General features: G+C 41.2%; 9 protein-coding genes across 12 annotated transcripts; 6 read left to right on the forward strand and 3 right to left on the reverse strand.

The window, feature by feature from the left end:
* Positions 1-3,926: 3,926 nt before the first annotated feature.
* Positions 3,927-11,989, reverse strand: LOC117384321 (calsequestrin-2-like). The gene is made up of 11 exons (XM_033981622.2): positions 11,738-11,989; positions 10,198-10,282; positions 8,993-9,093; positions 8,768-8,876; positions 6,251-6,324; positions 6,002-6,132; positions 5,486-5,531; positions 5,358-5,412; positions 4,513-4,613; positions 4,347-4,421; positions 3,927-4,151 (listed from the first exon to the last, which is right to left on the reverse strand). Exons 1-11 carry the CDS (start codon positions 11,987-11,989, stop codon positions 3,927-3,929), a joined length of 1,254 nt encoding a protein of 417 aa, XP_033837513.1.
* A 1,731-nt stretch (positions 11,990-13,720) lies between these two features.
* poglut1 (protein O-glucosyltransferase 1) lies at positions 13,721-17,779 on the forward strand. Its single transcript, XM_033981633.2, has 11 exons — positions 13,721-13,822; positions 14,209-14,299; positions 14,381-14,524; positions 14,603-14,738; positions 14,811-14,932; positions 15,887-15,946; positions 16,023-16,122; positions 16,207-16,265; positions 16,335-16,502; positions 16,578-16,634; positions 16,714-17,779. Exons 1-11 carry the CDS (start codon positions 13,750-13,752, stop codon positions 16,868-16,870), a joined length of 1,167 nt encoding a protein of 388 aa, XP_033837524.1. The 5' UTR covers positions 13,721-13,749; the 3' UTR covers positions 16,871-17,779.
* A 220-nt stretch (positions 17,780-17,999) lies between these two features.
* Positions 18,000-24,016, forward strand: timmdc1 (translocase of inner mitochondrial membrane domain containing 1). The gene is made up of 8 exons (XM_055227446.1): positions 18,000-18,162; positions 19,869-20,230; positions 21,220-21,385; positions 21,452-21,540; positions 21,621-21,688; positions 21,840-21,918; positions 23,403-23,513; positions 23,609-24,016. Exons 2-8 carry the CDS (start codon positions 19,890-19,892, stop codon positions 23,778-23,780), a joined length of 1,026 nt encoding a protein of 341 aa, XP_055083421.1. The 5' UTR covers positions 18,000-18,162; positions 19,869-19,889; the 3' UTR covers positions 23,781-24,016.
* Positions 24,017-25,907: 1,891 nt separating this feature from the next.
* Positions 25,908-54,007, forward strand: LOC117380303 (ATP-binding cassette sub-family C member 4-like). 2 transcript variants are annotated; one of them, XM_033977093.2, is made up of 32 exons: positions 25,908-26,086; positions 26,916-27,026; positions 27,095-27,215; positions 27,303-27,527; positions 29,536-29,625; positions 29,699-29,862; positions 30,919-31,044; positions 36,094-36,343; positions 38,866-38,970; positions 39,050-39,139; positions 39,572-39,763; positions 39,852-39,946; positions 41,126-41,212; positions 41,311-41,407; positions 41,787-41,981; positions 44,607-44,744; positions 44,813-44,850; positions 45,713-45,819; positions 45,907-46,053; positions 46,139-46,218; positions 47,211-47,361; positions 47,448-47,567; positions 48,071-48,181; positions 48,827-48,927; positions 49,012-49,203; positions 50,169-50,324; positions 50,404-50,493; positions 51,549-51,721; positions 52,078-52,183; positions 52,282-52,416; positions 52,486-52,539; positions 53,805-54,007. In XM_033977093.2, exons 1-31 carry the CDS (start codon positions 26,028-26,030, stop codon positions 52,519-52,521), a joined length of 3,888 nt encoding a protein of 1,295 aa, XP_033832984.1. In that variant the 5' UTR covers positions 25,908-26,027; the 3' UTR covers positions 52,522-52,539; positions 53,805-54,007. The 2 variants fall into 2 exon arrangements, with proteins under 2 accessions (XP_033832984.1, XP_055083281.1); XM_055227306.1 differs by lacking the exon at positions 53,805-54,007 and having other exon boundaries at positions 26,043-26,086; positions 26,953-27,026; positions 52,486-52,529.
* LOC117380292 (ATP-binding cassette sub-family C member 4-like) lies at positions 52,621-89,420 on the reverse strand. The gene is made up of 31 exons (XM_033977082.2): positions 89,128-89,420; positions 87,842-87,952; positions 82,329-82,449; positions 79,876-80,100; positions 79,704-79,793; positions 77,889-78,052; positions 77,687-77,812; positions 74,766-75,015; positions 73,518-73,628; positions 73,348-73,437; positions 72,695-72,886; positions 67,925-68,019; positions 67,181-67,267; positions 65,303-65,399; positions 62,981-63,181; positions 62,327-62,464; positions 61,590-61,627; positions 61,411-61,505; positions 61,072-61,218; positions 60,893-60,972; positions 60,349-60,499; positions 60,132-60,251; positions 59,950-60,060; positions 57,877-57,977; positions 56,818-57,009; positions 56,587-56,742; positions 55,856-55,945; positions 54,878-55,050; positions 54,218-54,323; positions 53,629-53,763; positions 52,621-52,868 (listed from the first exon to the last, which is right to left on the reverse strand). The coding sequence occupies exons 1-31, from the start codon at positions 89,199-89,201 to the stop codon at positions 52,779-52,781; spliced, it is 3,957 nt and encodes a 1,318-aa protein (XP_033832973.1). The 5' UTR covers positions 89,202-89,420; the 3' UTR covers positions 52,621-52,778.
* Positions 89,421-98,437: 9,017 nt separating this feature from the next.
* cldn10a (claudin 10a) lies at positions 98,438-100,993 on the forward strand. The gene is made up of 5 exons (XM_055228570.1): positions 98,438-98,657; positions 99,974-100,135; positions 100,213-100,294; positions 100,385-100,422; positions 100,815-100,993. The coding sequence occupies exons 1-5, from the start codon at positions 98,438-98,440 to the stop codon at positions 100,991-100,993; spliced, it is 681 nt and encodes a 226-aa protein (XP_055084545.1).
* A 3,025-nt stretch (positions 100,994-104,018) lies between these two features.
* cldn10e (claudin 10e) lies at positions 104,019-107,705 on the forward strand. Its single transcript, XM_055227443.1, has 5 exons — positions 104,019-104,392; positions 104,468-104,629; positions 105,495-105,576; positions 105,658-105,774; positions 107,158-107,705. Exons 1-5 carry the CDS (start codon positions 104,161-104,163, stop codon positions 107,609-107,611), a joined length of 1,047 nt encoding a protein of 348 aa, XP_055083418.1. The 5' UTR covers positions 104,019-104,160; the 3' UTR covers positions 107,612-107,705.
* A 1,317-nt stretch (positions 107,706-109,022) lies between these two features.
* Positions 109,023-111,175, forward strand: LOC117382855 (claudin-10). The gene is made up of 5 exons (XM_033980097.2): positions 109,023-109,261; positions 109,342-109,503; positions 110,463-110,544; positions 110,621-110,728; positions 110,798-111,175. Exons 1-5 carry the CDS (start codon positions 109,030-109,032, stop codon positions 110,982-110,984), a joined length of 771 nt encoding a protein of 256 aa, XP_033835988.1. The 5' UTR covers positions 109,023-109,029; the 3' UTR covers positions 110,985-111,175.
* dzip1 (DAZ interacting zinc finger protein 1) lies at positions 111,051-122,334 on the reverse strand. 3 transcript variants are annotated; one of them, XM_055227346.1, is made up of 19 exons: positions 122,241-122,328; positions 121,629-121,750; positions 120,890-121,483; positions 118,740-118,824; positions 118,551-118,654; positions 117,973-118,131; positions 117,763-117,897; positions 117,610-117,672; positions 117,397-117,525; positions 115,952-116,000; positions 115,809-115,859; positions 115,514-115,573; positions 115,039-115,214; positions 114,545-114,731; positions 114,303-114,474; positions 113,800-114,125; positions 113,605-113,726; positions 112,298-112,448; positions 111,052-111,527 (listed from the first exon to the last, which is right to left on the reverse strand). In XM_055227346.1, the coding sequence occupies exons 2-19, from the start codon at positions 121,629-121,631 to the stop codon at positions 111,439-111,441; spliced, it is 2,655 nt and encodes an 884-aa protein (XP_055083321.1). In that variant the 5' UTR covers positions 121,632-121,750; positions 122,241-122,328; the 3' UTR covers positions 111,052-111,438. The 3 variants fall into 3 exon arrangements, with proteins under 3 accessions (XP_055083328.1, XP_055083321.1, XP_055083325.1); XM_055227353.1 differs by lacking the exon at positions 115,514-115,573 and having other exon boundaries at positions 111,051-111,527; positions 113,800-114,110; positions 122,241-122,334; XM_055227350.1 differs by lacking the exon at positions 115,514-115,573 and having other exon boundaries at positions 111,293-111,527.
* Between the last annotated feature and the right edge of the window lie 18,866 nt (positions 122,335-141,200).

Here is a 141,200-nt window from a genome sequence, read left to right on the forward strand (position 1 = left end):
TTACATTTTATGTGTAAGTGCCTTTCAAAACACCCAAGAACACCATACAAAACAAGTAAAAAAATATACAAACATTAATGCCATACTGTGAAACTTTTTTTTTTCACGGCCTCCTGATTTACCATTATTTAGACGAACAGTTTGTGTTTTTATTTAGTTAATAGAATGTGAAAATATTTGGATATGTTTATTTTTTGTGTTAATTCTGTGTCTCTGCTTCCTCCTCATCTTCCCAGTCCTTTCACAGTCTATTCCCAGTTTCATCCCAGTCTCTTCCCAGTCCCATCCCAGTCACATCCCAGTCCCTTCCCAGTTCTTTCCCACTCTCTTTCCAGTTCTTTCCCAGTCTCATCCCAGTCCTTTCCCAGTCTCATGCCAGTCTCATGCCAGTCTCATGCCAGTCTTTTCCCAGTCTCTTCCCAGTCTCTTCCCAGTCTCATCCCAGTCTCATCCCAGTCTCATCCCAGTCTCATCCCAGTCCTTTCCCAGTCTCATGCCAGTCCTTTCCCAGTCTCATCCCAGTCCTTTCCCAGTCTCATGCCAGTCTTTTCCCAGTCTCTTCCCAGTCTCTTCCCAGTCTCTTCCCAGTCTCTTCCCAGTCTCATCCCAGTCTCATCCCAGTCTCATCCCAGTCTCATCCCAGTCCTTTCCCAGTCTCATGCCAGTCCTTTCCCAGTCTCATCCCAGTCCTTTCCCAGTCTCATGCCAGTCTTTTCCCAGTCTCTTCCCAGTCTCTTCTCAGTCTCTTCCCAGTCCTTTCCCAGTCTCTTCCCAGCCTCTTCCCAGTCTCATCCCAGCCTCTTCCCAGTCTCTGTCCATTACCTGCAGCATTCCATCCTCTCCTCTCCACATCCCTCTCTCCCGCACCAGACCAGACCTTATTCCGGGGTTTTTTGTTGTCACAGACGTGGGGTAATTGGCTTCACCGCCGGCTTCTGTCACCATCGCGCCGCCGGGGCTCGTGGGTAAATAAATGTCAATGTCCGGCGCTGGATACGAACAACCTCATCCCCTGTCGAGGTGCGGCCTGTCGGAACTCATCTGTCCCGGGCTTAATCCACGGAGCTCGGGCGGAGACGGGGGGCGAGGGGGGCGGGGGGGACTAGGGGGAAATGAACAGAATTTGCATCTAAATGGGAAGTTTTTCTTGCTGTCGCCGCGTCCGCTCTATTTGTGGGTAATGGCTTGGTTATGTGCGGACGTGGACATGAGGACACACTCTACCTGCAGCTGCCGTCTTCTGTCTGTGTCCTGTTCCTTTTGTTCTGAAGAAAAATCATTGTGCGATCCATAAATTTGATATGAGTTGTTCTCTTCAACGACAGAAGGAATAGGCCTTGTTATCTTTAAAACATTCCCTTATGAAAATGATCAAGTGCCGCACAAATCAGACACTTTATAAAATGGCCGATCCTGGATTTTAAAGCGTCCACATTACACTGTTCTCTGTGTTTTAATGTTGTTTCCTCGTTAGAAAACAGACCTGGAGTTGTTTCGTTTCATTCACACATGTTTAACACTCAAACCTGCAGATTTAGGCTGGAAAACACTCTGTTCCACCTTGTGATGTCATCATGTGGTGATACAGGAAGTGCTCCACTGTGTTTTTAAAGTCATCATTTCAATCCTGGAGCTGACAATCTCATTTCATTTTTCTTTCTTTATTTTTCTTTCTTTATTTATTTCTTATGTTATTTTGTTATTTCTTTCTTTATTTATTTCGTTATTTCTTTATATTCACTTATTTTTATTTATCTATTTATTTCAAGCACATGAAGTTCACTTAATGCACATTTCACTTTCTTTTTTTCTTTTTTTTTCTTATTTAAGCTCGATAAGGAGCGAGAAGAAGAAAACGTATTAAATCCCGTTATCTTCCATTTGAACATAAATTAAATGCTTTGTTTAAACTTCCTATTCTCTCAATCTCTACTGAACCAAAGGTAAAACGTCACTGTTCACTTGAAAACTACCACTTGATGACATCACAAGGTGCAACAGCTCAAACACGAGTCCAGGTCTGTTTTGACTCTGCCTTTTTGCTCCGTCTCATTTGTATATTTTATTTTTTTATGCTAAAGATGAGCTGAATGACTGTCGGAGAGTTCGCCACCTGCTCGTTTCCATGGAGATGTTATTGCTTTGCCATTAAACTTGTGTATCTCTGGGGAGGCAGGTTACAGGTCAGATCTGTGGAGAGGTGACACAGCTCCAAACACACAGTAAATACATACAATCTGAGAACTCACTGCTTCTTAAACGAATTGTCCATTTCCCACGTCACTTCATGAGCGTTTTTGAGTAATGGAACCCACAGTGAAGCAGAACACGGTCATGTTATCGTTTCCAGATGAACTCCGTACTTCCTGTAGGCCTCCGTTCTTCTTCCAGTCCGTTTAATCTCACCGTTTCCACGACTCCACTTCGTCGCCTCACACACTTCACGCCTGAACCTGTCTGTCGTTTGAATAATCGCTCTCTTTTGACCCTTGTTTATTTATTGATGCCCAGACTCTCTCCATTGTCGAGTTTTTGGTCGAGGCCCCAGTGGACTCCGCCCTCCGCCGCCCGTGACCTCCCCCCGCCCGAGCCCCTCAGACCAGGTCCTGGCTCCCATTAGCGACGAGACCCGCGCTCAATTATTCACCAGAGTCTGAATTATTCAAGGTAAATAGCTCATTGACTCGGGGAGAAAACGTAGCGACGTGTCTCCCCCCCGTCTCGGAGCGTCTGGGAGCCTCACGGCATCGACAAACTGCAGACGTGAGCTTCATTCTGTCACATTTTTATTTTAATACAACAAAAATATCTAAGGATGTTGCTTATCAAACGTGAACTTTATCCGTGAGTGTTTGTTCATTTGTAAATATAAAGGTGTGAAGTCTCTGCCATCTGCTTGTCTCCATCGACTTGTTATTTCTTTTGCCTGGAATGTTCCGCACTATAGCTTTAAACTTGCTTGACAACACAGAGACAAGCAGGTGACGCCACTAGGTCAAGACTCAAAGCGATTTTTTTCACCCCCTGGCAATAAAAACAACCGAAAATAAATAACGCAGGACAGATATGGTTAATTCTGTACGGTGGAACATTCCAGGTAAAGCTGTAGCATCTCCATGGAGACAAACAGGCAGCAGATACTACACTTAATGCACCTTTAAAACGTCGTTCATTAAAACCACAGATTGTGTAAAGACGTGGACTGAGTGAGTGACAGCGTTCAGCTCCAAATGAAGCTAATCGAGGCTAGCAGTTATTATAGCGGCTAATTTGGAGCTAATTAGCATATTTGGAATTCTGACCGTGAGTATCATAGCAACCAAAGAGCCAATCCAGAGCCAGATTGTTGAAGGAATGTGGTGGAAGCTAGCAGGTTAGCTATGTCCATTTCTATAAACGGTCTGTGGTTAATTCTGTATAACGCGCAAGTAGTTCCGGCAACAGTTAAATCACATTCTGTATCACTGCTCTGCTGACGTCACCATAGCAACGGGTAAACAAACACTCAACTGCTCTGAGTAGAATGTAGGGACTAGCTTCACGTAAAACACTGAAATAACTAAATATTTGCGACGTTTACAGACGGTGAACAGGTTTTTCACATTCACAGGTGACACGTTTCAGTTTGTAACCATGGTAACAGAGCAAAACAACAATGAGGAGCTGTGCATTATGTTTGATTTCCATATGACTGGTCCATAAACGCATGAATTACTCTTGTTATTCATATGAACTGTGGATCATCCTCTGTCACTTATGGCTTTTACACATATAAAAAATACCACTGTTGCATTTAAAGGTTTTATATGACACAAAACGTGACTCTTTTGTAGCTTTAATCCATTTTCTAACGTCGTTCCCGCCTCAAAAACAGACCCGGAGTTGTGTTTTGTTTCATTCACACACGTTTGAGTAACACTTTATCATTAATCTTCATCCTCATACTGATCCCGCCTCTCCCCGCTGTCTTCCTCTCTGTCGTAGCCCTGATGTTCCTCCTCCTCCTCCTCCTCTTCTTCATCATCTCCAAACCCGCCGTCATCATCCTCAGTGTTCACTCTCCCGCTCAGGACGTCCTCGATCCAGTCCTCCAGCTCCTCTGCCGTGGGGAGGTCTTCGTCGTTGGACATGTCCAGCCACACACTGTCGGCCTGAGGAAGAGGTGACGGTTTTAAAAGGAACGTTTAGAGACCGGAGCTCAAAAGGACGGGTTTAATGACATTTTGCTTACGTTTTGATCCTTTTCCAAACGTTTTTTGAGTTTTTATTTGGGTCAAAACTAATTAAATTACCTCAACATATTAAACTTAGCAATTTTAATTCACTTTATTTTGAATTTTACGAACATCTGTGACGTTGACGACTCCGATCTGAGGTCTGAAGAGGTCCAGGTTGAAGGTTTTCTCCCAGTACGTCGTCAGCTGCAAACAGAACAGACGCTATCGTTAGCACAGATTTACTTACTCACTTAAGATTCAATTCTTTTTAAAAACTTAAGTAATAAAATCTGACCAGTGGGAAGTCGTCTGGGTCGATCCAAACGATGCTCAGCTCGGGGTTGTTTGTGTTGTCTCTGGCCACGTCCTTCAAAATCTCCAAAAACTCATAACCGTCTACAGCATTAGAGCAAACACGATTTAAAACTGGAAATGCTTGATTTTACTATAAACAAAATCAGCCAAAACATTATAACCACCGTCTACAGGTTAAACACATCACTTTTTAAATAATAAGTTTGATTCACTCGTTTAAAACACATGAACTGGTCTCTTCGTGTTCACTTGAAGCCAAAAATGTAATTTGTTGGTTCCATTTTGAAGTCAGTTGTTATAATGTTTTGATTGTTGTCATTTTTAAATCGGCTTTGTGCTCAACAGCGCCCCCAACCTCACTGTTAGCGTCACTACTTCCTGTCCAGTTTTATCTCTATGAGGGTTTTTGCAAAGTCACGATAAAAGAAATAAATATTTAAAGATGAGGCAGTGGACAGGGAGCTGCAGGTGGATTAGGGGTCAGAGGTCAGAGGTCAGGGGTTAGGGTCAGACAGTGTACAGGGAGCTGTGGGTGGACGTCACTCTGACAACATGTTAAACACGACACAAATAAAATGAAAACACAAGAAACATGTTTGTCTCAATGCTAACGCTAATGTTAATTTTGAGGCATAATAAATATTAAAACAACACAGTCTAAAGTATTCTACATGTTAAAATAATTGTGCTGTCTTTATTTTAATTAATTTGAATTTCAATAGATAATTTTGCCTTTTCTGATTTTAATAAAAGTGACTGTTAGCTTTGAGACGCAGTGAGCTAGCTAACATGCTGCTGTGTACAGAGCCAATTTCAAAAACTAACCTGGATCTTCTTCCTCTGCAAAGGCGACGATGTGAATCCCGTCCATGTCGTCCTCCTGGTCGTACAAATAACTTAATATATCTGTGTAATAATACTGCAGTACACACAGCGGTTATGAAAGTACAAACCCAAGTCTCAAACATGTTCTCAGCCCGAAGTTTCCTTAAGGTGGCCCTAAAAAACACAAAGGTTTAGTTCAGTTTTAATATGATACAGGGTTTTCTGATGTGACGACATGTTCATGGACGCCATTTTGAGGACTTTGGACCATTCTGAAGATGTGTGTGTGATTATTTCTGTTAAGGATTGGGTTAACAGTTTGTAGATTATTGGTTTTGGGGAATTCTTCCAGTCCTCCATCTGAAATGATATAACCAAACCCCCTCCTCCTGACCCTCACTGACCTCCTGACCCCTACAGCCCTCCTGACCCCCCGCTGAGCTCCTGACCACCCTGCTGAGCTCCTGACCACCCTGCTGACCTCCTGACTCCTCCTGACTCCTGCTGACCTCCTGACTCCTCCTGACCCCCCGTTGACCTCCTGACCCTCTGCTGAGCTCCTGACCCCCCGCTGACCTCCTGACCCCTCCTGACCCCTACAGCCCTCCTGAACCCCCCCGCTGACCTCCTGACCCCCCACTGACCTCCTGTGTTGCGTGACAAAGTCCACGATGTCCAGTTCGGTGAGGGGTCGTCCGGGCAGAACCGCCGGCTCCTCCATGAACGGCTCATAGAAGTTCACCTGGTTCATCTTTAAGGACAGATGTTTGGCCACCTACAGGACAGGACGCGTCATTACATAAACAGACGAGACCAGAGGAACGAGGACGTTTTAACGAGGACATTTTAACGAGGCGCTTTAACGAGCTCCAGGTGATTAAAACTGGACTTACAGATTTGTCAAACGTGGCAAAGAACTTGATGTAGGGATGAAAATGCTCCGATGCTTCTCTGAAAGCCTTGAAATCTGGAAAAATGCACAGTGAAAATGTGATTCCAGTTTGATTATAATCTCAATCCTTCTGTTTGTGTCTGTGGTTTGCAGAGGAGTCCACTCTCTCTCCTCCCTCCTCTCATCCTCCTCTCTCCTCACCTCTCCTCACCTCTCTCTCTCTCCTTTTTCCTTTCTCCCCACTCCCCCTCTGCTCAGCTTCACTTTTTGCAGTGCACCTCTCTTCTGTCTCTCTCTTCCCTTCTCTCTCTCTTTCCCCCTCTCTCTTCCCTTCTCTCTCCCCTCCTCTCTCCTTCCTTCTCTCTCTCTCTTCCCTTCTCTCTCTCATCACCCTCTCTCTTTTCCTCCTCGCTCTTCTCTCTCTCTTCCCTTCTCCCTCTCTCTTCCCTTCTCCCTCTCTCTTCCCCCTCTCTCTTCCCTTCTCTCTCTTGCTCCCCTTCTCTCTCCTTCCTGCTCTCTCTCCCCTCTCTCTTCCCTTCTCTCTCTCTTTCCCCCTCTTTCCTTCCTGCTCTCTCTCCCCCTCTCTCTTCCCTTCTCTCTCTCTTCTCCCTCTCTCTTCCCTTCTCTCTCTCACTCCCCCTCTCTCTCCTTCCTGCTCTCTCCCCCTCTCTCTTCCCTTCTCTCTCTCTTCTCCCTCTCTCTCCTCACCCCCATCTTACCTCTTCCCTCTCTCTCTCCTCCATCCCTCCTGCCCCTCTCTTCTCTTCCCTCTCCCTCTCTCCTTCCCTCTCCTCTTTCTCTACACCCTCCTCTTCTTTTTCCCTTCTTTTCCTCACTCATATAAAAACAGTTAAACTCCAAACATCCTTAGTGTGATCAGACTCGCCTCTCCACAGATCTGATGTCTCTATTACAGTTGTGTATAAACTGCACCAAACTGACTCGTGTAGCTTTAAGTCGTGTTCTGCCGTTGCGAGGATCAAACCGGTAACCTTTCCACTCCCGGGCGACTGTTCACCGTCAGATTCTTATTTTTCTCGTTTTATTAAATTTCCGCCCTCGCCGCGTCACCGGGTCCGTCGTAAAACCATTTTACACGGCGGCTCTCATCTGTCCGGGGTCGGGGCCAAGGACCGGCCTGAGACGAGCTTCATAATGAAACTTTCCCATCATGCCCCTCTTCCCTCGCTCCTGCCTCACGTCTCTCTCGTCCTTTTTGTGTGAAGTGGAGCCATAATTGCAGTTTGACCTATTCCAAAAGTAGGAGCTATTTGAAGGCTCTCCGGAGACGCGCTGAGACGGCCATTTTGGGGACTCGGGTTTCCTTGAGCAGACTGTGATGTGGGACCATTAGCCACCAGATCCCATTAGCGTAGCGGGACTAGCAAAGGCGATAAGAGCCGGAGAGGGGCTGGAACGGGGCTTTTAAACTGCATTAGACACTGGCCCCCAAACACTTCTGTGCCATATGGATAAACCGGCTGTAATCCTGCTCCGGACGGACACGGAAAATCACCGTTAATACAACTGGAAATCAGAAACTATTATGATTATTGTTATTATTATTTAAAGGGACGGACGCTATTACGCTATTTACGTGTCAAAAACAGACCTGGAGTTGTGTTTTGTTTCATTCACACATGTTTAACACACAAACCTGCACATTTAGGCTGGAAAACAGTCTGTTCCACCTTGTGATGTCATCATGTGGCGATACAGGAAGTGCTCCACTGTGTTTTTAAACTCCACACACCTTCATTTATAGAATCATTTGGGTCATTTCAGTCCTGGAATTGGCCGTCTCGTTTCATTTTTATTTATTTCATATTTATTTCATTTAATTTCATATTTATTTCATTTCATTTTATTTAATTTCATATTTATTTCATTTAATTACATATGTATTTCTTATTTATTTCATTTCATTTTAGTTAATTTTATTTTATTTTATTTCATATTTATTTCATTTAATTACATATTTATTTCTTATTTATTTCATATTTTTTCATATTTATTTTTTATTTCATATTTATTTATTTTTTATTTCATTTTTATTTTTTTATTTTTTTATTTATTTTTATTTCATATTCATTTTTAATTTTATATTCTTTTTTTTATTATTTTATTTTTTTAATTCATGTATTTAAGCTTCTGGAGTTGCTAATCTCTACTGAACTAAAGGTAAGAGGAGGAGGAGTTAACTTGAAAATGACCACTTGATGACATCACAAGGTGGAACGGCGCGTTTTGAGGTTTGTAGATGTTACAGACTCATAATAAAGAGTTAGGCAAAAACAAAACACAAGTAGAACATGGATTAAAGCTACAAGAGTCAGTTTTGTGTCATGTCGCACCTTTAAAATCAAATGTATTATTAAAATTTAACTTATGGGAAGGAAGAAATTGATTTTTTTTGTGATTTTGCTGCAGGTGTTTGAGCGAAAAGTGTAAATAACCGGAACCATGTTTGAAATCAGGACTAAACTGTGACAAATATTAAAATCTTGTGTGAATCTACATGAATCTTCTCCTTTGAAATATCCGATCAGACGAATATCTTCCTCCATTCTCTCAAACGCTCGTATCTCCATGGCGTTTTTGATCATTTCTACAGGATCCTCCAGCACCTAAAGGACGACACCGCAGCGTTAAACCGTTGTACTTATGCCACAGACTGTTTATATAAATGGACGTGGCTAACGAGCTAGCTGCCGGAATAAACAGAGTAATAAATAAGACTCACATCCAACAAAAACTCCACGAGCGTGTCCGCGGAGAGCTCGCCGTCAAACTCTATTATACGATCGTCTTTGAAAACGTACAGACTGCCCACTTCCACCAGCCCTGCCCCGGAAAAACACAAAAATAATGTATTAGCTTCGTCATGATCGTCTACTGTTTAGATTTAAAATAATTCTTTGATGCGCACTTCCTGCTCCATCGACTCTGGCTCCAATTCATTTTCTATTGATAAACTGTCCTCTCTCTGTCTCTGCTGCTTCAGACTCATTTTGGTCTTAAATGTTCATATTAACCCTCTACATGATCCTGGGGTTTAATTTTTTTTTTTTTTTTTTTTGAGTTATTTGGAGTTTATTATTTGTTTACTTTTGTTATTTTGAGGTTTTTGGTTTTTTTCTTATTTTGAGTTTATTTATTTATTTATTTTTTTGTTATTTTGTTTTTTTTAAATTTGGAGTTTATTGTTATTTTTTTACTTTTTTATTTTGTGTTTTTTATTTATTTATATATATATTTGTTATTTTGAGGGTTTTTTGTTTTTTGTTTTTTTTCCCTTAGTTTGAGTTTATTTATTTATATATTTTTTGTTATTTTGAGGTTTAGGTGTTGTTGTTTTTTTGTCCTTATTTTGAGTTTATTTGTTATTTTGAGTTTTTTTTTGTTTGTTTTTTTGTTATTTTGAGTTGTTTTTTTTTTCCCTTATTTTGAGTTTATTTATTTATATATTTTTGTTATTTTGAGGTTTAGGTTTTTGTTTTTTCTTTTTTTCCTTATTTTGAGTTTATTTGTTATATTTAGTTTTTTTTATTATTATTTTGAGGGGGTTTTTTTTGTTCTTTTGAGGGGTTTTTTTTCTCCTTATTTTGAGTTTATTTATTTATATATTTTTTTATTATTTTGAGTATTTTTTTTTTTTTTTTTGTTATTTTGAAATTATTTTTGTTTTTTTCAAAAACTGTCCTCTCTCTGTCTCTGCTGCTTCAGACTCATTCTGGTCTTAAATGTTCGTATTAACCCTCTACATGATCCTGGGGTTTTTATTTCACTCTTGTGTCTGTAAATCAATATCTGAACATTAATAAGAGACAAATCAGGTCCTTCTTTCCCCGAGGTCGCTCCTGTTAGCGTTAGCAACAGGTTTGATTGACAGATGGCTCTTTGGTTGCTATGATACTCATCTGACTGGACCTGGACACCGTGTCGTACCGAGTTTTTGGGCCACTTTAAAATCCCTCTGCGCGTCCACCATCCCGAAGCCGATGTCCTTGTTCTCCAGGACCTGAGCCGTGAGCTGCAGACACAGTTTAAAGTCACGTTACACACACGGCGTCGTCTTTATATTTACTTTTTCAAGCATTTTCACCTTAAAAACACCTGACTCCGTTCACTGTAAAGCGTTTAGGGCGTGCGTTTTTATTTCAGCCTCGTCACCGTGTAATAAAACAGAAGAATGTGTGTAGTTTTTCTAGTTTTTCCAAAGCGCTTCTACAAAAACATACGAGGCTCTAAAGTAAAGCTCGTTCTAATCCTGGCGTACTTTTTTTTTTGGATCAACTAATTAACAGAACGACCTAGAAACAATCCCAGGACACTTGAAGCACAAAAGACGTGACGGGGGGAGACGGCGCCGCTCCGACCCTGTGCAGCACGACCGCCATAGAAACACAAACTCTTTACTTTATGTTTAAATCAAATATATTCACGAGGAGAAGTGTTTTCAGACGCCGCTGTGCAGTTCTGAGTACCACACGGGCTGGATCCAGTTGTACTTTATATATATATTTGGATTTGTTTTTAGATTTTCACAGTAGTGGAACATAACGAAGTAAAAGTGTTAAAGTACTGTACTGAAGAACAAGTTTTATGCATCTGTACTTTACTTAAGTACATTTCACTACATTTTTGAATTGGCCTAAAAAGTAAAAGTATTTTTTATTAACACTTTCATAAGTTTAGCAGAAAAAATATACAAATAAAAACACAAATCTGTATCAATCACCACATTTGAAGCTTTATAAGACTCAAAATCTGATTTAAATACTTTACTTTTTACTCTTTAAGCACATTTTCTTGAATACTTTTACTTGAGTAAAGTAAGTTAAGTTTCGTCTGATAACTTTACTTTTACTAGTATTTTTTAAAGTTATGGAATAAACTTTACAACATTAACTGTAACACTTCTAGATTTTCCATTTTGTTCTTACTTTAAAAGATTCAAAACGATGCAAACGTCTAAAACACATGTGTCAAACTCAAGGCCCGTGGGCAAAATTTGGCCCGTCGGGTCATGTTATGTGGCCGGCGACAAAGTAAATAAAAAGGTGTGACTGTCTTAAAATATCAGTTTAGAGATGCACAGTTACAGACTTTTTTTTTTTCATATCTGTGCAAATCCATATGCAACATTTGTAACTTGAATAAGTAATAAATATAGAAAAAGTAGTTGCATTTATTTTATTACATTTGATTACATTTATCTTACAGTTACATCTGGCCCTTTGAGAGCGACCATTTTGATGATGTGGCCCTCTGTGAAAATGAGTTTGACACAGCTGGTCTAAAAAGAAAAAAAAAAAGAAAAAAAATTCTAACAAATACAAAAAACAAAAGAAAAAAACAGAAAAAATAAAAAAAAATTAAAAAAAACCCTAAACAAATATACAACAAATACAAATAAATAACAAATAAAAATATCCACAGCTTTTTGGAATGATATTATTTTTAACAGACTCTGATGCCCCCTCACCTCCAGCACCAGCTCCGTCATCTGGAGCCTCTTCTGCAGACCCTTGTGGTTGGGGACGGGCTCGTGGTAGAAGAGACACAGCAGCTCGAACCTCCTCACCGCCTTCTTGTAGTTGCGTTCATTAATGTCCAGTACTCTGTCTTTACCATCAAAGTTTGGGAACTCCAGCCCCTCTTCTGCGCTGCCGAAGAAGAAGAAGACAACCTCAGCCAAGAAGAGCCCGGAGAGAATGGAAAACCGACACTGCAGCATGTTTTTTTTTTTAAGTGGAATGGAGAAGGAAAAATCAAACGGACTATTCAGGTATGAGACATCAAACAGAATACGTCCACTTTAAGAGTCAAGATATTACAAAAAACCAATATGTTTCTTTTGTTGTGCCTTTCACAGCTTCAGTCTGGGTCCTCTGCTGTGCCGCTCTCTTCTTCTTCTTCTTCTTCTTCTTCTATCTTTCTCTCTTCTCCTCAGGCAGCGGGTCTCTAGGGGTCCACTTCGCTCCTCCATTTCACTTCCTAGTTGTGAATATTTTTATTTATTTATTTGTATTTGTTTTATATTTGTTTTTTGGTTTTTTTTGTATTTGTTAGAATTTTTTTCTTTTTTTTCTTTTTTCTTTTTTTCTCTTTCTTTTTTCTTTTTTTTTTGTAATAATACTAAAGGTATTTAATATTTGTGGCATAACAGAACAGCTCCATGATTAAAAGTCAGACCGGACAGATTATTATGAAGTAAAAAAACAAACAAACAAAAAAAAACCCACAATACTCCGGGTTGTCCATAAGATTTAGATTGTCTATTATACATTTTTAAGTTTTTTAGCACCATAAAACTTACAGATGACAAAAAAAGACAAAGTTGTATGAAATGTGAGCAAGGATGGTTTGTTTTTTAGGAACCTGCTCGTGTGGATAAAGAATTTACCCGTAACAAAGATTAAATTTAAAATCATTTCACATTTTTGTCATGCAAAATAATGTCTTTGTCAGGTAATGTCTTTTAAATTTGGAATCCTGGGGAAAAAACAGTGGTGTATCGTCCCAAAAGGTTTTAGAAAACATACATTAAAAAAAAAGAAGTGTTGTGTCAATTCAGTATTTACATCATAGAAAGAAAAACAACTGTCATCCATCTCTAAACTCTGTCTGAGCAGTTTTTTAGACAGGTTTATGCCAGAAAGATTTTTAAAATGGACATCCTTAGCTTTAGAGGGAATGGGAAATGTATTTATTTATTATTTATTTATTTATTTTTTATTTATTTATTTATTTATTTATTTTTTATTTTTTATTTATTTATTATTATTTTATTTTTTGTATTTATTTTGTTTATTTTCGGTCATCAGCTTTAGAGGGAATGGAAATTATTTTTATTTTTTTTTATTTATTTATGTTTTTTAAGAAACACAGTTTTATTCAGTTTTTTTTTTTAAATAAAACTGTTTGTCTGAGATGATATTGACTTTCTCTCTGTTCAAATAACATCTGTAAACACGGGGGGAGTTTATGATTAAACACCTTGTAGATCTTTTTTTCAGATTTTCAAATAGATTGTACGGATTTTCTTCTTTTCCTGAGATGAAAACAGCTGTGAGATAGAACTTGGATTTGAAATATAAGAGAAAAGAGCATCATGAAAGAACAATTTGGAAGCTCTCTTTAATAGAATAATATAGGACACACTTCATGAGGTCGTTCAAGCTTGAAATTCATTCTGTAGTAAATGTAAAAACCTTCAGGGATTTCATTATGCATCTAATCAGGAGTGACATTAGCTGGATTAACATATCTTTATAGGACACTTTATTAAAATGCATGGAATTCAACAATACCACAAACTCCTAATAGAGCAATCTGGTTTGTTTAATTGGATTTTGCGCGTTTTTAATGAGATTTACGGTAAAATATTGTGTTTTTTAAGGGTTATTACGGTAAAGAGTCCAGACAGAAGCAGCAGATCACAGAGCGCTGCTTTGTCTCAGCTGCGTCAGACCAAACTAATCGATTTAGAGAAAAATGGAGCCGCTTTGGCTGTTTGCGGCTTTATTACAGCTACATGTTGCTTGTTTTGGATTTGTTAGCGCATCAGGTAAGTGTTACGACTCATAAATCCAACTTTTCCAACGCTGTGATGCTAAAATAAACTTAGGATGGCGCTGTAGCTTAGTCTGAACTTTAGTTTGGAGCCGTTCATTCATCACTTCACGTTGTTGGCTAACGTGTTTACAGGCTAATTTTACAACAATACGACGTGCAAGGTGCTTTTTGTGCGTTTAAATCTTAATTCCTAGTGTGGATTTTTGTTTTATAAGGTTTCAAAGTTGAGAAACAGTTGCAGGAGCGTGTGAGGTGTCATCAAACCGGTCTGATCAGTGTTTTTGTTGCAGCATGTTCACAGATTGTTCCTATTTGTGCTGTAATTGCATGAATCGCGCAAAAATGAATCTGTCAAACGCATTGCACCTTTTATTTCAGACAAAAACTGGAAGATATTTACGGATAACATCGCCAAAGCCATGAAATCCTACACACCCTGCAACCCTGACAACTGTGGCTGCCATTTAAGGTGAGACATCTCCAAATTCTACTGTTATTACACTGTTTTTGGATGATATTGTGATGTTTATTAACTTTATTTAAATTGCAGTGTCCTCCAGGATGACTTACGGTCGTTTGAAGCCGGTATTTCTGAAGATTTCATGGCTGCGACGGTGAAAAGAGGAGTGGGAACACATTACCAAATCATTAATCATAAGTTATACAGAGAACACAACTGTATGTTTCCAGCCCGGTAAGAAAAACTGTAATAATCTTGAGTAGTTTTGCACTGAGTTTGTCTTAATTGTGGAAAATGTGCTTGCGTTTTTAGATGCAGTGGGGTGGAGCATTTCATCTTGGAGGTGATTGACAAGCTGCCGGATTTGGAGATGGTCGTGAACGTGCGGGACTATCCTCAGGTGCCGGACTGGGTGCACCAGATCATGCCCGTCTTCTCTTTCAGTAAGGTTAGGTTTTTTACCAACAGGAGCAGATCTAAAATAAATAACTGTCATAAATGAGCGCTGTTTTGTGTGTAGACGAGCGACTACCACGACATCATGTATCCCGCGTGGACGTTTTGGGAAGGTGGACCGGCGGTGTGGCCTATATACCCCACCGGACTGGGACGATGGGATCTGATGAGAGATGACCTCAAAAAGTAAGACTAAAAAGCCCGTTTTACGCTACGATCTGATCTGTGTTATAATGTTTACTCATCATATAATACAGTTTCATTCACACATGTTTAACACGCAAACAAACCTGCAGATTTAGGCTGAGTTCTTCACTCTGTTCCACCTTGTGATGTCATCATGTGGCGATACAGGAAGTGCTCCGCTGTGTTTTTAAACTCCACACGCCTTCATTTCTAGAATAATTTGGATCATTTCAGTCCTGTAGTTGCCACTTATCTCGGCTGAACTAAAGGTAAAAGGAGCTGTTAACTTGAAAACTACCACTTCATGACATCACAAGGTGGAACAGAGCGTTTTGAGGTTGTGTGAATGAAACAAAACACAACTTCAGGTCTATTTTTGAGGAGGAAATGGCGTTAGAAAGTGACTAAAATCTCATAAGAGTCCATAAACGTGGAGAAAGACATTCAGCCATCTTGAATCTTGAAATTGGACAGAGAACGCAAATAATTGAATGAACTTATGTTGTTTTGTTACGTTCAGATTTACTGCTATACTCTGTTCCACCTTGTGATGTCATCATGTGGTGAGACAGGAAGTGCTCCGCTGTGTTTTTAAACTCCACACACCTTCATTTCTAGAGTCATATGGATTATTTCATCTGTGGAGTTGCCACTTATCTCGACTGAACTAAAGGTAAAAGGAGGAGGAGTTAACTGGAAAACTACCACTTGATGACATCACAAGGTGGAACAGAGCGTTTTGGGCTTTGGAGATGTTACAGACTAATAATAAAGTGTGACTCAAACATGTGTGAATGAAACAAAACACAACTCCAGGTCTGTTTTTGAGGAGGTGACATCATTAGAACATGGATTAAAACTACAAGAGTCAGTTTTTGTGTGTATAGGACCTTTTAAAAAATCATTTTGCGTTTGTTACACTGAATGATTTGCTAACTTCGAATAAACTTTTAGGTCGGCAGCGCAGTGGCCGTGGGAGAAGAAGGAGTCTAAAGGTTTCTTTAGAGGCTCTAGGTCAGTATTTGAACTGATTTGAATGAGATTTTATTAAAAGTATCTCAAAATGATGGTGTGTTCTCAATTTTCTCAGAACTAGCCCTGAGCGTGACCCTCTTATCCTGCTGTCAAGGGAATCCCCAGAGCTTGTGAATGCAGAGTACACCAAAAACCAGGCCTGGAAGTCAGAAAAGGTAAAAGAAATATACACAAACGCTCCTCCATACAGTATAGCTATTACTACTGTGCATTTTTTATATTTGTATATTTTATTTTAGGACACATTGGGTAAACCTCCCGCCAAAGAAATCCCACTCGTCGATCACTGCAAATACAAGTAAGTCTCACTAACTTCACCCATAACTCTGTATTTCACATTTATATTGTTTTATCGTATGTCTTTCAGGTATTTATTTAACTTCAGGGGAGTAGCGGCCAGTTTTCGGTTCAAACACCTGTTTCTCTGCGGCTCCCTCGTTTTCCACGTCGGCGATGAATGGCAAGAGTTTTTCTATCCGCAGCTCAAGCCGTGGGTCCACTACATACCCGTGAAACAAGATCTGTCAGACGTCAAGTAATAATCTTTCTCGTTTAACCGTTCAGTAATGAGTGGATTTGAACGTTGTTGGTAAGTTAATTCTGTTTCCAGGGAGCTTCTTCAGTTTGCCAAAGAGAACGACGACATAGCCCAAGATATCGCTTCAAGGTAAGAATCATTTCTACGCAGTTATAATTTGGATTTTGGGCGTTTTTTGTTGACTGAAGTTGTGTTTTTTTTGGCTCAGAGGGAAGCAGTTCATCCTCGACCACCTAAAAATGGAGGATATCTCGTGCTACTGGGAAAAACTTCTCACCGAGTACAGCAAACTTCTGACGTACAAGCCAAAGCTAAGAAACGGCTACAATCAGGTTATGAACAAATTTGGAAAGACGGAGTTGTGAGGACAGGACAACAGGGGGCAGTAGTGAGTAATGACAGCAGTGTTGAACGGGAACAACCTCAAACAAACGTGCTCAGTGTCAAATACGAGGTGCATTTGTTCTGTTTTGTGCCACTAAATAAAAACAACAGCTTTCTGCAGTAGTTTTAGTGCCTTTACAATGACGATTAATAGGAGTGGAATGAGATTTTGTCCACGAGAACGAGACAAGATGAGATTTTAACATAATTCATAATAAGAAATGACATGTTTCAGTTCAAGATTTTGTCCTGACCAAGTATGATTTATGTTATGTAATATTTTTGCTCTTATTGTAGCGCTGTTTTGTTTGTTTTTTAGAACTATGACTTGTAACTTGCCAGCATTTCATCATTTTTGTCCAATCCAAATGTTAAAATATGGGGGAAAAACTCACAAGATATTTTTTTTTTTATCTTGTCTCGCGAGATCTTGTGGTTTGAGATGATTAGACCGTTATTTTTTGCTTTTTGCGCATCTTTTGTTGCTTTAATAGATCATATTCTTTTGCTGCATCTGAAATCTCTTGACATCTTTAGAGCTACAGTGTCCTCTACTGACCAGAGTGGCAATAGTTTTGTTTTATACTGTTTTATATCAAATTTGTGGTCATTTACAAAGCAAACAAACTGTCACAACGATGCCAACTGTTAGACAATTTCTTCTTATCATGTTTATAAATGTATTTGTCTCAGAATAGCGACACACTGAATGCGTTGGCAGTGAATATGTTGTAATATTCACATTATTTCTGACATCATGTTTCTGTTAATGATTTAATAATGACAAACCGAGCTCTGATACGATGAACATGTGACCAAAATGCTGTGATTTTTGTATAACATGTACAAAAACAATATGAAGTTTGTGTTTTAAATAAATAAAATTGTTCAAAAATATTCATGGGGTTTTTTTTAGACGGCGTGGTTTTAAGAATAAGTCTTTTTCCTGTATAATTATTTATTTAATTAGGCCTAAAGTCACTTCTAATGTGCTCAGTGCTGTGGTCTTCCGGCCGCAGGGGGCGCTGTGCCGCTGTATTTGCTGCAGTACTGCTCTGGCCGCTATGGTCTTCCGGCCGCAGGGGGCGCTGTTCTGCTGTGTTTGTGCGGCGGGGTCAGAGGTCGAGAGACGCCGGTGTGTCAGTGGAGAGGACACCCGTGGAAAAATTTAACTTATTATTTAATTACATGCTATATTGATCATATTTCTCCATTCTGCGCATGCGTAAAGCCTCAGGTCACCTCACGTTCGGCGGGAAAACGTTTGTTCAAGGTGAGATTTGAATAAATCTGTGTTTAAACTGATAAAAACTGATAAATCCTCATGCTTTTAATGTTATCTTTTTTTTCTAAAACGACAGGCGCAGTGTCCATCACGTTTGTGTTTTAATTTACGTTTTATACTGAGATAATTGTGTTTTTCATTGTATATTTCCTACATTGTCTGACGCAGGTGAACAGGTGTGCTGCATCCAGTCATCAGCAGTCACGTGTGTCCCTGTGTGTGTCCCTGTGTGTGTCCCTGTGTGTGTCCCTGTGTGTGTCCCTGTGTGTGTCCCTGTGTGTGTCCCTGTGTGTGTCCCTGTGTGTGTCCCTGTGTGTGTCCCTGTGTGTGTCCCTGTGTGTGTCCCTGCGTGTGTCCCTGCGTGTGTCCCTGCGTGTGTCCCTGCGCGTGAGACAGACTAGGACAGCTCCAGAATAATAATAATACATAATAATAATACATTTTATTTTGAATGCACTCTTCATTCAACAGAATCCCAGAGTGTTACAACAAAAAAATAACTTTAAAATACTAATTGCTAAAAGCTAAAAACATCAACAATAAGCTTTTCTAAATAAAAAGGTCTTTAGATTAGTTTAAAAAAAAAAAAGAAGTCCAGGCTCTGTGTGGCCCTGCACGGGGAGGCAGGTCCAGACTCGTGGTGCAGTTGAACAGAAGCTCGTTCCTCCATCGTACGGAGCCTCGTGGACCTGAAGGAGCCGCCTCAAGATCTGAGCCTGTGCGTTTTAAGACAAAGTGCAAAGTGATCAGGTCTTGCAGAGACGGTGGGGCCTGAGCAGTGATGCAGGAGGATTTTGTTTTCAATCTAGGATGAAACCAGATGATGAGTCAGTGCAGTGATATGAATACTTGCACTTGTACTTTTTCTGCATAACATACTTTAAAAAGTGTTGTAATGTTTTCTTATAGAATATTTTTAAATGTTTTTCCTCCAGCTCATAACATTTACCTTTAGTTTAGTACAAATCTGAAATCTGTGTGTTGTTTATGCGGGTGATGAATGTTTTTAGCTGATAACACTTCTACAGAGACAGATTTGATTTAAAGGAGCCGTATGACACTGTTTTCTGATCTGTGCTGTTGTTTCCTCATCACAAACAGACCTGGAGTTGTTTTGTTTCATTCAAAATGTTTAACGCACAAACAAACCTGCAGATTTAGGCTGGGTTCTTCTCTCAAACTGAAAACACTCTGTTTTGTCATCATGTGGTGATACAGGAAGTGCTCCACTGTGTTTTCAAACTCCACACACCTTCATTTATAGAATCATTTAGATCATTTCAGCTCCTAGAATAGCCACTTACCTCTATTGAACTAAAGGTAAAAGGAACTGTTAACTTAAACTGTTTACCACTTCATGACATCACAAGGTGGAACAGAGCGTTTTGAGCTTTGGAAATGGACAGATTAATAATAAAATGTTACTCAAACATGTGTGAATGAAACAAAACACAAATCCAGGTCTGTTTTTGAGGACGTAGCCACATTAGAACATGGATTAAACCTCAGAAGAGTCAGTTTTGGTAAATATAGGACCTTTTAAACTTGGACGTTCCGTATGTTGTGCCAGACCATCCCAGTTTAACATCTGCTGTTCAGGAGGAGCACCACATTTTTCTTCATCTTCTGGCGATCTGTTTTAGGAGTAGAGTTTGTGCCAACCCACATCCATGTGTTCTGCCTCTGCACCACAGGCTGACGCCAGCTGAAGCCTGATGCGCCCAGAACAGCCCCTGACGTGCTGCGCCCCCTGGAGGCAGTGTCCAGACTCACGTCCCGGGGGTACAGTGCACACCTGTGGGCGGCGGGCAGACTCGCGCCTTGAGGGTCCGCCGCACACCCGTTTAATACAGAACATTATGAGGGGACTTTTCCACAGCGACAGGCCGGTTCCCTTCTGCCTCCCCCTCCCCAGGGTCCACGCAGCTGATGGAGAGTCTGCCCAGATGCCCTCCCCTAGCTCCGCCTCTGCACCCGGGACCCTGCCAGCTGTCATGGGGAGGCCAGAGTTCCCGGACTCTGGATGGGACCGCATCAAGGACCTTTTTGAAAGACAGTCAGTGTTTAATTGTTTTTATATTGTATTTAAAGGCCCATATCAGGCTGTTTTTATGTTATAATGTTTTTTCCTCATCACAAACAGACCTGAGTTCTTCTCTCAAACTGAAAACACTCTGTTCCACCTTGTGATGTCATGTGGTCATACAGGTCATTCATACTCCACTCTGTTTTTAAACTCCACACACTTTACACATTATGGTAGTTGCACTAGTAAGTACTGGTACTTTCTGTAGTACTTACTACTGTTTTTACTGGTAAGTATTGAAGTAGTTAACAGTGAGACCGGACTGTATTTTAAAGCGAGACATTATGGTACTTGGCTGGTAATTACTGGTACTTTCCGTACTTTTGTACTGGTAATTACTGTAGTAGTTACCAGTGAGACCAGACTGTATTTTAACGCGAGACATTATGGTAGTTGCACTAGTAAGTACTGGTACTTTCTGTAGTACTTTAATCATTTGGATGAGTTCAGCCCTGGAATTACCAATTTCTACTGAACTAAAGGTAAAAAGAGCTACCACTTCATGACATCACAAGGTGGAACAGAGCATTTTGAGCTTTGGAGATATAGACAGACTAATAATAAAGTGTTACTCAAACGTGTGTGAAACAAAACAGGTCTGTTTTTCAGGAGGTAACAACATTAGAACATAACTTAAAGCTCATAAGAGTCATAGGACTTTTAAAGCCATTTCTACCATAACTTACTTAGAAAACTCTTCTGAACTACAGAAATAATACACATTCAGTTACATTTTTAGTGAAGCTTTCAAAGAGGCTAGATGCATACGACAGTTTTGATAATTTCACAAAAAACATGACTGACAATTTTCCTTGAACTATACAAACTATGAAACAACAAATTATGTTAAAGACTTAATGAAAAATACAGAATCCCAGGCAGTGTCCCAGTCCATCTCACTGTTTAGTCTCTGTTATAATAGAGATAATAATCTTGTTTTCCATGTTTCTGTTCCACAGTCCCACACAGAAGTATCCAGAGGAGGTCACCAATGTGCTTAAGAGTGGTGCGGTCGCGGCAGTTGCTGGTCTGTTCTACGGCGGTCTGCCTGCAGCCCGAGAAGCCAGAGAGCGCTACATCCAAATGAGCCAAGCTGAGATGTACACGGGCCGAGTGGACGCTGTGGTGAGGAGCCGTCTATCACAGGATCTGTTTGTTTAGAGACAGTTCTGATGTGTTCTCTCTGTTCAGCGCTCGGCTCATAACGCCGCCATCCGAGGCTTTGTGAGGTACGGCTGGAGGTGGAGCTGGAGAGTCGCTGCTTTTGTGACTCTGTTTAAGTGAGTTTTTTAATGTGGTATTTTAACTTTTACTGTTCAAACGATGTACCAGTTCTGATTTGACGTGTTTTAACACTCAGCACTGTGAGCACGGGGCTGTCTGTGTACAGAAACAAGTCCACACTGAACCACTACACAGCAGGTGGAGGTGAGGATTAGGAGTGTTTGTATGAGTTTATAATTGACTTGTGTAGTGCTACAGTGCCCCCTTGTGGACACATGAAAAAACCAAAATGATTTTGTCAGTTTAAAGAGTCATTATTACAGATGTAGCTGAAGAGTTGTTCTGTCGCTCACAGCTGTGACTGGAGGCCTGTTCAGACTGAACCTGGGGCTGAGGGGGCTGGTGGCAGGATCCATCATTGGCGCTGTCCTGGGGTAAGGCTGGACTCTGTCACTGTCACACAAAACTACACAAAACACAATGAAACGACTGAATGGGTTTCACTTGAGTGCATATATGTGTAACCACATAATAAATGTGACACCCTTTTGTTTTTTTATTTTAAGCAGTCATCGGCGTGCACAGATATATTTGCTGCTTGTTTGCTCATGCTTGTGCGTTTTGTCTGTATGCCTCTGGTAGCCAGCTGCGGCCCTCCAGCGCCCCTGTGTGGGCCAGCTGAACCCCTCCCGCCCTCCACCTCCAGCGGAGCAGGGGGAGCCAGAGGGCTCATGTGCAGCACAGAAGGCTGCTGTGGATCTGAGGGAGAGCCAGAGCAGCAGCAGCTGTCCCCCTCTGTGGAGGGCCATGTCCCCCATTGTGGAGGGCCATGTCCACACTCGGATGTACTTTAATTTTGCCCCCCCCTCACTGTCCCCCCATGTCTCCTCTCTCTGTCCCCCCGTTCCCCTCTGTTGAGGGCCATGTCCACACTCAGACGTACTTTAATTTTCCCCCCTCACTGTCCCCCCTATGTCCTCTCTCTCTGTTCCCGCCCCCATTACCCTCTGTTCCCCTCTGTTCAGGGTTCTGTCCACACTCAGATGTACTTTAATTTTGTCCCCTCTGACCCCCACACAGACTTGCTCCCATAATGCATGTGGAGAGTCTAAGAGTTTCCAGTTTCCTGGTTTGGATCTGGTTCGGACCTGGTTTGGACCTGGACCTGATTGGTCCTGGACCTACTTTGAACCTGGTTCAGACCTGGTTTGGTCCTGGTTTGGACGTGGTTTGGACCTGGTCTGGACCTGGTCTGGACCTGGACCTGGACCTGGTTCAGACCTGGTTCAGACCTGGTTTGGTCCTGGTTTGGTCCTGGTTTGGACCTGGACCTGGTTCAGACCTGGTTCGGACCTAGTTTGGACCTGGCTTGGACCTGGACCTGATTGGTCCTGGACCTACTTTGAACCTGGTTCAGACCTGGTTTGGATGTGATTCGGACCTGGTTTGGACCTGGTCTGGACCTGGACCTGGTTCGGGCCTGGTTTTTGTGATCATCAGCTTGTTGTTGGCTTTGCCCGAGTCGTCTCCCTGTGTTGGCCTCATTCTCATATTCGGCTCCTCTTCCTCTCGTCTGCCTGACTGAGCAGCCACCTGGAGCGTTTGATGTGTGCAAACTGCCCCGCTCTGCCAGGTGCAGTCAGGGGCAGAAGGGAGGAGAATCAAAGTGGGCAGTTAATCGGAAAGCACATCACGCTCCAGATCTCAGCCCAGAATCGTCCCCTGGTCTGGGCACGAGTCCTTCCTCTCAGGGCTGGGGCTGTGGAGGAGACTGCGGGGGGTCATTTAAGCCAATAATCCAATCCAATCAACTTCCACTTTTTACACAGAAAAAGCCAGAGTGTTCCCAGTGTTCCCAGCATTCCCACATCTTCATTTCCCAACTTTAATTAGGCTAAAACTTTGCGATTGTTTTCAGGATGCCTGCTGGTTTGATGATCCTCAGTGTGCAGTCTCTGTCCGGGGAAACCGCTCGTGAACGACGACAAAGAGAACGCAGAGAACTGTACGAGCTCAAACTACAAGAATGGTAATGGTGGATTTTAAACATGTTTTTGTAGATGATTCACAAATGACACATGCAACTCGTGTGTTTGTGTGTGTGTTTGTGTTTGTGTGTGTTAGGGAGGCTCGGCTGCGGTTAACTGATGATCTGATTGGAGATCTTAATGTGAGCTCAAATGTGGATGAAAGCACCAAAGACCTGCAGAGGATCGAGGAGCTGCTGAATTCACCAAATCAAACCACATCCAAAGACTCAACCAGTTTATTAGAAACTCAGACTCCGCCCAGCTGAGAGGAACCACAGGGGTCAAACACTGGACAGTGGAACAAAGACCTTAAAGGTGTGAGTGCACACCCTGTGGACGCAACAGGAATGTCATCAGTGCAAAAGACTTTTACCTCCAAAAAAACGTGTTATTGTCACAAAGTACGTCTGTTTTGGACGATGAACTCTTGAAGTATCTCTGGATATTTTAAATTGTGAAATCCAACAGTTGCTTTAGTTGAATAAACTAAACTTTGACGTTGATGTTTGTATCTGACCAGTGCGTCTCATTTTGAACCATATGTTGCTAACGAGTAGTTTCATTTCAAAGCTGTGAACATGTTGCTTTTTCTGTTGTGACTTTGCCTCTTGGGCTTTTCAACAACTAGGTCAGACATAGCTGTGCCCCCGGTGTAAACAAGATGTGACACAGCAGCAGCTGTGGCCCGGGACGCAACCGAGGAGACGACGAGCTACCATGGAGACGCCATCATGGAGACGCAACCGTGGACACGACCATCACCAAGATAACTCAGCAGATCAGTAATCAGGTATCTGGAATCAGGTACTCTACCAAACAGTCACAAATACAACAAAATAAAAGCGTTTATTTAGTTGTTTTATTGCATTGAAAACAAACTGAAAAAACATGCAGAACTATTGCTTCTCCACAGATGTGACTTGTAACCTCGCACAGTTTGAACCACCAGGGGTAGGATTAGAAATAACATCTGTAATTAAATAAATCCAAGATGTATTTAATTTTAATTCTATAGACATACCAGGCAGAGCAGAAACCTCATCCACCAGAAAGTGACTTAGTGCACCTATTAAAAACAATGGATCTATGATAATAATGGGTCTAATAAAATAATATTAATAATTTAAATAAATAAAAATAAAATGAGTTGTGCCTGAATGAGAAGAGCGAGAGTGACCTCTAGTGGAGAGACTGTAAACGACCTTTTTATTCTTTAAAGCATTGACCTTTCATCACAGTGACATCCTTCTATCTGAAAATCTAGAATATTATTTAAACTAATCATGATGAGACCAGTGCTGCCACCTACAGGAAAATCAATCGAATTGTTTCAACAGCGTATTACACAACACAATGTAATATGTGAACTCAGTGACCTCAGTGTTTAATTTACTCATTTAAAAAGCACCTTCAGATGCTTTATAAACTGTTTATACTTATATTTACATGATAATATGTGTGTAAACATCTTTAGACTCACCTCTCCACATAAAGTGTTGAGGTTTTGCTGTTCTCTGGACTCTCTCTGCCTTTGTGTTTTCCTTATTAACTCATAATAATCGCCTCATAATCGAACTGAGGAGATTTGGATGAAACATGTGACTATGATCTGAAGTGTGCAAAATAATAATCCTCCTGCAGGTTCATAATAAACTCCAGACTCTTTATGCTTATGTGTGTCTTTAGTGTTTGAGGTGTATAAGAGTATAGTACAGTGGTAAAGTATTTGGTCTGAGTTGTATAAGTACAGTACAGTGGTAAAGTATTTGCTCTGAGTTGTATAAGTACAGTGGTAAAGTATTTGCTCTGAGTTGTATAAGTACAGTACAGTGTTAAAGTATTTGCTCTGAGTTGTATAAGTACAGTACAGTGGTAAAGTATTTGCTCTGAGTTGTATAAGTACAGTACAGTGGTAAAGTATTTGCTGTGAGTTGTATAAGTACAGTACAGTGGTAAAGTATTTGCTCTGAGTTGTATAAGTACAGTACAGTGGTAAAGTGTTTGGTCTGAGTTGTATAAGTACAGTACAGTGGTAAAGTGTTTGGTCTGAGTTGTATAAGTACAGTACAGTGTTAAAGTATTTGCTGTGAGTTGTATAAGTACAGTACAGTGTTATCTGTCCTCGTGCAGCACGTTGTTTTATGGACGACGTGCTGCATTCACGCGCGCCTTGTAAACCGCACTATTCTACAGTGACTTTAAGATGCGTGACCAGAGGACTGTGGGTTAAATGCATGTTCATTTTATTTAACACATTTTGACTCTTATCTGGTTTGTTTTAATGTTTTTGATTATATTTTCTCTCATTGTTTTATTGACGCGTGTTTGTGTCATATGTTTCGTCGTGTCTTGTTCGTGTTTCTGTTCTGTCCTTAAAGCTCTCACACCTCTGTCCCAGCTGCGCAGTGGGACACGGTGGAGTCTCGTGTTGTCACGATGCGGGCTAACTGTACTTTAATGAAGTGTCCAGTCAGTTGACCGCTGTGCAGCGGCTGGACAGAGCTCAGTGCGTCATGACCGGCCAAAGAAACCCTCTGGAGCGCGCGGGCTGCGCCTCCAGACTCTTCCTGTGGTGAGTCTTTCACTTTAGAGTCTTCAGGCGCGCGGCTCAATGAAACCAGGACACAGGGCTGCAGCTGAGGCATGTCCTGCAGCGTGTGTGTGTGTCCTGCCGGGTCCAGAGCCCGGTCCAGAGCCCGGTCCAGAGCCGGATCCTTGGGCTTTACGCGATGATGATTTTACTCTGAATCAAACAAGTGCCACAAAGAATCGAACCCCGTTTGTTCATGACAAATTGAAAAAGCCCGTGAGGCGATACTGGAGCTGTTTACGTGTGTTTTGTGTTATGGAGCTGTTTACTGTTTACTTGTGTGTGTGTTGTGTGTTGTGTGATGTGGAGCTGTTTTGTGTGTTGTTTCCTGTGTTTTGTGTGTTGTGGAGCTCTTTAGTGTTCTGTGTTTTATCTCTTAGACATGGATCACTCTGTCATTATGTTGTGTTCATTGTGCTGTGTGTTGTGGAGCTCTTTAGTGTCCTGTGTCTTGTGTCTTGTGTGCTGTGTCTTGTGTGCTGTGTCTTGTGTGCTGTGTCTTGTGTGCTGTGTCTTGTGTGCTGTGGCCTGTCTTGTGTGCTGTGTCCTGTGTCCTGTGTCTTGTGTGCTGTGTCTTGTCTTGTGTCTTGTGTGCTGTGTCCTGTGTCTTGTGTGCTGTGTCCTGTGTCTTGTGTCTTGTGTCTCGTGTCCTGTGTCTTGTGTGCTGTGCGTTGTGTGCTGTGCGTTGTGTTCAGTGTGCTGTGTTTTATCTCTCAGTCGTGTATCACTGTGTCCAGAGTCATAAACGGGTGTCGTCTCCTTCTTGTCCATAGTGCACCTAACCACAGTTTAATAAGTGTATGATTAACAGCTGGCTGTCTCCTTTACTCCACCTGGGCACAAAGCAGCGTCTGGAGGAGAGTGACATGTACAGTGTGGTTCAGGAGGATCAGTCTGACACTTTGGGCAAAGAGCTGCAAAGGTAAAAGACCAGACAACATGCAGTGTTTATGTGAAACATGCAGATCAATTATTCGTCGTTGTTTTTAGTTTTTGGGAGCGTGAAGTAAGAAAATCTAAAAAAGATCTTTGTGAGCCCAGTCTGACCCGGGTCCTGTTCCAGTGCTACGGGGCTGTGTATGCAAAGGCTGGGCTCTTTGCCTTTTCTTTGGTATGTTTCATCATAGTTCTACATCCTACTTGTTTGAACGAGCCCTTGTTTCTAGAACATTTACTCATATGTTTCTTTTACCTACAGGAAGCCATCAAAGTCCTCCAGCCTCTTTTATTGGGGAAAATCATTTTATTTTTTGAGAATTATGACCCGAGTGATGAGCGTAGTCTGTGGTTGGCCTACACTTATGCAGCCGCCATTTCTCTGTCCACGTTTGGCCTCACGTTTCTGCAGCATCTGTACTACTACAACTCCCAGAGGGTCGGGATGAGGATGAGGGTCGCCGTGTGTCACATGATCTTCAAGAAGGTACCACAGCCCGTTTCTTATCACACCTGTAGAACATAGACGGGTTACACTGCTGAGGGGCGTTTAAATGGAGCTGGCATTGGGTTTAATCATTCGCTGAAGATCTACGTCTAGTTTTGTCGTAGTTTGACACTTTTGAAGTTTATAGTTTTACTTCCTGGGTCAAAATGAGCAGCAGCTGTAACTGTTCCCTCGCAACCAGACTGTAACCAAGGTCAAATCTGGATTTAATTTGCATAAAAGTTATTATTGTCCTTGCATTTTAGAAGGAACTTTGTGTGGTGGAAAAGCGCTGTATAGAAATGTAACCATTTTCCAAACATATACGCCAGTGTACGCAGACACTGGGGCGAGGGGGGTTAAGTGTCGTGCCCCAGGACGCAACGAGCTTGAAACTGCACCGCCAACCTGTGATGTTTGCGTTCCAAGCGGGATTTGAACTGCCAACATTCAGATCAGTAAAACAGTTACTTTGTGTATTAATGTCAGACTGAGTGATTCCTGTGGCCTAGGGAGGCGTCCAGGAGGCATCCTGAGCAGATGCCCGAGCCACCTCAACTGGCTCCTCTCGACATGTAGGAGCAGTGGCTCTACTCTGAGCTCCTCCCGCGTGACTGAGCTCCTCACCCTATCCCTAAGGGTGCGCCCGGCCACTCTGCGGAGGAAACCCATTTCGGCCGCTTGTATCCGCGACCTTGTCCTTTTGGTCATTACTCAGAGCTCATGACCATAGGTGAGGGTAGGAACATAGATTGACCGGTAAATCAGTGTGTTTTGTGTTTTATGTTGCACTTTATCACCAAAATAAGTTCCTAGTTTGTGAACTGTGTTCACAAATGATGGCAATAAAAGGATTCTGATTCTGAAATCGAGAGCTTTGCCTTTGGGCTCAGCTCCTTCTTTACCACAACGGACCGATACAGCGACCGCATCACTGCAGACGCTGCACCGATCCGCCTGTCAATCTCACGCTCCATCCTTCCCTCACTCGTGAACAAGACCCCGAGATACTTGAAGGGTCAGGTCCTGGCTCGAAGAAGCATCAGGACAACATCATCTGCAAACAGCAGAGATGAGATCCTGTGGTTCCCAAACCACAGGCGGATTGCCGCCGCGACAAGCACCGCAGACCTTACGGCCACAACTACGAGCAGCCGCATCGACAATAGAGGTGGAGAACATGGCCCACTCGGAGTCCATGTCTCCAACCTCCCCCGGGATCAGGGAGAAGCTCTCCCGGAGGTGGGAGTTGAAGACCCCCCTGACAGAGGGCTCCGCCAGACGTTCCCAACAGACCCTCACGATGCGCTTGGGCCTGCCAGGTCTGTCCGGCTTCCTCTTCCGCCTGCGGATCCAACTCACCACCAGGTGGTGATCAGTTGACAGCTCAGCCCCTCTCTTCACCCGAGTGTCCAAGACACGCGGTCGGAGGTCAGATGACACGACAACAAAGTCGATCATCGACCTCCGACCTAGAGTGTCCTGGTGCCATGTGCACCGATGGACACCCTTGTGCTCGAACATGGTGTTTGTTATGGACAAACTGTGACTAGCACAGAAGTCCAATAACAAAACACCGCTCGGGTTCAGATCGGGGAGGCCGTTCCTCCCAATCACGCCCCTCCAAGTGTCACTGTCGTTACCCACATGGGCGTTGAAGTCTCCCAGGAGAACAACGGAGTCCCCGGTTGGTGCACTGTCTAGTACCCCTCCCAGGGACTCCAAGAAGGCCGGGTACTCTGCACTGCTGTTTGGCCCGTAGGCCGACACAACAGTGAGAGACCTGTCCCCGACCCGAAGGCGCAGGGACGCGACCCTCTCGTTCACCGGAGTGAACCCCAACATGTGGCGACTGAGCTGTGGGGCAATGAGCCCACACCAGCTCGCCGCCGCTCCCCGCGGGCAATGCCAGAGAAATGGAGAGTCCGGAGATCCGGTCGTTGAGGCCTTCTGCTTTGTAAACCGTTGTATATTTAATTCAGCTAAGCGTATTTCTTTTTCTGTTCAGGCTTTGCGACTCAGCACTGAATCTGTTGGACGAACCACGACCGGTCAAATCGTGAACCTCCTCTCCAATGATGTGAACCGGTTCGATGAGGTCCGCACTTGTTTTCACTCAGCTCTTTCGGTGTTTACATGTTGTACTCATGCTCTTCTTCTGCTCCTCATAGATCACTCTAAACCTGCACTACCTGTGGATAGGCCCCCTACAGGCCGCCGTGATCCTTGCGTTGTTGTGGTATGAGATCGGCTTGTCGTGTCTGGCTGGAGTGACCATCGTGGTGCTAATGCTGCCGCTACAGACCTGGTTTGGGAAGCTCTTTGGGCTTTTCAGGTAAATAAAACACCAAAATATCCTGTTCCACTAGTATTAAATGCCAGGGAGAAGAGGTGGGTTTTCAGTCGGGTCTAAAACTCACTTTTCGACTTAGTTTTGTATTAAAGTCCAGGTGAAAATGTCCAAATGTTGTGAAAGAAATGTGATATTCGCTAATCAACCAAAGAGAGAGATTTGATAACTTAAGGTTTTGAGTTCAGTCTGATTTTAGCGCAAACAAAAATATAAACATAAAAATGAACAGATAAATTTAAGGCAGGATGTCGCCATAAACGTAATAATAGTTGACGTTTTCAGACTCTAATGAAAAATACTTTAATGATGTGATATTTAGTGTTCAGAGTATACACTGTTTACATAAATGGATGTAGCTAACCTGCTAGCCGCCTTGATCCAAACAGGAAGTGATCATGGGCGCATTTTCGGGTCCAATTCACTTTCTACGGAAAAACTGTGTCCTCCGTCTTCATTTTTATTTAGTTATTTTGAGGGATTTTAATTTTTTTTAAATTATTTTTTTGAGTTTTTAAAATATTTTTTATTTTGACAGTGTTTATTTTTAGTTTTTTTTAAAAAAACTGTGTCCTCTCTCTGTCTCTGCTGCTTCAGACTCATCATTTTGGTCTTAAATGTTCGTATTAACCCTCTACATGATCCTGGGGTTTTTATTTCACTATTGTGTCTGTAAATCAAGATATGAACATTAATAACAGACAAATCAGGTCCTTCTTTCCTTTGCCGACGAGTTGAAAAGGTTGTGAAGGTTCTGTTGGTCAGTTACTGGTCTGTTTTTGGAGATTGTGAGTTGACACTGCTGTTGTTCTGCTCTTGTTTTGATGTTACGTCTGACAGTCGCCCTTGTGTTCAGAAAAAAAACCTACCTTTTATACTTTTCAGTCCAACTCAAAAATATAATCAAGAACCTGCTCTCAAAAGCATTCCAGTCTGAGTAATACGTTTCCTTGTGTTTCCGTTCACTTTTGTCATTTCCCAGCTGTGCCTCGGGGCTGCTGTTGTCCTCAAATGTAAATCATGTTTTCTTTGTCATTTCAGGAGTAAATCAGTGATCTTTACAGACAATAGGATCCGCATCATGAACGAGGTCGTGTCGGGCATCAGGATCATTAAGATGTACGCCTGGGAGAAGCCGTTCTCTGCTCTGCTCACTGACGTCAGAAAGTAAGTCCCTTGTAATAAGACTTTTGTTTTTTTTCCAGAATATAATTTGGCTTCCAGGGACAATCTATAAGTGAAACGAAGCCGGAAAGACCTCGCTTTGACCTTTTAACCCTTGACAATTTAACTTGAATTGGCCTGACTTGTTGCACGACTTTAACAAATACTAGAAATTTACAAGTCATGATTTTGGGAAAGGGTTAAGTTGGTAAATTACAGACTGTTCTTTATGTTTTTAGTTTATGTTTAACTGGACAGGTTGCAGCACACACACATTTCCTTAACACACACATTGTCAGGTTCATTTTGCCTGTTAAAAAGACGATTCCTTAAAAGACCTCACTTTGCATAATGTTTTAATGTTGGAATTGGTCACTTAAAAACTCTATAACATCTGTGCTGCAATGTGTTCAGGTTGACCATTGGCAAATCCTGTATAAAACCCGTGAGGACACTCGTACTCACTGACACGGGCAGATGAATGAATCAGATAAACCAAACAGAACTGGTCCAATCGAGGTCTAAACTTGGACTTAAATAGCCCTGAGAAGCACTGGTAAAATACTAGGGCTGCTACTAATGATTTTAATGTTATTTGATAAGCCAAACAGTTAAATTCATCTTTATTTCGGACTCCATTTTTAAAAACAGACAAGGACAGAGACGATACAAACAATAAACATCTACATTTTAAACAGAGTCACACCAGTGTCTCCGCATCCTGGACTGATAACGAACTGCACTGAATCTTATGCTTGTTAGAGACGTTATTATTTAATTTTCTGGCAAACAAATATCTCAGTCCCACTCGTAAAGCGTCGTTATAATCCACCTGCAGACTTTGGAGACGGGCTTTTTTTGTAATGAGTCCAGAGCAGTGTATAATGTGAACAATATGATTTAAATAACATCGACTTTACATCATCAGAACATGAACCAAACTTGAACAACAGAGGATTAGCTTGAGCAAGAACATCCTGCAGTGTCTAAATATCATCATCATCATCTGACATGTCCACAGTGATGATACGCCCAAGATATTTAGTTTTAGACGGGCAAAAATCAGTTCTGGTCAGATCGTTGCTGTTGTTTGTCTGAAGGAGGAGCTCAGCAAACAAACTAACACGTCTGTTTGTTTAGTTTGTTTGCCTTTTGTTTTCCTTGTTTTGCTTTAAGTCTGAAGATGGAGCTGTGAATAAATAGGACACAGATGATGTCTAAAGCCCCGATTCCTGTTCAAAATTGTTTGACCTCTTTAACTCCCCTCTCAAACCATTTTTTTTCTCTAAGTCTAAACACTCCTGAAGATGGTGAGGTGCAGATCTGAGGCATTTTACAAAACAAATTGGAGGCTTTTTTGTCTTTTGTTTTGAACATTTTGCTTTAATAATGCCCCTGTCTTATCAGAATCAGAATCAGAATCAGAATCAGAAGAATCAGAATCAGAAGACTTTTATTGCCATAGTCTGTGAACACAGTTCACAAACTAGGAACTTGATACGGTGAAAAAGTGCAACATAAACACACTGAATAAATACAAATACAAATAAGAGCATGCACAAAGTTAAAAAGATATGCTTAAAAAAAATCAAATGAAATACTTAAAGGGAAAAAATATGTACAATAGCAGCATCAGAACAACAGTGCAAAGTGGCTTATTAAAGTGACCGGTGTTATAAAGTGTCCAGTTTAGTGCAGATATTATAGAGTGTTCATGAGACAAACAGCAGAGGGGAAGAAACTGTTCTTATGGCGAGAGGTTCTGGTCCCAATGGACCGTAGCCTCCTGCCAGAGGGAAGTGGCTCAAATAGTCCATGTCCAGGGTGAGAGGTGTCAGCTGCTATACGGCCTGCTCGCCCCCGAGTCCTGGAGACGTACAGGTCCTGTATAGATGGAAGGCTGCAGCCAATCACCTTCTCAGCAGAGCGCACAATGCGCTGCAGTCTCTGTCTGTCCCTGGCAGTGGCCCCAGCGAACCACACAGTGATGGAGGAGGTGAGGATGGACTCAATGATGGCCGTGTAAAACTGCACCATCATCTGGACTGGCAGCTTGCGTTTCCTCAGCTGCCGCAGGTGGAACATCCTCTGCTGGGCTTTCTTGATGAGGGAGCTGATGGTCGGCTCCCACTTGAGATCCTGGGTGATGCAGGTGCCCAGGAAGCGGAAAGAGTCCACAGTGGTGATGGGGGAGTCCGTCAGGGTGAGGGGAGGCAGGGGGGCTGTGACTTTCCTGAAGTCCACGATCATCTCCACTGTCTTCTGGGCGTTGAGCTCCAGGTTGTTGCTGCTGCACCAGGACACCAGCCGGTCCACCTCCCTCCTGTAGGCAGACTCATCGCTGTCCGAGATGAGTCCGATGAGGGTGGTGTCATCCGCAAACTTAACCAGTTTGACGGAGTCGTGGCTGGAGGTGCAGCAGTTGGTGTACAGGGAGAAGAGCAGGGGAGAAAGTACACAGCCCTGTGGAGATCCTGTGCTGATAGTCCGAGTGTCCGAGACATTCTTCCCCAGCCGCACGCGCTGTCTCCTGTCTGTCAGGAAGTCAGTGATCCACCTGCAGGTGGAGTCAGGCACGTTGAGCTGAGCGAGCTTGTCCTGGAGCAGAGCAGGGAGGATGGTGTTGAATGCAGAGCTGAAGTCCACAAACAGGATCCTGGCGTAGGTTCCCGGGGAGTCCAGATGCTGGAGGATGAAGTGAAGGGCCAGGTTAATGGCGTCGTCCACAGACCGATTGGCTCTGTAGGCAAACTGCAGAGGGTCCAGGAGGGGGGAGGTGAAGGACTTGAGGTGGTGCAGGACCAGGCGCTCAAATGACTTCATGACTACAGACGTCAGCGCCACAGGTCTGTAGTCATTAAGTCCAGTGATCCTGGGCTTCTTGGGGACGGGGACAATGGTGGACAGCTTGAAGCAGGCTGGGACATGACATGACTCCAGGGAGGTGTTAAAAATGTCCGTGAAGACAGGAGCCAGTTCCTCAGCACAGTGTCTAAGGGTGGAAGGAGAGACACCGTCTGGGCCCGCGGCCTTACGGGGATTCTGCTTCCTGAAAAGCTTAGTCACGTCCTGCTCCACAACTGTGAGGGCAGTGGGGGAGGAGGGGGGGTCCGAGGTGGGTTTGGAGGTAATGTCCATGATGGTGGGGGAGGAGGGGGAGGGGTGTGAAACTTCAAACCTCGCATAAAAGCCGTTTAACTTTTCTGCTAGTTGTTTGTTGTCCACGGCGGGAGGGGCTTTGGGCCTGTAGTTGGTGATTTGCCTAAGCCCTCTCCAGACAGAAGCAGAGTCGTTGGTGGAGAATTGCTGCTCCAGACGTGTATTGTATTTCGCTTTAGCCTTTTCCACCTCTTTGCTAAACGCATACTTGCAACGCCTGTAGCCTTCACGATCTCCTGCCCTGAAAGCCATCTCCTTTTCCCTCCTCAAATGTCTAAGTCTGGGTGTGAACCAGGGTTTGTCGTTGTTAAAAGTCACCCTGGTGCATGATGGAATGATGCTGTCCTCACAGAACTGAATGTATGACGTCACAGTATCTGTGTACTCATCCAAACTGTCTGTGGCAGCCTTAAACACATCCCAGTCTGTAGTGTCCAAACACGTGCGAAGCTCCTCCACAGCCTCACTGGTCCACTTCTTAGAAGTCCTCACAGCAGGTTTGGAGAGTTTCAGCCGTTGTTTGTAAGCAGGGATGAGGTGAACCATGACGTGATCAGAGTATCCTAGAGCAGCGCGGGGCACGGCTCTGTAGGCTCCACTGACCGTTGTGTAACAGTGATCCAGCGTCTTCTGCTCTCTCGTCGGGCAATTAATAAACTGTTTATATTTGGGTAGTTCCTGGCTCAGATTTCCCTTATTAAAATCCCCCAGGATGATCAGTAAAGAGTCCGGGAAGGTTCGCTCCACATCCAGAATCTGCTCCGCGAGCACACGCTGGGCCTCGTGCGTGTCCGCGCACGGAGGGATGTAAACAGCGGCCAGAATGAATGAAGTGAACTCACGTGGAGAATAGAAAGGCCTACAGTTAATGAAAAGATATTCCACGGCGGGAGAGCATAAAACGTCTTTGGGTGTGTGTTTTTTAGAGTTTGTAGAGTCCAGATAATGATTAAAAAAATATAAAAACACAATTACAACTTAATAGTTCAGTAAACATGTTAAATCTGAGTAAGTGTTGAGCTCCTATATGACACAAAACTGACTCTTGTTTATTTAACCTCCTGAGACCTGATGTCCTCAAGTGAACAGCACATTTTTAGAAGAACAACAACAACAACCAAGAACAGCAACAACACAAACATGTTCAGATGTTTAGAATATTTTTAAGGGTTTAGAATATTTAGAATGTTTATTTTCCTCCACATGAGACACAATCTTTCAAGAGGCACAACTGTTGTTTTGCATTTTGTTTTTACTCAGGACAAATGTTGCTGTTTCAGGGTATTAATAGTTTTTGCAAATTATTCAGATGATTAAAAACGTACAACGAATGTCCTCATATGTGACATCATTTTTCTCAAACTACAGAATATAAAAAGTTCTGTGTTTTTACCTCATCAGGTCCAATCAGCCCAAATAACAAAGAAATGAATAAAGTCATGAAAGAGTTTGGGTCTTAAGAGGTTCTAATGCCTCAAGAAAAACAGACCTGGAGTTGTGTTTTGTTTCATTCACACTTTATTATTAGTCTGTAACATCTCCAAAGCTCAAAACGCTCTGTTCCACCTTGTGATGTCATCAAGTGGTAGTTTTCAAGTGAACAGCTCCTTTTACCTTTTAGTTTCGTAGAGATTGTCAATTCCAGGAGCGGAAATGATCCAAATTATTCTAGAAATGAAGGTGTGTGGAGTTTAAAAACACAGTGGAGCACTTCCTGTATCACCACATGATGACATCACAAGGTGGAATAGAGTGTTTTCCACAATCACAAATCTGCAGGGTTTGTGTGTCAAACATGTGAGAATGAAACAAAACACAACTCCAGGTCTGTCTGCAATGAGGAAACGACATTAAAAACACTTAACATGTTTTTTTCTGTGTCGTTTTTTACAGAAAAGAAATCAGTCAGATCATGAAGAGCTCGTACCTCCGCGGCCTCAACATGGCGTCTTTCTTCGCCAGCAGCAAGATCATCGTCTTCTTCACGTTCACCGTTTACGCTCTCCTGGGGAACGCCATCACGGCCAGCAGCGTGTTTGTGACCGTGTCGTTGTACGGGACCATCAAACTCACCGTGACCCTGTTCTTCCCTCTGGCTGTGGAGAAGCTCTCAGAGACTCGGGTCAGCGTCTCCAGGATTACAGTGAGTGTTTGTTTTGGTGAGAACAATCTGAGCGTTTGTGTGTCTAAGATCAAACCCCCACCTGCGAGAAGAACACCCCTGAAGCGCAAGTGTGTTCTTACTTCAGTTATTTATTTATTAATTACAGCGTTTGAGGGAAAGTTACTGGTTGAATTGTTTTAAGATTAAAACAAAGTCACTGCAAACAGACCTGGAGTTGTGTTTTGTTTCATTCTCACATGTTTAACACACAAACCTGCAGATTTAGGCTGAGAAAACACTGCTCCACCTTGTGATGTCATCATGTGGTGATACAGGAAGTGCTCCACTGTGTTTTTAAACTCCACATACCTTCATTTCTAGAATAATTTGGATGATTTCAGGCCTGGAATTGCCAATTTCTACTGAACTAAAGGTTAAAAAAGGAGCTGTTAACTTGAAAACTACCACTTCATGACATCACATAGTTTAACAAACATGTGTGAATGAAACAAAACACAACTCCAGGTCTGTTTTACTTTTGTAATGATCCTTTTATTAAAGTTTTTAATAGGTAGTGAAGTCAAATAAATAAATAATAATAATGAAATCAATAGACAAAGTAATTACATAAATAAGACAACAGACGTATAATAATAAAAAAATAATACAATTCAATAAAATAAATAAAAATAAAACAGGGAGGGAATTCCGGGTCTGTTTTTAAGATAAGATATGCCTTTATTAGTCCCACAGTGGGGAAATATCAGTATTGCACCCCACAGTTCAAGAACAGCAGGAAAAAGGTAACATGCAATAAAACAAGATAATGGACAATAGCTTAAAATTTTGAGAAGTAAACAGCATTAGAACATGGATTAAAGCTACAAGAGTCCATTTTGTGCAATACGGGACTTTAAAAAAACATTTAAAGGCAGAACAACTGTGTGACTTCTCTCGTGGAGCACGTTGACCTGCTCGTCTCCATGGAGATGTTATTGCTTTGCTTTCAGTGTGACGCAGTGTTGTGGGAATAAGACCTTTAAGGCTCTGATGAACGTTGAAGCAAAGACGAGAGTTTATTTCTTGCAAGAAATTGGTCCGACAATATCTCCCCCTAATGTCAGACCCTGAATCATGGAACTCACCAGGTTTATATAGTGTGAGATGAACCAGAGGACAGACGTTCCAAAGTAAAGACGTGACTCTCGTCCTGAGGTGTGACCAGACGAGCTCCTGGAGGCTTCAGGAGCTCGATCACCTCAGGATGGAACATGTGGAGTTAGACCAAACTGTCGCTTTCAGATCCCTCTCCTTCGAAGAGTCTCACACCTTGTTTTGTTTTGTTTTGATTGTATCTATCTTCATTTACATAACAAACACATCTTAACGAGTTTAGCAACCAAAACGGAACAAACGTGTTCACATGAAAGGTTTTCTAACACCGTCTTTAACTTCCAAACCAAATGAGTTTTAGTTACAAGGCAAGTTTATTTGTACAGCACAATTCGTACACAAGGTAATTTAAAGTGCTTTACAGAATAAGGACATTAAAATGACAGAAATCAAAACATAAATAATCACAAATAATCATCATATAATCAACATTAAAACAGAAGAGGCAGAATAAAAACCTTTCAGTCATATGCACAGATAAACAGAACAGTTTTGAGTCTGGATTTAAACATTGTCAAAGTCGAGGCCTGTCTCACATCTTCAGGAAGACTGTTCCAGAATTTAGCTGCATAAAACTGAAACGCTGATTCCCCATGTTTAGTCCTGACTCTGGCACCAGCAGGAGGCCGGTCCCTGAAGTCCTCAGAGTGTGAGATGGTTCATGTGGCACTAACATGTCGGAGATGTACTTTGGACCTACTAACCTACTGGACACAAATGCAGGATAAGTCTCTCTGAGTCTGGCTTTGACAGTTTACCTTTGACCTTTTGACATGTTCTTTAGGTGGTAAAAAGCTGCAGATGTTATTGATTTGATGTGGCTGTTAAAGTTCAAGTCTGAGTCCATTATTACCTCTAAATTCCTCTCCTGAGTTGAAGGTTTTAGAGAGAGAGACTGGAGGTGACGCTGACACTTTTCTTTGTTTCTGTGACTTGAGTCTTGTCTGAGTTTATCTGGAGAAAGTTGTTTTTCCTCCACACACTGATCTGTTGATGCAGTGAGTGAATCCACTGGTCCATATTCACCTGCTGCAGTGAGACATAGATCTGAGTGTCGTCTGCAGAGTTGTGTTGGACACACTATTGCTGTGTATTAACTGTCCTAACGGCAGCATGTAGAGATCTAGACCACGTGATTTCTAAAAGGTAAAATAATTACACAATATTTTAATTTCCTTTACGCGCAGTATGGCATTTAAACATTTATTTTATTGCACCTATTGAAAGACAGATATTTGCACATATTTAATCTGTAACTTGGTGTCACCTGCTCGTCTTCATGGAGATAGATCAGATTAATTCCATACTGTGTGATATTCCAGCCCTGTTGTTGGCGTAGCTGCTGTTTTAAATGTTTAACTCTACGCTGAAGTGTTGTTCTCTTTCAGAACTACCTCCTGCTGGACGAGGTGGAGCAAAACGACGCCGTTCTCTCTGCAGAAGACGCTGAAGCCGCCGTGTCGCTTCATGACGTCACCTGTTACTGGGATAAGGTCTGTGGCGACACTTTGACTTCTGTGTCCTGTGACGGTTTTAAAATGACTCCGGTCTGGTCTCGATGTTTGTGCGTAGAGTCTGGACGCTCCATCGCTCCAGAACGTTTCCATCACAGCGAAGCCTCATCAGCTGCTGGCCGTCGTCGGGCCCGTGGGAGCGGGGAAGGTACGTGCACGGACGTCTGTTTAAAGGTCGAAATGAGTTTAATGGAGAACTGAGGGACCAATCACATATGTGGCCTTCAGATTCTAGACTGTGATGGCGTCGTGCTTCCAGGGGGACAAGATTAAAATAGAGATGTCGTCACTTGTACAATTTTTAAGATTTTAAGATGCTAAATACTTCGTTCAAAAGTATTCTGATTTGCAGGCCTGTCACGATTATTACTTTCTAAACTTAAGATTTGAGCAATAAATTAACCAAAGAGATGCACTAAGTTTTCTTTTTTTATCCTACGATTGCAAGCTCTATATGTTTTATCTTTCTTTTTTCATAAATATAAAATGTCCTGCCTTCACTTCCATCTAATTTCCATCATTTTCTAAGCCTTTATACAGTTATGAAACCATCCATCTGACCCATAGCTTGTGTGTCCAGTCCTCTTTGCTCAGTGCTGTTTTGGGGGAACTTCCTCATGACTCCGGAGTGCTGAAGGTCAAAGGTCAGCTGACGTACGCCTCGCAGCAGCCCTGGGTCTTTCCCGGAACCATCCGCAGCAACATCCTGTTTGGGAAAGACCTGAACCCTCAGAAGTACGAGAGGGTCGTCCAGGCGTGTGCTCTGAAGAGGGTCAGACTCTGCTCCGCTCACTCTTTGGTTATTTTTGATGTAACGCCTTGTTTACTTGTTTGTTTACGTCTTTGTTTATTGTTTTTAGGACCTGGAGCTGCTCCCTGATGGAGACTTGACGTTAATTGGTGACAGAGGTGCCACTCTGAGCGGAGGGCAGAAGGCACGGGTCAACCTGGCCAGGTATTTTTCTGTTCTGTACCACAACACCGCTGTCTTCTGACCCCACCTTCTTCTGACTTGTGGGGAAGCTGGTCTGAAGTGGTTGAAGTAGGAGACGGACTCAAAAAAAGTCCCATTTTTCCAGATTTATTTGCAGCATTGTGGTACACTGTGCACAAAAAAAAATACATTTACAAAAAATTAACTGTGCTCAACATAACAAAGCAACAGAACTTAAACAACTAAGGAGAAAATCCACGTGTGCCCTGGCTACACTGGAATGTCACATTAGCCCTGCTTAAATACCCTCCTGCACCTGAAGCTCCTCCCCCTGTGCACATCATGTCCTCCACAGGTGCTGTGGGTAGAACATTAGCTGTGTCTTATATTAAAACCATCTCTCAGGTCCAAGTCCCTCAACTAAAGTGTTTAACAAATAAACTATAAACACTTAAAACATTGAAACAAAATACAGAAGACACAAAGAAATAAACAAACTTAAACCAGTTCTCCCTCCACATGGTCTGACCCACGACCACACCCAAGGCTTTAAACATGACCGACATAGGCCACGCCCCCTCTGTGTCTGGACCATGTGGAGATTCAGGTAAGTGGATTGCCGTATTAAACTGAATTGACCAAATAATTGAATTAACTACATTTAACCAAATAAAATATGTTTAAGTGTGTGTGTGGTGATTAAACTGAAAAACTAAACAAACCCGGGATAAATGATTGAAAATGAACGTACGTGTGAACAAACAAAATGGTAATATTAAAAAGGGACAAAGGCCCACTTTGTCACATGACCCCATCTGACCCCACCCTCTTCTTACCCACTGACCCCATCTGACAACACCTTCTGACGACACTGACCCCCCCCCCCCCCCCCCCCCCCCCGTAAACCAATCAGAGCTTTATTCTGTGCATTTTAATTTTCTTCACAAGTAGAGACGGCTGTAGATTTCATTTTTTAAATTTTATTTATTTATTTTTATATATTTAGAAAAGTTTCTAGATGTCAGTCTGTGTGTTCTTGTGATTTTATAAAGTAAATAAATAAATAAAACATAGTAGCAGTAGTTTACCGCTAAAACCAATTTGAACGTTTTAACTGAACAGGCAAAGTGAAAGTGCTGTTCTAATATTATGTTTATTGAAAATCTTGTTTATTTCTTCGTCCTCTGGTCGTGTTTGTAGAGCCGTGTATCAGGACGCAGACATTTACCTCCTGGACGACCCTTTAAGTGCCGTCGACGCTGAGGTTGGAAAGTTCCTGTTTGATCAGTGAGTTCCTCGTCTGTTTTGGACCTTCTTTTTCTGATCATGTGATGCTAATGTGATGCTAAGGTGATGCTAATGTTGCCAATGTTGTGCCCGGGCAGCTGTATCCGAGGTTTACTCAAGAACAAGTGCCGCATCCTGGTCACTCACCAGCTGCAGTATCTGAAAGGAGCCGACCACATCATCGTTCTGAAGGAGGTTTGTGTGCTTTTACTTTTATTTTCATTTAATTTATCTTTAGTACTTCTGAATTTACCCACACACAACACGTTTTGACCTGCTCTACATGATCCTGGGTTTTTATTTCACTGTTGTGTCTGTAAATCGAGATATGAACATTAATAACAGACAAATCAGGCGGCTTTATCCGTAACGTTAGCAACAGGTTTGATTGACAGCGTTGCTAAGTGTCCAGCTCCTTATACAGGCTATAATTTTAAGATAATAACTGCAAATCTTCTCAATTTTAATAATAAAAAAATGCAGATGAATTTCTTTGGTTCAGTCCTGTTCTGAATGCTGCTGGAGATTCTGTACGTGTTAATTGTGTGTGTGTGTGTGTGTGTTTGTGTGGCAGGGTCGCATTATGACTCAGGGAACATACCAAGGCCTGACCAGGTCCGGGTTTGACGTCACGTCTTTACCGAACAGTGACGACGAGCTGTGGCTTCGTACCGTTGAGCCAGACAAACCTTCCATCAGGAGTAGAACCACGAACCAGTCAAACAACTCCCACAGCAGCCTCCTCCAGCAGGACGTCCACGAGCTCCCGGTGAGTGGATTTTAAAAGGTGTTTTGGGTTTTGTTTGTCTGAGGGCTGCACAATTGATTTGACTCAAAAGGACAGATGTAAATGTAAGACAATATAAACCAAATGTAAAATAAATATAACTATGTTTGTTAATTAATCTTTTCTGTTACAAATATTGCATATGAATTTGTATAGATAGGAAAAAAATGCTGTGTAACTGTATTTCTGATAAACTGATAATTTAAGACAGTCATACCTTTTAATTTACCTTGTTGTGGGCCACATAAAATAACGTGGTGGGCCACATTTCGCCCGCGGGCCTTGAGTTTGACACATGTGGCTTAGACTCTTTCATGAGTGCCCTGTTCAAAATACAGAAAAAATATATCAATAAAACAAACCAACCAAATCCCTGCACAGGTCCATTTAAAACATTAAAAACAGGAGCAGGTTGGTTATAAATGTTTATCTCCACATTATTAAAGTTCTGCAGTTTAAATGTTCTGCACATTTGTTTCATTTTTGGGAAGCAAAATTTTTCCCCACTTCAGTTCTAGTGCGGCGTTTTTAGACATAGACAATCATGAGATCTTGGATTAAAAGTTCTTCTTCTCTCCTCCTTCCTCCCTTTCATCCCTCACTCTTTACTCTCTCTCCTCCTTCCTCCCTTTCATCCCTCACTCTTTACTCTCTCCTCTTTCTCTCCTCCTTCCTCCCTTTCATCCCTCACTCCTCCTCTCTCTCCCTCTCTCCTGACCAAAAGTTTTTTTTCGCCATTTCAGTTCAAGTGCGGACGGTTTTTACCTTTTCTACCTCCCTTCTCTCCTTTATCTCCTCCCTTTCTCTCCTCTTTCTCTCTCCTCCTTTACCCCCTCCTTCTCGCTCCCTCTTTTTCTCTCTGCTCTTCTCCCTCCCTTTCCTTCTCTCTCCTCTGTTGTTCTGTTTTTAGACGTGGACAGTCATGAGATCTTGGATTAATCGTTCTCTTATCAAAGTTCAAACGGTTGAGTCAGTTTGTCGTTTTCCCATAAATAAATGTGGAAAAATTACAATTCTAGATGAAAAGTAAATCCATTTGTGAAGCTCGGTGAGTTTTGAAATACAGAAAAAAGGTTTATTGTTTGTTACAGCAGATCCAGACTTTCGGCGTCTCCCCTTTGTCCCGAGGATCTGAGCTCTATTTGAGTTCTACACACATTTCAAAGCAGAGTGACTTTTGTTTCACCCCCATGAGATCATGAACTTTCACTTTCACTTTCACTTTGACAGCAGAACAATGAGTTTCCTGTGGGACGGAGACCGAGCTTCACACGTTAATCACAATCATTAGACTTTTATCGCCGTCGTCAGTGAACGCAGCTCACAAACTAGGAACTTTTGGTGATAAAGTGCAACATAAAACACTGAGTAAATACAAATAAGGTCATGCACAAAGTTTTAAAAGATCTGGGTCTGACAGACACAGAAAAAGGAGAGAGATAAATTTCCATCACACACATTTTATAAACACATTTACACTGTTGTTCTTCTGACAGATGCGATGGCCGATCTACTTTTCCATAGAGTGAAAAGAGAAAACGAAAGGCCTGAGTGAAAGAGTCTAAATGTTTAAAGTGGAGGCTGAAGTCTGTGTTTGTGTTTGGATCAGGAGTTTCATGGACTAGTGCAGGTATTTAACTTGTATATCCATGAGTTTGGACCTTTACAAACGTGCTGTGAAATACATTGAATACTTGTAATCGTCACAAACTGATCGGTCTCAGCTGCTCCTGGACGTGTGGAACAACAACAACAACAACGTCCTGTAAACACTTTAATCCTGTTTAAAACGCCAAATGACACGATGTTCTGATCTGTTCTAATGTCGTTTCCTCGTCACACACAGACCTGGAGTTGTGTTTTGTTTCATTCACACATGTTTAACACACAAACCTGCTGATTTACGCTGAGTTCTTCTCTCAAACTGAAAAAAAAAACACTCTGTTCCACCTTGTGATGTCATCATGTGGTGATACAGGAAGTGCTCCACTGTGTTTTTAAACTCCACACACCTTCATTTCTAGAATCATTTGGATCATTTCAGCTCCTGGAGTTGCCATTTATCTTGACTGAACTAAAGGTGAAAGGAGGAGGAGTTAACTTGAAAACTACCACTTGATGACATCACAAGGTGGAACAGAGCGTTTTGAGCTTTGGAGATGAAACAGACTCATAATAAAGTGTGAATGCAACAAAACACAACTCCAGATCTGTTTTTGAGGAGGGACAGCATTAGAACATGACTTAAACCTCACAAGAGTCAGTTTTGTGTCTTAACCTCCAGAGACCCGAGCTTTTATAAAATTTAATAAAAAAATATATATATATATAAATAAAACAAAAAAATGTATTAAAATACAATAAAAAAATAACAATAAAAACAAATAAAAATTAAAAAATTAAAAATGACATAAAAAAATAAAATAAATATAAATAAATATTCTAAACTCTTAGAAATATTCAAAATTGAACATGTTCTTGTTGCTGTTCTTCTAAACATTTGCACTGTGGCCTAAACAACCCAAAATATGTTGTCCACAGATGAGGACATCAGGTCTCAGGAGGACGTAGGACGTTTTAAGCCCTGATTTTTCTTCTTTTCTCCAGACTGAAACCGTTCACACCATCGCAGAGGAAACTCGTGTGGAGGGTAACGTTAGCGCTGACGTTTACGTTCGCTACTTCACTGCAGGCTGTAGTTGTGCGGCTCTGCTCTCCATCGTCCTGCTCAGTGTCGTCGCTGAGGTGAGGCCGGTATCACACAACTGCAGTGTGTGTTGAGTGTGTCTCATAGTGTGTGTGTGTGTCCTCAGGCGGCGTACATCCTGCAGGACTGGTGGCTCGTGTACTGGTGAGTGTGTTGTGTAAATATATAGTCATGTTAAAAGTGAAATGTGTAACTTTTCTGCTGGAGCGTGCGCCGTGGAGATGTTACTGCTTTGTCTGAAATGTTCCTCTGTGTGACGTAAAGAGCACATCTGTGTTTTTGTATTTAGTATTAAACAATAACACGTAGATCACACGTGTCAAACTCAAAGCCCGTGGACCAAATGTGCCCCTCAACATCATTTTTTGTGGCCGTCGACGAGGTAAATTTAAAGGTATGATGGTCTTAAAAGGTCATTTTATCAGGAGATACGCAGTTACACAGACGTATCTTTACATCTAGGCAAATACATATGTAATTGTGAATGAAATCATGCTTTTATTTTTATCATTAATGAATTGTGTGTTTATATTGTGTTACAGACTAACCAGGTGTGACTGGGAAATACAAGTCTGTTTAATCAAGTCGTAAAGTGATTGAACTAAGTTGAAAAGTTGAATGGAGTAACTTAAAATAGCAGAGAGGCCGCGTGATTTTGAGTCTTTTTTGGTCAAACAGCGCGTCGAGAACAAAGTAATAAATACAGAAATGGTTAATAAGTTAAAAAAGTAGTTAGTTTTTACATCTGGTATCAAGATATGAACATTAATAACAGACAAATCAGGCGCCTTCTTTCCCTGAGGTCGCTCCCGCCAGCGTTAGCAACAGGTTTGATTGACGCTGTGGGTGACGTGACACTCGCTCAGTCACTTCTTTACACAGTCTCTCGTTTTTCAAGCAAAGCAACAGCATCTCTCTGGATATAAGCAGGTCACCAGAAACGTTACATGGAGCACGTTTTTAATATATAATAAAAGGTGTAGGTTCATGTTTCGTGTTTCTACAGGTCAAATGGACAAGTCGCCAACAACACAACTGAAATAATTAGAAATCTCCACAATGAAACGTCCTCGATCGAAGGAAATCTGAGCTTCTACCTCGGCGTTTACTCAGGTTCCAGCTCGACTTAATCTGTTACATAAATAAAATGTCTAATATAAACTGAACGTCTGCTAAAAAATTCTCGTGTTTCCTTTCCAGGTTTGACCATCGCTGCTGTCGTCTTTGGATACGCCAGGAGTTTAGTGATCTTCCACGGCCTGGTCCGATCCTCCCAGAGTCTCCATAACGACATGTTCAGTGCCGTCCTCCGCTCACCCGTGCGATTTTTTGACGTCAACCCCATTGGTTTGTTCGTTTATTCTGAGAAGCAAACCTCACACATATCACTGTGCTATGGATTAATAGTGTGTGTTTTTTTTCTCTTTTGTAGGACGAATTCTGAATCGATTTTCCAAAGACATCGGCCAAATGGACTCGTTGTTGCCCATAACGTTTGTGGATTTTTATCAGGTTCGTTTAAACTTTTACGATAATGCGTTTTTGAGTTTATTTTAGATGGAGGTAAAAATGACACTATCAGAAGCCACCAAAGCCTTCACTCTTGAGCTTCGTCACTGTCTTATGTCCATCCAAACCCCGGGGTCTAAACATGGCCGCTCAATGGCGCATGTTGCAGGTTTAGCCTTTAGCGGATCGGTTTTTCCCAATTCCCCCATGAGACTTTGAGCGACGAGAGCGAGCAGAGCGGCCACGAAGGAGGCAAAGGAACAATAAATGAATTACTAATTATGTTTGTGCTTCCAGGAGCTTCTAAACCTGTAGCTCATTGACATCGATCACATGGTCGTTCAGGTCGTACCATGTGACCGCTCTAACCAATCAGACCTTGAGTGTAGCCAAAGCTAACGATTAAAAGTTTAAGTCAACAAACAGACGAATTTTGAGCTGAGAAAAAGTTGATCTGGAGATGGTAATAAGAAAAATCACCACAAAATTGAACCTTTATGAAGCTGTAGGTGTCGCTCTATGAGAAAAATCCTTTCTGGGGAGGAGGGATTTTTTCGTTGTAGTACCTTTAAGTGGCCACTAGTCCAACTCGAGACGGCTCTAAGCAGCAGGACACTCCAGTTTTTCGAATTGATCCATGTTTCCATCTCATAAATTCATACATTTCTTCATTAACAGCACCCAGACTATGGAACAGCGCCCTCTGCCTGTCAGATCCTCTCAGTATTTTACACAGATGGACTGAAAGCCATGTCTTCTCCCTGGCATTTAATATAGAACAGCACAGAGAAGAGCTGAAGAAATAAACTTGAATTGAGTAAAAGTTGACTCTTAGCTCAAACCATGTACAGGCCTATAAATAAACAGCTTTATTATTGTCCTACAAAGTTTTGGGAATTTTAAAAGCGCAAAAACATTTCCAAAAAAACGATATTTCGCGTGGTGACCATCTCATTTGTAATATTTGCGTCTTAACCTGTGTGTTTGCGTCTTAGTTGTTTTTACAGAACGCTGGAGTCATCGCCGTCGCCGCCTCCGTCATCCCGCTCATCCTTATTCCAGTCCTGCTTCTTCTTCTACTGTTTTTATATTTAAGGCGTTTCTACCTCCAGACGTCGCGGGATATTAAACGTCTCGAGGCTACCAGTGAGTCTGTTTACTTTCCCCGCTGCAGCTTCCTCTCTGAACAAACACAAAATACTTTCCCTCGATTAACCCTGATGTCCTTCCAGCCCGGAGCCCCGTGTTCTCCCACCTGTCCTCGTCTCTTCAGGGTTTGTGGACGATCCGAGCGTTCAAAGCCGCCGACAGGTTACAGACGCAGTTTGATACGTATCAGGATGTGCACTCATGTTAGTTCACTTTGTAATAGGCTCTGTGCTCAGCAGCGCCCCCAGCCTCACTGTCAGCGTCACTGTTTCATGTCCAGTTTTAGCTCAGGTTTTTTGAATAAATATTTAAAGATGAGGCAGTGGACGGGGAGCTGCAGGTGGGTTAGAGGTCGGGGGTCAGAGGTTAAGGCGCTAGGGTCACGTTAAACACTACACAAATAACCACCAGAGACATGTTTGTATTAATGCTAACGCTAATGCTAATTTTGAGGCATAATAAATATTAAAACAATGCCGCAAACAAACATTCTACATATAACAATATTTGGGTAGTCTTTATTTAAATTAAATTGATTAAATTTGCAAAACAACCTATTAAAATTCAAAGTGACTATTCGCTTTGAGACGCAGTGAGCTAGCTAGCGCGCTGCTGTGCATGGAGCCTATTAACTGTAGCACAAAATACAATCCACAAAAGTAGAAATGTGGATAGACTTTTAACATGTTTTTTGTTTGTTCTTTAGCAACATGGTTCTTGTTCTTGATGACGTCCCGATGGTTCGCTCTGCGGCTCGACGGGATTTGCTCAATTTTCATCACCCTAACGGCTTTTGGCTGTATTTTACTCAGGAACGGTGAGAAAAACACACATTATTCTATTAAAATGTACAAGTATTTCACAGCACAAGTGTCTGCCACCTCCTGCTTGATTGTTGCGTTGTTCCAAATGTTCCGCAGTAGGGCATTAAAGCGACCGTACTGCACCGTTTTCTGATCTCTGAGATGAGAAAACAACATCATTCACATGTTCAAACCTGCAGATTTAGGCTGAGTTCTTCTCTCAAACCGAAAACACTCTGTTCCACCTTGTGATGTCATCGTGTGGTGATACAGGAAGTGCTCCACTGTGTTTTTAAACTCTACACACCTTCATTTCCAGGATCATTTAGTTCAGTAGAGATTGGCAATTCCAGGAAATGATCCAAAAGTTGACTTAAACCACCACTTGATGACATCACAAGGTGGAACAGAGCATTTTGAGCTTTGCAGATGTAACAGACTCATAATAAATAACATGTGTGAAAGAAAACACAACTCCAGGTCTGTTTTTGAGGCGGTAACAGCATTAGAACTTGGATTAAAGTCACAAGAGTCAGTTTTGTTTGATGTAGGACCTTTTAATCTTCTTGGCATTTATTCAGTTAACCGCCAAACTGTGGAACATTCCAGGAAAATCAATAACATTTTAAAAGCGTTAACATTCTTCTTGTTGATGTTAGGTCTGCACGCTGGAGAGGTGGGCCTGGTGCTGACCTACGCCGTGACCCTGGTCGGTAACTTCCAGTGGACGGTCAGACAAAGTGCAGAAGTGGAGAACATGGTCTGACCTCAGCTCTCACGTAAAGTTTATTTTAAGAAACACATTTCAGCAGCGACTTACAAAAAGAACCCTTTGTGCTGCCAGATGACGTCCGTGGAGAGGGTGGTGGAGTACACGGAGCTGGAGAGCGAGGGGCCGTGGGAAACCGACAAGAAGCCGCCTCCCGATTGGCCGAAGCAGGGCGCGGTGACGTTCAACGAAGTGAACTTCAGCTACGGCGACGACGGGCCCCTCGTCCTGAAAGACCTGAGCTTCAGCCTGGAGCCCGGGGAAAAGGTGAGGCTGGAGCGACATAACAAACCCGTGTGTCACCGCGGCAAAGTAATTATACGGTAATTATAAACAGTCGTATTAGAAAGCAGAAACTATAAATAGACACAGACAGTTGTTTGTCAGTGATATTTGGAGTAGTTTTAAATGTTGATTTATTATAATGGCAACAGTGTTAGATTTTCATCACTATTTTGAGTAACTGCATTCAGGTACAGTTACTTTCATTTGGTGATACTCAGGGTGCAGTTTCTTTGCTAAATTTAAAGGAATACATGGTGGTACTTCATGTAGTTTTGGCTTTGAACTGCACAGTATTAGTGAGAGAAACAAAACGCAGCTCGTTTGTGTGTCTGTGTGTAGTTTTTCCTCCATTTAGACCTAAATTAACGCAGAACAAACGACAAAAATAGAGCTGTTTTTGTTAAAGTATTCCATTATAGTGAAAAAACATGACATACTTTTACAGAGTTGCATTATGAGTCTTCAGAATACAGCACTCTGATTGGTCCATGCTCCATAATTTGGATATTTGCCTTATTCTGGAAGTTACCGTGGGCACCGTCATTGTCGCTTTGGTTGTATTATTTCGCGTGAGGCTGATCTTGACGGTAAATAATTTCTATAGGGACAGAGGCGTTTTAAATCCTCCCACAGAAAGGGGGCAGTGTTGACTTTTTGGTCACATGAATATAAAACGTTTGTCAGATTTTAGTGGCAAAACTTTTAATAAATGAACGGGATTCTCACTTAACTGGAAGAGCCACCACAAAGACGGTGCGGTTTGGAAACATTTAGAGGCAAAAGTGGGCGTGGCCAAGTCAAGTGAGCTCATTTTTCTTTAACTAAATACATTTTCAGTGTTCTGTTTAATTTTTATGACAAAAAGTAAACAAAATACAAATTCTATCTTTTAAAATATTCACTCGTCTTTTGACTCGTCCCCGTCTTAAACTTGTTGTATTCTTCAGGTCGGGGTCGTGGGGAGGACCGGGGCTGGAAAGAGCTCTCTGGTGTCTGCTCTGTTTCGTCTTTCGGAGCCAAAGGGAAAGATTTACATCGACGGAGTCCTGACGTCAGAGCTCGGCCTGCACCACCTGCGTCAGAAGATGTCCATCATTCCTCAGGTTTGACGTCTGCTCCGTCAGACAAATGAACAACTACGGGGTTTATTCTAATTTAGTCTGATGACGGACTTGTTTCCAGGATCCAGTGCTGTTTAGTGACACTGTGAGGAAGAATCTGGACCCGTTCTGTCAACACGCTGATGTGGACTTGTGGAACGCTTTGGAAGAGGTGAGTTTTGGGCTGAAAGATGAACGAGACACGGGGAGGGAGGGGTCATAAGAGCGGAGACAGATGGAGTTGCCGTGACAGGCGTGGCATTAGCATATCATCATGTTAACTTCATTTTTGGTGGTTTCGACGTTGTGTGTTAAAATGCCTCACGCCCAAAATTAAACACTCGACCTTTTTTCTCCCTGAGCCGCAGACAGTTAAAAACCTCCTCTTCAGGTTTGTTCACTTTAACACTCCCAGATCTCACTGGTCAAAGCGCTCACAAGGCCAACGTTTAAAACTTAAATGGTGAGTTTTTATTAACACTTCAGACATCAGGAAGAATCAGAGCAAATACGAAATAGAACTATGCAATTTCTCGATGTTTTGGTTCTGATCTGAGTTGGTGCTTTCATGCAGTTGCCAAATGATTTCACAAATGTTTAGAATGATTTGGGTTCTGCACTTTCCCTGGAAGAAGTCACTAAAGCAATAAAGTTCAACAGTACAGTGGCTTTTAAAACATTAAACGTGAAACATAAGTAAAAAATGAGGCAGTAATGTTCTCTAAAGGGGGAACATTTGACAGAACAAAAGTCACCGTTTTGAAGTAGTTTTTACTTTTTCAACAATAGTACAATTTAAATCAATGTTTGTTTTTTGCATTTGTAGAAAAAAGTTAAATTGTGCAGAGTAAATGAGTTATACAGACCATTCCTTAAATATCAGACTGTCAGTAAAGCAGAGGCAAAATGAGCTCCGTTATCTGCTCCGTCTGATCTACAGCCCATCAACATCAGAGCCATTTAAGAGTTAAATATTTTAAGACAAATTTGTAATGTAAATATCTTTAAACTACGAAAGGTGGATATGTTAGATTTTGGTTTGTAAACGTGTTTTTCTGGACATGACTCACACCACAGCTCTTCAGCCTCTGTTCTGCGCCTTTTAAAATCTTTATAACGATAGAATTAACACAATACTTACCTAACGATGGTTTGCCTTGTCTCTAAATGTGTCTTTATTTGAGTGTCTGTTGCTGTGTCGTCCTGACCTGTGCTGTGGTGGTGCAGGTGCAGTTGAAGGCCGTGGTGGAGGAGCTTCCTGGTCGTCTGGAGACCGTCCTGGCCGAGTCTGGCTCTAACTTCAGTGTGGGGCAGAGGCAGCTCGTGTGTTTGGCTCGAGCTGTTCTCAGGAAGAACCGCATCCTGGTCATCGACGAGGCCACGGCCAACGTGGACCCGAGGTACCAGCGCGCGCGCACGCACACACACACCCCCACACACACACACACACACACCCCTACCCGCCGCACAGAACATGTTTGTGCCAGTGGATGGATATTAAAGATACTGTGTAACTTTCCAGGGGGGGGATTGTACCACAGAACTATTATTTTGCACCACCAGAAAAGTTCCCTAGAGCCTGTTTGATGTTTTTTAATAAACAGGCTCCATGACATGGCCTGGAGCTGAGAGGTTTGAACTTGTTGCTTCCTGACCCATTAGAAACACACTGTGCCTAATAATGCTCATTTGTCAGTTTTGAAGTTGGACTTTAATCCCTTAATTGAACATTAACACGCCAGTTTGTTTTTTCCAGGACTGATGAGCTGATCCAAAAAACGATCCGACAGAAGTTTAAAGCCTGTACAGTCGTCACGATCGCCCACCGCCTCAACACCATCATCGACAGCGACCGAATATTAGTGAGTAACTCCCATTCACTTGTGATTGTTTTATTTTAAACATCATTAATGCCACAGATTACAGCATGTGTCTAAATATGGCTCTTTAACCCTTTAAGGTCCTGGACAACGGCGTGATCCAGGAGTTGGACCGTCCCGTCACGCTCCTCCAGGACACAGGGGGCGCCTTCTTTAAGATGGTGCAGCAGCTCGGTCAGACTGAAGCAGACGCTCTGCTCGAGGCGGCCAGACAGGTGAGTCAAAGGTCACGTGGACTTTGACCTGGTAGTGCTTTAGCTTAACCCTCCGGTCTCCTCGCACAGGCTGCACACCGAGAGCGCCCCCAGGCTGTGGGTTGAGTAACGACACGTCTCTTTGTAAGTACTGCATTCATTTTGTGTAATACAACGACACTGCTAAACTTGCAAAAATAGACATTTTTAGCACTTAAAGTGATCAAAGGCACTAGTGGAAATATGTGCAATACAAACTTATGAACGGAACAATAAATAGTGAACAAAAAACCAGCAGCATCTCAAACCAGACGGAACAAGTCGAGTTTCACGTCTGCAGTCCTGTAGCGGGCAACACCAGCCCCTGCACAGTCTCTTTATATTTATAGTGCTGTTTCAAAGATGACGAGGCTCCCGTCTTCTGTCTCTGCGTGTCCGTTTGAAATGTTTGGACGACTCCTTTTGTTGTAGGCCTGAAAGTAAAACAAAGGCGTTAAAGCCGACTCTACAGTGACAGTTCCACAACATCCAGAGACTTGAAGTACTCAGGACGGATCTCGTCCACCCCCGGAGCTTTGCCACTGAGGAGGTCACCAACCACCTCAGTGACTGCAGCCAGGGTGATGGTCGAGTCCACCTCCGGGTCCCCAGTCTCTGCTTCCTCTTGGGAAGACATGATGGATGGATTGAGGAGATCCTCAAAGTTTTCCTTCCACCGTTTGCCAGAATTTCTTGGAGGCGTCCGATCGGACATCCTCAATCGTTTACACCATTAAATCTCAACACATTCATGTCTAAAAATTGTGAGATCAGGAGTTTGCCCCTGAAGTAAATGGTCCAAACCAACAATAATACTGTGAAACTATGGGCATTAAACTGCAGCCCCATTGTCTGTGTCGTCCAGGTCTGATCCATCGCAAATAAAATCTGAACTGGTCAGATTACAGCTGGACACTTTATCTGTCTGAAGAGAGGAGCTAACTGCAAACAATAATAGTTTTTAGTTTCAGTGTAGTTATAGCTCCTCCCTTCAGACAGATGAGGCAGTGTCCAGCAGTAATCTGACCAGAACTGGATGAGCAGCCAAACGTTTTGTCCAGTTGACAGATTTTTCTTTTGCTACCGATCAGACCTGGACGACTCAGGGATTACACAGTCATTTTACTCTATATTTCTAATCCTGACAGTGTGAGGCTTTAGGACCAGCGACACCCGTGTCTGGGGCTCACTCACCTGTTTAGCTGCTTCTAGTAACGCCAGTGCCTCCTGTTTGCCCGTCTGCTGCACCATTTTGTAGAAGATGCTGTCGTGGTCCTGTAGCAGAGCGTAGGGCTCATCGTACGCGCTGATTCGTCCGGCGTCCAACACCTGCAAATACAAAACCATTAACATGTTTTTCTTTTTTTCAGGTGATTCTCTCAGCCATGTGGACCCAGACAAACAGTGTGAGCTGCTTTTCACTCAGTAAAAGGTCCCGAATTTAAGGAGCCACTGTGAAGCAACACTGTATTTTTTTACTTTTGTGTTTAATGAATGTGCATCTTTTACAAAAATGCACAAAGTAATCGTTTTGAGTTGGATTTCCTCAACTGTTTTCAACCCAATAAAATGTTCCAAAGTGTCAAATCCTTCGTTCTATAGTTTAACTGAGTTTAAGGAATGAACCAAATTGCAAGTACTGTCCTTAGAGATTTCACCTACTTGATATTTTAAGCTCATTTTGAACTAGTTTAAGACTCAGATCTCCCTGGAGGTGGAGAACCAGGGGACCATCATGAACTGTCTAACCCGGGACGCTCTTCCCGACTCAGGTGCCACTCACCAGGATGCGGTCGCTGTCGATGATGGTGTTGAGCCGATGTGCGATGGTGAGGACGGTGCATTCTTTAAACTTTTCTCTAATGGTCTGCTGGATCAGCTCATCCGTCCTACAGAAAAAAACTCATCAGACTTTCATTTGGCTGAAGCGGAACCGAGTTGTTTTGAGCTTCATGGAATACACCTTGCATTTTTGACATTTATATGTCAACTATACTATACTATACCACTTTAAGGAGCAAAGGATCATGGTCTATGTAGTTCCTTGTTTTAGCTGTTACATAATGCATCAGGGGAGCTGGTAACACAATCGTTTTGGAGCTGTCATGATAAATTGTAAGATGATTTCACTTAATGTCACATCACCACAGGCAGTATCACATTTTTAATAAATCAGTTCCAGTCGTGTTCAAATAAGCCCCAAGCGACTTACATTTACCATTTGAAACAAGTTCAGTTCAGTAATAAATCCGACCTTAATGCCAGTAAATGATTTGGACTTCGAATAAATGAAACCTTCTGCTTCCTAATAATACTTTATCTAATTAAATTAAAACAAGACAACTGCTCAGTGTCAGTCGTGTGTGAGTACAGCGGGGGGCAGGTGTGTGTGTGTGTGTGTGGGGGTGTGTGTGTGTGTGTGTGTGTGTGTGTGCGCTGGTACCTCGGGTCCACGTTGGCCGTGGCCTCGTCGATGACCAGGATGCGGTTCTTCCTGAGAACAGCTCGAGCCAAACACACGAGCTGCCTCTGCCCCACACTGAAGTTAGAGCCAGACTCGGCCAGGACGGTCTCCAGACGACCAGGAAGCTCCTCCACCACGGCCTTCAACTGCACCTGCACCACCACAGCACAGGTCAGGACGACACAGGAGGAGAAGAAACAGAAGAAGAGAAGACACAGGAGAAGAAGAGAAGACACAGGAGAAGAGGAGAAGAAGAGAAGACACAGGAGAAGAGGAGAAGAAGAAGAAGACACAGGAGAAGAAGAAGAAGACACAGGAGAAGAAGAGGAAGACACAGGAGAAGAAGAGAAGGAGAACACACAGAGACAGGGCCGTGCTGTTTCCAATATTCCACAGTCCATTCATATTTAACACAGACAGGAGCAGATAAAACTTATACAGTTAAAATGCTCAGGTTCTTTGGTCTAGTCACTAATAAAAAAGATCAGGTTCAACATTTGTGCGTTTGCCATGAAACATCCATAAAGTAAAGTGCAGTGTAATTAATGAGAAAAACTGTCTCATCCTGATCTGGAAATATGACGTCACATTCTGGTCTACACACGACGCTCTGACGCTCCTCAGAGTCGAGTTTTCAAAGACTCAACAGGTTCAGTAGAATCTAAAGACGAAAACTGAGCAGAGCCGAGGCCACGGGAAAATTACAAAGTGTTATGTAAAATCTAAGTAGTGGAAGAAAGTACCCCACTTTGTTAGGCAAGTATTTTTTGCTCCAGTATTTGTACTTTTACTTAAGTATTTCACTGCATTTAAAGCTTTATAAAACCTCATAATCTGCACAGTTTGGATAAAGATGTTGTATTTTGTTGTTCAGTCCTGTCTGCGTCAGAGGTTATAATGAAGTTAAAAATGTCAAAAACGACTTCATAGATGAAAATAAACACGTATAAGACTGACCTCCTCGAGTGCCGTCCACAGCTGTTCGTCTGAGTGCTGGTTAAAGGGGTCCAGGTTCTTCCTCATGGTCCCAGTGAACAGAACCGGGTCCTGTGATCACAAATACAAACATTTACAGATTTAAACCCACACTTCACTTTAAATCATTTTCCAGGACTTTTGCAGGAATTACGAGGACTTTTCCAATACTTTTCTAAGACCTTTCCTGCACTTTTCCCAGACTTTCCCCATTATTTAATCACAACATCTATAAAAACATGACCTGCTTTTTTTCTATTAAAGATAAAGTCTAACTGTTCCAAGTCTTACGCTTCAAGAAAAACACACCAGTTCTGTTCACTTGTTCTATTTACTCGTTTATATTATATCTCACCAAAAATGTTCTTAAAATATTCATGAAATTATTAGTTTTTCGTGTTAATCGCTCTTTCTTCTTATGATACTGTGCCTGTGGTTGCACTTGGGGGGTTTGGGTGTCCTCCCCCAAGAAAATTTTGTACAAATGAAGTGTAATTTCCTGCATTTTAGTGGGTTTTAAAAATCCTAAATGCTATAATTTTACTGTGATGTCACTAACAAGTATCTATCAAAGGGGGAGCTATTTTCAAGGACAAAATACATACATTTCCAGGACATTTGGCCCTTTTAGTAATATTCCATGTGTTTTCTATGTCTGCAAAACAGGCCAGTTGTTTCCCAGAACGTGTTGAATCCTGCTGAGTTTGTTTTACCTGAGGAATGATGGACATCTTCTGACGCAGGTGGTGCAGGCCGAGCTCTGAGGTCAGGACTCCGTCGATGTAAATCTTTCCCTTTGGCTCCGAAAGTCGAAACAGAGCAGACACCAGAGAGCTCTTTCCAGCCCCGGTCCTCCCCACGATCCCGACCTGATGGACAGAATGTGTTACAGCGCTCCCTAGAGGACATTTTGGAACGTCTCGACCTCTTCAGGAAACACTCACCTTCTCCCGAGGTCGAAACACGGCTTTGAGTTTGTGTAGAACCACGGGACCTTCAGCGCTGTAGGAGAAACTGACGCCATCAAAGGTCACCAGGCCTTTGCTCGGCCAATCGGGAGGAGGCTTCTTGTTAGTTTCCCATGGTGCTTCACTCTCCAGCTCAGTATACTCCACCACCCTCTCCACCGAGGTCATCTACAAATAAGAGACTGTGGTAAATTATTAAGAAATGATCAGAAAATCACAAAATGCAAATAATCAACTCAAAATAACAAAAAAATAATAAATTGGGAAAAATTTGAAAAAATTGTAAAAAATAAACTCAACATAACTCAAAAACCCCAGGATCATGTAGAGGGTTAATACGAACATTTAAGACCAGAATGAGTCTGAAGCAGCAGAGACAGAGAGAGTTTTTCAATAGAAAGTGAATTGGAGCCAGAGTCGATGGAGCAGGAAGTGCACACATGATCACTTCCTGTTTGGAACAGTTAGCTATGTCCATTTATATAAACAGTCTACAGCTGATCTCAGTCCAATGAGGTTCATCTGCTCCTCTGATATACATTTTTTATTTTATTTTATTTATTTATTTAGGTGAAAAAATAACCTGTCAATCCATCAATCCATTATTATTATTGTTACTGTTTTATTTGTTTTTCTTCTTTTCTTTCTTCCCATCTATATTCTTTATACCTTCCTTTCTCACTTATGAATGAGTAAGTACGAGCACTTTCCTCTCCCATGTTCACCCTAACCCTCCAAAATCACACAAATGTCACACACAGGCACGCACCCCCCCCCACACACACACACACACTTGTAAATAGCTGTTACATTCACAAACCATGTACGTCTTGTATGTCTTTTATCCACTTGTCATTATTGTACGTGTGGTCACTGTGTGTGTTTTGCATTAAATTAAATAAATAAATCCATCAGTCTCTGCGTTGTATCCACAGACTCATTTTTCTACTCGTCTTCACTCTTTTACTCTCTTCTCTAATCTTTGCCGGCGGCTGACTTGAACAGTAATCACAATCACACGTCTCATTGCGTTACCATGTTCTCCACCTCCGCGCTCTGCCTCACGCCCCACTGGAACATGCCCATCAGAGTGACAGCGTAGCTCAGGGCCAATCCCACTGAACCGGCATCCAGCCCTGGAACAGCCACAAACACGTTTTTAACGACATAACACCACAGACTCGTGAGCTCATCGGTCTGACATTTGGAACAGTAACACAGGGACAACAGACGCTCTAGCACCATCTTGTGGCGGAAACAGGATTGTAAAAAGAAGAAATGATCCCAAATATCCTTCATGAGGCTTTCACTGTTACTATAGTTACCTCTTTATGTACATAATGTTGTATTTTAAGTTATTCGTGCGTGTTTGACTAATCCTAAAGTAATTCTGCGTTTGATTAATTTGATTTTCTGAGGACACGTCTCAGCTCCGCCCACATTCCTGTACTTTCTGGTAATTTGGTTAAAAATGAGACTCCGGGTCAAACACGAAGGTTAAAAATGTGCAGACATTTGTCAAAAAACACAGTAAATCAAATTGTGCTGCTTGTTCTGGGGCGAGCAGCAGAATCAGCTGCACTTTTGAACAGGACGTTGATCGTTATCGTCTAATAAGGTTCATCTGGTTTTCTGTCCATGTATTTTATTTAACAGATTCTTTTTCCAGACCAAGGTTTACGCTGTGTCTTCCCTACAGGGGGCACTATTTAGGAGCCATTTTTAGTGCTGTTCAAATGGCTAACAGAGGAAAATGTAGTGCACTATCAATTTCTCACTATGCACCTTGAAAAGTAGTGAGCATCAATGGCCACTAAGCCCATCAATATATCCCACAATGCACTGGGAGAGTCGAAAAAACAGCACCGCACAGAGACAACTGGACACAACACGACTGAATGAAGCAGATGAAGCTCTGGTTTGTCTCATTGTGGATCTGATTATGAATAAAACACTTAAACTGTTTTGGTGTAAAGGTGCTAGCGTTAGCCGTTAGTTAGCCGTTAGCGTGTGATCCAGTTTGACAAAAATGAAAATGATTATTATTATTATACCATAACTGTGTACCAGTCCAATCTGATCATTAATTATGGCAGAAATCAAGTTTTATCAGAGTTTAGGCTTTAGACTTTTTTCCACCTTGACCCTGAGTCACATGACCCGAGTCACATGACCTGAGTGTAGTGAGCTGCGTGTCCGGGTCTCTCTGAGGCTCTATAGAGTTTACTAAAGAGTGAGGCTGAGGAGTGTGTGAGGGGTCAGGGGCTGGGGAGACATTCACACACACACATAATGCATTTTCATCCCTGATAGTTTGAACTGCTCATTAGCGCCTCACAGTGGTCACGTGATGTTGCTGCGATGTTTGGTCGGCTGATTTAAACAGTAGGAAAACGGCAACAAAAACCTGACAGCAGGACGACAGCGCCATCTGCAGTTTGACTTCTTCAGGACAGAATCCCAGGTGTGTGAGAGTAAAAAGCCCTCTCTTCCCAGTGTAAAGTCCGTGGGCACGTTCCTCATTTCTACTGGCTCCTTAATCCACACCTGGGATACTGTCCTGAATAAATCGGGCTGCAGGTGGCGCTGTGATTTAAATGTCTTTCTCATTCTGTACAGCACTTTGGATTACTTTGTGTACCAGCTGCTCTATACAAATACACTTGCTTTGTTGTCTTGCCTCCACCTGTAGGAAGACAACGCCAAAATCAGCTGACCAATCACATCACAGCAACATCACGTGACCACTCTGAGGCGCTAGTGAGCAGCTCAAACTGTCAGGGATGAAAACAATATAATTCCACATGAAACAGTAAGAAACTACCTCAGTCAAGCAGCACCGGTGTTGCTTTTCTGCTCCTTTTATAGACTGACAGGCACCGGCACATAAAGCCCACAGAGCCACCTAGTGTTTAGGAGGGAAACTACATTTTGGCTCCTGCACAAACTAAACTTTGGTCTGGAAAAATATTAAAATGTCTTTTTTTTATCTACTATTATTAAGCCATTTCAGATCAATATTGACAATGAACAAAATGAAAAATCATAACCTGCATGTTAAAGTTTATCACAAAAAATTACATAAAAATGATCCAAACAAACACTCACTGTCTCTCAAGATCAAACATCCAAAAGTGGTGGCCGTCACAAAAATGGCACAGAGCCCGTCGAGTCGAACAGCAAACCAACGAGACGTGGTGAGGAACAGGAACCAGGACGCTGCTCAGAGGATAAACATCACTCTAATGTGTCTGAGTCTGGACGTCCAAACACAGCGACGCGTTAAATACCTGAGTGTAAGTCCTGATGAGCGTCGAAAATGGTCTGGAACTTCTCCGTGGCACCAAAAGCTCGGATTGTCCAGAGCCCGTGAAGAGAAGAGGAGAGGTGTGAGAAGACGGGGCTACGAGCTGAGAGAGAGTAAAAGGAACGAGATTTAATCAGAGACTAATGGAGGAAGATTCGCTCACTAGAGTCGACATGTTTAGGTAAATACACAGATCTCACTTGTAGCTTCGAGGCGCTTGATGTTTCTGGATGTTCGCAGGAAGTAGCGCCGGACGTAGACGAAGACCAGGAACAGAACGGCCACCGGGACGAGGATCAGGGGTATGACCGACGCCGCCACGGCAACGACCCCGAGAATCATGAGAAACAACTGAAACAGACACAGAGTCAGTCGGGCCAAGACAGTCGAAGTCTGAGGTCGTTTTCACACTGAGGTCGGTCGATGTAAAACATCATTTTTATATGAATGAGGCAATTTGGATCAATTTAACATCAGTGACACGACGACTCCTGTCTCTGTCTGCGCAGGCAACACATTGGTCTGTCAGTGTGTGGTGTGTGTGTTAACGTGTGTGTGCGGTAATGTGTGTGTGTGTGTGTGTCAGAGTGGGGTGTGTGTGTGTGGGTCAGAGTGTGGTGTGTGTGGGTCAGAGTGTGGTGTGTGTGTGTGTGTGTGTGTGTGTGTGAGTCAGAGTGTGGTGTGTGTCAGTGTGTGGTGTATGTGTGTGTGTTTTGTTCCTGTTGTCGACTTGTGTACATTTACCTGTAGAAAGTCTATAAAGGTCCAGGGTAAATTAGCATCTAGCAAACCAATGTCTTTAGAAAACCTGTTCAAAACCCTCCCTGAAACAAACACACACGACATTTAACACAAAAAACACATCACATTTGTTTTATTTGTATTATTAAAGTAAAACACAGATGAGAGGAGATGCCGCTCACCGATGGGGTTGATATCAAAGAAGCGCACTGGAGTCCTGAGGATGGAGTTAAACATACGATTGTGCAGAGTCTGAGCGCTTCTCACAAACATATAAAACATGATGATGTTTCTGAAGAAGCCCAGAAAGATGGTGGCAGCCGTGAGACCTGGGACACGAGCGGCAGAAGATAAAAACAGATCAGAACATGGCGGAATATGAGCTTTTTAACAAGTTCATGTATTAAAGTTCTATCAAATAACGCACCTGGATGTGTTTAAACTGTTTAAAACTCTCAAATTTAACCCCAAAACTTGAAAAAAATCCAACTGGAGTCTTTCCCAAACGCAGAACCTCTCACCTCCGTAAATCCCCAGGTAGAAGTCTCGGTCCAGCTCTTCAGTCACGTTGGTCACACTCACGTTCTGATTGGTCACTTGGTCTTGTTTTTCAGCCCTGAGCATTGAACAGGTCCGAGGTTAAAGGTCAAAGGTCAGTAAAGAGGCTTTTTGAATGTTACCCCACACTCTCGTCTCTTACCAGTACGCGAGCCACCAGTCGTTCATGATGTAGGCCACCTGGGAACGAAAGGTCAGGGGTCAACTCTGAGGAAGGACTCGTTTATGTTAAGACGAGCCGCTACGTTTTATTATTTTATTTATTATTACTACATTTTTTACAATAAAAAAAATGTCAAAAGCTGTAAAATATGGCAGAAATAAAATCATTAACATCTAGAGAATTAAATCAGGATTATTTCAGTTTTTCTATTATTAAAATGTATCTGCAGAGAAAGTATAGACCCAACATATATTTGAATACTATTTTTTTTTCAATATAATGTAAAAACATAAAAAAACAAACTTTACAAAGGCCCAATATTGCGCTGTTTTCTGATCTATGTCATGTTTCCTCATCACAAACAGACCTGGAGTTGTGTTTTGTTTCATTCACAAACCTGCATATTTAGTCTGAGTTCTTCTCTCAAACTGAAAACACTCTGTTCCACCTTGTGATGTCATCATGTGGTGATACAGGAAGTGCTCCACTGTGTTTTTAAACTCCACACACCTTCATTTCTAGAATCATTTGGATCATTTCAGGGCTGGAATCGCAAATCTATGCTAAACTAAAGGTAAAAGGAGATGTGAACTTGAAAAAACTATCACTTGATGACATCACAAGGTGGAACAGAACAGAATCCTTTGTGTTTTTTTTGGACAGATAGTTGAGAAAGTTCTTCCATATTCTTGTCTAAACCCGGTTAAACTTCGTACCTGAGCGAGCAGGTTGATGAACAGCATGAGGAACACGACCAGGTAGTTGGCTCCAGCTCTGAGGTACTTCACGTAGAGGCCGACGCTGATGGTGCCCTGAGCTCGCGTCTCCTCCACCACAGTCTGCACCGCCTCCGCCTACAACCACAGCGCACATGAGTCTGAGCGATTAACGAGGCATTCTGGGTAAAACGACAGCGGTTATGTTGTGAAACGTTTAAAAATATATCCATTAGTTGCAGCAGAATTGGGAAAAAAAAAGCAGGAAACTACATAGACCATGATGCTTTGCTCCATTTTACAGCAGCAAACAGGAAGAAAACAAAGGCTGTGACTGAATGTCCACACTAGGGGGCGCCATTTAGAGGTCAGGCCGTTTTTAGTGACGTCTGAATGACCAAGATGTGAAAAAGTAGTCGAAATTTCCCACAATGCACCTGGAAAAGTAGTGACTTGCTGGTCACATGGACATGGAACATTTTAGACAAATCAACCCGTTTTATATCAGATTTTAGCGGCAAAACTTTTCCCAAATTCGACACTGAAAAGAATGAGATTCCCACTAAACCTGAAGAGAGTTCGAGTGCGATTTAGCAGCGTTTAGAAGCGAAAGTGGGCGTGGCCAGGTCAGGTCTATAAATGTAAAGCACAAACCGGGAGCTGGTCTCCATCTTTGGCCGAGTGCACGGACGAGGCCTGAGACAGCACTGAATTCTGGGACAGGGTTCTGGTTCTGATCTGCGTATCTGGGGCAGGTGTGTGAGACTCCTCCTCCTCCTCCATCTGCAGCAGAGACGTGAAGTCCAGCCCCGAGTGCTGGAGGTCTGTGTACGTCCCTTTAGCGACCATGTGACCCTGGACAAGAGCAGGACAGAGTAAACACAAGATTCACCTTATTCACCATCGTCATTTGGGTTTTATTATTTTGTCTGGAGCTGCCGATCTTCACAGAAAATAAGTTCTATATGGAACTTTTGAAGATTCTCAGAAAATCAGTGCAGTTTTGATTTGTTGTTGCACATAAACATAAAACATTTGACACAAACCGACCAACTTTATATAATATTTTAGTGCAGAAATGTTTCCAAAATTCTCCACTGAAAGGAACGGGATTTCCCCTTAACCGGGAATGCAACTACAGACAGTGGAAAAAGTGGGCGGGGCTGAATAAGGTCAATCACCTGTTAATGTTACTTCATGTGTTAATTTGTGTTATCAAAACACAAGAGCAGATTTAAACCACAAAAACGGTTTTAAATCTACCAACCGAGAACAGAGCAGAGACTGAACACAGCATTTATTGCCTTAAAACAAAAATAAAATAAGACAAAACTGATCCGTACGTGTTATGGAGCCGTTTTTTGTCTCTCAAGTAACAACAGAACAACTAAAATTCAAACATTCTGAGTCTTTCTGGGCTTGACTATGAGTGGTTTATCGTCTACAGTATCAAAAACCTCCTTCTGCTCGTCTTCCACCTCTGTGTCTCTTGTTTATCTTTCAGCCCAAAGATCTACAGATTTAATATATTTTAATTGTATTTTTATTTATTTATTAGTACAATGTGTCACCTAAAGCTTAAATCCCGTCACTTAAAGCTCGTATGACGTTATTCTCTGATCTGTTCTAATGTTTCTTGGAGTTGTGTTTTGTTTCATTCACATGTTTAACACAAAAAACCTGCAGATTTAGGCTGAGTTCTTCTCTCAAACAGGAAACACTCTGTTCTACCTTGTGATGTCATCGTGTGGTAATACAGGAAGTGCTTTGTTGTGTTTTTAAACTCCACACACTTTCAACAGAATCATTTGGAGTGTAATTTTATCGAACTGTCTTTAGTCTCCATTTTTTTTGTTCTGTTACTTAGTTATGTTAATTTTCTTTATCACTAAAATAAATATGGATGTGGGTTAAAACATTTCTGATTGTACTTGTATGTGTATTATGTCCTGCAAAATCAATTCAAATATATATACAAAAAAAAACAACTTGTGAGAAATTACAGAGCAAATTTGCGTTTTTTATTTTGCTATTTATCCTTTAAAATAACAACATTCATGTATATATCTTTTATAAACGGCTCCTCTCGCCCCAAACACACTGACCTGTGGAGTGGGTCATTGCGCTTCTGCTGGTACAAACTTCCTCCTTCCTCTTTTTGAAATAAAACGTTGCATTTTTGTGTTAAACTTGTTTGTAGGTTCAATATTAGTTTGCAGCTTGATCATAAACACAAACACGGCTCAAACTTTAGCCTCATTTCACTCAGAATGACCGACCTCAGACACATCAGGTGATTCTAGTCGACCCTTTAAGAGGTAACTCAGCCAAGTACTGCCCCCTAGTGTCCACAGGGAGAATACATGAACATCACAACCTGCAAGGACAATTATTCTACAGCAATCTTTAATCTTTATTAGGATTTAACTTCAAAAACGTGCCATAATATTCTTAGTCAACACACAAACCTGCACATTTAGGCTGAGTTCTTCTTAAACTGAAAACGCTCTGTTCCACCTTGTGATGTCATCATGTGGTGATACAGGAAGTGCTTTGCTGTGTTTTTAAACTCCACACACCTTCATTTCTAGCCTCATTTGAATCATTTCAGGTCTGTAATTGCCACTTATCTCCACTGAACTGAAGGTGTTATGTAAAGGAGCTGTTAACTTGAAAAAACTACCACTTGATGACATCACAAGGTGGAACAGAGCGTTTTGAGCTTTGGAGATATGACAGACTAATAATAAAGTGTGACTCAAACATGTGTGAATGAAACAAAACACAACTCCAGGTGTGTTTTTGATGCGCTAACGACATAACACGACTTAAAGCTACAGGAGTCAGTTTTGTGTCATACAGGAGCTTTAAAACATTTGAGTCGACAGAGCAGGTGTTTGTTTGAGTTTAGTTTCATCTGTTCAGGCTCAGTAAACACAGAACAGTAGAGAGTGTAGTAACAGTTCTATATCAAACCTCTTTAAGGACGACGAGCTGATCAGCCGCCTTCAGATAGTGGAGCTGGTGAGTGACCAGGATCCGAAGCTTCTTCTTCAGGAGGCCACAGATGCACCTGGGACATGATCAGAGAAGACACAGGTTAAGACCGTGACAAAGCAGGTGGGTTTGTACAGAACTAATCATACACAAGGTCATTCAAAGAGATTTACAGAATAAGACAGACGGTAAAATCACAATACAACAAATCAAAACATAAATAATCATCATAAAAGGAACATTTAAAGAGAAAAGTGCAGAATAAACCCCTTTCAGTCACAGATAAACAGAACAGTTTGAGTCTGGATTTAAACATTGTCAAAGTCGAGGCCTGAGTCACATCTTCAGGAAGAATGTTCCAGGTTTAAACAAAACTCAAAAAACTCCTGGTTTAGTCCTGTTTTTTAGTCCTGCTTTAGTCCTGTTTTAGTCCTCCTCATGTGGGATGGTTCATGTGGCTCATGTGGGAGATGTTCTTTGGTGCTGGTCCATGGAGTTCTTCTTCTACTTCCTGGTTCTAATGTGATCAACTCCACAAGAGACAAGATTTTTAGAGAATTTGAAATTGATAAAAGTTCAACTTCAGTTTTTTTATCCTTACAACTTCTGATATATTTTATTTTATATTGTTGTTGTCCTTGTATCTTGGCTTTTTTGTGACTCTATTCATCCATTTTCTTCCTCTTGCTCAGGGCGGCAGTTGAAACAAAGACTCCCAAACCCCCCTCACCCCAGACACTTCCTCTAGCCCCTTTTTTTTTACTCAAAATGTCAACCAGAACTTAACATTTTTGTTACATATACACAAAGATATATTTTATTTTTTAGCAGTTTTACAATGGTCTTTCCCACTGCACATGAGATTTCTAGTTTCTATGAGCATCAGAAACAAAACTCATTGTTATGTGACATTATGTAACACGTCCACTTATAAACCATGTGCTCATCTCATAAACTGCTCCTCTGACCTGTGGAGTGGGTCATTGCGCTTCTGCTGGTACAAACTTCCCCTTTCCTCTTTTTGAAATAAAACGCTGTATTTTTGTGTTAAACTTGTTTGTAGGTTCAATATTAGTTTGCAGCTTGATCATAAACACAAACACAGATAAAGCTCCACTATCTCAAACTTTAGCCTCATTTCAGTCAAAATGACTGACCTCAGCACCATCAGGTGATTCTAGTCGACCCTTTAAGAGGTAACTCAGCCAAGTACTGCCCCCTAGTGTCCACAGGGAGAATACATGAACATCACCAGAATAAAAAGACATGTATTTAAATGTGTATGTGCAGGTATTCAGTTCTCTTATTTTATTTTATTCTATTTATTTTTATTTTATTGTATTCTACTTATTTTATATATTTATTTATGTATTTATAAAAAAAAAAAATTACTTATTGTTTTTTTTTTCATTTTCTGTTTTCATTCATTCTGTATTTCAAAAACATAATAAAAAATTTAAAAAAGTAACAGCCCTTGACAATGATTCTACAATAATCTTTAATCTTTGTTAGGATTTAAGTTCACAAATGTGCCGTATTACAATATTTTGAGCTGAAACTCCACGCCTGTATATTTTAATAATTATTTTTTACTGTTTTATAAGTTAAAAAATTCTCAAAACAAACAAAATTTCTACTATTTCTACTAGAATCAGTAACAAAACTTGTTCCGTGTTCTGTGACTTTATGTAAATCTTCTACTTATAAACCAGGAGCTAATGTTAATAAACCTTTAACCTTTGAAACACTTTGAGAATCTTGAACAGGGAAAAACATGACTTTTTGTGTTTTTAAATCTCGTCTCCGTCTCTTGGTCAAATCTACTCGAGTAAATATTTGTGTTGAGTCTAAACTCACTGCTCAAACAGGTGCCTCCCGACCTCAGCGTCCACCGCACTCAGAGGGTCGTCCAAGAGGTAGATGTCTGCGTCCTGGTACACGGCTCTGGAACGGAATGGTCAAGACAGGTTAACACACACACACAGTAAATACACGCACACACGTTAACACACATAGGAAAAACACATACACTTTAACACACACAGTAAAAACACACACACTAAGAGTTGTCCAAGAGGTACATGTTTGCATCATGATACACAGCTCTGAAACACAGTGAACAAAATGTGTTTGTGTTAACGTGTGTGTGTTAACGAGCCTTCACCATAACACACACACACACCCCCACACACCCCCACACACACACGCGCACACCCCCCCCCACACACACACACACGCACACACACACACACACTGAGAGTGTCCTCCAAGAGGTAGATGTTTATGTCCTGATACACAGCTCTGGAACAAAATGGTCAAGCACATGCACACGTTAACACACACACACATTAGCGCACACACACGTTAACACACACACAAGTTAACACACACACTAAGAGGGGTGTCCAAGAGGTAGATGTTTGTACACGGCTCTGAAACAAAACAGATTACAAATGGTGAAGGCTCGTTAACACACACACACGTTAGCACACACATTAGCGCACACACACGTTAACACACACGCACACATTAGCACACACACGTTAACACACACACATTAACACACACAAACATTAGCACACACACACAGTGTGTTTGTACCTGGCCAGATTAACTCGTGCCTTCTGACCTCCGCTCAGAGTCGCTCCTTTGTCTCCGATGACGGTCAAGTCTCCATCAGGCAACAACTCCAGGTCCTACACACACACACACACACACACACATAAAACACACACACAGACTCACTGACCACAGCAGTGTGTGTGACTCCATTTAACACAAAACTATAGAAATGATGAATCACAACAACCTACAGCATCAGAACCAGAGGATGAACATGTTACCCAGCATGCACCGGGTTTAAATGTAAATCTGATGTAACACAAACAAGAGAAGGACTGAAATACAACAAGAAAACACAAAATGTGACACTGGGTGAAGAACAACAAATTAAAGCTGCAAGTGGCATCGAACGGCCCTCACACTCGGCTGACCCGTCACTCCCTGTGGGTGGCGCTGATGCTCCAGTTTTGTCCCTGTGGGTGCAGCTTTGGGCTGTACTTGTCACAAAACAAAGTCAACACACAGTGGAAGGACTGATGCACAAAATGCAAAAACATGGGTTTTTCCAGGCATCGCCATGGCAACACCGTGCAAAAATACAAACTTGGCCCCCCCGGACTTTTTTGATGGGGATGACCTGAAGAATCGCTGTGCCAAATTTCCCATTCCTCAATGAAGCGAATAAGTTGTCATACGACTTTGAAATCTACAAAAATTTGGAAATTTTCCCATTAGGATAACATGGGCTCTTTTGCGCATCGCCATGGCAACCCAGTGAAAAATAAGACTTGGGTCTGATTGACTTTTTTGATCAGGATGACATTAAGAGACATTGTACCAAATTTCACATTATTCCTAATATTGTTCCCATGAATGGGAACAATTGGGAGGTTTCCCATTAGGATAACATTGGCAGTTTGGCGCATCGCCATGGCAACACGGTGCAAAAAAACCATATGGGTCTGATTGACTTTATTGATTCAGATGACCCAACGGAATTTTGTGTCAAATTTCGTAACATTTGGGGAAAACAAAATTTTCAGCCTTCCATACAAATGTATTTGTTATTCTGTAGGGGGCGCTGTCGTGACAAATTTATTTCTTTCACAAACTGTAGAATTAGTCTGGAAAATTTACAACTGATTCGAATTGGGCTTTGTATGCAAATTTTTTAATTTGCACTCGCCCATGCACTCATCGTTGCGGAAGCAAAAGGCCCGACGCCCTGAATGGGCTCGGGACTAAAAATGTTAAATGTTTATTAAATATAAAGTGTATATACTCAAATTTAAAGCTGTATTGTGCCGTTTATTTAATGTTCATTAAATGTTCATTAAATGTTCAGTGTTATTAAGATTTAACTATACACTTTATATTTAAAGCTGTATTGTGGTGTATTTCTGACACAGTTGTGTTTATTCTGTGTCTAAACTCAAGTCGATCCTTCAACAAGTCTGAACCTGTGAAGTGAAAGAATGTGGAGAGTTTATCCTCTGAGGAGAAATGTGTGCACAGTGTGTACAGAGACGAGTGTGTAAAGGTACGTGTGTGTGTGACATGTGTGTACAGAGACGAGTGTGTAAAGGTACATGTGTGTATGTGACATGTGTGTGTGTGTGTATATGTTACGTGTGTGTGTATATGTTACATGTGTGTTTGTGTGTGTATATGTTACGTGTGTATGTGTGTGTATGTCTTATATAATGTTGATCATTGTTAAAATAAAACTGAATTGACTTGAGTTCTGCTCTAAAGTTAAAAATGGAGTTTAAACTTCATGTAAAACTTTACAGAGGAATGTAATGATGGGACTTTCAGCTCCTTTACTTTTACTGCTACTGCTACAAACTGGGAGTGGGAGTGACTTCACACAATTTTTCAATATAAAGTGAATTGGAGCCAGAGTCGATGGAGCAGGAAGTGCGTCCACAATCACTTCCTGTTTGTAAGGCGGCGCTAGCAGATTAGCATTGTCCAATTATATAAACAAACAGTTTATGGTTCACGGTTTGAAATGATGAATTAACTAAATAAAATGTTTCACTGCAATAATAATAATTTTCAAAGTGTTAAATCTTTCCCTCGTGTCGCTCTGATTCTGACCCGATTCTGACCCGATTCTGACCTGATTCTTGAGTTCAGACTTAACCCTATTAAAATGTATTAGCAAAAGAAACAAAGGGGCAACGGACGGAGAAAAGGGAGAGTATTCAAAAAAAATGAATGAGATGAAAAGAAAAAACTGGAACCTCACTAAATATTTTTTGCTTTCGTTTTGCCTTCTCTTTCTCTTTCATTACCTACTTATACAGGAGTGTGTGAGTGTGTGTGTGTGTGTGTGTGTGTGAGTGTGTGTAAGAAAATAAGAAGTACAAATGCTGTTCATCCTGCCTCGTCACTCCTGTCAAACCTGATGTGCGCTCGCCCTTTTCTCTCAGGTCAAAATATTTAATGCCTGTTGTTGTTTGTATTGTCTCTAATATCACAATAAAAATAAATAAATACATTTAAAAAATGCATAAATAAAAGTAAAATGCATAAAAATCATAAAGGAGAAGATTTGGTTCTTTTAAAAAAAAATGAGATCTGGATCCAACGCTTAACATCAGCCCTTTTAACTTTTTTTCTTTCCTACATAATTCAATATATTTTACTTCATATATCTGGTGTCTTCTGTTTGTGTATAATATGTAAAAAGTAGTAAAAACAAAAAATTTATTGAAATTTTTATATAGTGTAGTAAAATAGTAATAAATAAAAATATAAATAAAAAAAAAAAATAAGCATAAAAATAAAACAAAAAATAAATATAAAAATAAAATAAATAAACATAAAAATAAAATAAATAAAAATAGTGGAAAAACAAAAATTAAGAAATAAATAAAAATGCATAAAAACCAGAATGCAAAAGATTCGGTTCTTTTCAAAAATGAGATATGGATCCAAAGCGTAACATCAGCCCTTTTAACTTTTTTTTTTCTTTTCGACATAATTCCATATATTTTACTTCATATATCTGTTCCATATATTTTACTTCATATATCTGTTCCATATATTTTACTTCATATATCTGTAGTCTTCTGTGTATGTATAACATATAACAAGTGGTAAAAATAAAGAATTGATTGCATTTTTTTATATAGCGTAGTGAATTAGTAATAAAAATAAAAACTTAAAAATTTAAAATTAAAATAAATAAATAAATAAAAATACTGGGAAATAAAAATTAAGAAATAAATATAAATGCATAAATATCAAAAAGCAAAAGATTTGGTTCTTTTCAAAAATCAGACCCAATCATTCACGGTGAGGAGCCGTTCAAAAGAGCCGACTCGGGATGACTCAGCAGACGTCACCCCCCCCCCCCCCTCTGTGAAACATGGCGTCACGTTTGTCTAGTCGTGAGGAGGCATGACTCGACACATCTCCAGAGCAGAGGTTTCTTTGGGTAGAGTTCATGGAGCTTGTGAAATGTGACTTCAGTGTATTCATTCACACACAGCAGGTTTAACTGTAGGTTAATGATACAAACAGATCGTCTACGGAAGAGCCGGCTCGGAGACAGAGATCGGACTTGGACTTTTTAAACTCTGTGATATAATCTGCACCTGATTTGTCTGTTATTCATCTTCAAATGTTGATTTACAGACACGATAGTTAAATAAAAAACAAAATGACGAGTCTGACAGCAGCGGTTATACAGAGAGGAGCCACAGTTTTTCAATATAAAGTGAATTGGAGCCGTAATCGATGGAACAGGAAGTGCGCACATGATCACTTCCTGTTTGTAGCGCGTTGGCTAGCAGGTTAGCTATGTGCATTTATATAAACAGTCTATCCTCTGACACAAAAAGAGCAGATTTAAACCACAAAAACTATTTTCAATCTACAATATTGTTAAAAACATGAGTTGCAATAAATAAACATCACAATTAAACACTTATGTCGTTAGTTTGAGTTTGTAATGAGTCAAACTTCAAACTTTTCCGGCTTAAATCTGATCATACAGACAAAAAATAAACACAGCTTTCCACAGTAGTGCAAATAAAAAGTACGGTTCCAGCTTCATAAATAGAAATATAACTCCATATAGTGATTGAAATGAATTTGAATTAAGGGTCAAAGGTCATTTATCTGTAAACTGCTCATTCACAAACACAGTCCAGTTTCATCAGTGTGGCTCAACGACCTGCTGTCTTATCTTTTTACGGTGTTTTATGGAGCCGCCTCAGGTCCTCTGTGTGTTTAATGTTTAGAAAGCACAAAACACAGCGGTGATCCTGAACGACACGGCTCTTTTGAACGGCTCCTTAACGTGAACAGACGCATCCAGATCTCATTTAATAAAAGAACCGAATCTTTTGCTTTCCATTTTATGCATTTTTATATGACTCAACGCTGAACAAATGTAAGAATCTGCACAAAAGCGGAGCTGGCGACACACGTGAGAGATTTGTGAACAAAAAAACACATATTTGGCCTCATAATAACAGTTTACCGCTACTTCTGCTACTACTATTTCATTATTTCAAAAGGCAAACTCACTCCCGCTCTCACTTTGAAACATTTTAAACAGATCTGAGGCTTGTACGTTTCTCTTTGTGACGCGTTTGTAGATAAAATGAGTTCTCACGTTGGCTTCTGACATAGAAATAAACACAAAAACATGAAGGAATCCAAAAGAGTCAGATCCATAGACTGTTTATATAAATGGACATAGCTAACGTGCTAGCCGCCGCCGCCGCGTTCCAAACAGGAAGTGATCATGTGCCTTCACGCGGTCGATGTCACACACTGTTCATGTCTTACCCTCTTCAGAGCGCACGCCTTCAGGACCCTCTCGTACTTCTGAGGGTTCAGGTCTTTCCCGAACAGGATGTTGCTGCGGATGGTTCCAGGAAAGACCCAGGGCTGCTGCGAGGCGTACGTCAGCTGACCTTTGACCTTCATCACCCCCTTCTCGCTGGGCAGTTCCCCCAAAATAGAGCTGAGCAGGGACGACTGGAGGAAGAAAAAAAACAACAACAAATTAGCAGGATTGTTCCAATGTTTCAGCATCACAAACAGACCTGAAGTTCTTCTCTCAAACAGAAAACACTCTGTTCCACCTTGTGATGTCATCGTGTGGTGATACAGGAAGTGCTCCGCTGTGTTTTTAAACTCCACACACCTTCATTTATAGAATCATTTGGGTCATTTCAGCCCTGGAATTGTCATTTATCTCGACTGAACTAAAGGTAAAAGGAGGAGGAGTTAACTTGAAAACTACCACTTGATGACATCACAAGGTGGAACGGAGCTTTTTGAGCTTTGGAGATATAAACAGAATAATAAAAAGCAACTCCAAAACACAACTCCAGGTCTGTTTTTGTTGCGTTAACAGCATTAGAACATGGATTAAAGTTACAAGAGTCAGGTTTGTGTCATTTAACAGAGGAGATGGTTGAATTACGCTCGCTCACTTTTCCAGCTCCCACTGGTCCAATCACGGCCAAGAGCTGAGCAGAATTCAAACTCAAAGACACATTTTGCAGCGTGGGAGCATCCAGAGTCTGCGATGTACAAGAAAAGACAGGTTTTAAACGAATAATGCTCAGAAAATGGATGTAAACTTAATACGTCTAAACTGTACCTTGTCCCAGTAGCAGACGAGGTCCTGAATCTCCACAGACGCGCTCTGTTTCTCGTCGTCTCCGTGCGAAATGGCGTTCGGTTGGCGGATCTCGTCCAACAGCAAGAACTCCTGAAATGCAGTATCGGAGTATAAATGCACCGAACAGGAGTGGAAGAAGTACTCCATTTTGGTACTTAAGTAAAAGCACAAAAAGAAAGCAAAGAAATACTTGAGTAAAAGAAGAAGTATCACATGAAAAAAAAAAAAAAAAATCGATGTAAGTAAAAGTATTTAAAGTATCTGTTTGACTTTTTACTCTTTAAGTACATTTTTAAAGTATTTCTCACAGATTTTAAGTCTTATAAAGCTTTAAATGTGGTGAATTTGATAAAGATTTGAGCTGAATTTTGTTCAACAGAAACAACTGAATCGATTGTTTTTTTCTGTTTTTCTTTGTATATTTTTGTTGTGTTAAAAAATAAACCCTCAGCCTTTTCAGCAGGTCTCAGCCTATAATAAAAAATACTTTTACTTTTCAGTCCTGTTCAAAAATGTAGTGGAGTAGAAAGTACAGATACTGCTCTCAAATGTAGTGAAGCAAAAGTAAAAAGTATACAGTTTAAAATTAGCTTAAGTTAAGTACAAATATCTAAACTGTTTACATAAAGCCCCAATATTACACAAAATTAAAAATCATTTGAGCTTTAATTCATGTTCTAACGCTGTTCCCTCTTCAAAAACAGACCTGGAGTTGTGTTTTGTTTCATTCACACATATTTGAGTAACACTTTATTATTAGACAGTAACATCTCCAAAGCTCAAAACGCTCTGTTCCACCTTGTGATGTCATCAAGTGGTAGTTTTTTCAAGTTAACAGCTCCTTTTACTTTTAGTGAAGTAGAAATAAAGTGGCTACTCCAGCGCTGAAATGATCCAAATGATTCTAGAAATGAAGGTGTGTGGAGTTTAAAAACACAGTGGAGCACTTCCTGTATCACCACATGATGACATCACAAGGTGGAACAGAGTGTTTTCTGTTTGAGAGAAGAACTCAGCCTAAATATGCAGGTTTATTCGTGCGTTAAACATGTGAGAATGAAACAAAACACAACTCCAGGTGTGTTTGTGACGAGGAAACAACATTAGAGAAGTGTAATATGGGCGCTTTAAGTACAGTACTTCACTACTTTTACCGCCATTTTTACTTCGTACCACATTTAAACGCTGTCTGAGTGTGCGTCCCTCAGCGAGTAGCGAGGCGAGTACCTGTATCCTGCGGACGCTGACTCGGCTCTCAAACAGCTTCTCGATGGCGTTGGGGAAGAACAGCGTGACGGTGAGGCGCACGGACGTGTACAGCGACACGGTAACAAACACGCGAGAGGCCGACAGCGTGTTCCCCAGCAGCACGTACACGGCGAAGGTCAAGAACACGATGATTTTGCTGGCGCAGAAGAACGACGCCATGTTGAGTCCGCGCAGGTACGAGCTTTTGAGAATCTTGGAGATCTCTTTTCTGCGCAAGACACAAAAACAACTTTATGAGAATGTTTGTTTATGGTGTGAGCGTCAAAGAGGAACGAGAGACAAACATCAGGTCAGAAGGTTTAATGAGTTCCACACAGATAAAGAGAACAATGAACCAGCGGATTCTACGGAAATGACAGAAAAAGCGACCTGAGAAGTGCATGTTGACAGTTTTATAGAGTCTCTCAGTGTATGTTTGCGTCAGGGGGGTCTTCTTCTAATCTGCACAGCTTTCCACGTTAAGAAACTTTAAGCAAACTCAAACGAGGCGAGTGTTTTACGACCTTCCTCCACAGAACGGGGGTCACACATTCCTTAAAGAGGGTCTACAGATAAGAAGTAACTTTAAACTAAATGACCAGAACACAGGGGATATCTTATTGTCCACACGTCCTTGTAAACCAGGGGTGTCAAACTCATTTTCACCGAGGGCCACGTCAGCAAAATGGCCACTATCGAGGGCCAGGTGTGACTGTGAGGCAGCGTAAATGTCATTAAATGTAAACAAACGTCATGTAAAATAAATGTAACTACTTTTCAACTTGCTAAATAACTCTTTCTGTATTTATTACTTGTTCAAGTTGCATATATTACATGTCAGTTTATCAGGGGATACACAGTTACACAGACATTTTTAAAAGTGTGTATCGGGACACACCTGCTCAAAAACAGCCTTTTAATTATCACACAGTTTGTTGTTTTTCTTGAAGGCTAACTTTTGCATACTTGGTTCCATGTTTGGAGTCAAAATGCCGACGTGGGCTGTACCGACCCCGCCCCATAACACAAAAAACATACAGGTTTTTCTCCTTGAAGCACAAACTTGTATTCACCTTCACATTTCTTAAAACTGCCTTAAATTCCTACAATTTTCCTCTTCCTGAACATTTTTGGATCATTATTTGCAAATATTTCTCATTCCCACTTGTTGGGAAAATCTAATTAGTTTATGGTTAATGTAGACAATAAAGCAGCATAGACTTATTTTAAAATGACAGTTATGCCTTTTAATTTAGCTTTTCAAGGGCCACATAAAATTACATGACGGTCCACATTTGGCCCCCGGGCCTTGAGTTTGACACACATGTTGTAAACCCTCACACTGCACTGTTTGAAAATAACTAACAGAACCAAGTCATCTGGGGTCCTCAAGGTGGCGCTCAAGGCCCAATCGTAGCCCATTTGTCATTGGTCAGCTCATAGTTTTTATTACAAAGTGGACTAAGCGTTCAGTCAAATGAAGCTCATCGACGCTAGCAGTTATAAGGGTCAAATATGGACGCTTAGCAACGCTGTCAATCAAACCTGTTGCTAAGGCTAGTGGGAAAGCAACATCGGAGAAAGGCGCCTGATTTGTCTGTTATTAATGTTCATATCTTGATTTATAGACACAATAGTGAAATAAAAACCCCAGGATCATGTAGAGGGTTAATACGAACATTTAAGACCAAAATTAGCCGTTTATAGAGAAAATGAAATGGAGTTGATGGAGCCGCAGGTTAGCCATGTCCATTTATACAAACAGTCCATGGGTCAGTTCTTTGTGTATCATGAAATGTGACTATGCTTCTGCACAAGGAGGTTTAAACAGGAGCTAAGAAGGACAGCGTGGAGACAAGATGGCCCAGATAAAACCAGCAGTGCAGCCGCAGAAGCTTCTGTGAGACGAGTGTCCAAAGGAACTGATATTAATGAAGGATAAGTTCTGTAACAGTCGGATGACGCCAGAGCCACAGAAAAATGTAAACAATAAACTGGAGGTGTCCTTGGTTAAACTATGCAGGGAATGAAAACCTCCACAGCAAAATGGAAACTGAAATCACCAATCACCACGTCTTTAGGTTAGCCTTTAGTAGCTAAACGTGCGGCTCGTTCGTGACAGTTAACCAATTAGCGCTCGAGTTTAGCTAGAACGGACATAGAGCGTAGCCAAAAATAAAGATTAAAAAGCATTTTTCAAGACAGCAGACAGATTTTGAGCTGAGAAACTGAAAATAGGTTAGAATCGTCACAAAACTGGACCGTAGTGAAGCTGTAGGTGCCCTGTGAGTCAGTTTGTGATCACATTTCGCTCTATGAGAAAAATCCTTTCTGCGCAGGAGGGATTTTTTCATCGTTGTACCAAAGAGTCGCCACTAATCCAACTCGAGACACGTCTAAACAAACAATACTCTATCCAGGTCCTATCTTATTTTTATCAAACATTGTTCAACTTGTATAAGGTTGTACATAACATTTCTAACATGACAAAGGGTTTAGGCTGAAGTAAAAAATATTTATAGGCATTATAAATATTTTGTATTCATTATTATTCATTATCATTCATTGAAGGTGCGCCTTATATTCCGATGCGCCTTATAGTGCGGAAAACACAGTAATACAAATACTGTCTATTAATGTTTGTCTTGTTTATTCTGGTTCGTTTCTGTGTAGACTCTGCACACCTGACTGGGCGAAAGGTGCGTAGGAGGAGAAGCACTCGGTCTGAAAGGTTAAGGAGTTTCCTTGTTTATTCTGGTTAAATATTGCAATTCCGGCGTGTATTAGTCACATTTCGGGCTCCAATAAGAACCAAACGCCACCTTCTGATGCTGCCAACTCTCTGTACTTTACTTACCGTGGTCCTAACTATTAATATTCACAGGTAAAGTCATTCTTACCTTCTTAAATCAGAGACCAAGGCAGCGAAAGGCTTCTCCCAGGCGTACATCTTTATGATTCTCATCCCTGACACCACCTCGTTCATCGTTCTGATTCTGCTGTCGGTCAACGTGGCCGTCTTACTCCTGCACAAACACGCCACACCATAACGATCAACACAAACGCGAATCTTACGGCGATGGACTTTGTAAACGCGCTTACCTAAACTTGGAGAAGAGCCGTCCGAACATGGTTTGCGTGGGCATGAGGAACATAAGAACGACCATCCCGACGAGACACGAGGGGCCGATCTCCACCCACAGCAGCCCCACCACGGCGGCCGCTTGCAACGGCGCCACCCATATGAAGTGCAGGAAAATGGTCACCTGTTGGACACACGCTGCATGAGTAGAGCTTTCCCTTTTACCAAACACAGTAATATCGTTTATCGTCATAAAAAGGGTCGACAATACATTGTTTTTTTTTATAATCGGCAACAAATATACTCGCTTACATCACCAGAATGTGCAGAAAAAGCTACTTATCCTTAATGTTCTCCGCTAAATTGTAGTTGTTTCCACTGATAACAAAGAAAATATGCAAGTAAATTATAATTACTCATATCCATAACATTTTAAACCGTCAGCAACTTTAATAATTATCGTGATATTGTCATTAACTGCGATTATCTTGGCCATGATAATCCTGACGATACATTTCCGTATCGTCTCGGGCCCATTACATCACTGTCGGCTTAAACAGGTGTGGCGAAGTTTTTTTTATCTGGAGTCGAGTTTGTGCGACTGCAGAGTGTTGAGTGCAGTGTGTGGAGTGTAATAAGGACATGCAGCCCCGTGGCTACACAACAAGAAGCTTTTTAAGTCAATTAAACCTTTTGTGGGCGTGAGGCTTTAGGTGGTTTTTCCAGTTGCAAAATGTGTGTAAGTCTCATTAAACAGGTCACGCACACAAACCAAAGGCAGATCACACAAACACACGCTTAACTACAGAATCAGAACGTGTTAGTCTGTAGTAAACAACGCTCTGAACGCACTGCACCGCTGTGACTCAGGTTACTACACGTGTTAATATTTACTTTACTGTGGGCGTTTTACAATCAAATTTACAAACTCACTTTTATAGAATGGCTTTTGTGTAACGGATATTATTTTAAATGCGTTTTCATAGTTTTGTTGTTTCCGTGTGTGAAGTATTTCTATTTTGTGAAGCACTTTGTAAGTAGTTTTTGAAAAGTGCTATACAAATAAACGTATTATTATGATGATTATTGTTGTTATTATTTTTTACTATTATCATTATGTAAATTGCCGTAGGCGCCGCCATCATCATCAGGTTGTTTTATTTTTACGTGGGGCTGTTGATCTTCACACTAAAGTTTTATCAGGACAGAGGTTGTTACAGATACCAGAGTAAATAAGTACTCAAGTAAAAGTATCACATGAAAAAATCTACTTGAGTAAAAGTATTAAAGCACCTGTTTAAAAATGTACTTAAAGAGTAAAAAGTAAAAGTATTTCTCACAGATTTCGAGTCTTTAAAGCTTCAAATGTGGTGATTTTGATAAAGATTTGAGCTGAGTTTTGTTCAACAGAAACAATAGATTTTTTTTTCTATCTGTTTTTATTTGTATATTTTTGTTTTGTTTAAATTCTGAATGCGTTAGAAAATAAATTCTCAGACTTTTCAGCAGGGCTCACACAATAATAAAAATACTTTGACTTTTCAGTTACAAAATGTAGTGGAGTAGAAAGTACAGATACTGCTCTCAAATGTTCTGAAGTAAAAGTAAATAGTATCCACTTTAAAATGTACTTAAGTAAACATTTAAGATATTTGTACTTTACTTAAAATCAGCTGCAGATCAGTCTACTTTATATAATATTTTAGTGGCAAAACTTTTCCCAAATTCCAAAAATTTTCTAAGAACGGGATTCAAACTTAACCAGAAGTGCCACCACGAAGAAATCGCGGTTTACGTAAAAAAAAGTGGGCGGGGCTGAGTAGTCTTTTTCTTACTTCGTCAAAGCGGTTGACGTCATTGGACAGGAGGTTGACGATCTGACCTGTGGTAGTCTTTCCCATGGCGGCGCTGCTCAGACACAAGGCCTTTGAGGAAACAGAATGATTTAAAGACGATTACGTGAGCTGCAACACTCCGAGTCGCTCATTAACCACGGGGCTGACCAACCTTTTTGTAGATCATGTGACACACTGCCACTCTGATCTTCATGCCCGACCTCTGCACGTGGTAGAAGTAAAGGTGATGGATGAGAGCCAGGCCGATGGAGCAGACGGACAGACCTGCGGCGTATCCCAGAGCGGCGTGGAAGGCGGCGGCGTTCCCCGGGTCGTAGCTCTCGAAGTACTGGATAATTTTGCCCAGGAAAACCGGCTGCACCACTTTAACAATCTCCTAAAACAGAGAACATACAAACAAACGTATTGAATTACAAGATGTTTGGCAGTGTGTTCAAAACAGGAAGTGATCATGTGGGCGTTTCCTGCTCCATCGACTCTGGCTTCAATTCACTTTCTATTGAAAAACTGTGTCCTCTCTCTGTCCCTGCTGCTGTCAGACTCGTCATTTTGGTCTTAAATGTTTGTATTAACCAGCTCTACATGATCCTGGGGTTAATTTTTGACTTTATTTTTTTAAGTTTGTTTGATGTTTTTTTTTGTTATTCTGAGGGTTTTTCATTTATTTCCTTAAATTTTTTTTGTTATTTTGAATTTTTTTTATTGTGAGGTTTTGTTTTAGTGTTTTTTTTTGTTATTTTTACTAAATTTTTATTTATTTTGAGGGTTTTTGGTTATTTTTAGTTTAGTTTTTTTTTTAGTTATTTTTAATTCCTTTTTTTGAGTTTTTTTTTGTGGGTTTTTTTTTTGTTATTTTTACTTATATATATATATATATATATTTTTTTTTTTTTAGTTATTTTGAGGGTTTTTTTATTTTTATTTTTAATTTTGTTTATTTATAACTGCTCTGTCTCTGCTGCTTCAGACTCATTTTGGTCTTAAATGTTCGTATTAACCCTCTACATGATCCTGGGGTTTTTATTTCTCTATTGTGTCTGTGCATCAAGATATGAACATTAATAACAAACAAGGCGTCTTCTTTCCCCGAGGTTGCACCCGCTTGAGTTAGCAACAGGTTCGACTGACAGTAAAAAAAAGTTTAAATCTGTAAACTGGACAAATCATTGTAGAAGTAAGAAATAAATAACAATAATAACAATAATAATAATAACAATAATAATAATACCAATTGACAGTTTTAAATTTAGTCTTTTGCTCTGGATAAGACCTGGACGACTGAGGGATTACACAGACATCTTTGATTGACAGCGTTGCTAAGCGCTCACTCCTTGCTAAACCAGCAGTCCAGGCGGGAAGAGGCGTTACCTTCAACAGCCTCGCTCCTGATTGGCTCTTTGGTTGCTATGATACTTGTGGTCGGCTCCTGTACCTGCTCTAGCCTCGATGAGCTTGTTACGACGCAGGTGGTCAAACAGGGGCACAGGACTCAAACGGGTTACAAAAGAAGAAATAGTTTATTTTAAGTTCATTTTAATTTACTGTAAATTGCCCCAAACCCCGTCCCGTGCCCAAAAACAAAGTAACAACAGAAAGGTAGACCTGATGAGCCAAACAGAACAAAAGGATACAGCACCGGGCCGACCCCGTACAGCAGGGGGCGTCAAACACATTTTCAGCGAGGGCCACTTTAACAAAATGGCTGCTCTCAAAGGGCCAGATGTAAAACAAATCTAACACATTTTTTAACTTGTTCATTAACTGTATATGCATTTGCCTAGATGTGAAAATATGGCTGTGTAACTGCATTTCCTGATAAACTGAGATTTTAAGACCATCATACCTTTTAATTTACCCTGTCGAGGGCCACATAAAATGATGTGGAGAGCCGCATTTGGCCCCCGGGCCTTGAGTTTGACACATGTGCCATACAGGGTTTTAGAAGCCGGTGCCGACATCACTGACCTAAAACCAAAACCCATCCCCAAACTAACCTTATCAAACAAAAGGCGAAAACGTTCCAGTGTTTATGATTTATAGCTTTTTTTTTTTTTTTTAAGCGATCCCACAATCTGAAGAATCTCGTCAGTTAAGCCGCAGAACCAGTCTGATGACCTCGCTCTTACTGTCACATGTTACACAGACACATATATATGAACAACCGGTTTGGAATATTGACGATTAGCTCGGCAGAAAAAATGAAAATGAAAACGTAAACGACATAACATCGTCTGGTGTTGGTGCGAGACCATAGACTGTACAAAGAAGAGAGTGTGCGTCGAGGCTAGCAGCTACTTCGGACAATTTGGAGATGAAAACCGACCACGAGTATCAACCAAAGAGCGGGCCCTTAGCAACGCTGTCAATCAAACCTGTTGCTAACGCTAGTGGGAGCGGCCTCGGGGGAAAGACGGCGCCTGATGTGTCTGATATCAATGTTCATATCTTGATTTATGAACAAAATGGCGAACTAAAAACACCAGGATCATGTAGAGCACTTTTTCCAATACAAAGTGAATCGTATCCAGAGTCGATGGAGCTGGAAGCCACTGGAATCGCTTCTTTTTCGGAACATGGCAGCGTGAGTGTATGTGTGAGACTGACCTCCACCAGAGTGAAGAAGCCCAGCACTGCGTAGGACTTCCAGTAGCAGCAGATGATGGCTCTGGACAGACTGGGGTGCTGCATGTTTTTGGAGGATTTCTGGATGTTCTGCTCCCAATGACTGAGAAACAAAAAACACAGCTCAGGGTTAATACAAAGCTCAAGTGTAATAAACAAGTGACGTTGAAAAAAACAACCCTGGAGCTGTGAGATCAGACGACGCTGAAGCAAAACACTTGAAGTCACATTAATCAAAGTCACTGCTTCTGTTGGATGTTTGTGTTTTGTATCAATCGTGTTTCAAATGTGAACTCTTCTGAATCTTGAATTTGAAACTGTTTCTAACTTGTTCAGACGATGTAACTCTTCAGGTAACTCTTCTTTTGTTCAGTACGTCAAAACTGTGAACTGTGAAGACGAGGAAGAGACGCAACCAGATCAGTCTCAAGGTGCTTCGTTTGTACTATGTTTAATGCCATACTGTGGAATCTTACAACCAAAGCAATCGCATTTTACATGGAGACAAGCAGGTTGCATATCCACCATTAGAAACTTTAACTTTTTAAGATATAACTTTAGTACTTTACAAAATGAAAGTCACAACTGTATAAAATAAACTGACGTAGCTAACCTGCTAGCCGCCGCCGCGTGACAAACAGGAAGTGAACACAGGCGCAATTCCGGCTCCATCGACTTGTCATTTTGGTCTTAAATGTTCGTATTACCCTGCTCTACATGATCCTGGGGTTCATTTTTGAGTTTATTTTTTAAGTTTGTTTGATTGTTTGTTTTTTATTTTGAGGTTTTTTTTTGTATTTTTAGTTGGGGTTTTTTTTGTTATTTTGAGTTGTTTTTTTTTTTTTAGTTGTTTTTTTTTGTTTATTTAAAAAAAAAAAATTTAACCATTTTTTAAATTATTTTGAGTTTTTTTTTGTGTTTTTTTTTAGTTTAGTTTTTTATTTTTTTTGGTTTATTTTTCACTTTTTTGAAAACATTTTGGTCTTAAATGTTCGTATTAACCCTCTACATGATCCTGGGGTTTTTATTTCACTATTGTGTCTGTAAATCAAGATATGAACATTAATAACAGACAAATCAGGTCCTTCTTTCCCCGAGGTCGCTCCTGTTAGCGTTAGCAACAGGTTTGATTGACAGATGCAGTCCACTTCTTTCCACCGTCTGTGGTCACGACCTTACGACCTGCGGCGTCTCGTTCTAACAGTGGTTTATACACATGCTCCAACCACAGTCATATGCTCCACACGCTGTACAAGACTGACCTCAAAACTATAGAAATATCCAGTGTGTTACCATTTTTCTCATCAAAATATAGAGACCAGAGGTGGAAGAAGTACTCCTTTGTGTTACTTAAGTAAAAGTACAGATACTGCAGCAAATAAAGGCTCAAGTAAAAGTAAAAGTATCACATGAAACCATCTACTTAAGTCAAAGTTTTGAAGTAACTGCTTAAAATGTACTTAAAGAGTAAAAAAATATAAGTATTTCTCACAGATTTTGAGTCTTACAAAATAAATCTAACAAATTTTAACTTGTTAATTAACTGCTTCTGTATTTATTACTTATATTCAAGTTACAAATATTACATATGTATTTGCGTATATGTATAAATATGGCTGTGTAACTGAGTATCTCCTGATAAAATTACGTTTTAAGATGAGCAAAACTTTTAATTTATCCTGTCGAGGGCCACGGAAAATGAGATGGAGGGCCACATTTGGCTCGCGGGCCTTGAGTTTGACACATGTGTTATAAAGCTTCAAATGTGGTGATTTTGATAAAGTTTTGAGCTGAATTTTGTTCAACAGAAACAACTGAATTAATAATTTGTTGTATATGTTTTTATTTGTTGTTATATTTTTGTTTTGCTCAAATTCTGAACGTGTAAAAAATACTTATGCTTTTTAGTCCTTTTAAAAAATGTAGTGGAGTAGAAAGTACAAATACTGCTCTCAAATGTACTGCAGTAGTTCTATTTTGTCACGTTCCACCGCTGATAGAGACACAACTTTCTCTGACAGGTTTAATCTAAAAGCCAGTTTAAATTACGATTACATGGTGAAGAGCTGCAGATAAACAAACAAACGATTATAAGCAATTCCAGAGCGTAACGAGACACTGGAGAATCTGAATTTCACTCGGGATGAGAGCGTGAACAAGGATCTGACAAGTGCGCCGCTGAAACGAGCCGTGTCATCGGGACGTAACGGGTGATTCTGTGCAGTTTGACTCGTGAGCTGCAGCCGGAGTCTCGGAGAACTGGACAATGTGGGGAAATAATTAAATTGTGAGTTTGATTAGATTTGATTTGATAGAACACTGAGGGACAGGCCCGTCACTGTAGCACATTTTGAAGTTTGAAGTAAATATAGACGATAAACGATAATATTGAAGCTTATTTATGCGGCGGCTGACACGAAAACCCAACGACACAAACCACAAAAACTATTATAAATCTACAAAATTGTTAAAAATCATGAGCTGCGATAAATAAACAGCAGAATGAAACACTTTAGTCGACAGTTTGAGTCTGAAATGAGTCAGACAAGTTATTAATTCAAACTTTTATGGCTTAAATCTGATGATATGCACAAAAAATAACCAAAAATATCCAAGTAGTGCCAAGAAATTGTACACGCTATAAATACTGACCCCAAAAAATCTTGTTAAAACTGAACTTTCATATACAGAACGATAAAAGGACAGTGACATAGTGGTTTTATTATTTTGTGTAATCTAAAATAATGCTCGTGCAGTATTTTGTACAAGATTTAAAGCAAAAAAAAGTCAATTTAACACGCTATAAAAACGTTTGGCGTGATCACCGTCGTAACGTTAAATGTTTCACAGCACGCTCTTGGCTTCGGTTGTGTTTTTCAGTCCAGTTTCTCTTCGTTTTACTGTTTCTAAACCTCCTGTGGCTGATCTGGACTCACTAAACTCCACCTTAAAAGTCAGTGTGAGTTACTGTTTGTAAATGTCGCCTCTGTACAACACTTCTGTCCACGGACTGTTTAGCAACGCTGTCGATCAAACCTGTTGCTAACGCTAACGAGAGCGACTTCAGGGAAAGAAGGACCTGATTTGTCTGTTATTAATGTTTATATCTTGATTTACAGACACAATAGTGAAATAAAAATCACAGGATCATGTAGAGGGTTAATACGAACATTTAAGACCAAAATGAGTCTGACAGCAGCAGTTAGAGACTCAAAATAACTAAAAGAAAACAAAAAAATTAAAAATAAAAACATTAAAAAAAAACTAAAACAGAAACCCTCTCAAAATAACACAAAAAATTATAATAAAAATAACTTAAAAAACAACAAACAAAAATAAACTCAAACAAAAATATGTTTAAATAAATAAACTAAAAATAAGGGGGAAAAAAACAACGAAAAACCTCAAAATAACCCCCCCCCCCCCAAAAAAAAAAAAAAACACAAATCAAAATAACAAAAATAAATGAATAACAATAAACTCCAAATAACAAAAAAAAAATGAACCCCAGGATCATGTAGAGGATTAATACGAACATTTAAGACCAAAATGATGAGTCTGAAGCAGCAGAGACAGAGAGAGGACAGTTTTTCAATAGAAAGTGAATTGGAGCCAGAGTCGATGGAGCAGGAAGTGCAACATGATCACTTCCTGTTCAGAACGCACAGCTAGCAGGTTAGCTATGTCCATTTATATAAACAGTCTATGCTTCTGTGTGTATATAAAATGTAGAAATACTGGCAGTGTAGTAGAAATACTGCATCACAAACATGTACTTAGCTCTGCTCTTATTATCCACCTGTTCTATCGGATAAAAAAATAATTTATTTTCCCAAATTATGAGAAAAGGCAAACCTCCAGAGCTCATCGATGCAAAAAATCAATATTGTTTTGAGTAAAAGGAAGCTCCAGCCACAATGAGCAGGAACTGTGTGCTGTGACCTGCCGTTACGATCAAACAGAATACACACGAGTCGAGGTATTTTTACTCTGAACGCTGCAGCTGAACTATGAGAACACGTCAGTATCTCGGCTAAACCTTTGGTCAAATACGTCCCCTCTCTTCTGGCGTCTTCTGAACTGTGACGGGTTTGTCTGAATCCACAAATCAATGTGTTTGCAAATAAAGATTAACAGTTTTTTGTTTTTTTTCCATATGATGACACTATTTCTAAGAATGGAATGGCTAAATATACATGAGAAAAGCCCCGTCAAGAAGCGTCGCTCAGATCTTCTCAGTCTGTAACGCAGTTTAAAACCCAACTCTTAATGTGTTTTACTGTTTTATTGTTCTTTGCTTGTGTTGTATTTTATGCGCAGGGATTTAAAAATGTAATCACAAAGCCAAGCGATAAGATATATTAGATTTGCTCTGTTGTACTCTGCGGTTATAAACGTTTTTAATCACACTGGGGTTCGTGGGTTCCTCATTCAACATTTCCAGATCGTTGGATTTGAAACGATGGATCATTTCTGCGTCCAAAACGTTCACAGATTTCACACGTCTGGATTTCTTTCTATGAGGCTGTGTTAAAAATATCGTGTGTGTAACAAAGATACAAGACGTTACTGAACTAAAGCCCAAGATCCAGATAAGATTGAACCATTGAGGAGGCTTCGTGTCGCTAATGAAGCTCATATAGAAACGAGGTAAAACATTTGAGTTTAATAGAACAAGTCTGATTAACTGCCTTTGTAATAAATGTTTTAAATTGTAAATAGACTTTATGAACAGCCTGTATATCTGTTTTTGTTTGTTGAGGTTTATACGAAGCACTTTGGGAAGCTTAAGTTGTATAAATAAAATTGAACTGAGTCATAAAAATACATTGTGATGGTCAAATATGGATTTTTTTTCTGTCTGTACCAAACACAAACTTTTGCTGGTATCAATATTTGTAAATCTATGACCAGATCTGCAAGTTAGAGCCCACAAATTAACTTTTCATTATAATAAACAAACTAGCAAAATGGATTAATCTGATAGATATTATAATGTGTTGTGTTTTAAAGATGTGCTATGTCACTTTTCTGGTAGTAATGTCAGAGAGGGACAAGGAAAGCACACGAATCCTGCAAAATTGACTTTTCAGAGCTGTGGATATGTTTCTTTTAAGTGGTTTTAGATGAATATTGTTATTTAAAACGTGTAAATTATAACAAAACGATCCACAGAGATGAGAACTATAGAGACACAAGCTCGATAGGGCTGATTTAACGTAGGACAGGTACCTTTGAACATTTCAGAAGACGCAACGAAATCTCCATGACGACTAGAAGGTAAAATAATACAACTTTAATGCATCTATTTAAAGTCATTGTCATATTTTAATAACTCTCTAGTCTGATTAAAACACATCGGATGCACTGACACGTGGGAAAACTTTGTGAAATCCCTCATCTTTCCGCAGTATGTGTATATAAAAAAGCCCCACGTATCTCCCTACATCGTTAATGACTCTGTGTGTGTCGTCAGGTGCAGGCGTGAGCTGTACCTCTGCAGCTCTTGACCCAGACTTTGGGACCTGTCCTCGGGGAGAACGTCGTACATGTCATCTTCCTCCAGGCTCCGCTTGTATCCGACGCTGAACAGAGGGTTGAGCCAACTGCAGCACAAACACAAACGCATTACATAACGGTGATAAACTAGTAATTCAGATCATAAAGTAATCAAAGAGAGACCATAGCACTTAACTCACTGTTTAACACAGACCTGAACACGCGCTCATCACATGTTATATGTATTTTACAAGTATAGACCCTGTAGTACTTAACTCAGAACTGAACTTAACTAATCAAAAATGCGAGACCTGGATCTAGAAGTAAATTTTCCATTAATTTTTCCCATAGACTTCAGGAAACAATTAAATATTAAGAGTCATCGCAGATTCTAACCAGCTCCGTGCCAACGATTATCCAGATTTATCCACTATCAGAAGCAGATTCTAAGTAAAATTTTGGTTTATAGATCTTATTTACAACATAGCTGATTAACCCTGAGCTTTCAAACTTTTATTTTATTTATTTTTTTTAGAAAATCAGTGAGAAAAATGAAAGTGAAATGTACTTCCTGAGCCAGGTGTGGGTCACAGTCCATAGGGTCATTACGGCTGAGTGGACATAGAGGTACTTTGAGAGGTACTTTGAGGGGTACTTTGAGAGGTACTTTGAGGGGTACTTTGAGAGGTACTTTGAGAGGTACTTTGAGAGGTACTTTGAGAGGTACTTTGAGAGGTATTTTGGCTTTTGGTTCAGTTTGACCTGGTTTATTCCCCGCTCCCCCTGATAGAGTCTCAGTTTAATCCCACACTGGTTTTGCTCTAGTTCATGTCTTTAAACCTGGTTAAGTTCACACAGAGACTTATCAAAGATCCATGTGTTTCCTGGTTGTGCAAACAGTCACTGCACTTAACTAGTTTTACACGCAGTTGATTTTAATTATAGTTCTGGTGGCCAGCGCGCTCACTTCTTACATGTGCGTAAAAAAACTCTCTAAATGTGAAACTAACCAAAGCCACGAACAGGAAGCGCTTTGACAAACACAGGAGGCTGGAGATCTGCTCCGCACGCACCTCTGTGAGCCGAACCACGCGCAAAACTTTGTAAAGTAGAACAAAAACACGACTGAACTACTGCTGCATTAAAAACCAACGCGTTCCAAACACTTTACGCACGACTCCAGTCCTGTTTCGTTATGTTTACACAGATAAAAAGCAGCTCTTTCAGACTTTATCCACTGTTTAAATCACCCGCTCGGAGTCTCGATGCTTTCAACACTCACCAGAAAAATATCTTGGACAGAAAACTGGCTGTAGCTGCCGGGTTGGTCTTGCCATCTTTCTCGAATTTATCCATGGCACAAACAGCTCCCCGGGCCGCGCGCCTCCTTCACCTTCCTCCTTTTACCTTCCTCTCGCGGGGAGTTGTTCTGGGAGGGAAGGAAATGTGTGCGGGTTAAACTCACACATGTCACACGGAGATCGGAACCCCCCAGTCCGCATTACGTCCACCCGGAGGCGCAGCGCAGACGGAGAGGACGCACCCGGACGCACCGTCCCTCTCCAAAACCCGCCCCTCGAGACGCACGACTGGACAAACTCAAAGCTGCCACGCGCTATTGGCTCCTCTCCTCGCTCTGCACTGATCCCATTGGCTGGAAAGTAACATTATAAGGCTGTTACTCGACCAGAGGTGATGTAAAAGTAGAAAATATAACGTGCGTTAGGAATGCCACGTGCGGTTTTGGCACAGAAAACAAACTGGTTTCGCCATTTTACGCAATTAAGTGCGATCTTACCATTTTACCACGTGTGCGTAATGATAATACAGATCTCTGCATGACATCTGTATTATCTAGAGGAACCAGGCGAGGAACCAGGCGCCCCTGTTGACCCGGGACAGTCCTAGTTTTACGCATGAAAGGTTCTAGGTGTTTAATGGAGAGCGTGTGGTCACTGGTTTAGCTAAAATACAGAAACACTTGCTTGTAAATGAGCACAAAGGAAAAAAAAAACCATATAAACTGTCATAAATGAGTTAAGTTTTATGTTCACTAGCCTTTGCACCAGTGTCCCAGTTTTAATTTCGAAATTCTGGCCACTTCACCACATGTTATCACAAGTTAAAATGACATTTCCTCTTTTTTTCCCCTCATCCTCAGTGTCCACTCACAGCTCTGGAGGAGGTTAAAGAGTCCTGAGATCACTAAAGAAAACACTTCAGCACTGATAAGAGGAAATGCTCACTTTCCTGATGCAAAGTGATCCTAAAAACCTCACAAACGCAGCCACTTGTAAATGAAAAGCTGGTGCTTGTTTGCTCGGGTGGTGTCGCCTGCGCGCAGAGTAAACACAGTAAACAGAGTAAACAGTGGACTCATGGAGGAAGTCTGCTAATAGCGCACACAGGTTGGAGATGACAGATCCCCTGGCACTACAGCTGCTTCCTGCACTGGCACAAGGGGGCACAAGGGGGCAAAAGACTCCACCCTGCGCCCCTGCTCCTCCCTGCTCCTCCCTCCACCTCCTCCTGTTTCATTGTTCAAGGAAAATTTCAAAGTGTATTCAGTCCCATGTGAAGGAGGTAATTTTTTCCTGACAAACTCTGATCCAACAATAACAAAAAATGGTCTCCCACCTTTAATGTTGATGTTTAGCTAAAAACTCAAGGAGACGCAGCAGGTGAGCGGACAGGGAGCGGACATGGAGTCGCCGGTCGACCGCAGCGATCAGCGTTACGTTCTCAGGCCTGTTTTGAGCTGCTCACGTTACCACAGAGGCCTCGGAGTCTTTGCCAACGCTACTGTAAAGAGCACACTGGAATATGCAAAAGGTCCAAGTGAAAAAGGACTGTTTTTATCTTATCTGCTTCGTTTCATTCATGTTTAACACACAAACAAACCTGCATATTTACGCTGTGTTCTTCCTTCAAACAGAAACACTCTGTTCCACCTTGTGATGTCATCAAGTGGTAATACAGGAAGTGCTCCGCTGTGTTTTTAAACTCCACACACCTTCAATAGAATCATTTGGATCATTTAAGTCCTGGAGTTGACAATCTCATTTCATTTTTTATTTATTTATTTTTTGTTTATTTATTCACTTATTTATTTATTTATTATTATTATTATTTTGTATTTATTTATTCACTTTTTTATTTATTTTATTTATTTTTGGTTTATTTATTTACTTATTTATTTTTGGTTTATTTATTTTGTATTTATTTATTTATTTTTTGTTTATTTATTTACTTATTTATTTTTGGTTTATTTATTTTGTATTTATTTATTTATTTTTGGTTTATTTATTTACTTATTTATTTTTGGTTTATTTATTTTGTATTTATTTTATTTTTTTATTTATTAACTTATTTTCTTATTTTTGTATTTAACCGCGAAAAGGAGCGAGAAGAGGAAAATGTATTAAATCCCACCCCTGTCTTCCATTAGAACATAAATTAATGCTTTATTTACACTTCCTATTCTCTAAATTTCTACTGAACTAAAGGTAAAACGTCGCTGTTCACTCGAAAACTACCGCTTGATGACATCACAAGGTGGAACGTCGCGTTTTGAGCTTTGGAGATGTGACAGACTAATAATAAAGTGTGACTCAAACATGTGTGAATGAAACAAAACACAATGTGACGATAAGGACTGACATCGCCGCTGTGAGACTCAAAAACATGATAGTCCAGTTCATCTCAGAGCAAAATAAGGAAATGCAAAAACAAGAACGACTGATAGGGATGACGTCATGACTTGTTACCTCGACGACGCCCCGGAAAGATGCTCAACACGGACTCCTCGTACAAGTATATCTTAAATTCTCTGGAGTTTATTTCTATTTCAAAAGTATTATCTATGAGTTTGAACCAAATACTGGCTGTGTGTCTCTAAATAGTCCTGTGACATAACACATATATACTGGTACAGAGAAATACTGCGATAAAAGATCATATTTAAACTACTTTTTGCCGCTGATACAATAACAGTAATGCAACATAATCCCAGTAAACCAGTTTTAAAAAGACGGTACTATTAAAAGGCCTGAGCTGAAACAGATAATGCACTGTTATGGGTCAATTATTAGAAGAAAAGAAGTCACTTATTCAGCCTTTTGCAGCTTAAATGTAATTATTGAGTGTCCATACAAACTCTTTACTATTTTAATGCAATTTATAACATATGAATCAGATTTGTTCTCTTGGACTTGCATCCTGTTGATTAAAGAGGCGTCGTTTTGAATGAAATGGCTCAAGAGAAGCACAATGTGGATCGTGGGTTAATTGAGATACAATGGAAGACGCAAACGCAACGAAACTACAGAACAAAGTCTGGAAGAGACCCACCATCGGATGTGTGGATACAGGGAAGAAAGAGAAAAGAGAAGTGAGTCAGGAACATCTGAGGAGCCCATAAACGTTATTCAATGAGGGCAAACACGTCAGAAACCACTGAGTACAACAGAACAAGTCTGAGTAATATATCTTATCAAGTGACTGTATGGACACTCTGTATGACAAACAAAAAAATCCACAAATCTTCCTTTTTTTTTTACAAAGATGATACATACTGAGCCCCTGATATACAGATCCATCTTTAATATATTGAATGATCAGTTGAAATAGTGATTATAGTGACAGGTTTAACTCTAAAAACACCCAGACTCAACTGATGATCTGAGATGGATCAATTTCAAACTGGTTTAAATTCAGTTAATCCCACAGTCTTAAGTAAAAAAGCTAAAGTTAAATCTGTCAACTGGACAAACTATGGATCAGACCTGGACACCCACAGTCTTAAGTCTTCAGTCATGCATTTGCACAGTTTGATATTGTGTATTTTGGCATTTCTGGTCCTGCACAGACACAAATATACAACCTCTGACCTCCTTAATACTGTTATACTGTGGTAGGTTTCATTCATAAACTGTATATCAGACTCATTTTGGTCTTAAATGTTCGTATTAACCCTCTACATGATCCTGTTTTTTGTTTATTTCACTATTGTGTCTGTAAATCAAAATATAAACATTAATAACAGACAAATCAGGCGCCTTCTTTCCCCGCTAGCGTTAGCAACAGGTTTGATTGACAGCGTTGCTAAGCGCCCGCCCCCTGCTAAACCCGTGGTGTGAACGGGAAGGGGCGTTAACTTCAACAACCTCGCTCAGGATTGGCGATGATATTCGAGGTTGGATTTCCTAAAATGCTACTTAGCTCCAAATTAGCCGCTATAACTGCTAGCCTCGATTAGCTTCATTTGGAGCTGAACACTGTGGGTGACGTCACACTCACTTTATACAGTCTATGCTCTTACGTAGTTTGAAATTGTGTATTTTTGGCATTTCTGGTCATGCACAGGAGCGTATAGAACACATGTGTCAAACTAAAGGCCCGGGGGCCAAATGCGGCCCACCATGTCATTTTATGTGGCCCGCGACAAGGTAAATTTAAATGTATGACTGTCTTAAAATGTCAGAGTTTCTCAGTAACACAGACATATTTTTTTTATATCTTTGCAAATTTGAGACGAACCATTTTGCTGATGTGGCCCTCGGTGAAATTGAGTTTGACGCTGATCTGCGGCGGTAGGTTTCACTCCACGGTCAGTGATATGACGAGGTCCCATCTGGTTCTCTTCATTAACAGGTACATGGGATTAACAGCGCCGGGCAACAGCAGCCATGGAAACAAACTCAAGACTTCTGCAAATCTCAGGAGCCGTACCAAACAATGCACTGTCACTATTCTTAATCCCAGGAGCTTATCGAGGGCCGAGGGACGACGCCAGCGAGGGAGGGGCTTCTGGGAAAACAGAACCGGAGAAGAGATTTGAACTATTACTGCGAATGTAAAGTGTTTGTGTAACATCATCAAAACACAGACTGGACTCATCACAAACAGACCTGGAGTTGTGTTTTGTTTCATTCACACATGTTTAACAAAAAAACCTGCATGTTTAGGCTGGAAAACACTCTGTTCCACCTTGTGATGTCATCATGTGGTGATACAGGAAGTGCTCCGCTGTGTTTTTAAACTCCACACACATTTGGATGATTTCAGACCCCGGAACTAAAGGTAAAATGTAAAACGTTGCAGTAATTTGGACAGTGTGTTTGTTTGGATTATTTGTTGAGAAAAGTTCTACCATAATCTTGTGTAAACCTGGTTAAAGCATTACACAGCGGTCCATCGAGGTCACGTTCTAAAAATAACCCACAAAAGACAAAATCTGTGAAGTATCAGCTTTATTTTTTACATTATTCTCTATGTTTTTGTCTGTAAAACCCCTCACCACACACTTTATACACTTTTCTCACACAGGCGTTAACATTTTCTCACATTTCTCTCTCGTTTAAACACAAAGTTCAAACCTTCGTAGGCGTCTTTGTCGGTGCAGAACGTTTCATCGACATTGTGGAGTTTGTCGGGGAGAAAACAAATCACAAACGTACAGCACTTCAGAGTCACACTGAGATCCAACATTTATGTAAATTTGTCTGAACACATTCTGTACTGGACAGGAGACACGGCACGGAGGAGACTGATGGACAATGGTCTACAGTCCAACAGCCAATCAGGACGCACGACACAATGGTCTACAGTCCAACAGCCAATCAGGACGCATGACACAATGGTCTACAGTCCAACAGCCAATCAGGACGCACGACACAATGCACGCTCATACGATGTAAAAAAAAAAAAATCTGCGAAACAGCGAGGCCACAAAAGGTGAAACGCGATATAGTGAGGGAGTCCTTTTTGTGTAATTTAGGACCTTTAATGAACCACAGTGTTTACAACTTTTATTCAAAACAAATCTAAACGTTATATCCATGCGATGTAAGTTCACTGCTGGTGTTAAAATACAAATCTGGGGTTGTAAAAGTTGTTAAAACAGCCAAAAGTTCTTGAGTGAGACTAAGTTAAAACATTCACCCACAGTTTACATTATCTGCTCTACTTTTACCAAACTATAACAGCAGGACAGTGATGTTTAGCTCATCTGTTAACTGTTTACACACTCACCAAAAATACTTGTATGTGGTGATGTTCTGTTTGTAATCGCTGTTGGGAAGTGACCACAGACTGTATAAAGAATCAGAGTCAGTGTGACGTCGCCCACAGCGTTCAGCTCCAGGCAAATGGTTTTTATTAAGTTTTGACAATATTAACTTAGAGTAACTGTGTCCAGGTCAGTGATGGATGAAGTACTCAGTGTGGTTACTTAAGTAAAAGTACAGATGCAGAGGTAAACTCAAGGAAAAGGAAAAGTATCACTTGAAAGAACTTGAGTAAAAGTGTTTAACCTGTATAAAAATGTACTTTAAGAGTAAAAATTAAAGGTATTTCACAAAAGTGTTGTTTATTTGTTAAAGTGTAAATGTAGAGATACTGATTTAAATTGAGACATATTTTGGTCACAGTGACTTTTCTTATGAATTTTGTGTATTTATTTTTGTTTGTTTTGTTATTTTTGTGTATTTATTTTTTGAGGTTTTTTTTTGTTATTTTTGTGTATTTATTTTTGTTTGTTTTGTTATTTTTGTGTATTTATTTTTGTTTGTTTTTTATTTTTGTATGTTATTTTTGTTTGTTTTGTCATTTTGTGTATTTTTGTGTTTATTTTGTTAGTTTTGTTATTTTTGTGTATTTATTTTTGTTTATTTTGTTATTTTTGTGTATTTATAATTTTTTTTTTATGTATTTATTTTTGTGTATTTATTTTTATTTATTTTTGCGTATTTATTTTTCAATTCAATTCAATTTATTTGTAGTCATTGTCACAGAAGAACAACGAAATTACGTTTGGAGCATCCCATAAGTGCAAACCCATAAATAATAAATACCCCTTAAACCCGAGTGTAAACATTGACCCAGTGGCTTCAGTTCAACATGAGACGGTTCTTGTAGCAGCAAAACAGGGACGTACAGACAGGGACCGGAGAATGATGACAAAATGCAACAATGCAACCAGTTCAGTGTTATTAAGAGTTGGATGTGGTTTTTGTCGGTGAGAGGAGGGCAGAGAGGGGCAGAGTTCAGGAGCCTCAGGACCTGTACCTTCTCCCTGAGGGCAGCAGGTGAAAAAGATGGAGCGCAGGGTGATGTTGGTCCCGCAGGATGTTGTGCACTCTCCTCAGACAGCGGGTGGAGTAGATGGTGCTGATTTCTGGCAGAGTCGTTCCGATGATTCTACCGGCTGCTTTCACCACCTGCTGGTCGGCCTTAGTGCAGCTGGAGATCCACACTAAAAGTCCACACGTCAGAACACTACTGATGGCACAGTTATAAAAGTTCAACATCAGAGGTCTGGGAACCTCTGATGTTGAACTTTTATAACTGCTTAAACTCTTAAACTTTATTCAGGATGTTTCATGAAGATGGTAAAAATAACCCCTCAAATCAGATGAAAAGTACTTTTACTTTACATTTACATCATTTGGGGTCAAACTGCACAGTATCAGTGATAAAAATATAAACTCTGTGGGTGTGGTCAGGATTTCTCTAAACGAATGATGGGAACAAACTGAAATAAGACGTGTAAAGTGTCTCTGAGGATCTTTTAGTACAATATAAAACTTATGTATTATTATTATTTATATTAGTCGTAGTAGTAGTGGGCTAGTAGTAGTAAAAGTAGTAGTAGGTTAGTAGTAGTAGGCTAGTAATAGTAGAAGTAGTAGTAGGCTAGTAGTAGTAAAAGTAGTAGTAGGTCAGTAGTAGTAGGCCTGTAGTAGTAGGTTAGTAGTAGTAGTCTCGCAGTAGTAGAAGTAGTAGCAGGTTAGTTGTAGTAGTAGGCTAGTAGTAGTAGAAGTAGTAGTAGGTCAGTAGTAGTGGTAGTAGACCTGCAGTAGTAGGTCAGTAGTAGTAGGCCTGTAGTAGTAGAAGTAGTAGTAGGTCAGTAGTAGTGGTAGTAGACCTGCAGTAGTAGGTTAGTAGTAGTAGTAGTAGTAGAAGTAGTAGTACGCTAGTAGTAGTAGAAGTAGTAGTAGGCTAGTAGTAGTAGAAGTAGTAGTACGCTAGTAGTAGTAGAAGTAGTAGTAGGCTAGTAGTAGTAGAAGTAGTAGTACGCTAGTAGTAGTAGAAGTAGTAGTAGGCTAGTAGTAGTAGAAGTAGTAGTAGGCCTGCAGTAGTAGGTTAGTAGTAGGTCAGTAGTAGTAGTAGGCCTGTAGTAGTAGAAGTAGTAGTAGGTCAGTAGTAGTAGTAGGCCTGTAGTAGTAGAAGTAGTAGTAGGCCTGCAGTAGTAGGTTAGTAGTAGGTCAGTAGTAGTAGTAGGCCTGTAGTAGTAGAGGTAGTAGTAGGTCAGTAGTAGTAGGCCTGTAGTAGTAGAAGTAGTAGTAGGTCAGTAGTAGTAGTAGGCCTGTAGTAGTAGAAGTAGTAGTAGGCCTGCAGTAGTAGGTTAGTAGTAGGTCAGTAGTAGTAGTAGTAGGCCTGCAGTAGTAGGTTAGTAGTAGGTCAGTAGTAGTAGTAGGCCTGTAGTAGTGGGTTAGTAGAAGTAGTAGGCTAGTAGTAGTAGAAGTAGTAGTAGGCTAGTAGTAGTAGTAGGCTAGTAATAGTAGAAGTAGTAGTAGGCTAGTTGTAGTAGAAGTAGTAGTAGGCTAGTAATAGTAGAAGTAGTAGTAGGCTAGTAGTAGTAGGCTAGTAGTAGAAGTAGTAGTAGGCTAGTAGTAGAAGTAGTAGTAGGCTAGTAGTAGGCTAGTAGTAGTAGGCTAGTAGTAGTAGTAGAAGTAGTAGTAGTCTAGTAGTAGTAGTAGGCTAGTAGTAGTAGGCTAGTAGTAGTAGTAGTAGTAGGCTAGTAGTAGTAGAAGTAGTAGTAGGCTGGTAGTCGTAGTAGTAAAAAGATCTTAATCCTACGTTGCGGCTTTACTCTATAATTTAAATCCAACGCTAAGTAAAAGTACTCTAAGTATTCACAAGACTCTAAGCATTCACAGATTACTTTACAAAATACATTTTAATGCAGTATTCAGTCTTCTGTAACTAAATACATTCAAAGTATTCCTCCCATCCCTTTACGTACTTGTACTCATCTCCTGTTTAAACATTGACCTTTCACCTCGTTCTGTTGAGTTACTTCCATCTGTATTTGATCATGTGTTTTTTAAATATAAACCTTCATTTCCTAGTGTTTTTCGAGTACTTCAGTGAGCAGCAGCAGCGTTTGTGTATTTTCCACGTTCGAGCACAGAGTAACCAAACCCAAACACGCCCACTAGATGGCGCCGGAGAACAATGCAGCTGAATGTACACAGGTGAGTGTGATTCACCAGCGTGCCCTTTGCTATCGCTGCTCCACATCTCGCGCTCATGACTTTTCAGATCCTTTCAATTAAAGCCTTCCTCTCCCACAGATCCCCTTCCACAGACCCTCCGCACGGCGCTGACTGACGCTCTACTCGTCTGACCGCGCCATATACAACAACCGATTGTGCTAAAACGTGTCATTCCGCTTTGAATACTGACCTACCTTTTCCTGGACAGATCCTCCCACCTCCTCCTCCTCCTCTTCGCCCCGTCCCGTTTTTTAGTCCCACCTGCGAGACCTCTGAGAATCCCGAAAACCGAGGCCAGAGGACGCGGCGGGGATGGGGAGCATGGGGACAGAGATCGTGGCTTTCCTCTTGGCGATCTCCGGCTGGATTCTGGTGTCGTCGACGCTCCCCACGGACTACTGGAAGGTGTCATCTGTGGACGGGACGGTCATCACCACGGCGACGTTTTGGTCAAATCTGTGGAAGACCTGTGTGACCGACTCCACTGGTGTGTCCAACTGCAAGGACTTTCCCTCCATGTTGGCTCTGGACGGTGAGTCTGGACCGAAGACGAGACGAGACAAGTTTATTTTTGTAGCGCAAACGACTTCTGCTTAAAAAACATCACATAAAAACATCAAGAATACGGTGTCTAGCGAGGGTTAAAGGTCACGTGTTACGCAAAACTGACTCTTGTAGCTTTAATCCATGTTAGAACATTGTTAGCGCATCAAAAACAGACCTGGAGTTGTGTTTTGTTTCATTTATTATTAGTCTGTAACATCTCCAAAGCTCAAAACGCGACGTTCCACCTTGTGATGTCATCAAGTGGTAGTTTTCAAGCTAACATCTACCATTAACCTTTAGTTCCGCCGAGATAAGTGGTAATTCCAGGACTGAAATGATTCTATAAATGAAGGTGTGTGGAGTTTAAAAACACAGTGGAGCACTTCCTGTATCACCACATGATGACATCACAAGGTGGAACAGAGTGTTTTCAGTTTAAGAGAAGAAGAAGAAGAACAGAGATCGGAGAAATGTGTCATATGGGGTCTTTAAATGCCAGGGAGAACAGGTGGGTTTTCAGTTTAGGTTGAAACTGAGAGGATCTGACAGGCAGAGGGCGCTGTTTCATAACTGCTCACAATTTATAATGTGACACACTTTTTAATACAAGTTTGACTACATTTTTGGCTCTAAACAGTTATTCAAACATAAGTGGATCATTTTTGAGGATTAACGGGCTTCATACTGATTCAAAGTTAGAACTGTTACCAACAATTGACCATTTAAAGCGAAATATTCTAGCTTTTGAATTCTAAAAAGTCTCCAAAATGTCACAGGAAGCTCCCAGATGATTGTAATTAAACCTTTTTTTTTTGCTTATACAGTTTAATTATTTTTGCCGAGTCCATCAATCCATAAAGGTCTATGCTGTAATGTCATTCACATGTGTTTAACGCACGCATTTCTTCTTCTCGCAAACGGAAAACACTCTGTTCCACCTTGTGATGTCATCATGTGGTGATACAGGAAGTGCTCCGCTGTGTTTTTAAACTCCACACACCTTCATTTCTAGAATCATTTGGATCATTTCAGCCCCGGATTTGAAGGTAAAAGGAGCTGTTAACATGAAAACTACCACTTGATGACATCACAAGGTGGAACAGAGTGTTTTTGGTTTGAGAGAAGAAGAAATTTGTGTGTTAAACGTGTGTGAATGAAGTAAAACACAACTCCAGGTCTGTTTTTGAGGCGCAAACAGCATTAGAACATGGATTAAACCTCACAACAGTCAGTTTTGTGTCATTTGGGCTCTTTAAATTCCCAAAACATCCTTAAAAGTTGTGTTTTTTTCTTGTCTTGTAGCTTACATCCAGGTTTGCAGGGGTCTCATGATTGCAGCTGTGTGCCTGGGGTTTTTCGGCGCTTTTCTCGCTCTGGTGGGAATGAAATGCACCAAGATCGGGGGCTCGGACACGACCAAAGCGCGTCTGGCTGTTCTGTCAGGGTTCCATTTCATACTGTGTGGTAATCTGCAAATACAAACACAGAAATAACAAATAAAATGACAAAAATGTTGAGTTTTTACAGTTTCCTCGTCGCAGGGCTGTGCTGCATGTCTGCGTGCTCCATATACGCCCGCAGGATCACCGCAGACTTCTTTGACCCCCTTTTTGTTGCTCAGAAGTAAGTGGTGAGGATTAAAGGGGGAATGTGGCGGACAGCTGATCAAAGTCGTCTCACGTACCTCATGATTTCCTTCGTGTTTTGTTCCAGATTTGAGCTGGGGGCTGCCCTCTTCATCGGCTGGTCTGGTTCAGTTTTATGCATCATTGGAGGATTCGTTTTCTTTCTGTCGCTGTCGGACGGGTTCAGTTTGAGGCAAGTGCCAATTATGACCAACTATATACGTGATTTAAATCAGTTTCCTCAAAAACAACCAGCTCAAACTCATGTCATTTGTACAAAAAAATCTTAATCTGAAGCTGCATCTTGTTTCATAGCTCCAGTCTGAACACTTTGATTGGTATTAGCGATACAGTGTTACGCCTGAATGTTTCCTTTGTTTCCGCTCTTGTAACAATCCCACAATGAAAGTCATGAAAGTCACCTTCGCCCGAGGCACGACTCAGACGGAGCGTGTCCCGGAGCCAGAAATGTTCACGTTTGTTTTTGTCTTTTCATCGCTGTGGCCTGTGTCTGTGCAGGGCTGAGTGTTCATACAGAGGAGCGGCGTCTCTGGCCACGTCCCGTCACTACACGAGTAAAGCGACGGGCGGCGGGCAGGAGAAGGGCACGCACGGGCACGCACAGGAGCACACGCACGGGCACACACACGTGAACGCACATGGGCACACACAGTTTGGGAGAAACGCATATGTGTGAAACGTCTGCTTCAGTCCATGTGTTTGTCTCAATTTGAATCAGTCTGTGTCCTGTCCCGGTCTCTGTGTCTTCTGTCCCGGTCTGTGTGTGTCCTGTCCCGGTCTGTGTGTGTCCTGTCCCGGTCTCTGTGTCTTCTGTCCCGGTCTCTGTGTCTTCTGTCCCGGTCTCTGTGTCTTCTGTCCCAGTCTCTGTGTCTTCTGTCCCAGTCTCTGTGTCTTCTGTCCCAGTCTCTGTGTCTTCTGTCCCAGTCTCTGTGTGTCCTGTCCCGGTCTTCATGTCTTCTGTCCCGGTCTCTCTCTGTGTCTTCTGTCCTGGTCTCTCTCTGTGTCTTCTGTCCCAGTCTCTGTGTGTCCTGTCCCAGTCTCTCTCTGTGTCTTCTGTCCCAGTCTCTGTGTCTTCTGTCCCAGTCTCTGTGTCTTCTGTCCCTGTCTTTCTGTGTCTTCTGTCCCAGTCTCTGTGTCTTCTGTCCCAGTCTCTGTGTCTTCTGTCCCAGTCTCTGTGTCTTCTGTCCCAGTCTCTCTGTCTTCTGTCCCAGTCTCTGTGTGTCCTGTCCCAGTCTCTGTGTCTTCTGTCCCAGTCTCTGTGTGTCCTGTCCCAGTCTCTGTGTCTTCTGTCCCAGTCTCTGTGTGTCCTGTCCCAGTCTCTGTGTGTCCTGTCCCAGTCTCCGTGTGTCCTGTCCTAGTCTCTGTGTCTTCTGTCTCTGTCTTTCTGTGTACTTCTGTCAGTGACTTGTAAAAACTACATGTTCTTTTTTGAGATGGAACAGGAAACAGGATTTGGCACAAACCTCTCCTCAAACTCACCAGTCTCCTTCAACAAGTTGTCCTAGTCCAAATCCTTCTTTATAATTCCAGTGATATTGAATGTGTATTTGAGAGATCCTGTGGACATTCCTCTGAGAATAGAATAAAAACATCATTTAAACATTTATATGCGTGTACGTGTGGATTATTATAAGTGTATTATACGCTTTACTTCGGTTTGTTGTGTCTAAAATGTCATTTCAAACTGATCTTACCTCCGGGTCTCTGCGTCTTCGGCCTGGTACTATCTCCTCAGATCTGATTCCTCCAGACCAGACGCTCCTCGTCCATCTCCACCTGAGAATATTATCATGAAGACCTGAGTGTTATCAGGTCTGCTCTGATACCTGAACCAGCAGAGGCTGTGCTTCACAAACTCACATCAGTAAACAAGTGTCAGGTGTCCAGAGCACTGGGCATTCTGGGTAAAAGAATGCTTTGTTTTCAGTCTATAAAACCACTGAGTCTATTTAAGGATTCTATTTGCATCTCATAAACAGAACTATGTGTAAATGACCAAATTAATACTTTAAAAATAGTTGATAAAATGTGTTTGATGCACTTTTATTCCACTAGAGGGCAGTAACACATTACAAAGGAGATATAAGATCTTCAGACTCAATCAAACACACAGAATGCATTTAATAAAGGAGAATATTTCTGTTCACGTTGTTTGTCATATAATCTATTGATTTATACTAGACTCACGCTCACGTCCCTCTAAACAGACGAATTTACCAGTCTATTGACCTCATGTTTAACTTAAAAGTAAAGAAGACGTCTTTCATCTCTTCTTAAAGCACATTCCTCTGTCCCTGTGTCTTACGGCTCCACATATAAGTGTAATTATAACAGGACTAAGACGCTGCTGTATTAATGAGGCCTTCATACAAAGAGGTCATGATGTGGAGTAATAACTTCAGAGCATCTACACGAATGACGCCTCACAGCCAAAATGAGATTCTTCAGGAGATTATTCCAGATTAGTGTCGTTAATATTTCAACGGTTATGTTGAAAAGTCTATCCTGGGTAAGTTTGAAGCTTGTGCCGACCAAAAAAAACATTCTAATTACAAATACATGTTCTTTATTATACAGGGCGTCAATAAAGTCTGTTTATACTTTATTTTAAAATGGAATTACAAAGGGAAGTGATGCAATGTATGAATTAGATTTGTTTTGTTGTACTCGGTGGTTATAAAAGTTTTTAATCGTGTTGTATTTTTGTACGTCAGGCATCGTATTGATTAAAAAAGCGTCGTTTTGAATGAACCTCTATGAAATGGCGCCTCCTCAAGAGAAGCACAGGGTGGATCAGGGGTTCTGTGGAGCTGTTTTAAAGATGTCGTGTCTGGAGCAAAGATACTAAAGCCAGAGATACAGAAGAGATTGAACCATTGATGAGACTCTGCTGCAGCGAAATATGACAAGAAATCCAGTCTCAAAGTCTTGATGTGCTTCATGCCACTAATGGAGCTCATGTAGAGGAGGGTTATATGAGGGAAAACACTTTGGAAACAACTGAGAAGAACAGAACAAGTTTGATTAATCCACTGTCTGGCCAAAAAAAAGGTTCTACCACCTGGATTTAACTAAACAAATAGGTCGGAGTTGCTGCAGTTGGTCCGGTCGAGGTTCAGCAACAGTCTGTGCTCGAAAACCTGAATATACTGAATGACCAGGTTACTCAATCAGTGGGTTTTTTCTTCCCTGATGGCACGGGCGTATTCCAAGACGATAATGCCAGGATTCACCGGGCTCAAATTGTGACAGAGTGGATCCGGAGCGTGAGACGTCATTTTCACACATGTCCACCACAGAGTCCAGACCTTAACCCCATTGAGAATCTTTGGGATGTGCTGGAGAAGCTTTGTGCAGCGTCAGACTTGACCAGCATCAATGCAACAAGTGAAACATTAATGCAACACTGGAGGGAAATAAATGTTGTGACGTTGGAGAAGCTAAATCTTAGAGTGTGTGACCTTTTTTTTGGCCAGGTAGTGTATGTTTTATCTACTGAACTGGAAGTAAACTTTAAAAAATAGTAAAAAGAAAATGCTTTATGGAAACAAGAGATCGAAAATAAGGAAGTAACAGAGCAGTAATATGAGACATGTGCTTAGCGTTCAAATTCAAACCTGGAAAGATCTCTGGGAACGATCTTTCACCCTCATGTTTTGGTTCAGAAAGTGGCTGAATGTCCCAGATCGGTGCCTGAGTCAGCGTTTACTTCAGGAGTCCTGCAGACCTCCAGGACGCACGGTGATCTGGAGACAGAGCAGACACACGGGACAATCACACTCGAGTTTATGGAGCGAAAACATCACGGACGTTTGTAGCTGTCAATTTTGTAAAACAGACAAAATGAAGATCAGAGTGGTGCAGATTTGGGGCTTCCTCATGACCGTTCTTGGTTGGATCTTTGTGGCGTGCACGATGGCCATGGAGGGGTGGAAAATCAGCGCGATCGGCGGCATGGCTGGATCGTCCATCGTCAAAGTGGCGTGGTACTGGTCCAGCCTGTGGAGGTCGTGTTACACAGACTCCACGGCCGTCAGCAACTGCTACGACTTCCCGGTGTTGTGGTCGGTGGAAGGTGAGTCCGAGTGTCGTCTTTGGACATAATACCCAAACGATTCACTGTTTTTTAGTTGTTATTCTGATTTTCTAGGTCACATTCAGATAGTGCGGGGGTTGCTGATGGCCGCTCTCTCTTTGGGGATGCTGGGGTTTGTTCTGAGCATGTTGGGGATGGAGTGCACGTATCTCGGAGGCCAGGAGCTGTCCAAATACAAAAAGGTCTACGCTGGAGGATGGTGCCACATTATAAGCGGTAAATTCATGTTTTTATAATTAGTTTAATACATATTCTAGTGTCATTTTTATGTCATTTCAAACCTTGTACAAATTGTGGCAACAGTAGCTCAGTTGGTCAAATCCACTGACTCACAGGTCGGCGGTGCGATTCCAGCTCCCATAGATGAATGCTGTCGTTGTGTCCTTGGGCAAGACACTTAACCACCATACCCCAAGTGTCTGTGTGCACTGGTGTGTGAATGTGTGTGAGAAAGGGTGATTCCTCATTGTAAAGTGCTTTGAATGTCTTGAATGTGCTGTATAAAAACATGACTCCTTACCATTTCCTATACTGTATTTTCTGGAGTATAAGTCGCACTGGAGTATTTACAGCCAGAAAACGCATAAAAATGAAGAAAAACATATTTCACATACAAATGGCATCTGAATATAAGTATTTACAGCCAAAAAAGCCAAATAATGAAGAAAAAAACTATATTTCACATATAAGTCGCATCTGAGTATAAGTATTTCCAGCCAAAAAATGAATAATAATGAAGAAAAAAACGTAAATTTCTCATAAACTATATCTGAATATAAGTATTTCCAGCCAAAAAATTAATAATAATAAAGAAAAAACATACATTTTTCATATAAATTGCATCTGAATATAAGTATTTAGAGGAAAAAAAATTATAATAATGATGAAAAAACATATTTCAGATATAAATCACATCTGAGTTTAAATATTTACAACCGAAAATTGCATAATAATGAAGAAAAAAAACATATACTTATAGTGCGACTTATACTCAGATGCGTTATAAGTACTATAAGTGCAACTTATTCTCCAGAAAATACTGTAATGTTTTTAAATCTGTGGCTATTTCTTCTACCTTTAGGCTTCCTGTCTACGAGCGGATACGCCGTTTACGCTCAGTTCGTCTCTGTAGAATATTTTAACCCGGACTTCCACGACCTGAAGTAAGAACAAACACTAAATCATGGATGTGTTTATTACGGTTGGCGTGACTTTAAGTGCATTCCCCGTGTGTTCAAACGCAGATACGACCTGGGCACGCCGCTGTTCTTGGGCTGGGTCGGTTCTGCCTTCCATATGGCTGGCGGTTTCTTCTACGTGTGGTCTGCGTGCTCGCCGTTGTGTGGAGGGCAGGAGGAGGTGTGAGTGTAACAAACATGATTATTACGTTAACGAGGCAGAGGCCGATCGGTTAATAAACGAGCTCAACTTCCGCAATAAATGGAGCTCATAAAATAAAACATGTGCGAACGCTTCAAACTCAGCGAGAAACAGAGGCCTAAAGCGAAAGAAGAAATGACAGGGGCCAGTTCCTGTTTGTTGTAGATCGGATACAGCCAGAGGTGGAAGAAGTACTCACTTTGGTTACTTAAGTACAAGTACAGATACTCAGGTAAAAGTAAAAGTATCACACGAAAACATCTGCTTAATTTAAACTATTCAAGTACCGGTTTAAAAATGTGCTTAAAGAGTGAAAAGTAAAAGTATTTCTTGCAGATTTTGAGTCTTATAAAACTTCAAATGTGGTGATTTTTACTTGAGTACATTTGAGAGCAGTATCTGTACTTTCTCCTAAGCTTCTGAACTGGACTGAAAAGTAAAAGAGGATTTATTTTTTATCAACAAAAATATACAAATGAAAACAGATAAAAAAATATGATTCTATTGTTTCTGTTGAACAAATTTCAGCTCAAATCTTTATCAAAATCACCACATTTGAAGCTTTATAAGACTCAAAATCTGTGAGAAATACTTATACTTTTTACTCTTTCAGTACATTTTTAATACTTTTACTTTAGCAGATTTTTTCATGTGATACTTTTACTTTAACTTGAGTATTTTTTGCTCCAGTATCCGTACTTCCTCCACCTCTGCAGTCACACCAGACTCTAGGATTAGATGTTATATTTATTGTGGACACATCACGGGGCTGGTTTGGGTTCACTGTAAACTCGTTTTATTCATCATAACTGGGAACGAATTCTGTTTTTTGATTTGATACTTTGCAAGGCCATGACGCAAAAAATATAAATAATGTTTTTAGCAGTTTTAGCACTACCTTAAAAATCAAAAGTTTGATCATATCCTCTCTTTCAGTGTCTTTTTCTCTTTATTTTTACTACTTTTTACTACATTTTATTTACACACAGAAGACATCAGATATATGACGTAAGATATATAGAATTATGTAGTAAAGAAAAAAATTAAAAACTCTTCAATTTCTTTTTATTTTAATATTGAAACCCACCTTCAAAATGTCCGCCGTTTGAAAAAAAAAGTGAATAACTTTACTAAATATTTTTGACAAAGCAAAGGGCGGCCATTTTGAGGATTTGACTATAAAAAAATATTTAGAAGATTTATTAAACTTTTTTTTCTTTACGACATAATTCCAAATACCTGACTTCATACAGTTGATGTCTTCTGTGTGTTTATAAAAAGTAGAAAGTAGTAAAAATGTAAAAAGACTGAATGAGCGGGCGTGTCCAGACTTTTGACTGGTCAGGTGTATGTTTTTATTTCAGGGTTGTAGCCGTCAAAGCCGAACCAGACGTGGAACAGAACACCTCCACCATCATCAACAAGTCCACCACAGCTTTGTCCACACAGTCCAACCTCACCTCCAAAACCAGACTCCCCTCCGTCTCCGAGCTCTCCTCCAAACAGTCCGACGTATCGGGAATCTCCTCCAGATCGGCTCGCTCTTCCAGAACTTCCAGGACACCCAGAAGCCCCAGAACAGCAGGGTCCCGGGCCACCTCCGCCTCTGCCTCCACCTCTAGCTCCAGATCAGGCTCAGGGTCAGGGAGGTCCTCCAGGTCCAGCTTGTCCACCATCTCAGAGTCCAGCAGGAGCAGCAGGACCAGCAGGAGCAGCAGGAGCAGCAGGACCAGCGGGAGCAGCCGGAGCAGCCGGACAGTATCCACAATATCGGGAATTTCCAGTAACACCCCGTTTGTGAAGAATTCCTACATATAAAATAAAAATAAAAGACTCAAGATGAATCGTTTTAATGTGAAAACTGTGAACTCTACTGTAAAATACTGTTGATAATAAAAACTGTCTAAAGCGTTTGGATGTTTTTCATTTTAATCTGAAGAGAAAACGTTTTTAGCGACTTTCGGAACAGGTTCAGTGCTCAGTAATGTAGCAGTAAAAACTCAGTAACAACTCACAGTGGCTCAGTCGGTAGAGCATTCGCCCACTGATCCGAAAGTGTCCACTTCTAACGTCGCTCTTAATTTAAACACCATTTTGGTAGAACGATCCTTGATGTAAAGCGCTTTGAGAGTCTCGAAGTGACTGACCGTGACTATTTGCCAACTTTTTCCATATTTTAACACCAAAAACACAAACAGAACTGAACAGACAATAACATTATGAAACATTAACACATACAAACATGTCATAAACAGCACGTGTGACTGTAAACTGGCCGTTCTCTTTACGTCATGTTGTTTCAGTCAGGCCTGAGCTGAGTTGTTTACACCTCAAACAGATCTGGGAGGTTCTTCTGCCGCACAGATGGAACTGTAAAAGGTTTTATGAAAAGAATGTAACACAATATGTTTTTTATGCGCTGTGGAAATCGAACAAATAAAAACCTGCATCGTCCATAACCAAAAAAAGTGAGGAATTTTAATTTTTTTTTGTAATTATAGGCAGCTAGCAAACTCTTTTTCTTTGCACACTGATAAATCATTAACATATGTGTAATAGCAGGGCCGTCGACAGAAATGTGGGGGCCCGGGGCAAGAACCTTCACATGGGGCCCCCTCTAATGAAAAATGATAAATAGTCACAGTTTTATACATCGTTTTTCCACGTTTAAGGCACTAAACTAAAAGTGCTGTACGTCAAGGAACGACTCACGCGTTCACGCACACTTTAATTCACCAGAGTACACAGACAGAGCGGGATTCGAACTTCCAACGCTCAGATATGTGAACAAACTACCACCTGAGCTACTGTCGCCCAAATAATTTAGAGGAATACCATAAAGAGGGTCCAATTCTGGGTGTTTAAAACCTTGCGGGTCAGGACAACATACTCTTTTGTCACCTTTGTCGACTCGTTTTGTAGCTACGTACATTATGAATTCAATATTTTTAAAAGAAACAACCATTTTGATGCTGTTTTTAATCAACTCAATGAACTAATAATGAAAACAGTGGCATAAATGTGGGTTATAAACAGTGCCAGGTACCAAAAATGGAAAGAATATGAACTAAAGCCGGTTTAAAACATATGATGTAAACTTTCTGAGTATTTCTGAGACCTGGGAACGAGAAGGTGCTTACGGAGCAGAAGCATCTAACAGATAAGAACCGGCCAAACGTCCACAGTGTTTTGTGAGGGAAGCGTCTCAGTGGAGTCGCTCACAGCTGAGGTTCGCCATGCAGTACCGGACGGTGGTTATGTATGTGGAAATTGGGTGTTTTGTGAGCTGTTTGTGCGGTTGGATACTGGTCAGCTCCACTCTCCCGACAGAGTACTGGAATTTCTCTGAAGTGGGAAGCATCGTCCTGACCACAGCCAACTACTACTCAAACCTGTGGAGGGACTGTGTGTCTGATACCACCGGGGTCTCGGACTGCAAGGATTACCCCTCCATGTTGGCTCTGCCTGGTAAGACTCTGTAAATATAGAAATATAACATTACGAGATTGAATTTCTGTTATAAACGTGTGTGTGTGTGTTTTTCTCAGCGTACTTACACGCACTCCGAGCCCTGGCCGTGTGCGCGGTCATTACAGGGTTCTTCGGGGGCGTTCTCACTCTCATTGGGATGAAATGCACTAAAATAGGAGGGTCAGAGGTCATTAACGCGAGAGTCACCTTTGCTGGAGCGCTCACCTACTTAGCATCAGGTAGAAATTATAATATTAACAAATAAATGTAACAGTTAAAGGTCTTAAATTACACAAAATTGATTCTGATGAGCGTTTAGCCGTGTTAAAATGTTGTTATCTCGTCACAAACAGACCTGGAGTTGTGTTTTGCGTCATTCACACATGTTTAACGCACAAACGCTGCATATTTAGGCGGAGTTCTTCTCTCAAAACACTCCGTTCCACCTTGTGATGTCATCGTGTGGTGATACAGGAAGTGCTCCACTGTGTTTTTCTAACTCCACACACCTTCATTTCTAGAATCATTTAGTTCAGTAGAGATTGGCAATTCCAGGGCTGAACTGATCCAAAGGTAAAAAGGAGCTGTTAACTTGAAAACTACCACTTCATGACATCACAAGGTGGAACAGAGCATGTTTAAAAGGTCCAATATGACACAAAACTTGACTCCTGTGAGCTTTAAGTCACGGTCTAATGCCGTTTCCTCCTCAAAAACAGACCTGGAGTTGTGTTTTGTTTCATTCACACATGTTAGAATCACACTTTATTATCAGTCTGTTATATTTCCAAAGCTCAGAACGCTCTGTTCCACCTTGTGATGTCATCAAGTGGTAGTTTTTTTTCCCCCCAAGTTAACAGCTCTTTACCTTTTGTTTAGTTGAGATAAGTGGCAATTCCAGAAGCTGAAATGATCCAAATGATTCTAAAAATGAAGGTGTGTGGAGTTTAAAAACACAGTGGAGCACTTCCTGTATCACCACATGATGACATCACAAGTTGGAACAGAGTGTTTTCAGATTGAGAGAAGAACTCAGCCTAAATATGCAGGTTTGTTTGTGTTAAACATGTGTGAATGAAACAAAAAACTGTTTGTCCAGGTCTGTTTGTGACGAGGAAACAACATTAGAACAGATCAGAACATAAAGTAATACGTCCCCTTTAATGATCGTTATAGTGAACATTGTGTTTTCCTGCAGGATTCTGTGGGATGATAACTTATTCCTGGTGGGCTCATAGAGTTATTAGCGAGTTTGTGGATCCAAATTTCAGGGCACAAAAGTAAGTGAATATTTAAGTATGTTTTACAGAAAATACGAAGCACAACTATAAAAAAAATATGTGTATAAACATCTAGATTTGAGCTCGGCGCTGCTGTTTTCGTGGGATGGGGCGGCTCCATTTTGCTCATCTGTGGAGGAGCAGTGCAAGGATACTTCTCTGCAAAAGAAGGCCTGCCATCAAAGTAAAACATAAAACTTCAACATCTGATACTAACACGATACAGATCCTGACCATTTGACATGATTCGCAGCTCCACAGACCGGCGCAGATACTACGGGATGAACACGACCAACCGCAGCAGACGCACGTACATGGCCCCGGCCTCCAGAGTCACCCTGGTCCCACCTCTGTTCTACGAAGGGAGAAAGAGCCGAGCCACGAGAGGAACCAGATCTGCAAAAACCATCGTGACATACAACAGGGATACTTTTGTCTGAGTTTTAGTTTGACACCAAAAAAGTGAATTGTACAAAAATATATAAACAAGCATAATGACTCTGAGGAACTCTTTGAAAATGTTTTATTGTTTTGTATAAATACTTTCTATACAAAAATTACAATTATTTTTTTGTTCAAATCTTATAAAATATGTTGTACAAAACACGTAATGTAATAATAAATGTGTGTTTACTAAAAAACAAGCGCATCTGATCAGTTCATAGGCAAATGCATTGGCACAAAGTATTTCTAAGTAAAAACAGTGCATTCTAGTCATAATAAAAGTCATAATATGTTACTGCGGGACTTGCTTATTTCATGAAGACATTTTGAACAGTTTAAATCCCTTTTTGTAATATCTAGTGTGCATTTGGCTTGTGTCGAGGTGTGTCCGGAGATGGCTGAGGTTTACAGGTTTACAGGTTTGCATATGGCCTACGTGATATTTTCTATTTAATTATTGCTAAAATCATCGTCACTGGCGTCGCTAATGGAGTAAATGGTGCTCTTCAAAGTGCTTCCTGTACTCGCTTCAGTCAAACCTTCAAAATAAAAGTCAAAGTTAGTATGTTACAATTCACAGTAAATCAGATGTTTGTATTATATTCATACATATTTGGGTACGTAGCATAGACTGTATATATAAATGGACAAAGCTAACATGTTCCAGACAGGAAGTGATTGTGTGCGCGCTTCCTGCTCCATCGACTCTGGCTCCAATTCACTTTCTATTGAAAAACTGTGTCCTCTCTCTTTACCTGTTGCTGTCGACTCATTTTGGTCTTAAATGTATTAAACCCTCTACATGATGCTGGGGTTCATGTTTTTTTTGTTATTTTGAGTTTATTTTTTAAGTTTATTTATTTGTATTTATTTTTTAGTTATTTTGAGCTTTTTTATTATTATTCTTTTAGTTATTTTGAGTTTCTTTTTAAGTTATTTTTATTATTATTTTTTTGTTATTTTGGAGGTATTTTTAAAATTTTCTTATTTTTTGTTATTTTGAGTTGGTTTTTTTTTTTGTTTTTTGAAAAACTGTCCCCTCTCTCTGTCTCTGCTCATTTTGGTCTTAAATGTTCGTATTAACCCTCTACATGATCCTGGGGTTTTTATTTCACTATTGTTTCTGTAAATCAAGATATGAACATTAATAACAGACAAATCAGGTCCTTCTTTCCCCGAGGTCGCTCCTGCATTAGCAACAGGTTTTGACTTCATTTGACTGGAGCTGAACGCTGTGGGTGCCGTCACGTTCACTTAGTCCACTTCTTTATACAGTCTATGTTCAGTAGACACTCTGAGGATTACTGACTGGACTTGGGTCCCTTCCCGGTGGACGTCCCCCACACACTGGTGCTGGCTGAGTCCAGGCTCTTCCTCAGAGCTGCAGAGCCATGGACGGGTTTGGACACTTTGTCTTCCACAGATGAGGACCATTCATTGCTCTCTTCTAGATCTGTGCACTGCCACAAACATTAACATTAATCATGATGAATATTCAGTATTTATATGAATACAATTTAAAGGGCCCATATTATGTTATTCTCTGATCTGTTCTAATGTAGTTTCATCATCACAGACAGACCTGGAGTTGTGTTTTATTTCATTCACACATTTTTAACACACAAACAAACCTGCAAATTTAGTCTGAGTTCTTCTCTCAAACTGAAAACACTCTGTTCCACCTTGTGATGTCATCATGTGGTGATACAGGAAGTGCTCCACTGTGTTTTTAAACTCCACACACCTTCACTAGAATCATTTGGATCATTTCAGTCCTACAATTGCGCATTTCTACTGAACTAAAGGTAAAAGGAGCTGTTAACTTGAAAACTACCACTTCATGACATCACAAGGTGGAACAGAGCATTTTGAGCTTTGGCCCACAGAAACATAGAAAAAGTGTCAGCATCACCTCCAGTCTCTCTCTCTAAAACCTTCAAATCAGGCCAGAAATCTCAGAAGAATAATGGACTCAGACTTGAACTTTAACAGCCACATCAAATCAATCACATCTGCAGCTTTTTACCACCTAAAGAACATGTCAAAAATCCATGGCGTAGGTCCAAAGTACATCTCCGACATGTTAGTGCCACATGAACCATCTCACACACTGAGGACTTCAGGGACCGGCCTCCTGCTGGTGCCAGAGTCAGGACTAAACATGGGGAATCGGCGTTTCAGTTTTATGCAGCTAAATTCTGGAACATTCTTCCTGAAGATGTGAGACAGACCTCGACTTTGACAATGTTTAAATCCAGACTCAAACGGTTCTGTTTATCTGCTGTGATGAAAGATTTTTATTCTGCCTCTTCTCTTTTAATGCTAATTTTATGATGATTATTTGTGATTATTTATGTTTTGATTTGTGTGATTTTAATATCCTTCTTATTCTGTAAAGCACTTTGAATTACCTTGTGTACGAATTGTGCTGTACAAATAAACTTGCCTTGTCTTGAGCTTTGCAGACGTAACAGACTAATAATAAAGTGAAACGTGTGAATGAAACAAAAAACTCCAGGTCTGTTTTTGAGGAGGGAGCTGCATTAGAACAATTTTGCATAATATAGGACCTTTAAACATTACATTTAATAATTTACTTAAAGATCAAATCCTTACTGAGAGTTCTTGGACTTCGTCTTTCCTCTCAGGCAAAATGCTAACGCCCCCTGCTGGTTTCTTGCCCAATCTATCTGTAAACTGTTTTTCAATTTTTTTGCCCATTTCACTGATTTTGTTTTCTGAAAAAGCAAAAATAAAGATTAAATCATATATTTCTTATTAATTCCTTTTGAAAATAACAGTTTGCTTTACCTTTCCCAAAGCTCTTCCTCTCCACGTTCCCATTCTGGTCTTTGAAGCTCTGTTTAGGATCGATCTCTTGGAGCTCGCTGACGTCGGACCACGTCTCCTCGTCGTCACTGTCCATCTTCATCTTCGTCAGCGTTGTTTTGGTCACTTCTGTGGTCTTCCCTCTGGACGGCAGGCTGCTGACCGAGGTGACCGAGGCCTGCTTGGTCAGAACCGGAGTGGTTCTGCTCTGGACCAGACTGGGTTTATTCCTCTGGTCCAACTGACGCTCTTCCTCGGCGTCTGTGTCTTCTTCTTCAGAGTCCTCGTCTGAGCTGAAAGGAGGGGTCCTTGAGAGTTACACAAACATGGTTCAAAATAAGGAGCCAGTGTATGAAACCCTGTCAGAAATGTTCTATTTACATCACTTTTTCCTGAGGTAGTACAAATCCACAGTGTTATATATGTAATTAAAAATCAAAACCTGTTGACCAAACTATGATTTATTTTATGTCAAGGGTCTTTACATGGAAGGGTATCTCCTCGGGGGTTTGTCTTTGGGTGTGGAGGTTTTTGGTGATGGTATAGACTTGGATCTCGGGATGGGCTGGGGGGTTTTGGAGACCCTCTCTGAAGATACCGACGTCACAGTTGCTGCTTTGGACGGCAGGCTGTTGGACCGAGGGTAAATCTGCAACACTACGACAACACAAGCTCATTACATCTGGCCCACGCTCGAAGTCACGAAAACGTAAGTGATTTTTAATACCTTGCAGCGGCTGTTTGTTTCTGTGGTCCTGGCTCTTCTTTGGACGTCCCAGCTTGTTGTCCAGATTATCGCTAACTTCCTGGCGATAAGACCAGTAATCGGGCAGGTCTTTGGATGTCCTCTGCCGCTCCGCCTGCACCTTGACAAGTATAGACTCCATCTCTTTGGTCTTGAGTCCAGTTCGATTCTGAGAGAAACAGATGAAACATTAAAGCTAAAACACAAACAAAAAACATCAAAAATAAAAAAACTAAAATATTATGAAAGCCAAAGGTCACGTTTCAAACAAAAGTATTACGCTTGTATCTGTAATGCCTCCTGTTCTCCAGCAGATGGCACCACACGCATTTGGTTTATTAAAGTCTATTTTTGTACATTTGTGGCTGTATTGACCACATTTGGCTGGCGAATCTGTGCCTGTATATATGTGTGAGTGTGTAGTGTAAGTATATTTATGTGTGCGTGTGTTTGTATATATGAACACATGTCCTCACAGCTTTGACTCCGTAGCTCTGGAGCTTCCTCATGACCGACGTCTCCAGCTCAGGCCTCATCTCTCTCCTGAGGTCGGGGTTTCTTCTCAGAGCGTTGATGGTCGTCCTCTGCTTCTTCTCTGGTGCTGGCTCTGGTCTTTTCTCCACTGGCTTTGCTTCAGAAACACTGCTGGACTCTGGACAGTAACAGAGCGGCGTCAGTGTGTTTACAGTGTGATAGTGAAATATAAAGCAGCAGGATCCATGAGCTGCGTGCCAAGACAAATGAAGAGACTTAAGGTTCTGTGTGGAAGCCAGATGAGAACGGCTCCATGCAAGATGTCACTCTACAGACACTGCACACTTCACTATGATCCGAGTGCAGTGAGGCATGTTAATGAAGGTGATTTAAGACGTTTTAAGACCAAACTGATGAAATGACCTTTAAGGACAGATGCAGTCATGCAGAGGACATGCGCTCGGGCATCTCTGTTACCTCTGTCCTCTTCTGACAGCTCCTGTATAGGATCCAGCATTAGAGCAGGGGGGGGCTCGTCTTTGTGGACAGCACAGGTCAGAGGTCATTATATTTGTCAGACGGATGAAGCGAGACCGTGAGCGAGCTAGACCTAATGTGATTATCATTCATAAACATAATGATGTGAATGTGGATTTTTAGGAAGGAAAACACGCTCTGTCCTTGTAACAAACATTAACTGTGACTGTATGTGAGTGTGTATGTGTGTGTATATGTGTGTGTATATGTGTGTGTGTGTATATATGTGACTTACCAAGAACAACTCTCTTTTGTTTCAGCTCTGGTGCTGCAGACATCTGAAGAACTGAAAAAATAAGATGTTTTGTATTTATTTTATTTGCATTTATTTGAAAGTAAACACAAACTAAACAAAAATAAACTTGTATATATTTGTACCTTGTGTTTCTACCACTCTGGCTGGTGGGCTGGATGCCATCTTCTTAATCTGTAAAAAAACAAAGCACACACTCACTGAGATGACATCACCTCTGTCACATGTACAGTATGAGCTTTTTACACAGTGAACGCCGCTAATAAAGGAAATCCTGAACAAGGCCTGACCCTGCGCTGTGTTTCCTGACGCCATTAACGGCTGTGATAGTGTAAGTGCACACGGCCCATACGAGGCACAGCACTATGTCCACACGAGCCACAGCACAGGGGACACAGCACTAGGTCCACACGAGCCACAGCACAGGGGACACAGCACTAGGTCCACACGAGCCACAGCACAGGGGGACAAATAAACACAAGGTCCACATGAGCCACAGCACAGGGGACACAGCACAGGGGACACAGCACTAGGTCCACATGAGCCACAGCACAGGGGACACAGCACTATGTCCACACGAGCCACAGCACAGGGGACACAGCACTAGGTCCACACGAGCCACAGCACAGGGGACACAGCACTAGGTCCACACGAGCCACAGCACAGGGGGACAAATAAAAACAAGGTCCACATGAGCCACAGCACAGGGGACACAGCACAGGGGACACAGCACTAGGTCCACATGAGCCACAGCACAGGGGACACAGCACTATGTCCACACGAGCCACAGCACAGGGGGACAAATAAAAACAAGGTCCACATGAGCCACAGCACAGGGGGACAAATAAAAACAAGGTCCACACGAGCCACAGCACAGGGGACACAGCACTAGGTCCACACGAGCCATAGCACAGGGGACACAGCACAGGGGACACAGCACAGGGGACACAGCACAGGGGACACAGCACAGGGGACACAGCACTAGGTCCACACGAGCCACAGCACAGGGGGACAAATAAAAACAAGGTCCACATGAGCCACAGCACAGGGGACACAGCACTAGGTCCACATGAGCCACAGCACAGGGGACACAGCACTAGGTCCACACGAGCCACAGCACAGGGGACACAGCACAGGGGACACAGCACTAGGTCCACACAAGCCACAGCACAGGGGTACAAATAAAAACAAGGTCCACATGAGCCACAGCACAGGGGACACAGCACTAGGTCCACACGAGCCACAGCACAGGGGACACAGCACTAGGTCCACACGAGCCACAGCACAGGGGTACAAATAAAAACAAGGTCCACATGAGCCACAGCACAGGGGGACCAAAAAAAACCAAGGTCCACACGAGCCACACGACCCAACGCACAGGGGACTGCAGAGCTGTGTATGAGTTTGTATAATCCCACTGCTTTTACTGACATTTGAACAGTTTTAAAGCCCTTCTGGTGTTGCAGATTAGCCCAGGCTGTAAACACTGACACCTGCATTAGATTACTCAACTGTTTATCTATGTTTGTTATATTTGACCCTATTCCAATACACAATAAAAAACCCTCACCTGCTCCTTCTGGCTCTTGATGATGTGTTCTTTCTCCTGGAGCTTTCGGCCCAGGTCCTGCCTGAGCCTCTGACTGTGTTCTTGTTGCTCTGACACCGTGATCTGCATTCTGTTTAACTCGTTCAGTAACTGACCCATAGAGAGAGACAGATTATGATGTTGTTACGCATCTCAGAAGAAAAGAAATAAAACTCAAAAAAAGTAAAAACTTACCTGGTTTTTCTCTGATTCGTGCTGATCTTTCATATTCTGCAATCTAGACTCGAACTTTTTGTCCTAAAACACAAGATTTTTAACGGTATAAGAGTATTTAATCTTTATTTTAATTTGTGTACATTTTGTGCATTTAGCATAAGCCACAGTCACCTGCTTCTTGAGCTGCTGTTCAAGTTTATGTATGGCATGTTTCTGCATTTCATTATAGTTGTCCAAGTCTTTTTCTGGCTCCATTTGAACGGGGCTGGACTTCCCTGGTCTGGTGGACTGCTGCTGATTCACGTCCTTCATTAGAAAAATTAATAACTTATGACATTGGCATTACACATAGACATAAAAGTCAGATCAAACTCTGCGTACGTTAAGGGCTTGGATGTTACGAGTATATAGAAATTCCATCTCTCGTCGAATCCCGTCTCTACAGCCCTCGATCTTTTGGTCCATGCGAGCCATCTCCTCCGCCTTGAACCGATCCAGCTCTCTGATGAGGTCTCTATGTAAAGACTCCTGCTCTTTCTCCTGGAACACAAAGTCAAGTCAAATTTATTTATTAAGCACATTTAAAAACACCCACAGCTGCTAAAAGTGCTGCAGAAAGACCATATAAATAGCAATATAATAAAACAAAACATGTAATTACACAATAAAACAATACAATACAAGTGTCCTGCTCAGCTCGTGTTCAAAGCCAGTGCAAACAAATGAGTTTTCAACAAAGATTTAAACATATTTAAAGACTGGGCTGCTCTAATACACAGAGGTAGACTGTTCAGGAGCCTGGGACCAGCTACAGCAAAAGCCCGGTTCCCTCAAGTTTTAAGTTCTAAGTTCTAAGGAGACATTTAAAAACCAAACTCCAAAATCAAGTAACGATTGAACTAATGAGATTCACCTTTAAATAATTGGGTTTAAATACGGGAGCTGGAATTAACTTGTACCTGTGCTATTTTGTTTTGTAGGGCCGTCTGCTGCTGAACAATCTGCTCCTTTAAAGCTGTGATCTCTGATTTGAGGCTGTCCATCTCGGACTTCCTTTCAGTGTCTGACAAAGAAACACAAGTATAATTATCACAATAACAGTATAACAGACAGACGGGACTTTAACAGGAAGCATTTATGTCACTCACTGGCATCATACTCCTCTGGGTGACGTCTCTGCATATGATTTTGCAGAAAAGTTGCATTTAGGAATGATTTTTCACAATGTAGACACTAGAAAAAAAAAAAAAACAAGAAAAATAAGTGCATTAATATTATGCTGTTAAAAACACAAAAGGCCGAGTGAAGTCTCCACAAACATGAAATCAATAAATATCTATTTTACAGAAGAAAGGAAATCTAACTCTGTGTCTGGGGTTATTGAAGGTGTCAGGTCTAAACTGCGGACCGCACAAGTGATGCTGCTCTGCTCCCTGAGGCCGGAGATGAGACACACACACACACACACCCCCACACACATACACACACACACACACTCTCTGTAAATACATACACACTCTCTATAAATACACACACTCTCTCTCTCTCACACACAAACACACACACACTCTCTATAAATACAGACACACACTCACATGCTCTCCATAAATACACGCACTCTCCACAAACACACACACTCACACACTCTTCATAAACATACACACACACTCTCACATGCACACTCTACATATACACACGCATACACACACTCTCTCCTGACATAAACACACTCTGACATAAACACACACACTCATACGCTACATTTAACTCCACAGCTCACGACACGGTGACTTCATTCATTGTTAATCGCGCTGACACTGAGACCTCGTGGCACCATATGGAGAGGATTTAAGTATAAACAACTGCTTCAAATTGAGGAACCTGACTCTAACATAAATGACACACACCGCGAGCTCTTGGAGGTGAAAGTAGAGCCAACATATTTACAGAGGGCAAACGCTGCAGGTCTGAAGAGGACACATGGCTTCTCTATCAATTATTGAGCCACTTGTGTTAGTGGAGCTGCTAGCACACACCTAGCAACCACATGCAGTCAAGACACACTGCATAAGTTGCCCTGGTAACTGCTTGGCGAGGTTAAATGTCACTGTGTACATCGAGATAACAGCAGGGATTGTTATATCATAATGAAGCTGGTGAATTTAAACCTAAACTACGATAACACATAAAAGCCTTAAAGGTGTTTGTAAGTGGATTTTACAAATATCTGTAACCTAATGATGCCACCTGCTCTGCCCTTTTAATCCTTTACCTCAAGTTCATCTTATTAAAGCCAAGCCAACAACAAAACAAGAACGTGTCTCATAAATGTTACATATGTAAACTTAAATAAACACCCATGATTCTAACACATAATAACACTGTATTTGTTCAGACTTAAGCCCTGTGGAAACGAGGCTGTGCTTTGGAATATCTTTGTGACATTTTGGTCCCACGCAGCACAAAGGAAGCTGTGAATAGATCAATAGAACAACGACAGAGTCGTGGGGGGGAGGAGCTACACAAAATGTAAATGAGTTCAGGTTGTGAGTGTATTAAACAGATACCTCTTATGCAATGACCTTAATGTTATCTGTCCTCTTTTAAGAACCCTCGTTTAATTATGTCCAAAGCATGTTTTTCCCCTAATTGTATTTAGGATTTAGGTATTGCACAAAACCCAGACATCAAATCTGCCACGATCAAGTGTCTTTAGATGTTAAGAGGAGTCATCTGGTAATTCTTAAGTGATAGTTGTTCATGTCAGTGTGATGTTTGTGAATGTCATTGTGATGTTTTGTTGCCTGTTAATGTTCATGTAGTGTTTGTTAGCTGTTGCCCATTTAGGAGTTTATTTATAAATTTGTGTAAGAAAAAAACCAAAAAAAAGAATCCTTTAAACTTTGGTATATAGTTTAAAAATAAAAAAAATTTACAAGGACAAAATAAAGATGGATTATGGACGATGTGACTAAGGAAAATATTGAAGTGAATGAAATGTAAACCACAAGAGGCTGTGGTAAACGTGCACGTGGCTCATTGGGGACTTGATTGGTTTGGGGAATGATTATGAAAGAAATGTTTACTTTGATGATCTGTGAAAGGAGCAGGGTTTATAAAATGTTTCTTCTTCCTGTTCCTTTTTATTCAGGCTAATAAAGTCAAGCCACATAACAGTTGTATTTATGGTAATTGTCTGATTGTTTTGTTTTTGACTCTTTCAACTGATGGCAATAAAATGAAATGGCATGAACAATAAATAAAAAATAATAAAATAAATACAACAATAAAAAAATACCTTATGGCTGTTGATGATGCTTGGCGCGAGAATCCTCTGCTGCGTACGAATAACCTTCCTCCTCTGTTTCAGTTCTTCGTTCAGCGTCTTTATCTGCTCGTCCTTCTCCTTTAGCTGAGCCTGCAGCTGTACCCGGTCCTTACCAGCGGCCTCTAGCCTCTCCTCCATCATGTGCATTTCCGCTGTCAATAACTCCTGACAGTGCAGCAGGTACTCAACAGTGAGCTGAGCCAGCCGCAGAAGCTTGACGAGAGCGGGGTCTACGGGACTCTGACACCGGGGACAGCGCTCGCCGTCCAGGCTGCAGTACGTTACCGTGGTGATATACTCCTGAAGAACCCCCACATCCATCTGACTGACCACCGCGTCGATGTCCACGGCGTTCATTCGCCTCCAGTCCACGCTCTCTCGCCGGGGCTGGAACCTGAAGAGCGGAGCCGTGGAGATGCCACTGGAAGGAGTCATACCTGGAGCACAATGACCATTTATAGACGACTGGCTGAAGGGAGAGTTAAGAAGAGAAGGAATCCCGGCGGAGGAGTGGGCCCCTTGGTTGTCACGGTTGTATGGGTAATAAAAGCCACCTTGAAATGGCTGAAACGAAAAAGCAAACCGCTAATTACACATCCAAGCTGGAGGATTAGTGAGCAAAAACACAAAAGAACACAGCCAGATTCCACCACTGCAGCCTCTATCTCCCTAACCCACCGGTGTCCACACACAGCAGCGCTTTCCTTACCATCTTCAGCTGATGTTTCACGCCTGTACACACTCCAGGACACACAGAGCAGCCTCGTCTCTGTCCGGCCCCGCCCCCTGCCGCTCACAACGCCGCCGTTACCATGGAGACACACGGCGTCCCTGGGGAGACGACGTTACCAAAACATGAGGGAACATTAGGACACGTTTAACACACTGTGGCTGAAATACAGAGTCCAACAGGGATTTGGGAAACCTTTAAGACAGTGATTAAAACAAACAAACACAAGAAAACTACAGAAACACCGCGCTGTTAGCTACAACAAAGGTTTAACTTGAGACGTTCTTTAGTCAAACGTGAAAAAAACATGTCCAGACCTGTTTTAACCCTCTTAAATTAAAAGTAAGCACATTTTTACATCTAACAAACATAATCCACAGTTAGCATCCTCGGTTTTTTGTCTTTTATTTCCATTTAACGCGTTTTAACTGACACAGCAGCAGCAGCTAGCTAACGGACATCTGCACAGTGTTACCTCTAAACATAAGAATCTTTAAAAAAAAACTACACTAACCACGAATTTACATTAAAAATCATATATGTTTCACTTTAAATGTATTATATAGGTTTGGAAGTTGCTATAAAACCTACCTGAAATGTTGTGTTTATAGTTTTAAAAAGTTTTTTCTTAAAACACAACCCCGGGCGGTTTGAGGGTGACGTCGCAGGTCTCCACATTCCTAAATACGTGCTCAAAAGAACCCCGTGCGTCAAGGGCACGTAACCGGTACGTACACATCCGGTTAATGACTTCAAAATAAAATGGCTCCGAGAAAATAACGGTTGTATTTTAAAAAACTTTACAAATCCAACTATTTTACATCATGTGAGTTCATTTTTAAGTTATATAGATCATGTAAAATGCTAATTATTGGTAGGAAATACTCGTTTAAAATGTAAAATCTCTTACGGCTTTTATTTTCTGATAGAACCGTTTCTACTTCCGGTGTTGTTGTAGGGCGCTCGTGTCTTTTGCAGGATAAAGGGGGAAGGGATCAGATTGTGGGGCTTTGAAAAGGGGGTGTCCCAAACAACGGGTAGGCAGTTCTTCACACTTAAACCGCGTAAAGAAGAGGCGATCTCACTCATGCAAAATACAAATAACATGGAGTTTGTTGGAGAATTAGAACTGAATTAGAGTAGCATGCCTTTTCATAATCTTTCAGACTAATCTTTTTTTTTTTTTTTTAAATAACCAACATGCATAAAACGTCATACAATGTTATGTATTCATTCAGGCTATATTTACACATTAATTAGCCCCAGGGAGTGAGAAAATGTGCTGTGATTTGGGATAACTGTTGTGTTGATGCTGTTTTTGTCCAGCAGGTGGCAGCAGAGCTTGTGCCTCCGTGCAGCTGTTCCATCACTCCCCTCCCTCTCCTCTCCTCTCCTCCTTAGGATCTATAAAAAACACCCAGGCCTTTCTGTATGTCCGGGAAAACGCTGCTTACCTCTGATGTGATGGAGAGGAGCTGCAGGAGGCGGCAGAGTCTCTTTTTAAATGGATGCACAGCTCAGCGGGGGGGAGGATGTGCACCACTTGTACTTACACACACCTACAAACATATACAGAATTTGTACTCGAGGTTTAAATCAATACATATAACAATAAATGTCATTGTACCGGTTTCATTTGAGTTCTTGAAGAGCTCATATTACACCATTTTCTGTGTTCTAATGTTGTTTCCTCATCACAAACAGACCTGGAGTTGTGTTTTTTTGTTTCATTCACACATGTTTAACACACAAACCCTGCAGATTTAGGCTGAGGTCTTCTCTGTTCCACCCTGTGATGTCATCATGTGGTAATACAGGAAGTGCTCCGTTGTGTTTTTAACCTCCACACACCTTCACTTGAATCATTTGGATCATTTTAGCCCTGGAATTGCCCATTTCTACTGAACTAAAGGTAAAATGTAACCGTTAAAACTACCACTTCATGACATCACAAGGTGGAACAGGGCATTTTGAGCTTTGGAGATGTTACAGACTAATACAGGATTATGCAAATGTGTGAATGAAACAAAACACAACTCCAGGTCTGTTTTAGAAGAGGTAACAACATGATTTAACACTCACAAAAGTCAGTTTTACGTGATATAAAACCTTTAAACAGCATTAAATAAAAGCAGTGATTATTCTTGAGGTCGTTAAAGAGTTGGCGATGCACTAAATTAAAACCAAGGAGGAAAAGAATCCATTTTAACACCACAAATGCTGTCAAGACAACAGGCAGCATGGGCACGTCCCAGCACGTTGAACCCTGAGGCGAAGTCCCAGTGCTGGAAGAGGCTGACTCTCTGCCATTTTCCCCGGTCAGTCCCCAGGCGCTGGAGCCGACGCTTGATAAATAGAGATTTTAATTCCTGTGGACAGGGCCTGTGACTGTCAGTGTAGCCCGAGGCCGACGGGGGAGAATCTTCTCTCAGGCTGTGTCCGGTAAAGACACCCTGCTCCTATCAGCAGCATCTCAATGAGGGGGACAAGTTCAGGTGTAGGACAGTGCGTTTAGGTTTAGAGAGAGTAGGACGGTCAAAAGGATCGAAATCAGAAACTAAAACTAGTATCGAAACTAGAGACTCGTTTGGGCAAGTATCAATGTTAAAAAGTCACAGGACGGAAATGAACGTGAATCTAAAATGATCCTGAATCTGTTTATACTGATGTGTCTCTGTTTCACAAATATAAGACACAGACGAGTTTACACCACGAACCAATATGAACCTACTGGACCCTGAGCGCTGTTCTGTCTCGTTTCTCTTTCCTCTCTTTTCTCTCCCTGCATTCCTTTACATTCTTTCTTTCCTCCCCCTCTCGTCATCTTCTCTCTATTCCTCCTCTTTCCTCTCTCTTTATCCCTATTCTTTTACCTCCTTCCTCTCCCACTATCTCTCCCCTTTTTGCCTCTCCTCCTCCCTCCCTCTCTCTCATTTCCTCTCTCCTCCTACTCTTCTCTCTTCTTTCTACTCGCTCCCTCCCTCTTTCTCCTTCCTCCTCCTCTCTCCTCTTTCTCTCAGTCTCGCTCTCCTCCTTTTCTTTCTCCCTCTCTCCTCCTCTCTCTCCCCTCCTCTCTCTCTCTCCTCCTCTCTCTCCCCCCTTCTCTCTCTCTCTCCTCCTCTTTCTCTCTCCCTTCCTTCTCTTTCATCTCACTCTCACTCTCCCCCTTCTCTCTCTTTCTCCCCATCCTTTTACGTCCTTCCTCTCCCACTAATCCTCCCCTTTCTGAATCTCCTCCTCCCTCCCTCATCTCCTCTCCTTCTCTCTCTTCTCTTTCCTCCTTTTCTCTCTTCTCTTTCTTCTCGCTCTCCCCCAGTCTCTCCTTTCTCCTCCTTCTCTCAGTCTCTCATTCTCCTCCTTCTCTTCCTCTCATCCTCTCCTCTCCTTCTCTCTCTATTCCTTTTCTCTCTCTGCACCTATCTCCTCTCTTTCTCCTCGCTCTCCCGTCTCTCTCTTTTCTCCTCCTTCTCTCAGTCTCTCATTCTCCTCCTTCTATTCCTCCCACTCTCTCTTCTCTCCTCCTGTCTCTTCTCTTCCTCCTCGCTCTCCTTTCTCCTCCTTCTCTGTCTCTCATTCTCCTTCTCTTCCTCCCGCTCTCTCCTATTCTTTTCTCTTTCTATTCCTTTTCTCTCTCTCCTCCTGTCTCTTCTCTTTCTCCTCGCTCTCCCCCTGTCTCTCCTTTCTCCTCCTTCTCTCAGTCTCTCATTCTCCTCCCTCTCTTTCTCCCGCTCTCTCCTCTTTTCTCTTTCTATTCCTTTTCTCTCTCTCCTCCTGTCTCTTCTCTTTCTCCTTGCTCTTTCTCTCTCCTCCTGTCTCTTCTCTTTCTTCTTGCTCTCTCCCCCCTCCCTCTCCCTCTCTCTCTCATCCTTCCTCCTCTTGCTCTCCCTCTCCTCCTTTTCTCTCTCCCCTCCTGTCTCTTCTTTCTCTCTCTCTCTCATCTCCTCTTTTCCTCCTCTTGCTCTCCCTCTCCCTTCTTCCTCTCCTCTTCCTCTTCTTTTACTTTTGAAGCTGCACATATAAGACGCCTGTGAACAGAACATAAAATACAACATTTAACGTGGAACAGCACATTCTCCAGACTAAAGGAACAGTTTTTATCATCGGGTTCAGCTAAAACTCTCCTCAAATAAATGTCCAGAGCAGCAGCAGCAGAACCATCAGCCCCCTCAGCCTCTCCACTCTCAATAAACCCATTAAATCCTCTTTCCTTTCACTGCAGAACCGTCGACATCACGACTGGACGAAATGCCACAGTTTCCCCGACGCAATGAACCGCTCACACATTCACACACCGGTGCACAGAGACACTGGGCGAGGCGGGTTAAGTGTCTTGCCCAACGACACAACAACAGCGTTCATGTGTGGGAGCTGGAATCGCACCGTCAACCTGCGAATCGACGGATCTGACCGCTCAACCAGTGACGTTTCTGCTGGAGCGACAGTAGCTCAGACGGTAGAGCGTTTATCCACTGATCCACAGGAGTTGGCGGTTCAATTCCAACTCCCGCACGTGAACGCTGTTATTGTGTCCTTGGGCAAGACACATAACTCTGTACACTGGTGTATGAATGAGCGTGTGAGCTGTTTCTTGATGCAAAACGCTTTGAGAGACTTAAAGGTGAAAAAGCGCAGGATAAGAATGTAACGACCGTATTTTCCGGAGTTGGAAAAAAGTTTTAAAAAATGCACAATAGCGAAGGAAAAACGCGGTTGTCGGGTTGTCAGTGCGACCGTAACGAAGATGTGAAATTCTATACTCTGATACTCGACTTATATGTGGAATATAAGTCGCATCTGAGTATAAGTCGCACCTCTGGACAAACTATGAAAAGAAAAAAAAGTGCGACTTATACTCAGGAAAAGACAGTATTTACTATATCGAGAGCGGGATTTGAACCAGCAACACTCTACAAAACTGAGCTACCGGGTTTTCCTTGTTGATTACGTTGAACTTTACCGTGAAATATCCAAAAGGTAAACCCACAAACGTCCAACCTAGACCAAAAATCTGCATTTGAACCGCGCTAATTTCTCTGCCAAGTTCAGTTTCTAAATCCGCCGCACACTCGTTTGCCGGAGTTTCCTCCCTCTGCCGGCGCTCCTCCTGTTCCCACACTGTAAGCCCCGCAGGCCCGAGTTAAGAACGTTTTTTTTTGTGTTACTAAGTGGGAACGACGCGCGCTACAGCAAAGTGCAACGTTGCATTACTCACGAGGCAAAAGGAGCCGGTTCTTGTGTGGAAAAAGCGGACCGGACCTCTTGAGATGACTAAGCACGGCCCTACACTCAATTTACTGCTTGATTTATGAGTTCATTTCCTGCTCCAACTTCTCAGCGGGGGTGAGGTGGTATATCTTCCGCAGTATAGGTAGCGCCGGCTTCGCTTCCCTATCCCCCCTGAGACCCGCTCGCGCCACTCCGGGCCCGAGCGAGACTATAAATAATGCCCACCGCAGGAACAACAGAGTAAAAGCAGATGCCTAAACCATCTTTATTCATGAGGGAGAGCTTATGATCACCATGATAGGACCGCGCGGTGGAAAACGTGAAGGTAAAGCGCTCCAGATCTTCCGGCGAATGTAACGTACAGGTCCGATATCGCACAAAACGGACTCTCGGGAGCGTCGAGTCGTGTTCTAACGCCGTTTCCTCGTCAAAAACAGACCTGGGATTTGGGTTTTGTTTCATTTACGTGTTTGATTATTAGTCTGTAGCATCTCCAAAGCTCAAAACGCTTCGTTCCAACCACAGACTGTGTAAAGCTAATCGAGGCTAGCAGTTATAGCGGCTAATTTGGAGCTGTTTCATATTTGGAATTCTGACAGTATCATAGCAACCAAAGAGCCAATCTGGAGAGTTAGTTTAGCGCGCACTGTGGTCATCACATCCATCCAAGTTAAATGTTTTATTAAAAGAATCAAATTACTACATTTACATTTCTGTTATAAGACTTTTAATTAAGTGCTTTATCCACTTATACAATGACAATGACAAAAGTCTTGCTCCTGACCTGTGTAGTATGTTAATGCTGTTGGAAGTATAAATATTTTATTTTAACTATGGAAAAACATGAGCTTCAACCAAACCAAGACAACTGTAAACTCCAATGTTGAAAACACACGTCACATTTTTATGATAAAGCTCTGACTTGTGTTATGAGTATAAGTATAAGTATATATGAGTATAAGTCGTTGTGTGAAGCTTTTTCTGTGACTGAGTGAGTTTGTCCTACTGTGTCTGGGACAGTCCGGTGACTCTTTTTCAGTTTATGACACGATCATTTGATTTTTACAACAATAAACTAGTGACAGTCAATGACCAACTCACACTGAGAGGAATCTGTGTCTGCAGCTGCTCTACTACTGTACATTTATATATCAAAACACAATATATAATGTGTATTTGTATATAAAATACAGTCAAAACAAGTGGTATGGGCCAAAATAAATATATATTTACAAACCACACACTGCAAACACTGAACAAACACACACTTCAAAATGTAAACAAACACACACTGGAAACTAAAAATACACTGTACATGATTGTACAGTGAGACAATCATTCTGTTGGTGTAGACTGATGGTCTACAGTCCAACAGCCAATCAGGACGCAGAAAGATGAACAATAAAAAAGTTTTTCAATAGAAAGTGAATTGGAGTCAGAGTCGATGGAGCCGGAAGCGCGCACATGATCACTTCCTGTTTGGAACACGCAGATTAGCTATGTCCATTTATATATACAGTCTATGGTTCCACCTTGTGATGTCACGAAGTGGTAGTTTTCAAATTAAAAGCGCTACATTACACAAAAGTGACTCTTGTAGCTTTAAGTCATGTTAGAACGTTAGCGCATCAAAAACAGACCTGGAGTTGTGTTTTGTTTCATTCGCACATGTTTGAGTCACACTTTATTATTAGTCTGAAGCTCAAAACGCTCTGCTCCACCTTGTGATGTCATCAAGTGTTAGCTTTCAAGTTAACTCCTCCTACTTTTTACCTTTAGTTCAGTCGAGATAAGTGGCAATTCCGGGGCTGAAATGATCCAAATGATTCTAGAAATGAAGGTGTGTGGAGTTTAAAAACACAGCGGAGCACTTCCTACTTCCTGTATCACCACTTGATGACATCACAAGGTTGAACAGCGTGTTTTCAGTTTGAGAGAAAAGCCTAAATATGCTGGGGTTTTTTTGTGTTAAACATCAGCTCCAGGTCTGTTTGTGTCGCCCCCATGATGAGGATCTTTGAGGAGATGCGCTGGAATCCCTGGGTCTCGTGTCTTGTTCTGGCTCCATCACGTGGGCGTAGCGGCAGCGGTGGCGGCGGCGGCGGCGTGGGGAGAACGTTCACCAACTCCAACTCCAAACGACGAGCTCCGACTGCCCACTGTATTTCACTTCAGACACTTTTGTTGTCTATTTTGAAGGAGGCCGCCGTGGGGTCAGCGCTGGTGAATCAGGCCTGTGGGACGGAGAGATGAAAAGGCGCCGCGTGGGGGAGGGGAGCCGGCGAGGAGCGGCGAGGAGCATCCCACCGTTTGCTTTTCCTTGTCGCCCGTGAACGTTGCGCGGGTCAGATCAGGTACAGCTGCCAGAGAATTATATATACCAGACAAATGACGGCTTCTGCGTTGATTTTTCTCATCCTCCTACTGAGACGAGAGCCCCGTGAACCGCCGGGCCAATCTGTCACCACGGCAGCGGCGGCGGCGGCGGCGAATCTTTCCAACGCGACGCTAATGGAGATGGAATACACGCTGAGAGTAATGTGAAAAGTAAAACGTTAACATGTACGTCAATAAAACAGAGTCTAAAAGGGGCCCCGAGCTACAAAAATACAGTTTCATCTCGATCGGAGGTTTTTTCTAAACGTGTAAAATATCGTCTTTAGTCGTAAACTGTGTCCTGACGCTAAGAAACGCGACGACGAGGTTTGTGTTTTAGAGAAATAAAAACATACACTTTAATAAAAACACAAACTTTACAAACTTTTAACGCCTTTTATCATGACGTCTCTATCATGAGGTACATGTCTGTAACATCGTCCAGGTCTGAGCAAAACATGAAAATGATGAAGTACAAGAATCAAACCACAAGTCTAATGGAACTAAAGCACGAGAGTACACGAGAGTACACGAGAGTACACGAGAGTACACGAGAGTACACAACGAGAGTACACGAGAGTACACGAGAGTACACGAGAGTACACAACGAGAGTACACGAGAGTACACGAGAGTACACAACGAGAGTACACGAGAGTACACGAGAGTACACAACGAGAGTACACGAGAGTACACGAGAGTACACGAGAGTACACGAGAGTACACAACAAGAGTACACAACGAGAGTACACGAGAGTACACAACGAGAGTACACAACGAGAGTACACGAGAGTACACGAGAGTACACAACAAGAGTACACAACGAGAGTACACGAGAGTACACAACGAGAGTACACAACGAGAGTACACAACAAGAGTACACAACAAGAGTACACGAGAGTACACAACAAGAGTACACAACGAGAGTACACGAGAGTACACAACGAGAGTACACAACGAGAGTACACAACAAGAGTACACGAGAGTACACAACAAGAGTACACGAGAGTACACAACAAGAGTACACGAGAGTACACAAAAAGAGTACACGAGAGTACACAACAAGAGTACACAACAAGAGTACACAACAAGAGTACACGAGAGTACACAACAAGAGTACACGAGAGTACACGAGAGTACACAACGAGAGTACACAACAAGAGTACACGAGAGTACACAACAAGAGTACACGAGAGTACACAACGAGAGTACACGAGAGTACACAACAAGAGTACACAACAAGAGTACACGAGAGTACACAACGAGAGTACACGAGAGTACACAACAAGAGTACACAACAAGAGTACACGAGAGTACACAATGAGAGTACACGAGAGTACACAACAAGAGTACACAACAAGAGTACACGAGAGTACACAACAAGAGTACACGAGAGTACACAACAAGAGTACACAACAAGAGTACACGAGAGTACACAATGAGAGTACACGAGAGTACACAACAAGAGTACACAACAAGAGTACACGAGAGTACACAACAAGAGTACACGAGAGTACACAACAAGAGTACACGAGAGTACACAACAAGAGTACACGAGAGTACACAACAAGAGTACACGAGAGTACACAACGAGAGTACACAACGAGAGTACACAATGAGAGTACACAACCAGAGTACACGAGAGTACACAACCAGAGTACACAACCAGAGTACACGAGAGTACACAACGAGAGTACACAACGAGAGTACACGAGAGTACACAACGAGAGTACACAACGAGCGTACACAACAAGAGTACACAAGAGTACACAACGAGAGTACACGAGAGTACACGAGAGTACACGAGAGTACACGAGAGTACACAACGAGAGTACACAACGAGAGTACACAACAAGACACAAGTCGACCTGAAACTAGAAATTTAAATAAAGAAACAATCACTGATGTAAAACAAACACCAGAATTATAAAACTGAACCAGGACTAAACCAGGACTAAACCAGGACTAAACCAGGACTAAACCAGGACTAAACCAGGACTAAACCAGGTCTAAACCAGGTCTAAACACGTTGAATCAGTGCTTGAGTTTTGTTCAGTTTAAACCTGGAACATTCTTCCTGAAGATGTGACTCAGACCTTGACTTTGACAATGTTTAAATCCAGACTCTGTTCTGTTTATCTGTGACTGAAAGGGGTTTATTCTGCACTTTTCTCTTTTAATGTTACTTTTATGATAATTATTCATGTTTTGATCTGTTGTTTTGTGATTTTAACGTCTGTCTTATTCTGTAAAACCCTTTGAATCACTTTGTACCACTCGTGCTGTACAAATACATTTACTTTTCCTTTTATTCCACCTCTTATTTGTGACCAAACAAACACAGACGAACAAACATCGGCAGACGCTTAATAGAAAAGACATTATAATGATTAAAAATATAGATTCGCTCCAGATTTAAACCTTTTGGGAAAACCCCTCGAGACAATTAGCGTCCGATTAGCACAACCGCTCCCTGCTCTTTTTCCCAAAGCAAAACAAGGATTAGGCCCCGACCCCCGAGCTGCGTCTGCGCCTTTCACCTGGAAAACACCGACATGGAAGCAGCTATTAGGAGCAAACTAACACGGGGCCATCTCATTTCTGTCTCACACTCGCAGCAGCAGCAGGCGGATGCAGCGGCGCCTTGTTATGACATTAGCATTTAAAGCAGTCATCATCTCCACGCCATTGCCTTCTCGATTCTTTACCTGCGAGATCTAATTATGCCTCTCCTTGTATTAAGTTACGGGGCAATTAGAACGCGGCGTACAGCGGGAACACACAAAGGGGACGGTTATTTGAATTATATAGACTATGATGTTAATAGCGGCTGTCGTGAAAGCGGTGATTTGTGGTTAATGGCGGCAGGGAGAGGGCTCATTTTCAAAGGGGAGCAGAGAGTGAAAGTGTTTGGTAGCCCTATTAGAGACTAAATGTTACTTTTGACAGTTGGAACAAATGAGCGAGCGAGCCGGAAAGAGGAGAGGAGATAAGTGTCGTTCTCTTTGAGCTATGGCAGCGCTCCAAACGGCTCGGCTCCTTTGTATTCCGCGGGCACCTCGTTTTTGTGTCAGCGCGGGACAAGAGAGGCACTTAACGTGACATTTGGAGATCGCCGGCGATTCTCTCTGGAGGCCACGAGGATAGAGAAAAGAGCCAATGATGTTATCGCGGACATGTGTTTTAAATGCCAGGAGGGGCGCCTCTCCACAGAGCTTAAGGCGCACAGATAAGAGCGCGGGCCGGCCTTCGGGAGCCGACACCTTTCGCACCGGCTCTGAGGCTCACGCTAAGCTCACCCTGAAATAGTTTCATCTCCGTTCTATCAGATATGATCTTTTAAGGGCTTATGGAACAATCTTCTTAGCTTGTACATTAGGGCTGCTGTTATCCCAGGAAGAAATCCACACATACACGGCGCATTTTAGTCGCCAAGAAAAGGGACACTCTGAGCTTTGAGTGGGCGACACGAGCTTTCAGCAAAGTCTCAAATCTTAAGCAGATGGTCGTAACGCTCGTCTTTACAGTGGATCACAGCCATTTTAATGAATCCCGCTCCTCGACAAACCAAATCTCCTTTCCGCTTTTCACCAGACTAAATATCGTCTTTGATAAAACGCTATCCTGAAGGGACCTCCGCAACAAGACGGCATGAATATGTAACAGGTAGCAAAAGGTCAGCGCTCCAACGGACAAAGAGATTGAAGTCATCAGTCATAATTTAACTTCGAAACGCGCTCCAATTAAAAGCGAACCTACGGGCCGAGGGATACGACGAGCCGCGCTAATTATATTCAAAGAAATATCAACATTTAAATATATGTCTCCAACAAACAAATCCGGGGAATGTGAGCCGGCGCGTTTTGCAAATCAAATGAGCACGAGCCATCTATCTTACAAATGAGCCTGTGTGTTTTTGTTCATGCGGGCTGTGTACGCCGGCGCGCTAAAGCGTTTGATTCGAGGTCTTGCGAGCGTGCCGTGTTCTAATAAATCAGCCGCAGAGGTGGAAGTCTGGAGATAGAGCTGCATAGAGAAGCAGGAGCAGAGTTTAGCAAACAGGGGCAGCCATTCGTCATCCCTCGTCCTCGTCCCCGCGTCCGCTGTTCGGGGGAAAACTTTCATTTTTCCATTTGTCTCTAATAAAGCGACTTGTTCTTGCACTTCCTGCCCCTTCCCGGAGTCGGACGCCCCGAAAACAAACCGCTCGCTGGTCCCTTATGTGCAGCAGTATCAATACAGTCAAACCCGGCTACAGGCCTGGATGTATTTATAAAAAAGACTGTTTTCTGCAAAGTGTTTCGAGGGTAAACAACTGCAGCTGTTTGAGAGAGAATCGTTTCATAAACTTTACAAAACAAAGTCATTTATCTGCGTTTAAAGGTCGTATATCACACAAAATGGAGGTTTAAGTCACGTTATGATGCTGTTACAAGCTAAAAAACAGACCTGGAGTTCTGTTTTGTTTCATTCACACACATTTAAGTAACTTTATTATTAGTCTGTAACATCTCCAAAGCTCAAAATGCGACGTTCCACCTTGTGATGTCATCAAGTGGGAATTTTCACGTTAACAGGGACGTTTTACCTTTAGTTCAGTCGAGATAAGTGGCAATTCCGGGGCTGAAATGATCCAAATGATTCTAGAAATGAAGGTGTGTGGAGTTTAAAAACACAGTGGAGCACTTCCTGTATCGCCACATGATGACATCACAAGGTGGAACAGAGTGTTTTCAGTTTGAGAGAGGAACTCAGCCTAAATATGCAGGTTTGACTTTATATTTAAATGGACGTAGCTAACCTGCTAGCCGCCGAGTGCCAAACAGGAAGTGATCATGTGCGCGCTTCCTGCTCCATCGACTCTGGCTCCAATTCACTTTCTATTGAAAAACTGTTGCTATCAGACTCATCATTCTGGTCTTAAATGTTCGTATTAACCCTCTACATGATCCTGGGGTTTTTATTTCACTATTGTGTCTGTAAATCAAGATATGAACATTAATAACAGACAAATCAGGTCCTTCTTTCCCCAAGGTCGCTCCTGTTAGCGTTAGCAACAGGTTTGATTGACAGCGTTGCTAAGCGCTCGCTCCGTTTTAAACCAGCGGTGCAGGCGGGAAGGGTCATTACCTTCAACAGCCTCGCTCTGGATTGGCTCTTTAGTTGCTATTTGAGGTTGAAACTTAGCTCTAAATTAGCCGCTATAACTGCTAGCGTCGATGAGCTTCATTTGACTGGAGTCGAACGCAGTCTGTGGTGTTAAACATGTGAGAATGAAACAAAAAAACACAACTCCACAAAATGACATTTAAACAGATCAGAAAACTGCGTAACATGAGCACTTTAAACATGGATTATCGGAATTTATATTATTAACTGGAAACATCTGAAAACTCTCGATTATTCAGTTGATTTTTTTCAGCTCGTTATTACATATTCCCTCACAGGACTCAAATGTGCCAGCTGTATCTCTGCAGAAAAACTCCCCCTCCTCACACCACTCACTTACAGTCTATGTTTACTCCAAAAAAAATAATCCGTTTGTACATTCGGCGCCATCTTAAGGCCTTCTGAATATTTAAGTCTTTGATGTTCGCTCGTCTAATGCAGTTACCTAAGCGGCTTGCCACAACTCCGCTCCAGAGTTACTCCAGGCACGGTTTGATTTTTTATTTTATTTATTTTTTTTACGGCGGTGTGTCAGAGTCGCACACATAAAGCCTGTTTTTGAACCAACATCCGGGGAAGGTGTTTGCTGGAGATAATGACTATTTCAATCCGACTTCAACGCCGCGCTTCCCCGAATCTCCCCTTTAATTTTGGTTAAAAATTCATAACTAGTTAATACCGTGAGTTTCACCGTGACCCACTGCGGAGAGTGTATATGCAAATTAGGTCCGGACATGAATAATGCAATCCCTATGGCAACAACAACAAAGACGCCCCGCTCCCAGGTACACGCCACCGGTGCGGTCGGGATAAAATGGAACAACAAACAAGACGACGTAGAATCGGCTGTTTCCACTTTCGGGATGGGACAGTAAGCAATAATATCGTTTATCGTGATTAAAAGATCGTTGTGGGACATTTTATATAAACGCCAATGAAGATAATCGGCGTTATATCAACAGAATGTGCAGAAAAAAAAGAAAAAAAAATATTATCTACAGGGGTGTTGACTGGGGGGGGACACAGGGGTCTGCTGTCTGGGGCCACAGGGTCTTAGGGGGCCCAGGATTGAACCGTCTTTCTATTAATTTGTATAACCTAGGACTGTATTCTCTATGAAAAAGTGGGTTGGTCATTACTGTCCGTTAGAGATATATTTCATACAGTGCTGTTTTCTTCCTCAAAAACTCCCAGAATCCCTCACCTGAGATCACATGACTGCGTAAGGCTAAACTGAGACGGGAAAGAGGCTTTTAGCTGTTTTGATTCACAAAAATGGAACATACTCCAAGAAAAAGCAAAACTAGAGACTCTAGTGACACAATCGCAATTTAATAATCTGATAATGAACTTTTTATTTACAGACGTGCACCTGTTTTTAAAGTTTTATATGTACTTGTTTTTTTTCTGTTTGTATTGTATTTTAAACAGGGCGCCCATGAAAAAGAGAGTTTAAGTGGTGTCATTGGGTTCCTCTGTTTAAATAAAAATAAAAATAAAAACTAAATAAAAAAGATAATAAAAAATAAAAAAATAATTAAAAAAATTAAATAAAATAAAAAATAAATAAAATCAAATAATAAAATCAAATAATAAAATACAATAAAATACAATACAATACAATACAATACAATAGTCCCACCAGGAGGAGGCCCCAGGTTAGATTCAGGACACGCTGGAGGGACTATGTCTTTCTCTGGTCTGGGAACGTTTTGGGGTCACACTGGAGGAGCTGGAGGACGTGTCTGGGGTGAGGGAAGTCTGAGAGTCTCTGCTTAGACTGCTGCCCCCGTGACCCGGCCCCGGATAAGAGGAAGAAAATGGATGGATGAATGAATAAATATAAAAATAAAATAAATCAATATATTAGAGAGGGGCCCATGTGAGACGTCTTGCCCCAGGCCCCCAAATTTCCGTTGACGGCCCTGCTCATCTAGAATATTCTCCTCTAGATCATAGTTAAAACAATTAAACTAAAACAATTCTTTAAACAAGCAACTTATTCATAAGATTAAAATGATAATAATTCATATCCGTAACATGTTAAACTGTCAGCAGCTTTAATCATTAATCGCAGTCATTTTGGATAAGATAATCGTCTCACTATTTCCATATCGTCCCGAGCCTGTTTCCAGTGAACGTGTGAATGGAATGTGTGATGCTCAAACGCGTGCGGCGACGACGGCGGCGGCGGCAGCGGCTTAAGCAGACGTGGTGTAAATTGGCAGTAAAAGTATAAGTGTTGAGAGTCCTCGGGCAGTGGTCCCAGATTGTCCCTGAGTCAGCTCTAAGGCAAGGACGAGCTGGCACAGACGAGTCCGGCCAGAGGGAGCATTATCTGCTATAATCAGGGTAAACCTCACCGGGAAAGCGGCGCCGGCGAGGACGCTTTAATACAAACGATGGCTCTACAAACAGGTGTTTCATCACGACTTTAAGAAAAGGTTAATGCGACTCAGGGCAGCATAAAAGTTGAATAATTTACTAGTAGGAGCGCGGGGAGCGGTTTGGCTCGCGGCCCGTTGTAAATGCTTTGAAAACGCCTTTAGCTGTGTTTTACTGTGGTATAAATGGCCTTGGAAAAAAATCTGCAGCATTGGCTAAAATAAACTTACTTCTTATAGTTTATTAGTGAGAGGTTTTAATATTACAGCATGTGTCACAGTGTAAATCACACATTTATTATTATTATTATTATTATTATTATTATTATTATTATTATTATTATTAATGTATTTGATTATTTATTATTTATTTTATTATTATTATTATTATTATTATTATTATTAATGTATTTGATTATTTATAATTTATTTGATTATTATTATTATTATTAATGTATTTGATTATTTATTTGATTATTATTATTATTATTATTATTATTAATGCATTTGATGATTTATTAGTATTATTATTATTATTATTATTATTATTGTTATTATTATTATTATTATTATTATTATTATTATTATTATTATTATTATTATTATTATTATTATTATTATTATTATTATTAAACCAGTGCCAGATTTAGCCAGGCTCTTAGATTGTTTATATAAATGAACATAGTGTCTGGCTCCATCGACTCTGGCTCCAATTCACTTTCTATTGAAAAACGTCGTCACTTTCTCCACAACTGCTGCTGTCAGACTCGTCATTTTGTTCTTAAATGTTCGCATTAACCCGCTCTACATGATCCTGGGGTTTTTATTTAGCACTTTTGTTTGTAAATTGAGATTTGAACATTAATAACAGACTAAATCAGCTCCCGCTAGCCTTAGCAACAGGTTTGATTGACAGCGTTTCGGAAAGGGGCGTTACCTTCAACAGCCTCGCTCCTGATTGGCTCTTCGGTTGCTATGAGACTCGTGGTCATAATTAGATTAGCCGTTATAACTGCGAACTCATTTATTTATGTAACTTTAACTCAAATATTCAATGATATAACAGTAACATTTAACATTCACGTTCAGGGGCTTTATGTATTAAACAAATAAATAATAAATAAATACAATATTACATTTTACATTTTGGATTCTGCACACAGAGCTTTTGTTTTCAGCTTTTGGGTTTGTGCAAATGTTTAAAGAATTTGTATAGGAGGATAAAAAGGACTGAAATACAACAAAAAATGTACAACAACGGATGTGATATTTAGACAGGATTAGGATTAAACCCTTTTTTTGCTACAATATCTTTTTCAAAATCACCAAAAGTACATGATGATGAGCTTCATTTGACTGGAGCTGAACTCACTCAGTCACGTCTTTACACAGTCTGTGGTTTTAATAAAGCAGAGAGTCATAATGAAGTGTAAATATTGTAAAGGATGTGTGTATTTGATTCACTGTTTCTACTCTAATCCAATGTAAAGTTAGAAAAGGCTGGAGTGAGATTTGCTGATAAATAAACTGTGCGCTGTGCAGAAGCAGAGACATTTACTATTTGATTTTTCCTCTGATAAACTGATCTCACTTTTAAGGCGTGGACTTTGAAGTGAGAGCGACGTCACCCACAGCGTTTGGCTCCAAATGAAGCTCATCGAGGCCAGAGCAGGTACAGGAGACAACCACGGGTATCATAGCAACCGCACAGCCAATCCAGAGAGAGGCTGTTGAAGGTAACGCCTCTTCCCGCCCACGCCGCTGGTTTAGCAGGGAGCAGACGCTTAGCAACGCTGTCAATCAAACCTGTTGCTAACGCTAACAGGAGCGACCTCGGGGAAAGAAGGACCTGATTTGTCTGTTATTAATGTTCATATCTTGATTTACAGACACAATAGTGAAATAAAAACCCCAGGATCATGTAGAGGGTTAATACGAACATTTAAGATCAAAATGACGAGTCTGACAGCAGCAGAGACAGAGAGAGGGGGCACTGTTTAAAAAATAAACTAAAAAAAACCACACAAAAAAACCCCAAAAAACAAAAAACCTAAAACAAAAAATAAAGAAAATAAACTAAAAAAAAACCAAACACCTCAAAATAACAAAAAAATAAATAAAAATAACCAAACCCCCCCCCCAAAAAACCCTCAAAATAACAAAAAAAAAACCTCAAACCTAAACTAAAAAAACACAACTAATAAAAAATAAAATAATAATAAAAATAACTTTAAAAAAAATAAAAATGAAAAATAAAAATAAAAAAGCTCAAAATATCTCAAAAAACCAAAAAACAAAACAAAAACAACTTTAAAAATAAACTATAAACTCCAAATAACTCAAAAAATGAACCCCAGGATCATGTAGAGGGTTAATACGAACATTTAAGACCAAAACGACGAGTCTGACAGACGCAGGGACAGAGAGAGGGGAATTAGCAGGTTAGCTATGTCCATTTATACCTCAGTATTCATCGTGTTTTTCTTTGCAAAATTGGGGAGATTTTTGCTATTTTTGTTGTAATATGATCAGATCTGAGCTGTAGAGGGCGGAATAAGTCACTTTTACAGTTAATTATTGCTTCTTTCTGCTATGTATGTGCTGCAGCTCATGTGTTTTAATGATAATGTCTATTTTAAAATGCTCTATTGGGATTTTCTTACTGTTTTTTAATTGTATTAGTGCTGTAAAGTCGTTTCAATATTATCATTTATCACAGTACATCTTTAAATTGATAGTGACAGGCCTAAACTGCAGAAAAATAACCAAAACATTTATTACTGACCCCAAAAATGCTCGTTCCATTTATAATTCGCTGGACGATGAGTGGATGTAGTGATCATTGAGACAGGCTGTTTTTCTGTCAGATTTAAGTGTGAAACAAAATTATTTCCATTTCTGTGTAAAGGGTTAAACAGCAGAGCGGTGCCTACGTTCTTTGGATGAATTTCACACTTTCTTATTAAGGAAAAAAACCTCAGTGACCAGAACAAGGACATACAAGTGTTTAAGGAATGTGTTTCTGAACAACACAAAGAGGTTTAGGGCAAAAACAAAACACCTCCTTTTGTATCAAGCAGGTCGGAGGTTAGGATTTAAACCACAGACTGTTTATATAAATGGACATAGCTAACCTGCTAACCACCGCTACGTTACAGAGAGGAAGCGATCATCGACTCCAATTCACTTTCTATTGAAAAACTGTGTCCTCTCTGTACCTGCTGCTGTCAGACTCATTTTGGTCTTAAATGTTCGTATTAACCTTCTACATGATCCTGGGGGTTTATTTATTTTTATTAATTTTTTATTTTGAGTTTATTGTTATTTGTTTACTTTTATTTTTTAGCTTTTTTGTTGTTGTTTTTTTAAATTTTGAGTTTATTTATATATTTTTTTGTTATTTTGAGATTTTTTTTTTTTTTTTTTTTAGTTGGGTTTATTATTTATTATTTAGTTTTGTTATTTAGTTTTTTTCATTTTTTTCATTATTTTGAGGGTTTATTTTTTATTTTGAGTTTATTGTTATTTGTTTACTTTTATTATTTTGCTTTTTTTGTTATTTTTTATTTTGAGGTTGTTTTTTTTGTTATTTTGAGATTTTTTTATTTTATTTTTTTAGTTGGGTTTATTATTTTATATTTATTTTTTTTATTTTGTTTTTTTTCCAGTTTTTTCATTATTTTGAGTTTTTTTTTGTTATAATTTTATTTGTTATTTTGAGGTTTTTTTAAATTATTATTATTTTGAGTTTATTTTTGTATTTTTCATAAACTGTGTCCTCTCTCTGTCTCTGCTGCTTCAGACTCGTCATTTTGGTCTTAAATGTTCGTATTAACCCTCTACATGATCCTGGGGTTTTTATTTCACTTTTGTGTCTGTAAATCAAGATATGAACATTAATAACAGACAAGCAACAGTTTTGATTGACAGCGTTGCTATGGATTGGCTCTTTGGTTGCTATGATACTCGCGGTTCAGAATTCTGCTAGCCTCGATTAGCTTCATTTGGAGCTGAACGCTGTGGGTGACGTCGCACTCGCTTAGTCCACAACCACGATGTTAACAAGGACCAAAACTTGTCGAAATTGCACAACAGCTTTGATTAGTTTTGATTTAAATAAATGACAACACTTTTACTTTGTTACATGAAGTTTTAGTCTGTCTTACGCATCATTTATTCCTGCCTCCCGCTAGCGTTAGCAACAGGTTCGATTGACGCCAGCTCCCTGCTAACCTCCAAGCCGAATAGCAAGGAAGAGGCGTTACCTTCAACATCCTCGCTCCTGATTGGCTCTTTCGTCGCTATGATATTCAAAGTCATTATTCCAAATACAAAACTCTGCTCCAAATTCGCCGTTATAACTGCTAGCTTCAGTTAGCGTCATTTGGAGCTGAGCGC

The sequence above is a fragment of the Periophthalmus magnuspinnatus genome, chromosome 2 (genome assembly GCF_009829125.3).
Source record: "Periophthalmus magnuspinnatus isolate fPerMag1 chromosome 2, fPerMag1.2.pri, whole genome shotgun sequence".
Taxonomy (NCBI): domain Eukaryota; kingdom Metazoa; phylum Chordata; class Actinopteri; order Gobiiformes; family Gobiidae; genus Periophthalmus; species Periophthalmus magnuspinnatus.

Excerpts from the sequence above, each read along its gene's own strand:
- LOC117380292 (XM_033977082.2), bottom strand. The coding sequence starts at position 89,201 with ATGGATAAATTCGAGAAAGATGGCAAGACCAACCCGGCAGCTACAGCC. Across the intron at positions 60,500-60,892 it reads CCTTTATAGACTTTCTACAG|TTGTTTCTCATGATTCTCGG; the intron begins GTAAATGTACAC and ends TGTCTGTTTCAG. Across the intron at positions 55,946-56,586 it reads AGATGTCCATCATTCCTCAG|GACCCGGTTCTGTTCACTGG; the intron begins GTAAAACAAACT and ends TTGTGATCACAG.
- LOC117384321 (XM_033981622.2), bottom strand. The coding sequence starts at position 11,989 with ATGCTGCAGTGTCGGTTTTCCATTCTCTCCGGGCTCTTCTTGGCTGAG. Across the intron at positions 8,877-8,992 it reads TCGTGGAGTTTTTGTTGGAT|GTGCTGGAGGATCCTGTAGA; the intron begins GTGAGTCTTATT and ends GTCGTCCTTTAG. Across the intron at positions 6,325-8,767 it reads TTTCAAAGGAGAAGATTCAT|ATTTCAAGGCTTTCAGAGAA; the intron begins GTAGATTCACAC and ends GCATTTTTCCAG.
- cldn10a (XM_055228570.1), top strand. The coding sequence starts at position 98,438 with ATGGGGAGCATGGGGACAGAGATCGTGGCTTTCCTCTTGGCGATCTCC. Across the intron at positions 98,658-99,973 it reads CTCCATGTTGGCTCTGGACG|CTTACATCCAGGTTTGCAGG; the intron begins GTGAGTCTGGAC and ends CTTGTCTTGTAG. Across the intron at positions 100,423-100,814 it reads CCTCTTCATCGGCTGGTCTG|GGGCTGAGTGTTCATACAGA; the intron begins GTTCAGTTTTAT and ends TGTGTCTGTGCA.
- cldn10e (XM_055227443.1), top strand. The coding sequence starts at position 104,161 with ATGAAGATCAGAGTGGTGCAGATTTGGGGCTTCCTCATGACCGTTCTT. Across the intron at positions 104,630-105,494 it reads ATGGTGCCACATTATAAGCG|GCTTCCTGTCTACGAGCGGA; the intron begins GTAAATTCATGT and ends TTCTACCTTTAG. Across the intron at positions 105,577-105,657 it reads CCGGACTTCCACGACCTGAA|ATACGACCTGGGCACGCCGC; the intron begins GTAAGAACAAAC and ends GTTCAAACGCAG.
- LOC117382855 (XM_033980097.2), top strand. The coding sequence starts at position 109,030 with ATGCAGTACCGGACGGTGGTTATGTATGTGGAAATTGGGTGTTTTGTG. Across the intron at positions 109,504-110,462 it reads GCTCACCTACTTAGCATCAG|GATTCTGTGGGATGATAACT; the intron begins GTAGAAATTATA and ends GTTTTCCTGCAG. Across the intron at positions 110,545-110,620 it reads CCAAATTTCAGGGCACAAAA|ATTTGAGCTCGGCGCTGCTG; the intron begins GTAAGTGAATAT and ends ATAAACATCTAG.
- poglut1 (XM_033981633.2), top strand. The coding sequence starts at position 13,750 with ATGGAGCCGCTTTGGCTGTTTGCGGCTTTATTACAGCTACATGTTGCT. Across the intron at positions 16,503-16,577 it reads CAAGATCTGTCAGACGTCAA|GGAGCTTCTTCAGTTTGCCA; the intron begins GTAATAATCTTT and ends TTCTGTTTCCAG. Across the intron at positions 16,635-16,713 it reads GCCCAAGATATCGCTTCAAG|AGGGAAGCAGTTCATCCTCG; the intron begins GTAAGAATCATT and ends TTTTTGGCTCAG.
- dzip1 (XM_055227346.1), bottom strand. Across the intron at positions 116,001-117,396 it reads TCAAGAGCCAGAAGGAGCAG|ATTAAGAAGATGGCATCCAG; the intron begins GTGAGGGTTTTT and ends GTTTTTTTACAG. Across the intron at positions 112,449-113,604 it reads ACGAAGTCCAAGAACTCTCA|TGCACAGATCTAGAAGAGAG; the intron begins GTAAGGATTTGA and ends TGTTTGTGGCAG.
- timmdc1 (XM_055227446.1), top strand. The coding sequence starts at position 19,890 with ATGCGCCCAGAACAGCCCCTGACGTGCTGCGCCCCCTGGAGGCAGTGT. Across the intron at positions 21,541-21,620 it reads GCTTTTGTGACTCTGTTTAA|CACTGTGAGCACGGGGCTGT; the intron begins GTGAGTTTTTTA and ends TTTAACACTCAG. Across the intron at positions 21,919-23,402 it reads ATCATTGGCGCTGTCCTGGG|GATGCCTGCTGGTTTGATGA; the intron begins GTAAGGCTGGAC and ends GATTGTTTTCAG.
- LOC117380303 (XM_033977093.2), top strand. The coding sequence starts at position 26,028 with ATGACCGGCCAAAGAAACCCTCTGGAGCGCGCGGGCTGCGCCTCCAGA. Across the intron at positions 41,213-41,310 it reads GGAAAGTTCCTGTTTGATCA|CTGTATCCGAGGTTTACTCA; the intron begins GTGAGTTCCTCG and ends GTGCCCGGGCAG. Across the intron at positions 51,722-52,077 it reads ACGGCCAACGTGGACCCGAG|GACTGATGAGCTGATCCAAA; the intron begins GTACCAGCGCGC and ends TGTTTTTTCCAG.